We start from the raw sequence: 138,467 nt of genomic DNA, 5'->3' as shown, positions 1-138,467 counted from the left end.
CAAAGAATCCTAACTGTTGCATGATAAATGACAGCAGTGTACTGTAAGGTAAAATGATTGCAGAAAAAAATCTGTCACTGGTGATTATCAAAGAAGAAGATAGAGAAAATACTTGTAGAGAGAGATATGTTCCCCTTCAACCTCCCATCACTTCTGACCAGCCCTAATGCAGGAGATTGCATCATAAAGATTCAGCATGCTGTGTTATATCTTCCTACCAATTACTGCATTTTCATTTCGGTCTCACATTTCTCTCCATACTCCATTATTTTATTATGAATCTCTGTACATTTCATTTTCCCGAACGACATCGTGCTTCTCTGTGATGCAATCTGTATGAAGCAGTCATAATGTTAGTGATATGTGCTGCCATCTTTTGAATGAAGTGAATAACAACTTCACTTCTTGACATGCCAGATTAGTTTCACCATGCTGTGTTTGTCTGTCTTGGCTTTAAGAAGAAATTTGCCCTTTATTTATTAGTTAGTTTCGTGTATGGCCATTGTCATTCTTACCTTTATACGGTACTTATATTTTTTTTACTTGCATTTTTATTGCTTAAAATGTTCAATTATTATTTTATATATATTTTTTTATACATTTTTTTTTCTCTAGAAGAATTAAAAAGAAAATCAGTTAGTATCTTATATCATATTTTCTAATTTGTACAGTTTAAAAAAAAAATTCAAGAGTCAGATTTTAAATTTAACTTCTTTTGTTTGTTTTTATGTTTTTTATCTCCTATCAGTTGTGAAGTTGGAGTTAAATACTACCTCATAAAACAAACCTGAACTCTTAAGTGTACATATTGAATGTCAACTGATTTCTCAGCTGGATGATGTCTTGTAGTAGCTTCAATTTCATTTTCTTTTAATTTCAAATGATATTGTGACATCAAAGCTGATGAAATATTTGTTGTCACAAAATGATAAAATTGTAGGAAGTATTGCAGCTTTTCATGCCATCCACAAAAAAAAAGTCTTTGTACAAAATGCATATATGTTTGTGTCTTTTCCTTCAGCGTAAGATACAGATTTTAGATTTTGAACATTCGTTTTGTTTCAAGCAGGGTTGTAAATAGGACATCGAAAGTTATTGTAAACATTTTAAACTTAACATTCCACCAGAATGCTTTATTAAGTCACTGAAGTCCAAAATTACAAACACACCTAAAACTCTAATAATGATATTAGCCTGAGTACTACATTATTTTCTTCTCTAACCTGTGGAAAGTTTGCCTCTGTAAGAAATTTCTTATTGCATGTTTTTAATGTAAACTTTTCTGGTATAACAAGTTCACACAAATTATAAAGAAAGTTTCCATTTTAATATGGATTACCTCCAACTCCTTTCTTCATACTTAACGAAATAATAAATAAAAATAATAATAGTCATCATCATCGTCATTCCTCATAAACTAAGCTTATTTTGTCTGTTGCAATATTAGTCATTCTTGAATTCGGGTATTTTTCTGCAGTGGGATGTGTGAGGGACATAAATTCACAAGGAGAGAATTGATTATGGATTATCAAGTAAAGTGAGCGCCTTGAAAAACAAATAATAAATTCAAAAGAAAAAACTTCACTATGTTTAAACTTACGTGCATACAAGATACTGTTTTCAAACAAAAAACTTTTCGAATTACACTGTGAAGATTAGTTTACAGTTCATATTTATTAGTATCTGTTTGTAACTTTAGCCAGTTTTTCTACTAAAGATGTGGCTGTAATGCATACAATTAACATTTGAACACTATGTTAGATTATAAAGTAAATATGTATATATAATTATTAATATTATGGGAATATAGAATCTTGTATACTGAAGCACATTTTTTAGTATTTCACATCAGGAAAAACCTAATAGCTAGAAAATCATTGGATCAAGTGATCAAGTAATGAGAGAAAAATGTTAAAGTTGTAGCCTAGTAGGTCCTCACATTACATTGTACAATGTCACAGTCACATGATTGTTTACATGAAGACCCAAACTAAGAGCGGACAGACTTTAGTTATTCTGGTATCTGGCATACACTGAGCATGCATTCTCCAGTTCATTTTATGTCTTTAAATTGGAGCTGCAATTGATTCGATAATCAATTTTTGTCTCATATCGATACTTTTTTTATGATCTAATAATGTATATTCTGCTAAAAATGGAGAAATCTCATTTTTTATTATTCAATTCGCCTGAATTGACCTGATGTTAATGTCCAGCCTTCACATCTATAAGTAATGGCATTGCAATGACTTTAGCTTGGCGCAGTGCATTGTGTGCACGACCTTGCTTTGCATGTCACGTGACTGTATGTGCATTCATATTGGATGGCAAATCAACTATTTTCTCCAAATATGTTTCATTGTTTCTTAATGCAACATTCCAAGTAAATTTTCACACCCTTACAGTTAGTATAGGCAGCTAATTTTTATATTTGTCTATCTGCTGAGGAAATCTGTGCTTAGTTTGAGGGGAGGTTTCGATATGAGGTCATTAATAATTTCCTTACAGATCCTACTTGATGATGATGATGATGATGATGATGATGATGATGATGATGATGATGATGATGACTTTTAATGGCGTTTGTAAACTTACAGAGGCAAGCACCAAAACAAATTCCGACCATGACAGATGAAACATTGGCCATATACTGGGTGTTCATTTCAAAGTGTGTCATGACGTCACTGTTGATGAGTCAGCGATTTGAAGTGAGTTTCAGCTTTTATGTCAGAGAAGTTTCCTATTAATCAAGGCGTTCAATCTGAACTTGAGAACGTGTACAGTATAACTTGAATATCGTAGCAACAGATGGTGGTCTGTATGGTCTGTGTGCTACCATAACCTCTTTCGAACTGTGTTTTGCGCGGCCAAGTCGTACGCAGGGTATTTGTTATCATCGGTTGCGTACAGCAACATTCCACAACACAAATCAAATGCTCTGTGTCCATGTTGACCGTCGAAGTTAATGTCAACAAATACGTAAGTAATCGTCTTAACCCTCTCCACATATCCCGACAGTAAGAAAAAAAACTCACCTCAGTACATGTTTCGAAACAGTTCACATTCCTGCCACTACTGGCATTACCGTACGTATCGGTAAGTACTCTTCTGAATGAACGCCGTACTTGCTAGGCAACTTCTCTGGCACATAAGTAATACACCTCTGCGAAAGTGTAGGAAGATTGAATTCTCTATGCTCATCGACTAGCCGCATGACAGCATACACTTTGAATTGAACACCCCAGTATAGTTAAAAGTCTTCTTACGCAAACAATGCAATGATGCCGTCAGAAAAGATGAGAGGTACTGAATGATAGTAAATATTAACAAATCTATACATAATCTGTGACAGATGAGCACATATTTTTATGATAATGTTAATCGTACATAGGTATTTCGGTCTTCCATTTTATATTAAAATGGATGTTGAATTAAAAACAGGTGATGTCGAGCCTTCCTAGCTCTTGAGGTGACATACACGTGTGTGCAATTGCAAAGAGATTAAAGCAGGCTGTCATGTGTGCCAAATTTGACTGATGGTAGGGGCACAGTTCCTCACTTTTACTCCAAGTTGTTATGGAATATGTTGGACAGATTTAACAGATTCCACTGCTACTACATTCTTAACTTGCAATCTTATATTGATGTGTCATTGTTGTCTGTAGTTTTATGTTCATAGAGATTTGATTGTTTGCAAGTTTTATGACTTGACTCTTGCAAGTATGAATCAGTATTATAGTTACAACTCTTCTCTGCTATGCATGGATGCATTTTGGTTATGAGATGTTTCGTATATTACAGTTTTTCAATTGATGCTGTCAAAAATACATTTTATCAAATAATATGTCCATAATTTCATACTCAATTTTCAAAATAATGAAGAGAAATAATTTATGTTCCTTTTAAAATGAAATTCTCCAAGTTTTGTTTCCGTCTTGGTAAGTCTCAATGTTTGCATTATTCATAACTTGACATACATTAGCTACAAATGAAGGGTTCATAGCCATAGTGGGCCAAGCGCCATTTATTAAAAATGGAGAAAACAAGAGTTAAAAGTAAGGGATTACCATAATTTAACGAAACATATAGCAAGTAAGATAAAGTATGCACATTAAAATTAAATTATATGTCAATTTTCATCAAATTATGATATTTACTTAACTTTAACCCTTGCTTTCTCCGTTTTTAATAAATGGTGCTTGGCCCACTATGGCTCTGAACCTTTCAAATGATATTATCAGTTTACAAGCAAAACACATGAAGTCAAAAATAATACTTCTGAGAAAAATCTGTATATAATGCACAAAATATAAGGAGCTCATTTTCAAAACGTCTCTTGTCCATCTGATAAAGAAAATGAGCTTTCTGTGTCCATGAATTCTTCAAATATAACTCTACATACAACTGTCATGATATGGCTTCAAAACACCCTCTAAACCACTAAAATCTTGCGTTAAAAGTGACTATTGGAATCATACTGACTCTTGTCCACAGCAAAATTGTGACAAAATATTGGTTCCAGCTTTGGAATTAAAGAGTCTTATGCTCTCATGGGATTCTAAATGCACCCAACCTATTTGGTTTCATGATGTCTCTTGTCTAGCTGGTAAAATTAATTTTAGACCTGAAAACGTTTTTCGTAATTTTCCACAAAGTTATGGACATGGACAAGAGTTGTTTTGAAAATAAGCTCCTCATTTTATATATGTATAAACTTATAATTGGAAAATGAAATACACTTAAACAGAAACAACTTACTGAAAATAATAATATTTTGAGAATTCAGTTTTGTCAGAAGAAAAAGCCTTTTCTCAAAAGTAATAATTTTGACTTAATTTGTTTTGCTTGTAAACCGACGATATTCAGAATTCAGACTTAGAAACAAAACTTGTACAATTGCTACACATTTTAATGGAAAAATAAATTATTTTGCTCCATTCTGCAAGTTGTGTATGAAATCCCAGACATTTTATCCAGTGATGCCATATTTTAGGAAATGATCATGCACAGTACCCGGCAAGACCAGGAATGTCCTTGTGGTAAAGAGGTACCAGATTTTTGACGTGGCCCACCTTTGTCTGGAACCTGTCGCACAGCTGATCTTCGCTGTAATGATGGTCCATCTGCCAGTAAATTAACTCACTTTCATGATTAATTGTACAAATATACCTTTTACACACAGTAGAAGCTCTTGAACATTTTACTGATACACACCTTGCATCTTCAGAATATGTTCTCAGGAAATGAGTGCAATTCTTCGCTTGAAATTATGAGAATTTCATTCATGTTAAACACTTGATGTAAGCAAAATTTACACACACTTCTGCCTGCTGTGCTGTGAAAACTGTCCTATAAATTGAGAATTAATTTCGTGCAAATTACCATCAGATAAGACATGACATTCTCTTTATCTAACACAAAGTCATTTGAACGAAATTTTTTCACTAATTACTGTATTTTTTTTTATCATGAAATAGAGAGAGTTCAGTTTTCTCCATGAATATTACTCGAAAGTGTGACAAATAGAAATGCGTTATTATTTATTAAATACTGTAGAGTGAAACTCTGTCTATAATTCCAGTTTGTATCCTTTTCTGGGTGGAATACATCATTCAATTTATAGTCTCAGAAATAATCCATTTAAACAGTGTTAAATTATTTGTTCCTTGTTTTAGTTTTCTGCATCAATCACACTTATTTCTTTCTAACAATAACATAGTTGTCACTTGTCACTTGGGTGGTCATTAGGTCATACATTATGAAGAAAAGAATGTAATTTTATAATGATGATTGGTAGCAGCATAACAGATGCTTCTAGCATAATTCAGATATATAGGTTACTACAGAATCTTGGCAGAAGCTGACAGCTATTCACTGCGTATTTTATACCATCATCCTCAGCAATTTTGTGTAACCAGTCTGTGTGACAAGACTACTATTATGATCTTATTATTTGTCTGACATGTCCATGTTTTCTGAATTTCGCTTTTGTTATGCTCATAGTTGACCGAGAAATAGGTGGCTGATTTTGATGAGTTTCGTTAAAAAGTGTGTACACCTCTTGTGTACATCTTCTGTCACCAAATTCTAACCTCAATTCTCTTATTTTCTGTTAAGAATAGTTTGTTTTATGTTGATTTCATCAATAAAACTGCATTTACAACACAGAGACTAAAAGAATATATTAACAATAAAGTTGTCATAGTAACCACAACCATAGTGCTTCTCTACGAAACAAATGAATTATTACATAAAAAATATTTTCACATGATATTAAAAAAAAACTATAGGATGCCATTTATACAAGATTTCACGTGTCTGAACTTTTTTTTTAATCCCCTCATTCAATTTTAATTCTTTGTTTCTTCTGAAACATCTTGTATGAGCAGACTGTACTGTAAATTATGTTCTAATTGGCTGTGCGCGATTTGTGACATTGATAATAGGAGAATTTATTGTAACACCCAAATTTTCAGTTTGTCATGATTTTGTCTAATTTTGTTCTTTTTCATGACTAAAGAACGCACTTTAGTTGGACGAGTCATAAGGTATATTGCACACATACTTTACGGCAACTCTTGGCTGTGCGACCTCAAGGTCGTCGCTAGGTAATTCATAAATACAGATCTACGTTGTATAGGCAAGTGAAAAGAATGGAAAGAAAACTTGCACACATCTATAATCTTGATGGATAAAGACTGAAATATCAGTATATGATAAGCTTATTATAGTGTAGCAAACAACTCTTTTGTAGCACAAAGGTAAATAATTTTGGTGCAGAGTTGTTTCCGATGGAATATTCTTCCCTGTATATTTTTCAATAAATCCACTAAAGTGAGGATTTTTCACCTTATGCAATGGAATATTTGCATTTATTAACATCTCACACAAGTCTTTGAAGAACTCTGACTGTTTATTCGACAGCGAATATGATGTGGATGACATTTCAATTCTCTGTTCCTTTGTCGATAGCAAATCAATATGTGCCATATGTTTTTTGGTATTACAATGTTTATGTAAAAATCTTGTTTCGTGAACCTGCATTTTATAATATACAAGTAATATTTTCTTCGTTTTCTCTAAAGTACTTAGGCTGTGTCTCAAAGCTACATTTTCAGCTGAAGTGAACTAGATTGTTGACTAAATAGCTGGATGTAACATCAGAAGTCACGATCCAAAGCTACATAGTGCATAGCAATCAAGTCCGTAGTAGCTAGTAAACGAAAATGCTTGCTTGATTGAGGACTTGTTAACTAAACAAACATGGATACCTTATCAGCAATTGGGGTTATGAAATCTGAAAATGCTTTGGAAGTGAAATAATGTAAATATAGTGTAGAATAACACGTTAACTTTGAACACTGACATTGTTCGTAGCTTCTATACAATGTTTTAAACATTATTGTAATATATTAAGCCCTTATCTTTTCCATATAACTCGTAATGAAACTGCATTAGGACACTGCCTTCTTAATTTAGTGCTGCACCGTGATGTCATGGTTTTTAGAAAAATAATCTATGAAGAAAGCCATGTTTCAAGCATACATTTCCAAAGCTCCCTAGTGTGTAGTATGGACTTGTGCTTTGAGACACAGCCTTACTACCATATTCTATTAACTGCTTGATTTTTGCTGTTTTTGTTTTCGGCATCATTTCCCGTCGTATTACTTCAATAATTCACAATTCAAACTTAGAATGAACGTGATTCAATGACCTTCAGTTACTTTTCACTGTTCGTCTGATTGTGTACTGCAACGTACTGCACGGTTACTACTCCGCTGTGATTTTAATGTCAACACTCCAGTTGTTGTTAACCTGAGTCCTCTACATAGCCATCCAAGGTGCGTTCTCTGTTCATGACTAATATTTCCACTCTGCTGGAAATCAGTGAAATGTTAGATGATTAAATTTTGATACTGGACTACTCACTCGTCTGCTGTGATTAAAGTAATGGCTGCTATCTCAAAGCAACCTGGAGAGAATCTACTTGTGCAAGTCTTTTACACTCAATAGACCTTAGGAAGATATTTTTGCAGATGTCTTGCCAGACATGTACAACAAAGATTTTTACAACATTAAACCGTAACATGGAGATGTTTATAAGGGTTTTTCATTCAAGAGACCTAATGGTATTTGAAGGAAGAAGCAATCCACGATTAAAGTATTGTATCCGGAGTAATTTTAATATTATTGTTTCCTTGAAATACGATTGATTTAGTTTTAGAGGATAAAATTTTCATATTGAGGGCATGTGCTATATTCTCATATTTATTAACTATTCCTTGAAGATCATTTACAGCTTCATTACAAGTAGCCTGATTGTCACGTATTAACATAATTTATTTCTCATAAAAGCAAAGAAGTGTGCATAAAACTTGTGACAACATTGACTCATCTTCAGTAAACCTCCATATATTAAAATTCACAGAGTCCATATTGTTTGAATTCAAAGAGTTCTTTGTATAAAAATTGTATCATATAAAAATTATATTGTAATTTAATCTCCTGAAAACCCTGAAATGTCTAGGGGTTTTACTGTACTTTTTAGCATAAGAGCTTTGTTGGGTTTGATTCTGCACTTGTTGTAACTAGATGTGGAGTGAGGGTATATTTTTATGAAGTCTCTTTGAAGTTTACATGCATGAACTCGGTATTTTTAAAAATCAAACTTACAAACTTAAAATTCAATATTTTTTAATTCCTATGCATCTTCTGGTATTTCACTATCAATAATAATAATAATAACAATAATAATAATAATAATAATGCATTGTTAATAATATAAATAACATTTCACCAATGAAAGCCAAAGATTGGGAATAATTGAACTTAACATCGTTGGCCTAACATTTGTTTTTAACAGTCTTTAAAACTCAGAGTTAATAAAAATTCCAACTTCCTACTTATATTTTTTTAGAAAAAAATGTATGTAATGCATTAGATTGAGACAACTATAGATAGCATGCTGTAAACAGAAAAGTGAAATATGTGATCTTGGATACAGAATTGTAATGAAATTCTTTTAGTTTAGTTGCAAAGTATTTATACATAGTTCTTGTACTTAAGTTATTGTGATGGCCCAAGTATTTCACAAAGTAAATTGTAAGATAAACTGTTTCAGCACTGAAACTTAATTTAAAGCATATTTCTAATGGAATCCCACATTTTATCTGTGTTTTGGTAAATTATTTGAGACTTGGACAGCTTTTGAGTTGTGATGTTGTTTTTGGGTGTTGATATAAAAGGAGTTCATGCCATCATGCTTTGGATTAGCATTTCTGAGTAAGGTACTTCTTCAAGTCTTCATGATGGAAGAAATTTTCGTATGAAGCCTCGATAAATGTAAGGGGAACATGTCCACCCTTCATCGTGATGAATTTGTAGAGCTACAGTGAGACTGAAATCTGGTTTTGAAAGCTAGCTGGAACAGCTGAGGTGATCATTATGCTGAACACACATTACCCCTGTTACAGTGATGTTGAAATGTTGCTTATTAACACAAAATAATAATTACTTCTAAAATTTCAGATATCTGGTCAGTATAACACAGTGACATAATTATCTATACCACTGCATCTTCACAGTATGAATTACAATTTGCATGTCACTATAAAGATTTTGTGAATAGACTAAAATGTTACATGAAACATTCGTTTTACAGAAGTTCCTCCATTTATGACGTATGTCTGAAAATGGAACATATAAACAAATCTAAAATGTTAGAGAGATTAGAATACGGGTCATTTGCAAATAACTTGTCAAAATGAGGTCTCAAGACAATAATTCGCTAAAAAATTGAAAAATTATGCTGTGTACTTGTATTAAAAATGTGAGTTAAAGTTTGTTTATGAGTAGGAATACAGTTGCAATTAATAAATTTATTCCAATTTACTAAAGATTAATCTGGAACACTTAGGAAGTCGTTCTTCTGGCTATCCCTATCCACAGGTTGCTTTATATTTTATGGTTCCAGGACTTGAGTTAGGTAATTGTATTAGCTTTATCATAGCATAATTGATGAACAGTTTCTGGAATATGTAGGATCATTCAATTTATAAATTCCTTCATGTGTACACAATTTTTCATGTAAAGTGTGTCCCCAGCTGAATCAGCCATTCTCCTGGCGCGAGTTTGTTTTAGCAATAAGAGATTTTTATTAAACTATTACACTTTTACTACGTCATAATACTTTTGACCAATAAAACGATATGAAAGGATATGTTTCAACCATTCATGGCTGTTTATCACTACAATTTTATCACTTCCCTAGCATTTGTTTCTTTGCAAACATTTCAAACTGAAAATTCTTTATGGTACCATAAAACATGCTTTGCGATTGTCATTTGTTTCTTGCATAGGTAGCCAACAAAAATTTTTTTGCATAGACAGTCAACTGAAAATGGTGGCTCCATTCAAACATTTTGGTGAAGTTAACAGTAGTGAAATATAATTTTAGTAAGTCAATTAATACCTATTTTATTATATTAGAATACTTTATTTCTTCTAATCTTTACATACTTTCCTCTGTTTTTATCACCTCCCTACCATTTGTTTCTTTGTTTATCAACACTTCAAACTGTAAATTCTTCACAGTACTATAAAACATGCTTTGCAATCGTCATTTGTTTACTGCATAGATAGTCAACTGAAAATGGCGATTCCATTCAAACGTACGTATTGATGAAGCTAACATTAGTGAAATAGAATTTTAGTAAGTCAATTAATATTTTATTGTATTAGAGTACTTTATTTCTTCTAATCTTTATATACTTTCTTCTAATCATGTAATAGTCAATTAAATCCCAATCGAGTTTTGATTTTGTCTAGATAAATCAAAACCTCTAGTGAGATTACTGTTGAATAATTAATAGAGTCAAACTCAAACACCAACTATTTTCTTCAGCTAGAAGATTTAACAGTATTAACTATGAATATACATTAGTGTTTTCATTCGAAATAAGGAAGCACCATTTTAAGGACTGATTTTTACAAGTTATTTGCAAATGCTCTTACAATCGAACCTCCATACAACAATTTTCTGGGAACTAGGAAAATTTTATTGTTTTATTGAGAGGTTATGAAACTTTTGCCCATATTTATGTTCTGAAAAGGAATATAGTAAAATAAGCATGAAGCAATATTACATACTATGAAATAACATTTACCCATCAGTTCAATACTCAATTTGATGTATTAATTAATTTAACATTCAGAATAATTCCACTCTGTCTTTTGATTTTAGGGTTTTCAGCAACAAATGTGTTTCTTATTGCTTCGAGCACAATCAGATGGTCCGGTCATATACTAGAGACATTAAACCACTTCATGTAGCAATGTCAACATCTTCTGCTGCCGCAGTTTTTAAATGCTTATGTTCAGGATTAATTTTACCACTTATGACACTGCCCTCTATTTCCTTGCGTTCATTTATGTTGCTGGTGTTGACTGAACAAACCCATACCTTTCAGCCACTTCAGTCCCATATCTAAATCATTAAATGCAGCAAAAATTTAGTCTCCAAGCTGATCTATTTTCATGTTATACCTGCCGTCATTAACAACTAACACTCAAATGTTAAAAGACATCAGGTGGTTGTGGCAGGAACTGTAACAGCAAATCCTGTTAATAGTCGTGTGCCCTTGAAGCAGGTACTGTCGGTGACTCAGGAGAAGATGAGCGCGGACTGAGGAGGAAGGGATGTCAACAGATAACGTACGACAACACGTGCAATATTTGTACTGCAGTAAGCGGAAACATTAGGTCTCCTTCTATTCAACTTAGCTTTAATTTCCATACGCATTGTTACTCATGTTTCCTGCACGAGTAATAACCTGGCTACTGGGATGCTTATCTGAACGATGTTTATAATAATCAACAGCGATAGTCAAGAAGGTCACATTCTTTCCACTCGTCTTCTCCTGAGTAACGGACAGTAGAGTACTATTGTAATATACTCCTTGCACAGAATGTCAAGATCGATCAACAGAAGTATGAAAGATGGTAGACAAAATAACGGGAAAACATCTTTAAGAGGTAACACCAAATGAAAATTGAAATATTGAACAAGAAAGCCAAGTAAATTTAAAAAATTGTTACAGTGTTTTTATCGGTCCATGAGGGTTTCTATAAAATTTGACTTCATTGTAATGATGGATAAAACATTGAAAATATAAAAATACGCCAGGACCAATCAAATTTATTATTGCAACAGGGTATATCGTTATATCAGTTTTCATTGTATGGAGATTCGACTGCATATGAATACCGTTTAAAACACCAAAACCTTCATCACAGTCTCGGTATTTTAAAGATCATTAAATAGATAAATGCATGTTGTATATGTTATATTATTAGACAGTCATTTGTCTCTCTAGTTATTGAATTGTCCACATACTGTATTTCTCATCAAATATTTCAACATTTACACTTTTTTTGTTGGATTCCAGTTAGTTGAAACTGTTTCAATATATAATAATTACAATAATGGAATATTTTCTGTGATTTATAGAAATTTGTTTTCTATACCAGAAACGTCCATTCGTTGATTGAAGGTCTTTAAAAATATTTTTTCATGCTATTCCAATAACTAAATTACTCTGTTGAAATATATAATGTGTTGACTGTTCTTGAATATCAGTTTGTTCAAGTCCCAATTTCATATGAAAATTCTAAATCTAAGACAATTAAAATATTGCTGGAACAAATCTACTTCTTGTAATCCAGTTTGAGAATTTCTGAATCAGTATTTTGACTACAATTTTGATTCGAGTTTGCATAATCAGTATGCCACATGTAAGATTTTTAGATTATGGAAGAAGTTTTGTGTATTTCAGAACATTGTGGTTGATCATGATTAGTTTTCATTAAATTACTTAGAAATCACTTGGTCTTCGGTTTAAAATGTCATATAATCTCAGGAATAGAGTAGGTAGTGGCACACGAATGTACCACATCAACACACAATTATTTATTTCATATATCAGTGATAGTAATTTTATTCATTGTATTTTACTGTATTACATAGAAAACTTAATTGAATATAATTCTATAGTATTAACAGTGATTAAATATTCATTAAAATAGCAGGTTTTCCCCACATATGTTTTAGTGAATAAGTAAAAAAGTATTATAAAGGAAAGTACTTAAAATTCTTGGGACCACAAATTTTCTGAAGAAGACAGGGTTCCACTTGATGTAGCTTCTGTATAAGAAATGTATTAATACATACACATTTTTCTCGTTGCTTTATATTTTTTATATGTTGTAGCTTTATGTAAGTTTTATTTATATGTAATATTATTACATTTACTTAAAGGGGTACATACAACTTCTGGGATCAAAGATAAAAAAAATTATTCGTTTTTATTACTTTATTATAATTCAGTCTTTTCATTACAGTTAAACCATGTTTTAGCTATATACATTACTTAAAGAATGATGCCCTAAAACATACTATTTTTTGCCATCTGACTTAGCATTTTAAATATTTAAGTTTACTTTCAACTTCGGCAAATGTATCATCCATTTTTTAAAAAAAATTGTATTTTTAAACCATTCATATCACAAGCCAAAAATAATTTTAAATATATTGAGTAAAATCTATATGCTTGCATATTTTATGAAGATAGATAGGTAACAGTTATATTTAATAATATATCTTGAAAAAGTAGAAATTTTATCATGATCTAAAATTTTTACTGTAATGCTTCTTCAGAAGAAATTTTGAAATATTTCGATGCTGAATATATCTGGAACAAAATGAAATATTATTGTTAGTGAACATTTTGGCCAGTATTGTACAACTGCTTCTGAAAAGTGTATTACTTCACCCACCATTTTTATTTCAACTGGGATACAGTAAGTGATGACGGATTTTTTTTTAATTCCAAACATTGCATTAGTGTACTCTAATTTTATAACATTATATCATTTCAGATTTTTTTAGGAAGCATTTAAAATCAGTATTTTACTCAAGCTGTATGTACCTCTTTAACCCTGAATACATTCCATCCCATTGTCAATAGAGTTGTAATACTTATTTTGTTCGTAAGTTAAATAATGAATTTCAAACAATTTCCTTAAATCTTTGAAGAGGTCAGGAATTAAAATATATTTTATAGGTAATGAAAATAGATTGTCATTTCTTTGACATAATATAAATGTTCAATTATTATTATATAAACCTTATAAAGGATTGTTTGTTGGCATGTAAATATTCCTATAGCAAGGGTAATTTGTCTTTTGAATGCTGGTACACAGTATAAATATTTTGTTAATTCTGTATTAAGTGAAATGTCTCTCTGTACCAGTCATGATATATACATTGCATGTTCCTATCTTCATTATTTCATAGTATGTTCAATTACAGTGACTTATGGTATAAATTATTTTTATAAGCAAGTTATTGGAATATGAAATTTAATGTGGCGTTTATGATAAACGTTGTTTTAATTGTATGGTAATTAATTTAATAGATCTGTTACTTAAAATGTACCTTATAATGGGTGTTAACATTTTGGTTCAAAATATTAATTCTGCTGCTAATGTAATAAATATCTTAAGTACTTAAGGTTTAGTCCAACAATGTGTGCATGTAAATAGACCTGTGTTATGTCATAACACCAAATTCTGTGTTTGTGTTTGTTCTGGGAGGATCTTTACAAATGCCCTGGCTTCTGCATCTAATGCAGATGCTCTTTCTCCTTGAGCAGTGAGCTTTTTTTGTTGGTAAATTGGAACCATCTTTTATAATAAAGTAACATATTCAAAATTTAGTAGAGTTCATATGAAATAATAATTTTTTTTAAGGACACTTGGTAGATATTGCCAGCTGTTCCGTGTGCTTTATCTTACCTTAAACGAAATTTAATTTTTCTCCGGGACAGATGCATTATAGGGGCCAATCTCCTTATTGGTTGAATGGTATGAATGCTACTATCGATATATATTGTTGTTATAATCGACATAAAATATGTTGCTAACTTCTAACTTAACAGTCAGTTTTATATTGTTGACTTGTATCCTACTTCAAAATGGAAATAACGGCAGTAAAAGTAAAATATATTTTCCCTGGACCAAAAATATAATACAAAGTGACTAAAATTGCATCAGTAGTAACAAACTGTTTAAATGTTTTTATTTAATTTTTTAATTTGGTAGTATTTAATGCTTATCGAATGCTAAAAATGCTAATCGAACCATTACTTCTGCTGGCTTTTTTTTTTTTTTTTTTTTTTTTTTTTTTTTTTTTTTTTTTTTTTGCGTATAATGTGCATCTGTTCCTTTTCTCCACAACTATAACAAATAGACAAACAAAATTTTTACCAATTATAAAACAGACTCTGCTCAGTTGATTGATATCCACAATAAATAACTGAAGTTATTTCCATTAAGTTGGCAATATTTAAATACAGTACTAGGCTAGCATGAATATATATTTTTTTTAATCTGGTACTATTTTCTGAGAAACTGTTTGTTAGAACTTAATGAAAATGTTAATATACATTGTTTATTAGTATTTTTACATTGTAGGTAAAAGCTTTTTTGACTTGAAATCAGAAGGGGTAATTTGTATTGCATTGAATTTTCTTGTCTTCATGAAGTTCATAATTATCCTCATGAACCACCACGGTGGTCTACTGGATGTTCATTTCAAAGTGTGTCATGACGTCACTGTTGTGAGTCAGCGATTTGAAGCGAGTTTCAGCTTTTATGTCAGAGAAGTTTCCTATTAATCAAGGCGTTCAGTCTGAACTTGAGAATGTGTACAGTATAGCTTGAACGTCATAGCAACAGAAGGCGGTCTAAAGTCTGTGTACTACCATAACCTCTTTTGAACTGTGTTTTGTGCAAGCAAGTCGTACGCAGGGTATTTGTTATCATCAGTTGCATACGGCAACATTCCACAACACAAATCAAATGCTCCGTGTCCATGTTGACCGTCCAAGTTAATGTCAACAAATACGTAAGTAATCGTCTTAACCCTCTCCCATATCCTGACAGTAAGAAAAAAACTCACCTCAGTAAGTGTTCCCAAACAGTTCACATTCTTGCCACTACAGGCGTTACCGTATGTATTGGTAAGTACTCTTCAGAATGAACGCCGTACGTGCTAGGCAACTTCCCTGGCACAATAGTAATACGCCTCTGCAGAAGTGTAGGAAGATTGAATTGTCTAGGCTCGACTAACCACATGACAGCATACAGCGAGCCATGACACATTTTGAACTGAACACACAGTAGTAGCTAGAATGCTGTACTCATAATCCTATGGACCTGGGTTCGATCTCCAGCGTACCCCTGATTTATAACTTGTGTTGGGTAAGTCTGTGGTCCAGGTAACACAGGCGTTTTCTCCGGGAGCTCCAGTTCCACTGTAGCATCCCAAAAAATCTCCATCATCATCTCATCTTATCATAGGTGTAGTGTAGACCAGCCTCCTTTGGCACACCCTGGGAAACAACTGTGTCGGTAAATTGGTCTACGCAACTGGCTTCATATGGATGAATGACAAACAGTCAAGTACTGTGGTCTCCCTCATTAGAGAACAGATAATTTTTTAATAAATTAAAACAATAATTAATACTTGATGTCAAGAAGCTTTCATCTATAATGCCAGACTAATAAACAATATGTATAAAAATAATTTGCAATAAGTTCTATCCAATAGTTCCTGAGAAAATGCTGCCAGAAAAAAAAATCAGAAATATTTACACCAGTATTTAAATATTGTCAAGCGAAGGAAAATAATCCTAGTTACTTATTGTTTGTATCGTTTGTATCAATCAACTCAATAGGGTCTGTTGTCCACACCTGTGGAGTAACAGTCAGTGCGTATGGCCACGAAACCAGGTGGCCCGGGTTCGAATCCCAGTCAGGGCAAGTTCCCAATACGAGCAAATGCTGGGTAACTTTCGGTGCTGGACCCCGGACTCATTTCACCGGCATTATCACCTTCATTTCATTGAGACGCTAAATAACCTAGATGTTGATACAGCGTCGTAAAATAACCCAATAAAATAAAAATAAATAGGGTCTGTTTTATGATTGGTGAAAATTTTGTCTATCTCCTATAGTTCTGGAGAAGATTAAATACTTTTGAGGTAATGTAAAGTATGTAAAGGGTCCAGGGGAAAAACACGTTTAGTCCAAATTTAGTAATTTTTATATTTTAATTGAATCTGACAGTTAAAGTTGAGATCTTTAAGATCCCCTAATCATACAGGGGGAAAAAAACTTGCCTGTTTCCACATTACGAGCATATTAAGGAAAGGCTTACATGGGAAGAAACTGTTATGTCCATTGTTTTTTTTTAATTTTAGTTGGTTATTTAACGACGCTGTATCAACTACTAGGTTATTTAGCGTCAATGAGATTTGTGATAGCGAGATGATATTTGGCGAGATGAGGCCGAGGATTCGCCATAGATTATCTTGCATTCACATTACGGTTGGGGAAAACCTCGGAAAAAACCCAACCAGATAATCAGCCCAAGCGGGGATCGAACCCGCGCCCAAACGCAACTTCAGACCGGCAGGCAATTATATCCATTGTAAACAGGGGAAGAACATGTGAAGTTCAGGGTAATTTTTCTTCAGTTGGTGGTATGACTGAAATACACTGACGTGAAGTTTCGCAAAAATACAACATGCATTAAAACATAATATTAATTGAATTAGCTTACAGGAGAAAATCATGCTAAGTCCAACTTTATGACAACAACTTCAATTAATTTATGATTTATTCTGGCATCATGTAAGAATTTTCCTTTTTTTCGCTTTGAATTCTGTTACGAAATCAATAAATGTTAGCATAGCTAGTTTAAGATCTCAAACTGAGGACAAGAGACAATTCTGCAAGTCTGTAAACTTCAAGAAATCTCTCCTGAAAAATTTGTAAAATAATACTGAACGTGTTTTTCCCCTGGACCCTTCATGTGAAACAGTCGACAGTCTCTACTAAGTGTCCTTAAATTATTTTGTGACGCAGTGATTCCCAAAGACTAATATAATGGTGCCTATTTCATTGCTAATCAACACATTTTTGTTGTGTCAGGAACTAGATAATTTGGAAACTTCCTTTGAAATTTCCTAAAACACTTTCTTCAGAAATATTATTTAATGAATGCCTGAAAAGAAATCCATTGTCCAAGCTTATACCTTATTTTAACAATATAACTATGTGAATGTGAACTTGCCTAATATCTACGACCAAGTAAGCACAGAATGCTTGATCTGGGACAAGCTTTCTGAAGTCTTTCAGCATTTGTAAAGAACTTCCCTTATAGTTATTTGCAAGTTGTTACTGAAGTGTTGACAAGGAAATAGGTATTTTATACTAATTTCCTGAAATGTTAAAGTGTTGTTAGAAAGCCAGGCTTACTCTAAGAAAAAGACTGGTGTCTCTTGCAATATCCGCCATAGAAGGAGAAATTGTTTGTCTTTTTTTCGTATATCATTCATTATGCATAATTTATGTAAAATGTTTTACTTGCCGAAAATGTTTGCTGTTGTTGTACTTAATTAGATACCTTTTATATTCTCTAATTCACTACTTTATAAGGAAATGTAATGCTTTAAGTTTCGCAGAGCAGAATTCTTACATCAGATTTGCCTCACTCCCCCTGGGTGAAATAATATTCGTATATAATATAAAGTATTTCCATTTTGAACAGAATTTGACAGTAAGTTAATACATTGATTCACATACATTTTCGTTGAGATATTCATTGAATTCAATTTTAATTTTATAAATGTTATATGAAATTAACAAATTCAACAGAAAATATTACCGAGTCAGTGTTATTTTTTAAAATTCATATTTAATAAAATACAAAATGTTCAAATCAGTAGATGAATATTGGAAAACAAACTTTTATTATCAAAATGATCAGTATGACTACACTAATATGTAAAACAAGTTTTTTAACAACCATAAAATTAGTATAGGTATTAATTCACGAGATCCAACAGAGGTTAGAAAAATTAATTTTAAATATCCTATCTTATTTATACTGTCAGCCTTCCCTCTCCCCATTTTTTTAATTTAATTCGTGTAATTTTTGAGTAAGCACTTAAAAATTTAAGTGTCACAAATCACCATACATTCTACATATTTGTTTTTAATATTATCTCATCAATTATAGACTAGGAATAATCCATATGTATGTATATAATAATGAATAATTACGTGGATTATACAGAGGTGTGAAAATTATTAGAATAATCTTAATTTTGAAGGTTTTTTAATAGTTCCTTCACAAATATTCATTAAATTGATGAATATTGGTATATAATATTACTATACTGATGTAGGATATATTTACTACTAACAATGCCGGAAAGCATTGTTGTACATTGGTATTTTTCTTATTTTACAATTGTTATGGGAATTCAGAAATTATTATATTATGTTGGCGGGATTGGAAACATAAAAAATTAATTAAGAAATGCTTTAAACAAATTGTTCTTTGCGTTTACATTGTTGTGAAGGTTCAAATGAACGTATACATCTGTTTTGTGCATATAATTTTTTATGTTTCCAATTCCGCCAACATAATATAATAATTTCTGAATTCCCATAACAATTGTAAAATATGAAAAATACCAATGTACAACAATGCTTTCCGGCATTGTTAGTAGTAAATATATCCTACATCAGTATAGTAATATATACCAATATTCATCAATTCAATTAATATTTGTGAAGGAACTATTAAAAAAACCTTTAAAATTAAAATTATTTTAATAATTTTCACACCTCTGTAAGCTATATGCAGCTCTTCTGGCACATTGAATCCTAGAATACATTGTAATAGTAGTAGTAGTCACTTTCTTAAAATCTGCATTCAAGTATTCTTTCTTGTCATGCTATTGGCACACAGGCGCTTGACATGGCTCCCCCTGATACTTCACAATTCCTCACCAGCTAAGCCTAAAATCAAAATATAAATAATTTGTCTTCAACATTTTTTATCGTAATGAATTTATATTGGTAGACAGTGGGGACAATTTCCCGCAGTTCTTTGAGTGTTAATTCCATGAACTTCTGTTAGTCAATGAAATAAGCTTAAAGATAAACAATAGACTGATTTTATTTCGGTTACCATAATACAGGGTGTCCGAGACAAAATTTACCAATAAGAAAGTTTAATAACTCACCAAATAATTGATGGATGAAAATGCTGTTTTACGGGAATTGACAAAGGGACTTCCAAAGTTTCGAATGACCACTAATAAACTTCTATGTGTGTACCTCTTGTAGCACGACAGATGTCCAGGCGATATTCAAGTTCTTGCCATGTGTTTCGTAACATCTCTGGAGTGACAGTTACACAAGCAGCGTCAATTCTTCGACGCAGTCTTGTACACAATGTCTTTTATGTATCCCCATAAAAAGAAGTCCAGTTGGGTTAGGTCTGGGGATCTGGGAGGCCATGCTGTAGGTCAACCTCGACCAATCCAAGTTGTTATTGTGTGCCTATCTGGTGGTTGCTTCTCAGGCCACTGTTGTCTAAATCTTCTCTCCACTATCTTCGGATACTTTAATTCGGCAAGCCAATAGCAGCATTGAACTTTTTGTTGCACTGTGAACGCCATTTTAATTACAGCTATGTCAACAACAATGACCAAATGTTGCCAACATCACACATAAAACTTAAAATGTCCCTCTTTCATTTGCCTCAAATTTCATTTTCCTATCTCCATTATTACGCGAGTTATTAAACTTTCTTATTGGTAACTTTTGTCCTGGACACAATGTATAGCAGTAGTTTTTACAGATACTTTCATTTGTTTTATTCCAAGCTATATTCATACAGGTATTTATTTATACACTGCTCAAAAAAAGTTTTACACCACTACAATTTTTTATAACTGCTATAGATAAGCTATAATTTTAAAATAAATATAAATACAAGATGTTATCTCCAGATATGAGATTTTGCCACATAATTGAATAAGTACCGGTGTATACAAAAAAAAAAAAGTTCGTATTTCATGGTGCCAAATGTTGAAATTGCAGCCATGTGAAACTTATTTCTCTATCACTTGCTCATAACTGAATAAACATAAAAACTGTGTGGATTTTCCTTATTAAAACACATCACACAACACAAATAATACACCAGTTTTAGGTTAGAATATTCACTGGAAATGAAAGTTCGTGCAAACTTCCTAATGTAGCAAAACTAATGGCCCAGACTGTGGCAATCTGGCAGATTTAAACTTTTTTTTTTGTCCAGCCAAAAGTACTGTTGTTTTGGTATTGCCGATTATTTGGGTGCTGGTTGCGAGGGATTTTTACTGTACTACTGTTGCTGGTATTACTACTGCTACTGCTGCTGCTACTACTACTACTACTCAGGGGCGTATACTGCTTAAAGGGTTTGGGCTACCGCTGACCCTATTATTACACAAAATATATCTAACAATTACTTTAATTTTAATTACTATGGTAAAACTAATAATACAAAATTATTACATTATGTTATATTATACACTTTTTCTTTTGTAATTTCCTTGGGCTACCGCCGGTAGCACCGGTAGCCCGCAAAATATGCCCCTGCTACTACTACTACTGCTACTGCTACTACTACTACCACCACCACCACCACTGACACTATTACTGCTACCACTGTTACTGCTACTGTTGCTGCTATCACTACTGTTATTACTATTACACCAGTACTACTATTACTAACTTACTTACTTACTTACTTACTTACTGGCTTTTAAGGAACCCGGAGATTCATTGCCGCCCTCAAATAAGCCCACCATTGGTCTCTATCCTGAGCAAGATTAATCCATTCTCTACACCATCATAACCCACCTCCCTCAAATTCATTTTAATATTATCTTCCCATCTACGTCTCGGCCTCCCCAAAGGTCTTTTTCCCTCTGGCCTCCCAACTAACAACTACTACTATTACTAACTACTGCTACTAATGCTGCTGCTGTTACTACTGCTCTTACTGTTGCTACTGATTCTGCTATTACTTCTGTTACTGCTGATGTTACTACTACTACAACTACTACTACTACTACAACTACTACTACTACAACTACTACTACTACTACAACTACTACTACTACTACTACAACTACTACTACAACAACTACTACTACTACTACTACTACTACTACAACAACTACTACAACAACTACTACTACTACTACTACTACTACTACTACTACTACAACAACTACTACTACTACTACAACAACTACTACTACTACTACAACTACTACTACTACAACAACTACTACTACTACTACTACTACTACTACTACAACTACTACTGCTACTACTGCTACTACTACTACTACTACTACTACTACTACTACTACTACTACAACTACTACTACTACTACTACTACAACAACTACTACTACTACTATTACTACTACTACTACTACTATTACTACGTTGTAGCTTATTCCATGAAATTATTGACTGCCACGTATATTATGTGTGTCATATCTCTTAACAGAGGGTCTGTGTATGAAATGCATACAATGTGAACCATAAATTTGTTTTTCCCTATCACATTTAAATTACACTGATCTGGAAACCATTCTGAGCTTACAATAGGTCGTTCACTCAGGAAAATAATGGTATAACTATTCTCTACTCTTTTACCACGTTTTTGTTTATTATTATTTTCTCCTGTCGCATCTGCAAGTTTCTTTGGTTGAGCTTCATAGATTTTTGTCCAAGATTGGAAGATTTTGTTACTTGTACTTTGGTGATTTTGGTATATTCCTGTCGCAGATGGATTATTGAAATCATTGTAGCTTTTTTTCTGCTTCTAAATCTTAGGAATTTTACTGGTAAGTGCTTTCTGTTTCCAAATTTGTAGTATCTTTTCTTTTATCCACATCAAGCTTTATTTCCATGAACCTTGAACATACCTAGCACTTGGTAAACATCAATTTAAAAAAGCATGCAGATATTTCTAAATAAGTAATAAAAGTTGAAATTAAATTTTAATTTAGCCACATATTTGTATATGTGCTCAGTTCCTTTAATTTTTATTATTATTATTATTAGTATTATTATTATTATTATTATTATTATTATTATTATTATTATTATTATTATTTAATTACCAGTGTCATCTTTGTAAGTGTCATAAAATTATTCTATGACACTTTTCAGTTTCTTCCTGTGAATATAATAAAGATTTGTCCCATATGCCTGATGTCAAGAAAGAATAATGGTATTATTAGAAGTAGTGAGAAATTAAATTTTTGTTTGATCTATATAGAGCCAAGGATTGCAAGCAGTGTCTCTACACAGAAAACTGTTCCAAGATCACATGATGGTTTCTCTGAGTTTGGTTCTGGAGAACTTCACTCCACGCATTTTAAAGAATGGCCTACAAACCATATCGTAACTTTTTCCAAGTGCCTGTAGGATCGGCAACGTCTTTATAATATTGTAAGGTTGTGGCTTTTTGCTTTGCTGGTGTGGTTTAAAAAAAAACAGCTTCTACAGACATACCGTCTCATATATTATATAAATGTGGTACGGCGAGACCTTGATCAGGTTGGCAAGCTTGTTTTTAGTCCCCTCTCACACTCTTAACTTTGTTGCAATAAAAACTTTGTTGTGTGTTTAACTCTTAGCCATTGAAAATATGTGCATATTCAAGCTAAAAGATTCTGTTTTATATTATTCAGACTGATGTTTAATCTTTGTCTTTAAATAATTATAATTTCTTAAGTATATAAATATCAGTTTGATTTTTGAAAATGTTATGTTGTGCCACAACAAAGAGTGCAACATTGTCCTTCAAAAGAGGTTATTTTGATGTTTTCCACTGAGTAAACATGTCTGAAGAACATGATACATTTTGATAACAATTTAGTTCATTCAGCTTTCGAAATATCAGATGACCAGTCAGTTGAAATAGCTAAATGCAGTATTTAGCTTAAGTATATAGGTATTAATTGTATTTTTCTGGGTATAGAACAGGGATTTAACATTTCCATAAGAAACCTATGTGTAAAAACAATGAAGAAGTAATTTAATCAGTGGGCTATGTTTAGAAATTAACTGACTTTGACTTAGTAACCATAAAATATGATGTTCTGTTGTTTTACAAATTGTCAAAGCCTGCTATTTCTCAACATGGCCAACTGATATAGTAATATGCCTTACAAGAGCGGTATGTTGAAGTTTTCATGTTCGAGGAAAAGTTTGAAAAAGCGAAACGTAGTTGAGCTTTTTTTAATTTCCGAGAATTGAAAGAAAACATACCACTCATGTATCGTACATTATTTTGTGCGAAGATCGTTTATTACATACCTGAAAGAGGAATTTCTAATTAGTTGCAATGAAATCTCCATCTTGGTTTCTGTTCAACGACAGCAAATTTGCAAAACAAAAATATCTACCTTCAACATTGTTGCTTTAAAATGTTTTCTGTGTTTACTATACTCCAGCAGGCCGTGATATACGTCTGTCTTTTTTTCCCCCCAGTCTATAAATGCGAACTTAAAACAAACGGCTTCCTTAATATTACATGCATCACGAATGCAGTAACTTTAGTGGAGTTGTAGAGTTTACTTAATTTTTGCAAATATTTAAAAATAATAATTAACAGTGCAATTTAGGTGAAATTGCAGTGGTAAGTTTCCAATTTATAATTATTACTATATTGAACGTCTCTAAAAATAATATGTTAAAAGCCTAAAGCAGTAAAATGAATGTCGCGCTTAAGCTGTAAGAAGAGGGAAATTGTTATGTGTGTTAGGTTGGGAATACTGAATGTGGAATTTTAGACTTTCCGCGGATTGGTTTTGTGCGGAAACCAAGCAAATACGCATGATCTCGCACAAAAGTTATTTCTTCATTGCAACTTCAATAAAGAAAAATAAAATAAAATGTGACAATTTAGTCACGGCCTTGGAAAAAATAGTACGAGTATATTATACATCACGGGATCGAAACACATTTTCACCTCAGTACATTTGTAGCTCTCGCGATAAATCCCTCTGGCTCCAATTATGTACCTCGGGTTTCTCTCCCTTAATGTACTTTATAATATACCGGTACTATTATTTTATCTGGTAGAGTTATGGCCTTGAGGCCTTCTCTTTTTTCACTCAACCAGGTCTACAATTATTAATACAAATACATAAGTCTCATTTCCAATGGGAAATATGTTGAAAAATAGATCAATAATTGCCATATCTGTGCCAATAAATCTTTCCATGAAATTGTGTTTTCTTTCTGTACACGGCCCTCGTATTATACACTAATACAATGACTCTAAAAATGAAGAGATTTAAGAGACCTCTAATAAACAAAACAAAAAAAAAAAGATAAAGAAATTTCGGATGAAAGAAATATTGTTATAGAATTGTAAAAAAAGAAAAATACTATCATAAATAATTAATATGAACAAACTGCTTAATTTTGATAAAGGAAATGGAAGTAGCTCCAGAATTTTTTTTTTTTTTTTTTTTTTTTTTTCAGTGTGAAATTCTATTTGGACTTGCTGGTTTACTGACAAAAAGCTGAAAGTTGTTAGCACTGTACCTCCAGACATATTTACACCACTGGAAACATTCAAAAGAAAACCTGTTCTGGAAGACAAGCCACCATTGCGTGATTCCTGTAATATTTTATGTGTAACATCAGGTGTAAGACCAGTGAAATATCATTTGATGTTAAGAGTTTCGTGGTGGCCAGCCTCAGGGCAAGAGGGACCAATCTGCTGATGAGTTAAAGGATTCGCTGTACCATGCTCAGTATTACCAGTGTATTACATGGTTGTGATGGTTGGCAGCTTGTGATATAACATTCCACTCATTTGTATATTACAAGTTTGGACATCCCTTGTCCGATTTTAATGGTTTATTAGTGATAATTCGGTATTATATTTTGTATTGTATTTGTTTATTTTTGTAGCCGTTCATGGTCACATTGCATTATGGTTGCTTGTAAATAATTGTTTGGAGGATGTGCTGTTACTGTTGTTCATATTATGTCTTCCAACAGGTTTCTGTTCTTTTTTTCTCTGTAACTTTCATGATCACATTTGCTGTTATGTATAAAACTTTGTGTTCTCCCCAAATGTGCTTGTATTACCTCTGATGTTGCTGTGTAAATAATAAGATATGTCTGCTTCACTTTAGAAGACTGACTACAAATTCTGGTTTTCGTATGTCAAATTTTTATTACCGTCAATATATACAACATACAGGCTGTTAATAAAAAAATGGCTGTTTCTTTTATTTTGTGTTGTGCAATGGAGGAGTTTTTTCTGCTGAATGATGTCGTGTGTCTGTCAAATTCTTCTCATGTTACATAGGATTTACCAAGCAAAGTGTTTCACGAAGTCATCTTGAATGAAGGATTTTATGTGAACACAAATCCAACAGGAAAAATGCGCATGATTTTTTTTTTTTATTGTAGGTTTTATTCATGGATCATTTAACGACTGTCAACTGTCTGTCTGGAGTAGTGCATTGTTGTTGATGCCAGAATCCTGTATACAGAGTTTAAACATTTACACCAAAAATCATGGCCTGCAGTATTTTACTTGACAATCAAGTAAATAATGCTTTAGAGCTAATCAATTCTCATTGGTTGCAGCAAAAAATCATTGCTTACTTTAATCATACCGTAATAATCTTGAAATCAATTCACAATGGCTTTTCCTTGTTTTTTAATTGCAAAACATAAAAATATTGACTGGGGATTTAAGGAAATCCAGTGACTGCGTGAATTGTCTGTACTTAAAGTAATAAATCACAATATTATATATTTTAACACTGTACTGTAGTGAATTTTATTTGATACTAGCTGAAAGAACCCGGCGTTGCCCGAGTTGTTCTTTTTGCTTTTGTTTTTAATTAAACTGGTTGTTAGACTTTTCGAAAATCTCAGAAACTCAATATAGACGACCAAAACGAATTATCTTTAATAAGCTTTCCTCCTTGTCCATATGACAAAAGTACAGTATCATTGAATTGATTTTTGATGTTTGTAAAATATTTTTTTTTCCTACTTATTTGTATAAAATATAGTTGAGAATGTGAAAAGCACGGAGTTTTTAAGTTAATGTCTGCAACTTTGAGCGACTCTCCTTGAGCTTAATTTTAATATTATGATCATTACAAATGCTGGTCGCACTGAAATTGCTGTTACTTAAAATCGAAACGCATGTTAGTGGGTATCATAAGAATGCGTGGATAAAAACATCTTCTCCTTTCGTTTCGCCAGTTAATATTGTCACTTCTATTACTACGTCCTGAATGAGTTTTTTTCACACCAATTCTTGTTTCATTGCATAATTTTGGTGGGTCAGTATTTCGCAATAGTACTATTGGTGATTCAATGTTAAGTATTAAATTATATGGTAGCAATCCTTGTAGTTTCATAGAATTCAGGAATTAAGTTGGACAAAACACAGTCTGCTCACTATCTACAATTGCATCTAGAAATTCATGATACGATCCTGGACTGCGTAAAGATACTTATTGCATTAATTATATAGTTTTAGCCTTCATGTTGTGTATCAACAGTGTTATTTAATTTCGTGTTATAATTTCCATGGCCTCATGAAAGTCGATGTTGAATACAACAGACAATAATAAATAAAACAACTGACTATAGAAGATTGCATTTTAATGTTATACATGAATGTTTGATCACATTTATTTTTATTTTTTATTTCTTAATTAATGTAACGTCCATTTGCACAATTTTAATGTAGCCTATATTCTTCTCCGGGTTATGAAGGTTAAATGTGCAAACTTTGGCAAATATCGGTCAAACCTGTAGATTTGTATAGAGTACATACATATATACATAGCCACATTGACTTTTATATATAAGATTTATGTACGTATATACATAACCCCTATATCCATTATTTCCATGATTATTGTGTGGAAAACCTCGAAGCACATCAAACAGAATGAAGCGAAATGGACTGTGGAAATGCAAGAGGCACGAAGTTTATTTTACACTTCTGTTTCCGTGGTACCGTGAGTGACGTCAAGAGTAAACCTTTTATGTCAATACCTTACACTACTTCTCTCTTGCATCTCGAATATAGGCGTTTCACGTCAAAAATCCTTCATTATGTTGTTTCTTTTGTTCTGTAATAAAAGCAGAATAATTTAAATATGGATGGTTAAAGGAAGCCATGATCTTTGATCCAACCAATTAGAATTGATTAGTCATTATGTCCCAAATTTCAGTATACAAGATGAATAAAAAATATGAAACACTGCTTGAAGCTTTCCTGTTTTCCATTTTATGAAGTCTGTGTATAAAGTGTATGGAGTTGAAAAGAGGAACATTTTGAACGTATTTTCAAAAACTATCTCCTCTCAATGAAGCTACGTACATTCTAACCCATACAATTTTTTTGTGCACGTGATTGGAGAAATACTAATAAATATGATGGTGGAATACAGAACTGTTGATATTGCAGTGATGTTGGCACCTATATTGGGGTTCGCACCTGTGGAGTAACAGCTCATCTGACGCGAAACCAGGTGGCCCAGGTTCAAATCCTGGTCAGGGCAAGTTACCTGGTTGAGGTTTTTTTCGGGGTTTTCCCTCAACCCAATATGAGCAAATGCTGGGTAACTATTGGTGCTGGATCCCTGACTCCATTTCACTGGCATTATCACCTTCATTTCATTCAGATGCTAAGTAACCTGAGATGTTGATACAGCGTCGTAAAACAATCCACCTTATATTGGGGAAATGGAAGGATCCCGTGAAAACACCCCAGAACTCGAACCCAGACCCCTGCATGACAGGCTAATGGTCTAGACAGCCTAGACCAGGGCTGTCCAACTTGAAGTTAGCTAAGGGCCTCATATTCCTAGACTGTGTGCAGGCTGCATATATGGCTGCACACATGGAAATTAGACCTATACAATATCAACAGCTTTAATTGATACTCTGAAACAGGAAATCAGTTGCCTTTTTACTAAGTTATGTTGTTTAATCTATGATTAATTGCTTTGAATTTTCTAATCTAATTCATATTTTGATTATTGACTGGCTAGAAATGGACGTTTTCATGAACTGGAATGCTCTGTTATTTTCGTGGACACAGCGGTGTTAATGCGGTAATGACAGAATTAATGACCAGTGAGATGACAAGTATTACTATCATATTACCATATTTCATTGAAATGCACACTTCTTTAATAATTTACTTCGACACAATAATAATAATAATAATAGTAATAATAATAATAATAATAATATAAATTTAGCTTCCCTTATGAAAAGGTTGCCAGATTTGACAAAGCGTATTACATATAATTTGGAAACACACCTAAAAGGTAAAATGATATACATTTGAAACTGTTAGGGAATCGAATATACAAAATGTCAGAAATATTTACACCTAAGTAGTGTTTGTGCTCATTTATAGTTAAGAAAGGGGGGATAAAAATATCATCAGATAGGTTAGAATGATTTGAATGCCATATACCGCGAGAAAAATAATAGTACGGATTTATTGGCATTGATATCTAAACCAATCAACAGCCATCGGTTAAGATAACTTGAAATTTCCATTATCACTCCCATACAAATGATTTCTCAATATCTGAACCGATCCTTTGAGGCCACTAATGGCTATTTCCTTCACAGTGCTGTGTGTTAGCCCCAGGTTTTTACATTTGTTGGCAAAGAAGGAGGGTATGGTACCTCATGCTCCCACCATCAGACCTATTACATCAATGTGGGACAGGCTATATTTATCTTTATAGAACGGGATTGTTGGTGAAAGAGAATGATTCCAGGCCCTACACTTATGGCTGAAATCTTTATTTCGCAATATTTGAAATGGATACTCAGAAATTCGACTCTGCCTAGCTGTGGCTTATGACATCTGATCATTAGCTGGATATGGAGTGAAAAAGTTTTGCTGGTTCCTGGTCCTTTTAAATTCATTAAATTCACCCTGTTATTCAGAACCTCAATGATACTCGATACACAATCAAACATATCAAAGGCATGAAGCAGAATATTATAAATCAGAGAGAGCTTATACCAATGCTGTAATATAATAAAGCAGTAGCGACAGTTCTGATAGTGTCATTAGTATTTTTATGCTCGACCATGCCGAAATGTAGTAATTATACACCTGGTAGCAGCCCTTTAATGGACCTCATTAAAGTACACCTATTCATTAAAGTTCAGGTATTCCACCAATCAGAAAATACCATTGTATCAATATGAAAGCACAAGTATCGATTATTCTCGGATACGCAATTGAAAGACAACTAGCGCGAGATTAGACAATATTAAACTCAGGCAAAAAAAAACAACACAAATTAACATCAATTCACCGCCATCTTCCAGCCTTTCATAAAACACATTCCCGCAAATTCATTTCACCAATTGCCGGAAAAAATCAATATGGTCGAGCATAAAAAGTCGTATGAAACTTGACTATAATGGTAATTAAGACGCTCGTATGATAATTATGAAACTCGCGCTCGTTTCATAAACATATTCGCGTCTTAATTACTACCATTATAGGCTCGTTGCATAATGTACTATTAACAATTTAACTCGTACTTTATTGAAAAATGTATAAAATATCATATCTAATTAATAACCAAATTAAAACGAACCTGGAACAGACTATAGCCATTTCTCACAAGATGGAATGAAAAGATTTGTGAAACTCACGAACTGGAACACTGTTCTGGTCTGCTCGGTCCTGCCTAAGACCCAAATAAAAATACAGAGTGCTCCAATAAAATATAAACGATTTCATTTTGTTAATATTGAGAAGCTATTAGCACAGTCTAGTATATAGTCACGAAGCTCAATACATAGGGAATATGCATCCATAGATAGTTGCTAACCACTAGGATCGCTACTATCACCTCATAACAGATAATGCGAAATAGTACCGGCACAGTCTATTGTTCCTAGTACCCTCAACAACTCAAGCTTCGTGACTGTATATACTAGATTGTGCTACTAGTCATTTGTTCATGGTATTGTTGGAGAACACAAAGCAAGCTTAGGAGTTTATGTTAAAATGATTTTAACAGTTCTAGAAACATCTGTAAGCTGAAGAGAAACGTGGAGAACTTAATTGAGTCTGTACCTGACGACATGTGTCAAAGGGTAATTGACAATTTTAAAGAGCGTTTAAATCATTGTATTGTTATTCACAGTGGTCATTTTGAAAACATTTTTCATTGTGCACATCTCCCATATCTTGTCTTTCGACATGTGCAGTAATAATTGAAACATATAAAATTAGAAAAGGTAATTAATTATTAAAATAGTTTGTATTTTATTGGCGCTCTTGATATATGGATATTTAAGGCCAATGTTCAGTACACAAACAATTAGATACCAAGCAGAAACACATCTTAAAAACATTTGAAAACTAAATTTACACATATAGGCTTAACTTTTTTTCTTTAATGGGAATGTGGGCGATCTGTTTCTACTACAGTGCTGGTATTTCCACGTTAACATTAATTGTACTGGAAAGCCTCAGCAATGCTCCAAAGATCGTCTCAGATAGAGCTTCTGTAACATAAAACTATGTATTTCATATCTCAGAAGACACTTTCACAGAGGTGAGTATAAGTACTTGCAGTGATGGAAAACATTTTAAGTTCAAAATCACGAAGGTAGGAAAACTGATTTTCTGATAATCTTTAATAAAATATATGCTATATATACACGTACATACATACAGGTCGAAGTGAAATAACCCTGCAGATTTTCAGAGCAAATAACTCGTGTATGTAACAAAAAATTGTAATGCCATATTGGTGGAAAGTCCATAGTTTTTTTTTTTCTCCAAATGTTTAACATCCTCTTATTCGGTAATTATTGTGAGTAGGATCGTTATTTCCGCCCATATTGGTAGAAAATCTAATGAAGAATCATTTGTCCCTCTGGTGTATTTCAGTAGTGTTGATAGTTTTCTGTAAATTTAATTTAAAAGCCACTAATTTCAAGCCACTGAACGATGCAACTACAGTGCAACATTGTAGTTAGAGAGGGAGGTTCAAGAAAGAGGACTGTGATATCATCGATGTTGCCAGACTGCTGGAACTTCCAACTCAATTTTCTAATCTTGCATTTAATCACAAAACGTAATGTAGGTTTTCTATTCATTTAAGTGTACCCTATCATCCCTTTCAATCTGCAGGATTATTACTTCCACCATATATATATATATATATATATATATATAACATTTTCTCCTTTTGGTTTTTTTAATACAATTTTTGGGTTAGTCATTTTGTTTACTTGTCAGAATTACCAATAATTTACTGTTATTTCACAAGTTTGTTCAAAACATTTAAGAAACAAAAATGTCTCAACATGTCACTTTTGTAACTTTTAAGAAACATGTCCAAGTCCTCTGTTAGACAAGTCATTCATTTTGGGACTCCCTAGTGAATATACAGCTTGCTTTCAACTCTAGATTGGTTTTCTTGCCTTCGTATCTAGGGTACCTACTTGAACTCTCTCCCAGGCCATCTCTATTCGTCTGTTCTCTCCAAGTGACCAGAATATCATACCCAATATTTTAATTTGTTTTCATAATACATTTGTTTTATTTTTTATGTTATTGATTTGAATATGAAACTACTCCAATAAAAAAATCTCAGCTATTTCTAATTATACATTTGTTCGCTTAATATGTACAGTATATTAGAAGAAAAATGTGGATTTTCGTCTATTTTATTTCCACGAATTCCACTGGAGCTGATGTAAATGTACAAAGTTTATTTATAAAATATGAACCATACAAAATAAATTAGGCTCCTATATGAAATATTACAGATGGTTTTTCAGATTAAAAGTCTCACGAAAATTTTTTTTTATTATTCTTAAAAATGTATTATATACCGGTAACCTTATTTAAATAAAGTGAAGATTGTTTTTACAAACTTTTATAATAATTGTGTATTGAGGACGGTACCTGTACAATAAGAAATCAGATCTTCCACGTCAGAAGTTAGGAATGGTATTATATAGGTAATGTTTTCTTTCTCGCATGAGTAATACAGTTTAGTTCTCGAGGCATCCAGCATTATGGGGAGAACACTATCATGATCATGTCCAGATGATGAAGTATTGAAGAGGCATGTTCACTTATGTCGCAGTCATCTGCACATGTTGCTTACCATTGAGTGATTCTTACATTTCTTAAAAGAGTTTCATTTAATGTTTGTATTGTAAGATACAACTGTAAAAGTATTACAAGATGTAATGATGTTAAAATACACAAGAATACCATAAACTGATATTTTTGTTTATAGTTCATTTTATCCTAGATCATATATCTAACAGATAGGTCATCGCTATGTTAAAATCATTTGCACTTTGAAGAGAACAACCACCAGGATCACCACCTGTCCGCCATAAACGAACACGAGATGGCAGTACAGTCGCTAATGCAATTCAAATGGGAATTATGACGTGACTCCTTATGTAATAACTAGATGGCAGTGTAGTAAACCTGACAAAAGTTGTTAACATCAAAGACCTGACAAAAGTTGTTAACATCAAAGTCTATAAGGTCGACCTATCTGGGATATATATGATCTAGGATTTTATCTATCTACCTACCTACCTACCTACTTGCATAAGGTCATACAAGTTGAGTAAAAATTATTTTGCACCTGGGACTGAGAGTATAAGCAAAAAAAATTCAATTTTCATGCTCCCTCACAATACAAGTCAACTAGAGTGGATAGGAATAAAATACGAGAAGCTTAAAGCCTGGTTCAGACGGTGCATGTTTCTGTGATGGATTCCAAGGTGGCTAGTAGGCTGGGTGCCGTGGTGGCTACGGTGCTGAGTGCCGTGGTGGCTACGGTGCTGGGTCCCGTGGTGGCTGCGGTGATGGTTTTCGTTCACACGGAGCGAGCTGCCTTGCATGCTGGATCCAAAGAGTTTGAAGTATTACAAACTCTTTGGCTGGATCCCAGTTTGGAAGTTGGAGATGCTGGCGCGGTACGATTTGTAAACATCAAATATGGAAGCTGTATGTGAAGCTGTACGAAGAAGACGTTTAGCAGCCTTTGCTGTTTTGCTAGCTTTGAACGCTGAGGAGACAGATCAAATTAAAAAGAGTAGAATGTGGAGCCGAAAATGGTTACTGCGTAGAAATACGGGCCAAGATGTCTTAACAATGCTGTTTGTATAGCATATAAACATGTTTCTTCTCTGTACGCCTCAATTAAAGTTCTGATTTGATCTTCGGTCCAACCGTAGGAATTCATAATCAAAATTTTCGACTTGCTCTCTTAAGAGGAGAGGATGGTATTTTTCAAAACTTTTTTCCTATTTGGTGTAAATTATTAATTTTTTGTATGTAGAGAGCTCATAGCTGTGGCAACTCAACCAAATAAAAATATTTTGAAAAAAAAAAAATTTGGGGGCCCAAATTTGAAAAAAATATACCCAATGCAGGATTGTACTAAAACCGATATATCTAAACCGTTTTTAAAGATAGATTCAAACAGTTTTTGCAATCTATTTGCAAAAGTATGTTCTACAAACTGCCTGTAACAGAATTTTGATATTAGTCCCTACATTTGTAAAATAAACAATTAAAATTTAATAACAATTTTCTGATTTCCTTTCTTGCAAACAAACGCACGTATTTTTAAAATGAAATCAATTAACAAAATTCTGTTACAGAGAAAAGTTTCCTAATAGTCTAAAGAATGTGTGTTCTAAATATCATGCATGTATCTTTAATATTTCAGAAATTATATTTATTTTGTCTGGCAATGTAGCAAAAAAAATGAAGTTACTGGAAACCAATAAAAGCGGGCGTGTGATTTAAAAATCCATAGTGCAGGAAGTTTAAAAATGACGTCTCAACATCCGATAAGGGCACAAATACCCACAAAATGTTATGTAATGTATTCCACACATATCAAAGGATATTTTAAAGAAAAAAAAAACAATTTTTTGAAAATTTGATTTACCGGAAACAACAATAAAAGTGGGTGAGTGATTTAAAAATCCATAATGCAGGAAGTTTAAAAATGGCGATCCACACATATCACGGAGTATTTTAAAGATTTTTTTTTTAATTTAGTAATTTTTCATCAAAAATACCATCCTCTCCCCTTAAAATAGTAGCTTCTGCAACCTTCCCGAGGTTGACCCACACTGTTGTTTTCTCGCTCCCAAGATCCCAGAACAGTCTAGATAACACTCATGATAAATAAGAAACTAACCATAAGTGGAAAACAACTAAAATTCTACATTAACAATAGTAAATGTTGCAACAAAGCAATTAAACAAGAAGTTTAAAACAACTAAAGTTCTATATTTGATTATTCTATCCTTAGAAACTAAGAAATACATAAAAAAAAAGATTTAGTTGGAGAACAACTATTTTGGTAACACTGAACCAGCACAGAAGCACGCAGGAAAAATAGCAAGGAACCTACCCTCGAAATCCAGCAAGCTAGCCATCCACGGAGCCACCAGAGCGCATTATTAACGGTGAGTGACCATGCAGGCGACCCATCCGCGCAGCCACCTTGGAATCCATCACAGAAACACGCACTGTCTGAACCGGGCTTAAGAGAAACTCAAAATTAATAGAAATATGATTGCAAGAATTAAAAATATGTATTCACATTGTATAAATTGTATAGTAGAAAATAAAAAAAAAAATCAAGGTTTTTGAAATGTCAAAAGGAGTTAGACAAGGAAGTGTACTCCATTTTTGTTTAGATTATTTAGGAAGCAGGATTTCATACACAGAAAAAATTCAACAAGGAATCACTAATATGATTGGACTGTGTGCTAAATTTTATAACACAATAAAACATATTTTGTGGAACTGGGAGTTGTCAAAAGATATCAAAATTATGATGTATAAATGCTGTTACATGCCTATAGTTACATTTGTCACACTGTGGGATCGACAGGTGGAGACAGTAGTCACGCACTGGTTCCTATTCCAGGCAGCAGACTTCTACAACATAGGAATACAAAAGTTGATCCCATGGTATGGCAAATGTCTCAATTCCGTGGGGAATATGTTGAAAAATAGCTCAACAATTGCTGGGTCTGTTCCAATAAATCTTTCCATGAAATTGTGTTTTCTTCCTGTAAACAGTCCCAGGGAAACTTATTTTTACGGCCCTCGTAATTGCGCTCGAGTGGTCAAAATTTGTATAAGCACTTGTTTTGACATTATTATAACATGGTGGAAGAAAAAAATGACTTTTTTATCTGCCCCCTTGAGAATGTTTGCTTGTGAGTGGAAATGTCTACTGATGATAATGATGATGAACTAGAATTAAAAAAAAATACTATGCAATGCAAATAAATCAGAAACACAAAATATTTTGATGTTCCATTGATTTCAAATCCTTACAAGTTTATCTTGCCACTAGGGTTGCCAGGTCTCTCGTACTTTACAGGTTCTTCCATATTTTACCCACATTTTCGCCAGTCTACTGTCTCACATATTTTCTCCCGTAATTTATTTATTTTTTGTTTATTTACCTATCTACCTGTTTATTTATTTAAAATGGTAAACATGACAAGTGCTATGATGCTGTGAAAGTTATTCTTAATTACAGTATAACTTTGTTATAGCGGCCTCGTTTTGTGCGACACCTTGCCTATAACGTCAAATATTCTGTGGTCCCAACTAATTCCCCATAAGACATATGCTTTCCTACCTTGCTTAATACGACAAACGTATATGCTTCTACCTCGCATATAACGTCATTTTCAACCTCAGTTTGGAATACAATTTTCTAAGAACCGAAGTATTTTAAGAAATATTTTGCTCAAATCTGGCAAATCCTTTACTGTTCCCTTCTATCATAGACCAGGCAGATTCCCCATCCCATTGTAACCTGCCCGAATTCATGTGGTATTAATGGTACCTGCATGCGGTCAGTTTCGACAGGAAGTTTTCATTAAGTGCACGCATTTTAACGCAGTATGGCCACTAAAAGAAGTGAGTGACACTTTAAAAGCCATTAGAATTGTGAACATTTCTATGAAGCTAGAAGAGGGAGTATGAAGCTAGGAGAAGGAGCAGTGAAATTGCAACTGAAATAATGAACATAGAATTTAATTTAGAAAGTGTATATTGGGCAAGTAGGAGACAACAGAGTAAAATGACTGATTACTTCACTCCTCAGTAAATAAGTTTGGTGAGTAATGAACAAACTGTTTTAATACAGAATACTGTATTTATAATTGTACATGTATTTTATTGTGTTCATGGTATGCTTAAAAGTGAATACATAAATCTAAAATAAGCCTAATTATGTTTATTATTTTTCATTTTCCACCTCACTAGACTGATAATATGAATCTCGGTTACTACGACACTCATTTATAACAACATAATTTTCAAGATCCCTTGGATGTCGTTATAACCAAGTTCTACTGTATATATTTTTAAGTGCAGTTTACCATGACAAATTATCATTAATTTTCAACCTGTTTTGTTGAGGGAAATTTAAATTTATTGTAAAAGTTTCTGAATGAATATGAAGAAAGTAGGAAGTATTAATAATGTTATTCATTTTAAATTACTTTTATGTACAGTTATACTGTATATAACATGCTCTTAAAGGTAAAACATCGATAATGTCTTCATAGAATGATTTTTGCAATTATTTCCAAAATCTCTCCTGTTTTCAGTTTGAAAATCTAGCGACCCTACTGCCACTGATTTGGAATCTTCAAACCTCTGTTCTGAAAACTATCTTGACTTATACTCTTATTCCCTGGCATGAAACAATAAATAGAACACTGAATAATTTTTTTTTTTATATAGAAGGAAAAATTGGATCGGTGTCTGGTAGAGTTCTGGGTACCTCAGTTGGCTGAGCGTTGGTACATTTAACCGAAGGTCCCAGGTTCGATTCCCAGCCCGGAACAATTTTTCCCTTAAGGGGAGGCAGAGGTGAATATTTCAGAATCCACAAAATTTATCCTATTTGTTTGAAATTGATCATGGATATTAAGTATGTTATTAGTAATGGACATACCAAGTTTCAACTTTCTAAGTACAATAGTTCTGTAAATATTAATAATTTTATAAAACTTTATATCGTTTGATATAAAATGCTCCATGCACCATATTGTAAGAAATTTTCAATGTTTCTTTTTATTTATATGTTCAGAGAAGGTTTATAAATAATGATAAGTATTAGTTTATTATGGGAATAATATAGTAATACAGTTATCTTGGTTTTAATTTCATACTTTTAAGGGCACAAAATCAAAAACTAACATCGGAATATCAAAATAAAGATAATAAAAATGGAAAAAACCAAATTTTCATTTTTTCTTCAGTTTTGTTCGAAAATTTCACCTCTGCCTCCCCTTAAAATTATTCAAATCAACTTTACAGGGAGTTATGCCTGAAAGCTCGATTTGCTTAATACAGTTCAGTTGACTCCTACCAATGGTACTCTATGACGGCCCCTTGCCAGGTTTACAGTGAAGACCTCAATGGTGGCATTGGCAGAGGAAGAATTCTTCAATACGACGATGGCAGGTGAGACACTGCACCCAATCTTGAAATAGTATAATGTGAACCGTAGCCTTGCAGTGTGAAGGGGTTCACAAAGGCTAAAGGAAATAACTTGACATAAAATAAACTGGTCTGGCAGTTAGGTGACAATCCCACCATCAGATTCAGGTATTGTATGGCTAATTCCCAACACATCTTAAGAGAACCTAGATGTTGAAAAATAGTGAAAATTTTAATTTTTGATGTTTTATTGCATTATACTCTCCGAAATTTCCTGTTATTGTTTATTTTATGAAATTTAAAATATAATTATCTTCTTTTTAACTTTATTATGCTTTCTGTTTCTAAAAGACTTATAGCTTATATTTAAATCAAGAATTTTGAATTTCTGATAATAAAGCCTGACCATTATATATATAAAATTGTATTATAAAAATTTTATACCTCTATCCCATATCCTACATAAATGATAATGTATAGGTCATTCGTTACCTTGTGAAACCAAATGCTTGTGTGCACCGTAGTTCATAGTAGGAACCTTATGATGGGGGTAAGATAGCTAGCTACCTGGAAGTGGAAGTGTAGCGAGAGAGAGAAGCTTCCCAGTCTCCCCTTATGCACAGGTAGGTTTCACGAGATACCGAATGACCTTATTCAAAGGTTTTGAATAATGAATAAATATGAAGAATTTATTAAAATATTTAATAAAAAGAAAAGAGAGCGTAAAAGAATGATCTGTTCAAGATTAACTTTTACATTAAAAATTTTGAAAAATTGATTATAAATGTGTGTGCTGGTATTCTGTTGCAGATGCGAAAGGCAGAAGTTAAGTCCTGGCCAAGATTGAAGATTTCAGTAGGAGGAGCAAGGGGAATGTTTTTTAATGTGTTACTTTATTGGTTGAACCTAAAGAACACTGATTGTTTCTTACGTACCAATGTGCATTAACAGCAAGAGGGCTGATTAACAGCCAATCGTAAAAAATTGTTTTGACAGATTTGCAATTTATTTAGATGACAATGTGCTGCATCAACTCAAATTTGGACATTCACATGTGATCATAGATCTGATTAATGCCTTGAACAGGAGAATCTTTATGTCTGTTCCGTTATCTCTACAGTGAATGCATTTTATTTGTTTTATTTTGTTTATTTACAGTCATTAAACAAACATGCAAATGTAATAGACAGTTGTCAAGTAATACAAAACAAATAGGACATGTAGGATTTCAGTAATAACTAAATTATTATGTAAAATCTGACACAAGACGTGTATTTGCCGAAAGACACAGAACAATTACTTTTCTTTTTCAGCTCACCAAAGAAGATGAACAATTGAGGTAAAATATTCTTCTCTATTATATAATGACAAGTTTATTAATTTATTTTTAATTTCTATAGTACCTAGTTATGCGCTGAAGTATTTGTATTGAACTCTTTAATAGTTTGTTTGTACATACAATAAGCATCTTAAAAATATACAAAGATGGTACAGTTAATTATATTGGCAAAATTCGTAGCGAAAGAGGAAAATTTACAATAATTTTATTCATGATATTCATATTCATCACTGCAGGCAGCGATATTCATAATGTGCGCTTTCTGACGTCACATGGTGGTCCGTCGATGGTTGGTTGTCTGCCATTACGTTCGTACATTGTTTTTAAAGGTGTTGGATTTGTCGTGTGAAGTGAAGTCGCATTTGGGCTTTTATAATTTTAATACTAACATTTGGAGCACATTATGAAATGTTAAATATTTTTATGTTGTATAAGCGAATTTGAATTAACAGAAGGTATTCTATGTGGAAAATGTTTACATTTGTAAAATAGCCTTTAAATGCTAATCACATAACCTATTAGTTTGTTCATTTGACATTCATAATTAAGAAGGAATTGCGTGTATGTGAGTAACTTAAATAATTTATTGAAGTAATTTTTATTGTGTACATTCAGAAAAAAAAGGGTACTAAGATTTCGATATTCAATTTACTTAATATTAACATAAATTGCAATAACTTATAAGCTATAATTAAATGTAGGGCCTACGTATTCATGTTGTAACTAAATATGTAATTAGAATCATATTAGCACAAATGTGAGGAACTTGCGTCTTAATTCCTACTTGTTATTTCTGTATATTTCAATACACGTTGGCTTGAGTATTGTTTTGTAATATTGTAGACTTAATCAGCATTGTGGATTTTTAACTACAACACATTATAGGCTAGTGTGAATTTAGGCTTTATGTGGTCTGTGATTTAGGCACTAGGCCTATATTTTTATACCTATAATTCCTGTAACTAGTTAAACGAGAGACCAGAACCCTTTACCATCGCCGGTTTTTTTAAATACGTTATTACAATGTTTTATTGCAGGTGGGAACAAAAGGAATTACAATTCTGTGATTCCGGTATTATGTTGATATGTTTACATCATGCCATATGTCGTTGTGAGAGGAAATCTTGGGATGGCAAATACGAAGGTGTATGGTCTATCACTGCACGAAGCGGAGCAAATCAGTGGAAGACTTCGGCCAGGTCCCAAGAATACCAACAAAGATGAACTTACTTACTACAATTCTGCAATTTATGTAATGAATCAGTTGGAGTATTTTTTCGGTTATCGTGTAATAACATGTGCTAGCCAAGGAGATTCTGGTCAACCAATATGGACCATGACAAGACCATATTAACATCTAATTTAGAAGGATGGAATATATTTCACAGTAATGGTTTGTCATTAATTTGTGCTCGACGTTTATAGTGTAATGTCTTATTTCTAATGAGGTGGAAATACGTATAACATAAGATATTGTATTTTTAAGGTATTATATTTTAAGTCTTTAATACAGGGACGTCCTTTACAAACGCCATTGGCTGTCATGTATTACTGTACATTGCTCATCTGTTACAGTAGTTAATGAACCAACCGTTTCCTGGTAAATTGCAAACTATTTTTTCCCTCACGATTTAAGGGGAGAGGATGGTATTTTTTTTTCCTATTTGGTGTAAAATATTAATTTTTTGTATGTAGAGAGCTCATAACTGTGGCAACTCAACGAAATAAAACTATTCTGAAAAAAAAAAAAATTATTTGGGGACCCAAATTTGAAAAAAATATACCCAATGCAGGATTGTACTAAAACCGATATATCTAAACCATTTTTAAAGATAGATTCAAACAGTTTTTTGCAATATATTTGCAAAAACATGTTCTACAAACTGTCTGTAACAGAATTTTAATATTAGTCCCTACGTTTGTAAAATAAACAATTAAAATTTAATAACAATTTTCTGATTTCCTTTCTTGCAAACAAACGAACGTATTTTTAAAATGAAATCAATTCTGTGGTGTTCGGGTAAAGAGGTATAAGTAATTTTTTTGTCCAGGTGGAATTTTGTTCCCCAGATGAACACACAAGTTAAATTATACAAGTGAGTGTGCAAAAATCAAAGAATACTAGCAGTTGATGTGTTTTATTTGTGTAGAAAATTATTTGTAATAAGGGTTCAAAGTTTAATTTTCATTTATCTCCGAACTCATTTTATGACTTATCTCCCTTTTTCCCAAACACCACAGAATTAACAAAATTCTGTTATAGAGAAATGTTTCCTAATAGTCTATAGAATGTGTGTTCTAAATTTCATGCATGTATCTTTAATAGTTCAGAAATTATATCTATTTCTGTCTGGCAATGTAGTAAAAAAAATGAAGTTACTGGAAACTGATAAAAGCGGGCATGTGATTAAAAAATCCATAGTGCAAGAAGTTTAAAAATGACGTCTCAACAACCGATAAGGGCACAAATACCCACAAAATGTTATGCAGTGCATTCCACATATATCAAGGGGTATTTTAAAGAATTTTTTTTTTTTTTTTTTTTTTTTTTTTTTTTGAAAATTTAATTTACCGGAAACAACAATAAAAGTGGGCGAGTGATTTAAAAATCCATAATGCAGAAAGTTTAAAAATAGCGACTCAACATCCGATAAGGGCATAAATACCCACAAAATGTTATGCTATGCATTCCGCACATATCACAGAGTATTTTAAAGATTTTTTTTTTTTTTTTTTTTTAATTTACTCATTTACCATCCTCTCTCCTTAAAGTAAAAGATACATACCAACAAATAAATTCGCCATAGTATTCTGTTCTTCCAGATCTGTTGATGTTGCAGTCGAAGTTACATGTTTTGCTCGGGAACAGATTTTCTCAAGCTTATGTTGTTTGTAAAGAACTTTCCTGCATAAAATTGAGTAACTGTATTCCATTATAAGTAGTTTGTATTGTGATTTTTTTCATAATAATAACAAAAAGATCCCCTATGTTCCTTCAAATGCAATAATTTTCACTAGAATGAGGCCAGCCAGAATTGATCCCTGATAGTAGAAAAGAGTGTTGCCAAATATTTATAGTACATGGTGGTATGTTTATGATACAAATTTAAGTATCCTTGTTCAACAGCTGTAGGTAATCTTACATAAAAAGTAAACTTTCATACCAAATTTAGAAACATCACTAATAAAGATGATGATAATCGTCCATCCATGTAGTCTATTACTGTCTCATTCCATCTCAGCCAGACGTCCTGTAAATCTCTGCTTCTCCTCTCCTATCGCAGGATTATCTTAAGGAATTTCCTTCCATCCATTTTGTTGACATCCTCTCTCCGTTCTTGTCTTGATTTACCAGAGTACCTACTCTAATATCAGCTGTATCCACAGTTCTTCCATGATATCTGGGTTTCGTGGATGATTGCATTTTATGCAAGCAGCCTAATGTCATGTCTTCTGCAGTAATTCTAGAGGCATTTCTTTTTTTCTGATGGTCCATGCTTCACTTCCGTAACCTAAGATGGAGCTAAAGTTTTATAAATGTTTACCCAAATGTATTTGTGTTCAAGATGATCTGTACTTGAATTTATAGTATCCTTAATTTTTTTATAAATCATATCATTTTGTTAGACTTTTTTTATAATTTATGTGCGAAAGGGAATAATAATAATAATAATAATAATAATAATAATAATAATAATAATAATACTATTCATATAAAATAAACATCACTTTGTCATAATGTTTAAAAAGTCAAGTCAAGTTTACTGCAGTTTTTGATCAGAACATTTTCTGAAGTTTGAAGTAGTTTCTTGAACTGAGTGCAGGGCAGGCTTCAGTTTTACAGGAGGATCTGTCTTTCTCTGTGAATTAAGGGCTACCTGCTAAGCTATTCGATGGATTTATTCTAATCAAAAACCATTTTGTCTAATTTTCTCTCTGTTAACACTAGTAGGACGGCATAAGTCAAGTAGGACTCAAAGCATGGCAATGAGTCAAAATGACTCAAGTGTTTAAGTTGAATGTTGAAAGCTTCTTGATCCAAAAATGAATTTGCCTTTTATGTTACAATTATAAATTACTGATTTCGATGGTGATATTTATGATGATAGTAATAATAATAATAATAATAATAATAGTAATAAAAATACATCATTCACACATTAATGTTTTAATGTTTATTAATTTTTAATATAATGTTGAAATTTAATGTTCTTAAAAACATCTGAATTTTAGAAGTATTGTAAATTAGATTATACATTATTGCCAAAAATTTTATATTTTTTATTCTGATGTCAGGAAATAGTCAAAACTTAATCCCAAATTGTTCTGATTTTTCAGCTATATATTGAAGAAACCTGCACCTGCACTTCGTAGAGTACAATTTTTTTATCACAAGTAACACAAATGAATAGGAATTATATAGAATGGACATTGAGCGAATTTTCCTGTTTTGTTTTTCTGTGCGCCGGCATTTAGTTCCACTCTCAACCGATAGAGGTTTGTGTAATAGCACACGCTAAGAGTCACTCAATAATAATTCAATATAAGAGTTGAGACACAGGATCCAAACATCGCCTTCCTTGCTACATAATTCAATAATTGCTTTGCTTCAAATAAATTCAAGTTAACAGCTTTTCCTTATTTCTCAGTGATAAACTAGTTGTAATAATAATTATGCAAATCTGGCTTTTAGGTAGTAGCTGCCTGTAAAGCAGGTTTGAATACTTTCAAGGAAAAATTGTTCCGGGGCCAGGTATCGATCCTGAGACCCTTCACTTAGCACATGAATGCTCTACCGACTGAGCTACCCCAAGAACTACACGATACCGTCACAATTCTTCCTTTATATCCACACAACTCAAATGGGCTGACAAGACGCCAGAACCCAACTTTGAGTGCACACAAATGTAATAATAATTGTTTATGTTTTATATATAATAAATTATATTATAACATTGTGTATCAAATTCATTTAATATTTGTATACAATATATAAGCATATGGTTTTACTTCTCATAGGAGTTTTGTTTTTCCATTGTCAGCACTATCAAATCATTACATATGAAGAGTCCACTGCAAGAATGATGGATGTCACTTTCTTGTCGAAAATGAACCAAGACTGTCAATGGATAGCTTAAGACATATAGAATGTACATAGAGAGTTATATGGCATTAACACTGATAGTCATTGTCCAGTAATGATCGGAAAATCTCAGTTAAGCTTTGAGCGCTAAGCATTTCAAACTTTCAATTTGCTTCTCCTGCAAAATGTATTCCAAATGACATCCATCATTCTTGCAGTGGACTCTTCATATTTTAATTGTTGATGGGGTCAACGTCTCAACTCTCATTATAAAGGAACTCTAGAGTCTACACATTACAGATAATAACGGAGTTATTTTATTTGAGTACATAATGTACCTAGATGTATTTATTGTATGTGTTATATTTCTGCTGTGTCGACTGCTAGCTGGTGTGATGTCAGCGCCAACTCTAGGGAGAAAGCAGAATCTCATGCTCAAGCTGGTTTGAAGGTCATTGAAATCAGTCCTGCTACATCAAAGGCTCTGACACAGAGTGTTCATACTTGTAATTCCCTATGCGCTAGTAACACTTTCTGGAAGATTACAACATTGTAGGCATATAGAATTCTTTATTAATGTCCCATATGGAAAACGCCAGAGCAAACTTATCAGTTCCCAATTTCTGATTTCTCTGTGATCGTATGTCAAACCTTCAATACTTCATTATTTATAACATTCTGTCTCTCGACCTTGGAAGCACACCATACCTTAGATGAATGGTGACCAACTTGTGCTTTTCATGCAAGAACATTCTTCGCTGCACATGATCAGTATGCAAGAACAGATCGTCTCAGCCAACGTCGCTCTCTTTTGTTCGTGAGTACACATAGTACTTCATAAGAGCAGCTCAGTTGGTCACCACTGCCTTAGACCAACCAATTTTTAGAGTCATTTTGCCAAGACAGAGCATCCCTTTCATGTAAAGCAGAGCAAAAAATTTGGAAATTTCATCTTTTGAAACTGTGAAGTCTGTGTAGAAACTATCAATATGAGCGCAATAAGGTAATAGGATGCAGTGCATCCAGAGTGTCCTAAATATAAATGAGTAAAAAACTGTAGTTTTGTTGATTCTTATCTAAGTTTCCATAGTTCTATAACTAAGGCTAGGATTTTGATGAAATTGCATCTTTTTTCTAGTAAGCCAGAAACATAGCTGCTTTGGTATTTATATGTTATGTGATAAACTAGGAGTGCTATTCATAGACATTTCGCAGCACACGCTACGAGCGTACTAAGCTAACCCCAGCTATCCACTGGTTACTAGTACAGAATTCAAATCATATCCTATCGCTAACACTGGTTTATGAATTCGAAAAACGCTGATCCTCCACCGGAAGCCCACGCTAAAAATGTCTATGAATACAGTCCTTCGTGTTTTAAGACATACTTGTTAGGGCATTTTTTTTTTGCATTTTTTGCGTATTTCAACTCATAAGACCGTTTTTTTATTTTATTTGGTCATTATTTAGAAATTTTCATTTAATTTTGGCCATAAATCCCCATTATTAATGTAAAATAATGTTTACTTCCTTTGATATTTTCTTTACATATTTTGTCCATTAATACCCATTATTTTGTATAATATTTTAATCGTTGTTCCACACAAATATAGTCATTTTAACGTAGTACACCCCATGTAATGGATCAGTCCAACCACCCCTTCACTATAGACTCCTCTATACTTGCTAATTCCAGATAAGAGTGGCCTTATGGTGGACTACATGGAAACTACATCAGGTAAAATAATTAATTAAAGTGTACTACTTAGAAAAAAATATGTAAAATTTAAATAAACTGAAATGTTGGTACTAGAATTTAATTTAATTACTAATCTAAATTTTAAGTAGTACAAAACCTCTTTTCCTACTAAGCCAATTATGTGAGATCAATTTTTAGGGCATTTTAAGAGCATTTTTGAAAGATTTTTAGGTCATAAATGCATTGTTTTTAGGACATTTTTTCACGATTTATAGGTCATCAAAATCCTAGCCCTATCTATAACCATATTCGGCAGATAAAGGTAAAGATGTCCTCGTCATATACTGAGGCTTGCAGGAGTCAAGGAGGTATAGCTGTCATGTTTTCTTTACTACAGCAATAAAAATGAGCAATATGTGGTCTGCCGATGGCTTAATAAATGATTTGTATAACATTTTGTAGTAGTAGTGGTTTCACATATGTCCATGGTATTTATAATTTTTGTATTGAGAATTAATTGAACGGTTTTAAAGTAATGGCCGAATTGTGAAATTTGAGTTTGAAGAATATTTCTGTAGAATGATTATTGTATGAAAATTTCAAGTTTGTGGGAATTATAGTGCGTCTAGTTTATTTTGATATTTAAATGTATTATTAAAGTTAGTAATCCTGGATGTGATGCAATGTATTGTTTTGTATATTGGTATGTAATGGAAAGAAAATAGAGCTGGTGAATAATGACCATTTTTGTATATGAATTTATTAATTTTTCGTGTAGATATATCATTAGTAGAATGGCCACTGGATATCCTTCGAGATATTCTCATCAGGGTCGCCCATAGTGGGGACAGCACCACTCGAAAGTGGGTGGGGGGTGATATTTAGATCATTTTTAGGGAGAGAAAGACACAAAATATACACAAAACTTATTTTTTTTCTTTTTATATGAAAGAAGAATTCTGTTAAATCTCATATTATTGAAATAGTAATCATGTTTTCAACAAGTTTGAGGCTTTTCAACACTCTGGCGAAAACTGGTTCAGTATCAGTAAACTGAAGTTGATGAAGAATCACGTGCAAACACGTTTAGGTCAAGAAAAACTCTACAGTTTAACAATGCTATCCACTGAGTGTGAACTAGCTTCAAAGGTAAACTTTAATGAAGTCATAGAACAATTTGTATCTGCTAAAGTGAGATGATTCAAGATGCCGTCTGCTTCGAAATCTCAAACATTAGCAGGGTGTAAATTAAGATTTCTGATGAGGAGGGATAAAATCCTAGATAGAGAATACCATACATAAAATTATTATTATCCTCATTCGATATGGCTCAACACTCGGTTGCACTGAGTTGCTTGCTTGTCTTGCATCTTGATTATAATAATAATTATATTCCTGAGCAGGTCGGCCTGGTTGGCGGAGTTAGTATAGCGTTGGCCTTCTATGCCCGAGGTTGCAGGTTCGATCCCAGGCCACGTCGATGGCATTTAAGTGTGCTTAAATGCGACAGGCTCATGTCAGTAGATTTACTGGCATGTAAAAGAACTCCTGCGGGATAAAATTCTGGCACATCCGGCGACGCTGATATAACCTCAGCAGTTGCGAGCGTCGTTAAATAAAAGATAACATTTATTTTCCATTAGCAGACTTAAGATAAGATGTGTAGTTCCTAAGTTATTGATTGTTGTCATCTTGCTGGTGATGATAATACATCAATATTATTATCTTTGCTTTATACTTTATAAAATACATATACTTGTATTAAAACAATTATATTTTGTGAGGGTAGATAGAAGTTATCCCTGGCAGGAATGTTAATGTGATTTTATGAGAATTATATTCTGACTAAAGTAGGGTACTTCTCAAGAGCTTCTATAAATATGATGTTTCAGTTAGATTGTACAACAATGAATTAGGCTATATTAAACTAATTTAGTTATTTGCATCAAAATCCACAGTTAATTCCCGATTTACCACGAAAATCGTGTGTAGCTGCATTTAGATTGGCAACAGACCAGGACTGTTTGGCCAAGCATCTGCATAGAATTGGAATATATCAGTCCCCTAACTGCCCATTGTGCAACTCAAACCAAGAAATGGATTCGGAACACCTCAAAATCTGTGCTTCAGTGGCTGGCCATGATAATATCTTTGAAAAATATTGGAGTGCAAGAGGTCACATGACTTTGTCAAACGCCTGGCATTAGAAAATAACAACAACAACTAATTTAGTTATATCTCCATATTAATTTTTCTTAAATTTGCAAGCATTTTTAATATTTTCACTAAATTATGCTTCTTTGTTTTTAAAATTCCATATTAAATTTTTTTCTGATTGTAAGACTGATTATTATTAGACATGTTTATGAAGTTTTTTTTTATTTCTATTTCCCAAGTAATATTTCAGTTTCAGTAATAAAGAAGGTTGTGAGACATTGTAATAAAATTTCCTTAGCTTGTTGTTTCAGTATTGTATTCAAATTATAGAATTTCAACATTCATTAAAATATTGGTGAGGAGTGGGGAATACCCTCACATATGTTTGTGGGTGGGGCCCACAATTGAGGAGCGTTTTGCAAAAGTCGATAGATGCAGAAATTTTCGAAAGTGGTTTACATATGGATATTGTATGTTTTCTACCTCCGGAATCGTTCTATGAAATCAGATTTACCAAAAACTTCATTCATACCATATGTAGAGACTACCAAACCTTCCAGCATTTTTTCAAAACTCGATAGATCCTGTCACTTAGTGTAATTTCTGTAAAATCTTGATTTCTGCATCTATCGACTTTTGCAAAAACGCTCCTCAATTCCTATGAACAGGCCTGTTCTCATTTACCCTGCCATAATTCCATCGTTCCTCTCAAGTCATCATCATAATCATCGTCCATTTTGATGCGAAGCTTAGTGTGCTTAAAAATCATGACTTGAAATTGTTGAGGCTTTCTTACAAATGATGTCCTTATTAGAATAAAAGAACTTTTGCCTTCTTAGAGGAAGACATACATACAGCTTTGGACGCTATAAAATAAGTAAAATTCATTATGCGAATCTGGCTTCCTGGTTTAGCTTCCTATAAAGCTGATTTGAATAATATTAAAGGGAAAAATTGTTCTGGGACCGGATAGCGAACCCGGGACCTCTTTGGCTAAGCGCGCCAATGCTCTACCACTGAGTTATCCAGGAACAATGCACTGCTATTGTCCAGTTCTTTCCTTTATGTCCACATACCTCAAGTGAGTTGACAACCATCAAAGACCCAACATAGAGTGCATACCCTATACTACTGACTGTATGACTTTTTTAAATTGTGGTTTCATGTTATAACGCACATGGGCGGCATTAGTTCCCCCCTCCCCCCTCAGCAACCAAAGGTCCTTCTGTGAGAATGTACTTCCGGTTAGTTTTAATCATATGGCGCAGTTTAGTAAACTAGGAAACTTTATTTTCAAAGTTGATAATTTGGCAAATACCTATAGAACGAAACTTCAAGTTATTCTTTTAGTAAGAATCGAATGTATTTACATACAATTATTACATTTAATACAATATGTTCCTCATTTCTAATTATTAAGTATACCGTATGTTATAAAATAATATGATAGGGGAATCATAAGGTTCCTGATTTTTGGTGAAACGTTTGTGCTCTGGGTTGGCTATTATTGTGATATTTAGATTTTTAAGGACTGTGAATATGATTCACAGAAAAATAAATTTAATACAATTTATGTATTGTATTATTAATGATTATTTTCCCTTTACTTTGAAAATATACAAGGTTGTTTCCGAGCTCTGACAACGAATTTAAATGACTATGTGCATCAGGAGTCTGAACTGTGGCGCGAGGTGACAGACCAGTAATGAGTGATCTCATAGTCAGAGTGCGCGGCGACTCACAGCAGAAATTCCCAAGAAAATCGAGCCTTTTAGGAGGGGTACATAACAACCCTTTCCAATGCCAAGTACAGTTAAGTGAAAATAAAAGAAGCCTGAAATAAACGAGGTTTCCTTATTTCCAAGGAAGGCATCTTCTGTATACTTAATAAGATTGTCAAAGCTCGAATGTAATTAATTTGTATCATCTCGTGGGGTGCGGCGACTTGTGACGGGAGTGGATTTGCTTGCTTTCTCCACTCTGGAATTAATCCCATCAGAGCTTTGTCAGTCTTATTAGGTACACACGAGATGTCTTTCTTGGAAATAACAAAATCACATTTTTTGCAGGCTCCTATGATTTTCACGTAACTGTACTTGACACCGGAAAGGGTTGTTATGTACCTTCCCTAAAAGGCTCGGTTTTCTTGGGCATTGCTACTGTGATATACCGTGCACTCTGATTATGAAATCACTCACTACTGGTCTGTCACCTCTCGCCGCAATTCATCTGTAGATGTGATTCCTGACGCACATGACGTCATTCAAATTCGTTATCAGAGATCGGAAACAACGCTATATAATATATTATTTACAATGGATTATTGTTTCATATTAATCAGTTCGTTGGAGAGCCGTTAGTATGGATCTGTGGTAAGAGAAATAAATATAGGCTAAATCACGTCTTCTACGTTTGGCGAGAAGACTTTCCCTCTAGCTCTCTTTCAGTGTAAGAGTCTGATCCGTTGCTAAGCAAGTGACGTCAGAATAGTGTCACTTAACTCATTGCAGTTGCTAAGCAACTGATGTCAGATGTTGAAACTTCCGTAACATTTTATTTATTTTGCCCTCTAGCATAAACGTTTCACGTTAAAGGTAACAATAAATACACGACATTATAGAACGTAGTTTCCGCCGGCATTTGTGATGACTTGACAGCAGCCTAGAAGAGGGCGCATGGGCCCGCGCAGTGCCACCGGTTGGAGCACTCCTTCTTGGACTTGCACTTGATGTAGCCTCGATCCTGCGTCTTGCCCTTGGTGGTGTAGCACCACTCGTTGCGGTATTTAGTGGCAGAGCACCCCGACCAGCAGTAGCCCTTGTGGCACCCATATTCGTACTCCTGTTTGCGTTTAGCGAGCACTACGCTACATGCAGCTAGGATGAGCAATGTGAGCATCACGCAGCGAGGACTCATTGCATAGACCCCTGCAACAATGTAAGCAAAGAATGTACCGGCAATGGAATTGTGACGAATAAATACAATTTGCTGTAAGTATTTAATGAATGGAATGAAATAACCTATGAATAACAGTCAGTCCTCTAATAGTATCTAATAATAATAATAATAATAATAATAATAATAATAATAATAATAATAATAATAATAATTTATTTATTGATATTAATAATACAGTAGAGCATCGATTATCCGAATACCGATCAACCGAAACATCGGTTAACAGAAAGCGTTCCAGTCGGCAAATTCAAATTTGCGCGCACACCTTGTAGAAGTTCCGCTAGGTCTGTTTGCGAGACTTAGCGCAAAAAAATGAGTCTCAGCTCTGAAGCAAAAAAAAAAAGACTTCTTTTCCTAAACTGTAGGCCTACTTTAATGGCCATTTTGAACTTTTCAAACTAGGCTAGTCAGTTCTCTGTGTTATTTGTAAGACGTGTGATACGAATCAGTTTCTTTGTTTCATACTGCTCCTATGACACCAGTACAATTTATTTTCGTAAATGATCGGTTATCCGAACATACCCGTCCACAATTGTTTCGGATAATCGATACTCTACTGTAATAATAATAATAATAATAATAATAATAATAATAATAATAATAATAATAATAGTAATAATAATAATAATCTATATATATAATTTGAACTGGTAATGGAAATTACGGGAAAACGGCTGAACGGATTTTAATGAGTGACCCCTCATTTTCATGCCTGGCATCCAAAGTTTTTCGGAAAAGTAGTAGTTTTCAGTGAAATGTCAATTTTCCTACATAACTTTCCTATTTTCCAAAATCCATCTGTTGTCAGTTTTGAGAACTAATATTATTGAATCACGGCCGACTTGATTGAATTTCAGAACAAAACACACACTACAATAAACAATAGGCTATTACACGAAGGCCATGACCTGCAGGATTGCCGACATATTTAGAGCTCAATTCAATTTGTTATTAAAAACTGATTCTGCAGTGTATAATTTTCTGAGTACAGCTGTGTATTGGATATTCAAATCTACGAAACCTGAGGTGGTTTGATGACATTATTACCATTAGAAATTAAATATTATTATAGTTAATATCATAATGCGTCTATTTTTCATTAATTGTACATAATATTGATGCTATATTGATATGACATGAAAGTGAAACGTTTTGTGGTTATGTAAGTAAATGTAGAGAATATCTTAATTTAGATCTTCATTTCTATAATTTACTGAGTGACTGCTATATATAACTACAAAACTTACGTAAGATAATAATATTGTTATTAAAAATCAAATATTTTTATACTCATTAACCCAGTGGGGTTGGGTCTTTTTCATATACTTAATGGCGGTGTAGTGTATATAATGATATGTGTCATTGTCTTCAGTATTGGCTCGAGAGAGCGCAAAATTTACAGTTCCTAAGGAAAGATAAAATGGTATTACTTACTGATAAAATAAGAGGCCTAGAAAGTTTTGTAGCCTCCAGATCATTTCAGCAAGATCTCTTAGTAGGATAAAATGATTTTACGCTCTACATTTCAAGTTCTACATGCAGCAGCTATACGAAAATGCTATTGTTCGAAAGCTTAGCAAACCTGACATTTTTTTTAACTTTTGCCTACAATCCACAATGACCTGAAATAGCTACTGCTATCATCCTGACATTGATACTTGCGTTTTCGCATTGAAACTCAAAAGCTGAAGTTGGATAGGTTCAAGAAAAAGTATTGGCCTAAAAACATCCATTCAGAGGGAGTATGTTTCATTATTATGGAAGCAAATTACTATCAAAAAGACAAATATTCTTCATTGAAAATAAATCTGAAAAATTTTTATTTGAACGTCTAACGAACTTACGTAGTTTGCAGCAGCATTTGCTGCACAAGCCACTAGTAATAATAATAATAATAATAATAATAATAATAATAATAATAATAATAATAATAATAATAATAATAATAATTAGACCACAGAACTTCACGCAATTGCATGTTTTCATTGATTTGGCATATTGAAAAAGCAAAAGTAGATCTTTGCCGATCATGGTGTTTACATTCAAATCAAACCAACTTAATTTTGCAAAATGCATATTTCGAGGGTTTTGCCTTTTAAATGCATTTATATTTTTATTTTGCATATTTAAATGCATATATTAACACATTTACTTGTTTTGTCCGATTTATTATCTAGTTTCAAAATTTCTCTGCCATAAAAATAAGAATAATTTCCAAGGAATATAAAAATTATGTCAGAAATAAACCAACAGTTATTTATTACTGTTGAGGGCATGAAATTGCTGCGATGACAATGGACACTTGTCCCTAGTGTATAGTTGTGTCGTTTTCCACTTCAACATGAGGCTAGCTACTGCTCTGTGTACATACTAGCTGTGTAAGTGTAATTTTCCAGGATCCAGGAGGAAAACGCGTCGCCTAGATATTGTGAGTTTTATTAGTAACAACAATGTAATTTATTCGTCACAACAATAATTCCCTTCTACAATTCGCCTTAAACGCTCTCGTCAACAATTGGATTTTCACTCAACACAGTATTCGTTATAGCACTCCACCGACGACAATGACAATTTACTTGGACTATTACGCACAACAATGAACTGTTAATCTTAACTAATATTTACAAAGCACTATTTACAAATCAGAACTACCAGTTCTCAGTTCACAGTTCTTCTATCTCAGTCACTCGAGTTCACAGTATCTCGAACCACAGACCTTCAGAGACAGTTCACTGTACTCGAACTCGGGTCCCTCCAACTGCGGTCCACTGCACTCGAACTCAGGTCCCTCCAACTGCGGTCCACTGCACTCGAACTCAGGCCTTCGGATGCTGACGCAGATGCGGACGCACACTCGAGTCGAACTCCGGCACACAAGTCTGGCTTGCTTGCTCTGGCTTACTCACTGACTGAATAACTGAAAACTCTGCTCTAGTTCGCTGGCGCTTCCTCTTTTATAGCAAAATCATAGTTGCGAGAAATTTCTACAGGTGTGTAGAGAATTATCTCGATATCTCCACTTCGACGGACTTCTGGAATCGTTGGGAAGGTCGTTCCACATTCACTGCGTTAAGTAGCAGCTGCGCGCGCAGCGTCCCCTCGCGTGTAGGCCCCTTTCCCCTTTCCCCGTGAAGCCCGCGCGATATGCTCTCTCGCGGGACGCTGGTCGTGAGTTCGAATCTCACGTCGCTGTCACAATATCATTCAGACTTTTACTCTGGTTTCGTATAACCAAAATTGAATTATTTAAACATACTCGTATGCGACAATAAAGTCAGGTATTGAGGTCGTGGAACTGTTGCGAAGACAATGCTGCTAGTTCGCTCTGATTTCATAGAAACAAAACTGAATGTATTTAAACATCTGCGAGAATGAAGTGTCGTGGGGTGTAAATTTTCATTTCAAGCTCTACTTCTCTAGAGTATAGGGTACTTAGTACTGCAAATACATATGACTGAATAATGGCTACTGCTGATTCTAGAATTAATAATGCAATTTGGGTCATAATTAATAATCTTAATATTATATAATTTAGGAATGGGCGAAGAACCAATACGCGATTTAGCTGCTTACAAGTTTAACCATCGATATGCCGAAAGAAGAAAGTATCAGAATAAAATTTATTGAAGAAATGGGTTGCTGAAGACAAATGTTTTCTACTGATGGGAAAATCGTTTTCTGTGCAATATGGCTTCGTAAATTATTTTCTTTTATATCGTATTGTTAAACCTCTAAAACATATGTTTTCAATTTTTAGCGCATATTTCAACAGTTTTTACTGCATAGTTGCATGCATATTTTCAAGTTTTTTAGTGCATAAAGTTCCGTGGTATAATAATAATAATAATAATAATAATAATAATAATAATAATAATAATAATACAATCATAAAAATTATATATTGAAACAGAATACACTATTAAGAACTCTAGAAAAGAACTGTTTTTGAGCCATGGAAAATAAATTACCAATTAGTTGATTTACTGTATGTAAATATATGAGAATATCCCGTAAATGTTTCAGTAAAACCTCTATTAACCGAAATAAAGGGGGCTCAATTCATTACTGATATCCATGCTTTTCTCTGACAAAATAATAAACAATATTTAAGAAACGAAGAACACGGGAAAAATGTGATAAATCTAAAATTATTGATTTTCTATTTTAGATGCCATGTAATAGTTCAGGTAGTGCATATTCGTGTAGTTTAACTGTACAGAATAACAACCTCATTCATTAGTCCAAATAAATTTGAAGAATGATAACCCGAAGACAATAGACTATAATGGATCTTGAAACGTTCAACTTGCTCTCTTATAAAAACAATAAAACATGACTTATCAGATACCTAAAGATTAATTGTTTTGGTCCTACAGAATTATCTGTTACGGTTACCATTGGTTATTACTTAATGGAGAAAAATTCGCTCCTGCTCCGGGGATCGAACCCGGATCCCCAGTTCTACGCACTGGGCGCTCTAACTGCTGAGCTACGCCGAGGATCAGTCCACCAATGCCGGATCGAATCTTTCTCCTTTGGTATTTTCCCTTGGTGGCCTAATTCCATGTTCAACATAAATATGTTGACACATATATTAACCCAGATAAGACTGACGTCCTATATATAGGACACCGGACGTTTCACACAAATATGTTAATAACAATGACTATGACAGACTAAATATAATAAAAAAAATTGGAGGCAATTTATAACACATAAGGATTATGGTATCATGATTGCCGACTATGAAAATCTTACACAGCAATGTTAAAAAAAATAAAACGTTCCGTCCTATATATAGGACGTCAGTCTTATCTGGGTTAAGTCAACTGTCATCACACAAGGAGCATACTTATTTGAGTGTCTTGGTGGCCGGGACTCCACAGTAGGCCTATATATGCACTGTTGACGAATTATCTACGTAAAGATTAATTTTTTGGTCCCGGGCGCCGGAGCGAATTTTTCTCCATTATTAGACAATGGTAACCATAACAGATAATTCTATAAGAGATTGATAACGCTCTTATTACAGAACACCATTGATATTCCTTTCGATATTATGGGAGAATCGATAACTTACTAAATATCGGTTTCAGTATCGATACTAAGCATCGCTTAAAATGCAGTATCGCAACGTCCCTAACGATACCTATGTACTGTCTTTAACATTGCAGTGTATTTTATTTGATATTCCTGTACGTAAATAAGTTATATGCCCAACGTTCCCATAATTATTGTGCGGAAAACCCCAATCAATCATAGCCAGAATGAATAACTGTAATGGCAGACAGAGTAATTATCTCATGCCTCCATGTTAATATTAGAATCAAGTACCTAGATGCAGAAGCCGTTAGCGCTGTGAAATTGCAGTTCATTATTTTTCCTTGTGTTTAAATTTACCGGTATGTTTTATTATTAAGACAGATAGGTGTATAGGTATGTTATATTAAGCATATGCAGAATAGTCCGCATTCTGAATGTTTAGCAGTAGTTATTGTTATTAGATAAATCGTTGTAGTGTTCATAACTTTCAATATATTTTAGACTAGCCGTACCCGTGCGCTCCGCTGCACCTGTTAGAAATAAATATAAAGTAATTACATAATTAAAATAGGACGTTTGATCCAGAGAACATTCGTGTTTGATATAAGGATAAATCGTTTAATATGTTACTTAATTTAAATTGTATTTAAATAATTAAAATGCGATCATTTTGGTCCAGAAAGCACTCATTTGGTGCAATGACAATTCCTTTAACATGTTTCTTAATTGTTATTATATGCCACCATAGTTCAATGAACATTGACATCATTTAGATTTAATGTGTATACTTTATTTTACTTGCTATATGTTTCCATTGAATTATGGTAATAACTTAATTTTAACCCTTGTTTTCTACGTATTCAGTAAATGGCGCTTGGCCCACTATGGTTCTGAACCCTTCAAATAACTTAAATTATATTATATTATATTATATTATATTATATTATATTATATTATATTATATTATATTATATTATATTATATTATATTATATTATTATATCAGAAGTTACTGTAATAACATTATAGTATTATGTCCATCTAGAGAAACTACACTTTCTAATGGTGAAATAATAATTAATTATACAAATCGGTTAATTTAGCTTCCGATATTACTTCATACAAACACAGAAACATTCTCTGTAGGCCATCTTTCATAACTTTCGATTGTTGTTGTCCAAGGCCCCTTATAGACGAAGTCATTTGTTTTTTTATTTCGTTACACGGCCTTAGATGGCAGTTATTTTAATTTTAAAACTCATTTATCTCATTAAATATCAGTCATATCAAAATTTTTCAAAGAATAAAACTTGTCGCAAATGATTTTTAAAGAAACTTTTGTCATGTAACATTTTTCACAAAATCAATAATAAGCGAGATATTTCGATTTATTTAATTCAGGTCCCCTTATAACCCCCCTTTTAAATAATGTATTTTGAATTCCATATAGCCTAAAATCTAAGTTACAACGAACTTAATTTATATTCAAATTTTCATCGAAATCCGTTCAGCCATTATCGCGTGAAAAGGTAACAAACATACAGACAGACAGACAGACAGACAGACAGACATACAAACAAAAATTTCAAAAAAGCGATTTACGGTTTCAGGGTGGTTAATTATATATGTTAGGACCAATTATTTTTGGAAAATCGAAAATTACCAGAAAATTTTCGGCTACAGATATATTATTAGTATAGATTTTGAGGTACCTCTACATTAAACATAGAATGGAGCGAAACGAACCACGTTTAAAACGACAAAGGCAATCTTACATTTCTGTTTCCATGGTACCACGACTGATGTCGAAGCAAACCTTTCATATCAAAACGTCAAAAATTCTTTCCTTTCTACCTCGAACATAGGCATTACGCAACAAAATCTTTAAGCTAAATTAGGAACCCTCGATTTCTTTTATCTTTAATAGAGATGTAATGATTTGGACTCACCGAAATTTTGATAGAAATTTGCTTCCAAATATGGCTGCGTTCCGTTCGTTGAGTCTGTCTGGCAGCACTGTAGGTCCCTAGGTCTGATTTCCTTTTAAAGCCAGACATATCCTCTCGTAGGAACACCCGTCTCCTTCCGGTTAGGATGTGTCTTATTTCGGATGTGGTGTGGGATTTTCAATACCATCTTTTGCGGCCAACTTGTACGTGTACAGGAATAGAAACAAATTTGAATGCCATTCGGCAAGACATCCAGAGCTGTTTCTATCTCTTCACATTTTATTAACATTAAACAATGTGGTGGTTGATGGCATCTTCATTTTCCCTATGCAGTGTCTTAGGAATGAAGCGTACCTACTATACTTGTTTTTTTTTTTTTTTTTTTTTAAGATGGGACATGACAGGAGCGTTGCGATCGGAAAAACAACTGAACGTCACATACAGCGTATTCCGAATCTCACCGGTCCGGTGGCATCGATGACGTCACGTTGCAACGAAAATAAGGAACAAAACTGCTGGAAGAATCGATGCTGTCATGGCGACTGTGTAAGTGGTTATCTGTGCTACGCTAGCAAAATTTTGCGAAATTTCCGTACTGCCATCTCGTTCAAAGAAAAGAGAGCATAAACAACTTATTTCTTGAACCGGTAGTAATAACTGGTCCGTTGACATGTTCGCTCATAAGCCATTAACATATTGTTTTCACGTTGTGCTCATTACAAACAATACAGCAGAACACACCGCCATGACACAACAGTGCACGATGTCATTCGTCTGCTAATTCCCGCCCTATACAAGAACCAATCAGATTCACTGATGGAGACTGCCACCACCTCCACAAGTTGATGGCACCTGTGCGACACCGGTGGAGCATCAATGACGTCATCGGTGGAATTCGGAACACCGTGATGCCATCGGATTGCTCACCGGTGAGATTCGGAATACGCTCATAGCATGGTAGGCCTGTTGCCATGGTAACAACTGTTGAGTTGCCAAATTTCCGTTCGCACGTGGCGAGTGCTTAATATCTCTCTTGGCGACATTTATTTTGCACACAATGTTAGCATTGGTACGTTTCGTCTTTGATTCTCTGTCGATTTTTGTATTGTTTTCTTACCTTCGCGTCAATTGTCAATGAATTTTTTAACGTCAGCCATCTTAACGTCACTTGCTAGCTGTCATCAGCTGGCAGCATGGTAGTCCATATTGGCAACATGTCACTGTAGTTCCAAGCTCGGCCGCTTAACTGTCATGTCCCATCTTAAAAAAAAAAAACAAGTATAGCGACTATACTATATAACGTCTTTGATTAGAGATGAATAACGATCAATAGAGCAAAGCGCCCGCAAAGTCGAAAACCCGCACGACAATGTTGTATACGTCGCTTCGTTGACATACAGACTGCTTGTGAGTGTTTCGAGACGCCGAGATTGATCACTCCCGAAGTCCCGAGCGTCAAGTAGCCTTGAATCGCCACAGTTGTTTATACTTGACTGAACTTTTGTCTACTTTGGCAACTGTTATATACGAGGTCTGTCTAAAAAGTATCCGACCTTTAGCCAGAAAAAATATTTCAAATACCTGACGGGGTTGGGACCCTAATCCCCTTCAAAGTAGGCCCCTTGTGCTTGCACACACTTAGCCCACCGATCCTTCCACTGCCGGAAACACCTCTGGAAGTCTTCTTTTGGAATGGTGTTCAGCTCCGTCGTCGCATTCCGCATTATCTCTTCTCTACTCTCAAAATGGGATCCTTTCAGTGGTGTCTTCAATTTTGGAAACAACCAGAAGTCGCAAGGAGCCAGGTCTGGAGAGTAGGGAGGTTGGTGAACGGTTGTAATTCCATGTTTGGCCAAGAAAGTGTGTATCAATTGGGATGAATGTGCGGGGGCGTTGTCGTGATGCAAGTGCCAGTTGTTCGCCGTCCACATGTCTGGTCTTTTGCGCCGAACTGCATCACGGAGTCGCCAGAGAACATCGTGATAGTACTCCTTTGTCACCATTTGTCCTTCCGGTGCGTATTCGTGATGCACAATTCCACGGACATCAAAGAAAACAGTCAGCATCACCTTGATTTTGCTTCGCACCTGCCGCGCTTTCTTCGGCCTTGGAGACTCGGGATGCTTCCATTGCGACGACTGTCTTTTTGTTCCTGGGTCGTACCCGTACACCCATGACTCATCTCCAGTTATCACGGTGTTCAGAAACCCAGGATCAGTGTTGGCGGTGTCCAGAAGGTCCTGTGCAACGTCACGACGGAGGTCCTTTTGTTCCGGGGACAACAACTTGGGCAAGAATTTCGCAGCCACTCGGTTCATGTTCAAATCATCACGCAAAATTGCATGTGCAGAATCTTTACTCACTCCAACCTCTTCGGCAATCTCCCGCACGGTCCAACGACGATCTGCCATCACCAAATTTCGCACCCTCTCAACAACAGCTGCACTCCGAGCAGTTTGGGGCCTGCCACAACGCTGCTCACTCTCCGCTGATGTGCGGCCATCTTTGAATCGGTTGAACCACTCCTTAATTTGTGTTACACCCATCGCATCTTCCCCAAACACCTGCTGAATCTTACGAATTGTTTGACTTTGAGAATCACCAAGCTTTTGACAAAATTTGATGCAGTATCTTTGCTCAATTCGTTCAGTCATCTTGCGAGAAAACTAAATCCGACAAACACCTAGAACAGCACCTTACTTGGCGACCACCAGCCAGTGACTGGCACAAGCGAATGCGGTGAAAAAATTCAAGCATGCGCATTACAGTTCCTCCTTCCACCATGCACAGTGGCGCCGCCTTAGAATCACAACTTTACGCGGGAAAAATTAAGGTCGGATACTTTTTAGACAGGCCTCGTATGCATAAACAATCAAGTAGCCTATTTGAAACATCATCTCTACCTTTCAATGTATAATAATCCGTTCCCCAGTCTTTATTTAATTATTAGACCCTTATTAAAAGACTAGGAATTTTCTTTTCATATGTTTGAAATAAAGCGTACAATCTCAAGTAAAAAGATATTAACGTTATATTTTATGTTTCTTAGAAATGCAAATTTATTTGAGATTTTTTTTTTCTGTTTATATAACCATAGGTAATATCATACATTAGAATCAGAACATTTTGATAACTAAGATACTGTTTTAGCAAAAGAAGCTACATGACTTCCATTGCATTTTTTAACGTCTATTCCTCATACAGACGCCATTAAATACATATCCAGAAAACTGCACAACCATTGGCAAACATCATGGACAGAGTCATCATCCAGCAAACTTCACGAAATAGTACAACATTCCAGAATGAAATATCCACTACAGAATTTTAAACGTCAAGATCAAGTAATAATCACCAGATTTCGAGTTGGCCACACCAAAATTACACATTCTTATCTTCTAGACAGAACTCTTCCTCCAACATGCACCAATTTCCATAGTAGGATCTCTGTACGCCATTTAATTTCTGAATTTCTTCTGTATCACCTTCATCGAGATCAATTCCATATACCAACAGACTTATCAACAGTTCTAAACAACCCATCATTCAGTTCAAACTTAATTAAATTTCTGAAAGCTATCAACATTTACAAATGTATCTAAAATGATTATTGTAATACAGTAAACTCTATGTAAATTGTAAGATTTGTTTATGTATTTTCGCGATATGACTTCCTAAGTTAAAGCGACATAAAATAAATAAATTAAAAAAAATGCTGTTTTGTTTTGTCTTTTTATCTCATTTAAACATTTATAATGTTATTTATTTTAACGATGTATGTTATTCAAAGTTACGAAATCTTTCCACGCCGACCAAATGCTATTTCGAGAATGACGAGCCGAGACTCGAAAGACAAATGCAACGAATACAGCGAGCGAGAGCGGCAGTTAGTTTTGTTCATCTCTAGTACCTACCTATTATGCTGCATACTTTATACTGTGACGAAGTTTTAGTACCCTGCGACGGTTATGACATTAATGACGCCATCTTTAAAAAGGCTGTTCTCATTAAGTTTACAGTGAAATGCATGCAAAATTTTAAACTCATTTTGCAGTTTTTTTGCCCACTTCCCTGCATTCACATTACTAAGGATTCCACAAATTGTATGCTATAAAGAATTGAATTTTTTACTGCATGTTCTTTAAAGCATAGGGGAAGAAGGGGTAAGTTTATCATGCTAAGAAAATGTTGCATATATTAAAAATACAACACATATTACGAACCTTACGTTTTAATTATATTTATGCTCGACCATGCCGAAATGTAGTACTTATACACCAGGTAGCAGTCCTTTAATGCATGTCATTAAAGTACACCTACTCATTAAAGGTCAGATCTTTCAGCCAATGACGACTCAGGTTACAACTGTTCAGCCAATGACAGGTCAGCTTTCTACTGTTATAAAACCGCAAGTATCGATTATTCTCGGATATGCAATCGAAAGAGAATTAGCGAAAAGTCACGGAGGTTGGAAATCCAATACTATCGCAGAAGGTTATGTTCTGTTACTATAATAATTAGCGTTAATTGTAAATAATATTCAAATAAATTCAATTTGTCATCTCGTTTTTCAATGTCTAATTTTATTTCAATGTTATCTCTGTAGGTTCTTATGGCCTAGCAAGGTCAATGTGCACATCTGTTCCTTTGGAAAAAATCAATACTTTCGCGTCTGCGCACATCTCACAACATACGGGACATTGCTCCAGGTCAGATAGCCTACAATAAAATTAATAAAATTAATAGGCCTATCAAGTTAGAAATATGGTCGAGCATAAAAAGTCGTATGAAACTCGCCTATAATGGTAATTAAGAAGCTCGTATGAAAATTATGAAACTCGCTTGCGCTCGTTTCATAAATATCCATACTCACTTCTTAATTACCTTCATTATAGGCTCGTTGCATAATGTACTATTCTAACATAATTAAGGAAAACAATACAAGTGTTATCATTGAACCAAAATGTTCAAATATGACAGAAAAAATATTTCATCACTTAATACAGTGGTGTCTAACCCACTTTGTTCAGATCACTAGACGATAGCAACGCATTTATTTGTAAGAGTAACGTCTCCATTTTACTCCACAGTTTAGTGAACCTTACTGGAAATGCGTTGCTTGTAGTATTTGCCACAATTGCAGGCGGTTGAAAACCAATGACCTAGAATTATCATATGTCATAATTAAGCTCCAATTCCTTCAAATATCGCAGATAAAGTTATCTTGATGTCACAACACTTTTCATGAGCACACTGTTAACACTCATGGCACATGATCATAATAATTCCCTTTCTTGACAAGGAGAAAATACTCGTTTAAATCGCTCTTTATTTTGGACACCTGGAGTTGGAAGAACTTTCTTCATTCGGTACTGAAGAGCAGGCCTCGGAACGTTACCTACCCTCGGACATGGGTACCATAAATATTCATTCTGTGAATTTAGAGCTGATGATGAACTTGTCCCCTATGATGAACTGGCCCCTTTCTCCCCTACTTAACAAAGTTACGTTGACATTTTAAAAATAAAATAGTTTTTGAATAAAAAAAAATATGTGCATACACTCTGTAAATGTTATACATTTGAATATGAAAAGGTTTAATTTTTTCTTCTGTTTTTATAAGGTAGAACTAAAAAATTTGAGAACATAAGAACTTTCGAAAGACATGAACGGTATTGTAAAAGAATTTCAGACATGATACTTAAAATTTGGGAGAGTTGAAAAATTACGAAAATATGCAAATTATTTTAAAAAATTAAATAATTTCTAAACTACTGAACCTATAAATAAGAAACTTACGTCATTACTTACATCAAAAAGAGTATGTATGTACAAAAAATTAAGTCTCTAGTTTTAAAATATAAAATAGGAATTCCACTCGCCGCCTCTCTTAACATTTACAAATGTTGAACTAAATTGATAGACTAGCTTTGAAATAATACTTATAATGTTGCCATATCTTGATAACAATGCTGTATAGTTGTACGTTTATCATCATCATCATCATCATCATCATCATCATCATCATCATCATCATCATCATCATCATCATCATCATCATCATCATCATCATCATCCTGTCAAGTACTAGTCCCAAAAGAACTGTTACGGACTGAAAAGCGATTTTCTTGCCATCTTTTTATGGGTCGACCAAGTGACTGTTTCCCATTTGGACGATATTTCATTATTGCTTTAGGAATCCTGGATGAAACCATTCTTGAGACGTGTTCCTTCCAATTTAACTGATATCGGGAGATATAGCCCAGTATTGATGACATATTAAGTTCTTGAAGGATATCTTCATTTTTCTTCCGATCCCATTTAATGTAGCCAGCTGTTCGGCACATAAATCTCATCTCGCAAGCTGTTAGTCTGCTTTCATCTTTTGTCTTGTACGTTTATATGATAAAATATGTTTGTTTTGGTGTATAGAATACTCTGCAATACTTTATAGTACATAATTATGACTCATCCTTTATATACAGGGTGAACCGTAAGTAATGTCATTAATTTCAGGGGGTTATTCTTTGAGATATTTCAAACAAAAAAAATTTAATACGTTCTTGCTCGTTTTTGCTTCCTTTTCGAGATAAAAATTATTCGTATTTTATATGAAACATTTCATAGCGAATTTTGGGAAAGACAGTGATTGAATTCCCAATATGCTCAGGCAATTTAAGAGAGCAGTGTATTATGATAATAAATTATTGAAAGAATTTTAGTTTTATCCTTTAAATATGCAGAAATTTGATTCCAAAAAATGTAACTTTTCCTCTGGAAAGGAATTTTAAAATGTTACATTTATTCAGATCATATTTCTGCACATTTAAAGAACAAAACTGTTTTTTTTAGTAATTTATTATCCTAATACACTGCTGTATTAAATTGACTGAGCATATTGGGAATGAAATAAATGATTCAATGGCTTTCCCAAAACGCGGTATGAAATGTTTCATATAAAACAATTTTTATCTAGGAAAGGAAGCAAAAACAAGCAAAATTGTGTCATACTTTTTTATTTGAAATATCTCAAAGAGTAACTCCCTGAAATTAAATACATTACTTAGGTTAGTTTTTAATTTTTATGCTCGACCATGCCGAAATGTAGTAATTATATACATGGTAGTAGCCCTTTGATGCACCTCATTAAAGTACACCTATTCATTATAATTCAGTTGTTCAGCCAATGAGAAATCTCCACTGTACTGATTGTACCATTATAAAACCGCAAGTATCGATTATTCTCGGATATGCAATCGAAAGACAATTAGCAAAAAGTCACGGAGGCTGGAAATCCAATACTGTCGCAGAAGGTTATGTTCTGTTACTATAATAATTAGCGTTAATTGTAAATAGTATTCAAATAAATTCAATTTGTCATCTAGTTTTTCAATATCTAATTTAATTTCAATGTTATATCAATATTAATATTTAGTTTACTCTCTAGATTATATTAAGGTCAATGTGGACATCTGTTCTTCGGAAAAAATCAATACTTTCGCGTCTGCGCACATCTCACAATTTACGAGCTATGCACGAGGTCACTTCCTCTCTTCAGTCATATAAGAATAAAATTAATACTTCTGAATAATTTCAAGTTAGAAATATGGTCGAGCATAAGAAGTCGTATGAAACTTGACTGTAATGGTAATTAAGACGCTCGTATGAAAATTATGAGACTCACTTGCGCTCGTTTCATAAACATACTCACGACTTAATTACTACCATTATAGGCTCGTTGCATGATGTACTATTTTCTTCCTTTTCATGTTTTACCATGTAACTTGTAACATAATATTCTGTGTTCTAGCAAGCTCAATATGAGACCGATGAAGTAAAATAAAAAAGTACATTGATTATTATCTTTATCGTTTTTAAATGCAGTAGTATATTTAGAAAGAAACATTAAAGAAAAGGATTACAGTTACAATATTCATCTAATTACCTCTATATAGCCTTTGTGGTTTAAAATTAACGTTACATAACAGTTACAATTCCAATCGTCGTATCTCGTTTGAATAGCTTTTGTAATTGAACATGTGTGTTATAAATAAGGAAATGTCATTGGTATTGTACTGTGAAGACACACCATTTGTATATCAGATGATCATTGCAATGGAGTTTGGCCTTGCAATAATCGTCAACAGGAAAATAAATTATTCTCTTAGACTTTTTCCAACGACCTCCTCCTTTCCTGTTGATGTGGTGCGAAGCGAATACAGAACACACCGGCTTCACTTGCGGGACTTCACCGCTCAACCCAGACTCCATTGACCCTGGTCGAACTCTCATGTTGTACTCAGTCTGCCTAATCTCACAACAACACGTTGTTTATGTACAAAGAGGCAGGCAGGGATGAAAACTATTCATGAAAATTATAGAAATTATTAAACGCGTTTCAACTTTATGTTATTTGTGTGGCCAAGTTTCGTAATTCTACGTTGACGACAGTTGAATCACATTTCATCACCCCGCGCGGCGGACAGGTAAACTATGTACTGTAAAATGCAGTTGCAGTGGACTTTGAGCTAACCGATAAAATACATTGTGTACTCTGTAACAATGTGTGAGGATGGTCATATCTTACAATCTGGAATATGTGTGAATAAAACAGTTTTATCCTCTTTCATTTGTTTTCTATGATGTTATTTTTCGTTGTCATAGTTCCCTAAAGATCGAAGTGCCAGTGATAACCTACTTTTTCTACCATGACTTGCCATATTTATAATAATAATAATAATAATAATAATAATAATAATAATAATAATTATTATTATTATTATTATTATTATTATTATTATTATTATTAGTATTATTATTAGTATTATTATTACCGGTATTATTATTGTGGTGACAGGATTTTTTCTCGTTGCCAAACTTTCAGAACGGCCCCGAGGTTCACTCAGCCTCCTATAAAATTGAGTACCGGGTCTTTCCCGGGGGTTAAAGGCGGTCAGAGCGTGGTGCCGACCACACCACCTCATTCTAGTGCCGAGGTCATGGAAAGCATGGGGCTCTACCTCCATGCCCCCCAAGTGCCTTCATGGCATGTTACGGGGATACCTTTTTACTTTACCTTTACCGGTATTATTATTATTATTATTATTATTATTATTATTATTATTATTATTATTTATTAGTCTATTAATTTTACTTTAAAACTACATAGACAATAACATGATAATTTTAATAACTAAAGACCTCCCCGGAATAAGAATGTAACCAACAAAACTGTAATTCTTGTTTCAGGGGAAAGGAAAATAATTTCAGGAACATATTTCATTAGGACTATATTTACTATCACAACCATTATTGAATAAACAAGAATACAAGTTTATTCAGCCATTGAATGCCATAATTTATCTACAGTAAACTCACTAGCATGAGTTATTCATAGATTTCAAAAAGGCATATGACTCGGTTAAGAGAGGTTTTATATAATATTCTTATTGAATTTGGTATTCCCAAGAAACTAGTTCGATTAATTAAAATGTGTCTTAGTGAAACTTACAGCAAAGTCCGTATAGGCCAGTTTCTGTCAGATGCTTTTGCAATTCACTGCGGGCTAAAGCAGGGAGATGCACTATCACCTTTACTTTTTAACTTCGTTCTAGAATATGCCATTAGGAAAGTTCACGATAACAGGCAGGGTTTAGAATTGAATGGATTACATCAGCTTCTTGTCTATGCGGATGACGTGTATATGCTAGGAGAAAAACCACAAACGATTAGGGAAAACGCGGAAATTCTACTTGAAGCAAGTAAAGCGATAGGGTTGGAAGTAAATCCCGAAAAGACTAAGTATATGATTATGTTTCGTGACCAGAATATTGTACGAAATGAAACTATAAAAATTGGAGATTTATCTTTCGAAGAGGTGGAAAAATTCAAATATCTTGGAGCAACAGTAACAAATATAAATGACACTCGGGAGGAAATTAAATGCAGAATAAATATGGGAAATGCGTGTTATTATTCGGTTGAGAAGCTTTTGTCATCTAGTCTTCTGTCAAAGAATCTGAAAGTTAGAATTTATAAAACAGTTATATTACCGGTTGTTCTGTATGGTTGTGAAACTTGGACTCTCACTTTGAGAGAGGAACAGAGATTAAGAGTGTTTGAGAATAAGGTTCTTAGGGAAATATTTAGGGCTAAGAGGGATGAAGTTACAGGAGAATGGAGAAAGTTACACAACGCAGAGCTGTACGCATTGTATTTTTCACCTGACATAATTAGGAACATAAAATCCAGACGTTTGAGATGGGCAGGACATGTAGCACGTATGGGCGAATCCAGAAATGCATATAGAGTGTTGGTTGGGAGGCCGGAGGGAAAATGACCTTTGGGGAGGCCGAGACGTAGGTGGGAAGATAATATTAAAATGGATTTGAGGGAGGTGGAATATGATGGTAGAGACTGGATTAATCTTGCTCAGGATAGGGACCAATGGCGGGCTTATGTGAGGGCGGCAATGAACCTCCTGGTTCCTTAAAAGCCAGTAAGTAAGTAAGTAAGTAAACTCACTAGACGTTCTGAGTTATCTAGAGAAAATGGAAACTCGAGTGGGATTTAATTGACTATTACACGATTAGAAGAAAGTATATAAAGATTAGAAGAAATAAAGTACTCTAATACAATAAAATATTAATTGACTTACCAAACTGTCTTGAAAATGTATTATTGTACTATCTCATCATTACAAATATTCCGCTAGATGGCAGTAGTGTTTTATGATGAGCTGTTCTCTTGTTACCAGTTGTACCAACTGTACAATCTTCAATGAATTCTATGGACGATTACTAGACAAGATTCAGTTTCATATTTATTAAAACAGTTGCACTCCACTTCAATTATCGAAATATATTAAACAATCTCTGATACGTCATTATCCATAATCTCATAAGGCAGAATCTATACTTTAACCTAAATAATATAAACAAGATAAATTATAGAAAAGTTTTAATTAGGGATGATGAAATAAACATGAATCATTTTAAAAGGTACAATTATTGAAAGTACAATGTTGGCAAACAAAGAAACAAATGTTAGGGAGGTGATAAAAATAAATAAATGCTAGGGAAGCGATAAAAAACAAATGCTAGGGAGGCGATAAAAATTGTAGGATAAGCAGTCATGATTGGTTGAAATACGTCGCTCCGTATCGTTTTATCGGTCAAAAGTAGTATGACTTAGTAAAGTGTAATAGTCGTTACAAATAAATGCCTTAAAATTACTTTTTCCTCAGAGTCTTCAATTGAGGCGGTTAGAAGCAAAGGGGTGTAAGTGGCATTTCTAAAAATTTGATTTAAGTGCATCCAGGGTAAACTAAAGCATTTAAAGTTTCAGTGGCGAAAGGATATACATTTTAACTACATCACACATTAACATTTAAGATTAAAACTTAACGGAATTTACGAAAGCTTAGTAACTTTTAATCACATTTTGTAACTAAAGTGCACTTACACTACTTTGTTTCTGACTGCCTCAACTGTAATTCTTCATTTAACGTCCCTTTTAAACCACAGAGCCTATTCAGAGACGATAAGTTGATAATTATAATTGCAATTCTTCATTTAACGTCCCTTTTAAACCACAGAGTCTATTCAGAGACGATAAGTTGATGATTATAATTGCAATTCTTCATTTAACGTCTCTTTTAAACCACAGAGTCTATTCAGAGACGATAAGTTGATAATTATAATTGCAATTCTTCATTTAACGTCCCTTTTAAACCACAGAGTCTATTCAGAGGCGATAAGTTGATAATTATAATTGCAATTCTTCATTTAACGTCCCTTTTAAACCACAGAGTCTATTCAGAGACGATAAGTTGATAATTATAATTGCAATTCTTCATTTAACGTCCCTTTTAAACCACAGAGTCTATTCAGAGACGATAAGTTGATAATTATAATTGCAATTCTTCATTTAACGTCCCTTTTAAACCACAGAGTCTATTCAGAGACGATAAGTTGATAATTATAATTGTAATTATTCATTTAACATCCCTTTTAAACCACAGAGTCTATTCAGAGACGATAAGTTGATAATTATAATTGTAATTCTTCATTTAACGTCCCTTTTAAACCACAGAGTCTATTCAGAGACGATAAGTTGATAATTATAATTACAATGCTTCATTTAATGTCCCTTTTAAACCACAGAGTCTATTCAGATACGATAAGTTGATAATTATAATTGCAATTCTTCATTTAACGTCCCTTTTAAACCACAGAGTCTGTTCATAGACGATAAGTTGATAATTATAATTGCAATTCTTCATTTAACGTCCCTTTTAAACCACAGAGTCTATTCAGAGACGATAAGTTGATAATTATAATTGCAATTCTTCATTTAACGTCTCTTTCAACAATCATTCATCAACTTCTGTCCCCGTTGTTAAGGAGTTATCTGAATTAAACTATCTCTGTGTTTAGGATGATAGCAAGGTTATTCATTCATCACACTCCAGCAGAATATTCTGCAAAACCGCAATGTCAACACTTCCTTTGATTAGCTCTTCCGTAGGGTTTCTTATAGTAAACAAGACACCTTCAAAGTTTCCCAGAATATGACCCAAGTTTGCTGATTACAACATGTCCGTAAACAAAGGATGTTGATTTAGAAACATCTCTGCCGGAAATCGTCATTGTTTATGGGGTAATGTAAGAATTGTTGTGAAAAGAAGACAGGAAAACAAAACTTGGAGCTGAGATTAATAACATTTAAATCTACTGATGTTGATAAAGAAGGTGATTTTTTAGAATGGACGAGTTGTTGATTGGTTGGATGGATAGATGAAAGAAAGGAGTAATGCGGATTGGTTATATGCAGGTTTCGAGACTTTGGACCCGATACAATAAGTTTACTGTGCATGTACTATAGGTTGTTGACAAGCTGCAGGTAGTGAAAGGTAGAGATGTGTTGAGATAACAACGTTGCTATTTAGAATAGAGTACGGTAGTATGGGGAAACACACATATTTATTTATTTTATTTATTTATTTAACCTGGTAGAGATAAGGCCGTCAGGCCTTCTCTTCCCCTCTACCAGGGGATTACAACTACAATATTAAGAATACAATTACAATTATAATTACAATTAATATTGAATTTACAAATACAATAAAATTCAAAGTACTAAAAGATTAACTGACTAATAAAAGCTAGACAGTTCATTGTAAAAATTAAGAAGAGAGAAAGTAAATATACATTACACAATGACAATGTCAAAAGAATGTGAAAAGCATTTATTCTCCTGTCTTTTATAAGTATTTGTGTTTAATTATACACAGTGTTAATGGTGGAAATAAGCATGTAGCAATTTTAATTTCTTCATTTATCCTATTGGTCGTCTTTAGGAAGTGCAGTTACAGTACCGAATTGCAATGTACTACAAGATACATTTTCAGTGTCTCAAACGTAAATCTTTTTCGGTTATCTGCCAAACACAGTTTGTACTGTGAAAAGCTGCGCTCTACGTCGCATGACGTGATAGGAGCAAAACGAAGAAACTTAGCATCATTGCAGTCTCTAAGAGACAGTCTTTTATTCTCGGGTGACTCTATGTCCACTAATTTGCTGTTTATGTTACACAATGTTCCATATCTGTTATTTTTACATAAAATCGATTTCCACTTCTGTTTTACACGTTCAGTAACCGGTGTCCTTGGTGTCTCATTAATTCTCTGTGTCATTTTCTCAATTAATTTGAGGGCTTCCGGCATCTCTTGCTCTGTCTTTTCTAACCGTGTAATAGTTTCAGACACAGTTTGAAAATAGGTTTGTATGAAAACCAAATTATTCGTCAGAACCTTAAAATCCAGAGCGTTTTCCTTTGCGTATTTGTTGGCATTCATTCTACAGTACCCCCACCCACTGTACGCTTTACCACTATACTCAGTACGCCGTTATGCGGATTTCCCACTGAACTGCTCTATTGGGTCCGAAGTCTCGAAGCCTGGTAATAAATAAGTAAATAAACGTTTCATGATTGAAGAAGTAAACTAAAATAAATAACATTGCAGGGTTACGAAATTCATAGAATCTACGAATCTTTGCTGTATAACCTACCTTGAAATGCATTACGATTAAAGAGACGAACATAACCTAATTCGATCAATGAAATAAGAAGAAGAAAACCAGATGCTTCATGTTACGACGTAGTATTTTTATTGATATGAGTCACTAGTAGCTATTCATTGGTAATGTACAGGGACATCATTTCATTTTTACTAACACTTTTAATATTAACCTGGCTATACCTTTACAGAACCGGAAACACCGTTCGCTACCCCCTTCCACGACTGGAGTTCGATGATAATGGCGTAAAACACAAACAAATCACTTTACTAGGTATAGGAGGGAAGAAAAGTAGTTCATTCATTTATGTAAACTAGGAAGTATAGCGATTTTGAGTTCGATAATTTTCATTAGGTTTTTGTTTAATCAAAATCCAGTACAATATTAACAATAAGTGTTTTTACTCACGAACTGGGTTATCCATGCGAACGTATTCATTATGCAGTGTATATTATACTGTCTACAGCACATTAGCGTACAATTTAGAGAATGAAGTTAAATTGAAAAATAATCATAATATGGATATTTAAACACATATTTGAAAATGGTGGCCGTTCATTTCGATACAGGCTTCAGTTCTTGTATGCATATTATCGCACTGTAGACTATTGCATCTAATTCCAATCGGCAGTTTCGTCCTTCGTACTAGTAACTCATGTTGAAATAATTCTGTACCTACTCTATAAAAGAGTGCCTTACGTACTGTAAATTCAATCTTCACTTCTGCCCGACCCGCACAGATAAAATTACTCAGACATGCTATGTACTGTCCGTCCAAGTGGTTATGCCGCAGGATCGTAGAAAGGGGGGAAATCACGTGACAGTTAATTACTTAACGAGGCCATTTTATTTAAGTTATTTTAAACAATTGTATAATATTACGTAAACTTCCAATTCCTAACAGAAATGAATGTTTTCAGAAAAGAGCTAAGATAGCTCAGCTTTTACAGAGGGGCGTGCAGAAGCAGGTGGGGGAAATCGGGATGCGACGTAGGCAAACGGACAGTACATGTGCGAAATTATGATTCAATATTGAAAGCTCTTTCGTCACTGGAAAACGCGAACATATTTCTGGAACTTACTATACTCACTAACTCAGTGCTGTTTACTATATGCGGCCTTGATTCTCTCTGGAGGACAGTTGGAACTTTTTTAGTAGAAGGGGTGGGAGTGAAGTACATTAAAAAACTCAGGTACAATAAAAACTGAAGTAAAAATAAAATTATGTCCCTGTACAACACACTTTAATTATTTCGTGGAACAGAAAGATACACCTCCATAATTTACAACAACTTACATTAGTAATTTGTAATTTACAACATCATACCCTTGTGGAATAGGCTCCTGGCCAGAAACCGCCACTGGTGAACTGTTTATCATGAATGATAACCTCATGTATCCATTTAGAAATCGTGTAATATTGGCTGAAATTACTATTTAACAATAAGGAAAGTATTGCCAGTTGCATCAGACAGTGTATCATGCATGATCCTATGCAATTATTAATTAGGGAATCCCGGAGCGTTGCGGAAAGGACTTGTGATTGGACAGTGTGGTGACGCCGACGCTGCCAGGTTTCCTTCAAGGCGGCCCGGACCGCGTATAAAACAGAGCAGCTGATCAAAGCAGACGTGTGTACTTCACAAACGAGCTCATCATGAAGACTGCTTTATTCAGGTACGTGGAAATTGAAAGGAATGAAGCATCGGCACGATATAGATTGTCAATGACGATTTTGTTGACAGTGTTCGTGATCTTTATAAAAATAACGACAGGCAGGACTAGTGCAGTCTAGGGGCGGCTTTCAGCTAAAAGTACCTGGCTTCAATACACAGAAAATTGTCCCAGAATTATTGAATTCAAACCAGCTGATAGGAGACTTTAATTGTGCGCTTCTTTGTGTGATAAAATCAGTCAAATTAGACCTGTCAGTCAATGTATTCAGTCCAATCCTTTTATTACAAAGTACTCTGTCATCCTGTTACTATAAACAATTCATTTTAGTGTAGCCAAACAATTTTAGTTCGATTACATTAATAGAGTAATTCTAGTTCTGTCAGTTTAATATCATCAGTTAACTCAGTTGAATTAAATCAGTTCAGTCAGCACAATTAAATAAGTTTATTCACTTCAACTAAATCACGTAATTCAGTTCAGTTGTCACTTCATTCAGATCAATTGAATCATTTAATTCATTTTCATTGAACCACTTCATACAGTCCATTTAAATAACTTCATTCATTGAAATTAAATCACTTAATCAAGTTCGATTAAATCACTTCACAAAGTTAAATTAAATCACTTCATTCAGTTTCAAATCACTATTCAGTTCAATTGCAACATTTCATTCATTTTCATTAAACCATTTCATGCAGTTCATTTAAATAACTTCATCCAGTGAAATTAAATAACTTCATAAAATTAAAATAAATCACTTCATCCTGTTTTAAATCACTTCATTCAGTGCAATTGAATTACTTCAACTAGTTAAATCACTTCATTCATTTAAATTAAATAATTTCATTCGGTTAAATTAAATCAGTTCATTCATTCCACTAAAGCATTCTCTTTAGTTCCATTAAGTCATTTCATTCAACTTTTTAAATCGCTTCTTTCAGTTCAATTAAATCAATTCATCCGTTCAATATTAAATCATTTCATTCAGTTCAGTTAAATCACTTCACTCAATTTATAGCCTAATGTTTGAAGCAGTTCACTCAATTTATAGTATTTAAATCAGTTCATTCGGTCCAGCTGAATCATTTCACTGGATCCAACTAAATCAGTTCGCTGAGTCTAATTAAGATAGTTTACTAAGTTCAATTAAATCAGTTCACTCAGTACTATTAAATTGGTTCATATAGTTCATGGAAGTCATTCCAGTGAATTAATTCATTCTAGTGGAATCATTTCGGTCAGTCCAATCGAGTTAACCTACTCTAATAAATCAGTAAAACAGTTTAGCACAACTAGTCCAGTGTAATCAATATATTCAGTTCGGTACTATCAGTCCAATTAGTCTAGTGCAATCGGTGCAGTCAGTCCAACCAGTTCATTACATTCATTTAGTCAGATTTGGTTCATTACAATGAGTTCAGTCAGTCCAATCTAATCAGAATCAAGCTAATATGATCGGTGTAATCAATTTTATAAATTCAGTCCATTACAAAGAGTTTAGTTAGCCCAATGTAATCAGAATCAGCCCAATATGATCGACGTAGTCAGTCAATACTTGAAAAGGTTTGGTTTGAACAAGACCAAAATCAAAGATGTTGTTATCGCTGCTCTGCGTGGGTCATTAAGCTTGCTCCATCATCACCTTTATTGTCAACATCATTAAGGAAGATACTGTCCCTTAGTATTCACCGCACAGCTTATTTCTTATTAATTTTTCATATATTTGTTTATAATGTGTTATAAATTGTATTATTACTTACTTACTGACTTTAAGGAACCCAGAGGTTCATTGCCGCCCTCACATAAGCCCGCCATCGGTCCCTATCCTGAGCAAGATTAATCCAGTCTCTACCATCATATCCCACCTCCCTCAAATCAATTTTAATATTATCTTCCCATCTACGTCTCGGCCTCCCTAAAGGTCTTTTTCCCTCCGGCCTTCCAACTAACACTCTATATGCATTTCTGGATTCGCCCATACGTGCTACGTGTCCTGCCCATCTCAAACGTCTGGATTTAATGTTCCTAATTATGTCAGGTGAAGAATACAATGCGTACAGCTCTGCGTTGTGTAACTTTCTCCATTCTCATGTAACTTCATCCCTCTTAGCCCCAAATATTTTTCTAAGAACCTTATTCTCAAACACCCTTAATCTCTGTTCCTCTCTCAAAGTGAGAGTCCAAGTTTCACAACCATACAGAACAACCGGTAATATAACTGTTTTATAAATTCTAACTTTCAGATTTTTTGACAGAATAAATTGTATTATTAATAAGTTAAAATAACTAATATTGTTAGCTATGCTTTGTCTCTAATAGCGGCCTTCTTGAAAATTTGTCATATTAATATTTGTTTGCAAAATTGTATTATTAATAGTTAAAACAACCAATTGTTTGCTATGCTCTGCCCTGTAGTGGCAATCCGTAAATTCGAGAGGCAGTTATTGTTCAACAATAAATTTATATAAATGCAGTACATTGCAATGAATTTAGTCTGCCCAGTTGAATTAGAATCAGTTGAACAAAATCAGTACTATACTATCAGTCCAGTCCACAAGTGTAATCGGTGTAGACCAGTGGTCGTCAGCACTCGCTGAAATGTGCAAAGGCTAAGCGGTGCCGTCCCGTGTGCCCCGTTGTGCAGCAGGAAGAGATAGAGAGCATACCCGCTAGCAGCTACGAATACACCATGGTGCACTGTGTTTTCCGCGGGTAAGAGACGCTAGCCCCAGGGTGCTCTGCGCTGACCGCTGGTGTAGACTGTTAGATACAATCAGTCCAACTAGATCAGTGCAATCGTTGTAGTCAGCCTAATAAATTCAGTCCATTGCAATGAGTTTATTTGATCCAATCTAATCAGAATAACATCAATGAAATAAGTCCATTGCGATCCAATAAATTCAGTCCATTGAAGTGAGTTTAGTCAGTGCAGTACAATCAGAATCAGTCCAATAAAATCTTCCAATACGATCAGTGTAGACAGTCTAGTAAATTCAGTCCATTAAAATGAATTGTCAGCCAAATCTAGCCAGAATTAGTTCAACAATATCAGTATAGTACAATCAAATAACTTACTATAATAATACCGGACAGCTAGCAGTTTTACGTGCGAACGACGATGGTGCTGCTACCTACCTGCCGGGATGGAGATACTCGCGAAACAAGCTGTAATCAACTGCAATGTATATTGTTGCTGGGCTAATTAATTTGTTAATAGTTTTATGAATTAGTACTAGTGTTAAAATGTCAGGGTGTATATGTGCTGTTTATATTTGTGACAAATGCAGCATTACAAATTGCTCCAAATCGTACTTTAGATTTCCGACAGTTCATAAAACGTAAGTCAACAACATTCTTTAGCAGGCCTAATTCCTTCGTCTTTGTGTTGATAGAAAAATACAAATTAGTTTTTTTATTTAGACCTAATAAATAAATAGAAGTTAAAATGTATTGGATTTTAAGGTTTTATCAAATTAAGTTTTATTGTTGTCCACATGCCTTTACTAATTATTACAAGCATCAGATTACTATCAATTTTATCTTTGCAGTTGTCAGCAATGCGTATATAAAACATTACTGTAAATTCATTCCTAATATCAGATTGATTTTGTCTCGGTAAACCAAAGAAAAAATATGTAACAATTAATTACGGAAAGTAATATGAAGTATGCAATATTTCTCATAATATGCAGCTTTGATATAAGATAATAATTTTACATTAAATATTATTCAACATTTCTTAAGTGTTTCATATATTATTCCACATTAGTAACTCACGTTTTAAACAATAGTCCGAATCTCGCTATGTTAATATTATATATGTGGACGTAATTCCATCCCTCTGCGCTAGATGTCAGGTCCGCGATTTTTCGCACTCACGCCAATACTACTAGTATACAGCTGTCCGGTATTATTATAGTAAGGTATTTGGTACAATCAGTCAAGCCAGTTCAGTACAATCGGTCCAGTTTATCAGTCCAATGCAATCTATGTAGTCAGTATGTACTATCGTTATATTGGGCTGAGTGCAATGTACAGAGTTGCAGCTGGCAGATTGTTGACCCCAGAGGTACAGTTGTGCTCCAGGTAGTGGCAAAACACTGGTCGTCGTGTCTGCTCTGTGAATACGATACGTGCGTCTCAACATCGGTGAGTGGCATGCGGGTCTGTTGTTCTGCAGCCACAGGCGCTCCATAGCAACCAAACAAACATATATTTGTTTTAAGTTTATTTATACACGCTTTAACATCTTTGATATATTGCGTGTTTAGAATCTATGGATATACCAGTAGGCCGTTTTTACTATTGTTGAGTTCCTGTTTCTTTTGTGTGCTGTAGATGGTTTGTGTCAGAGCCTTCTTCAGTTACAAGGCGGAGCATGGGTAGGTTTGGCAACGCAGAATGGAGGCGGGCGGAGGCGAAATAAAGGCATGACGTTTGACGTTTTAGTGCTTTGATTTCGTTGTCATATGCACATTTTCGACATTAATTGATATAAAACTAAGAGCATATGATCAAGATTCAGCGTATTGATGTTGGCGTAATTTATTACGGAATCCGAAATGGTATTTTATTTGAATTTCAGAATACCGCCTAAATACTTGCATACAGCCACTTATAACTTCAAAAAATTAAAATCATACGTGTTTTCAATTGATCGTACTAGGGAATAGTAATATACGTTACAAGAGCGGTATGTTGACGTTTTCATGGTCGAGGAAAAGATTGAAAAAGCGAAACGTAGTTGAGCTTTTTTAATTTCCGAGAACATGAAAACAAACATACCGCTCGTGTATCGTACATTATTTTGTGCGAAGATCGTTTATTACATACCTGAAAGACGAATTTCTAATTAGTTACAATGAAATCTCCATCTTGGTTTCTGTTTAATGACGGCAACTTCGGAACACCAAAATATCTTTCTTCAACATTGTTGCTATAAAATGTTTTCTGTGTTTACTATACTCCAGCTGGCCGTGATATACGTCTGTCTTTTTTTTCCCCCAGTCTATAAATGCGAACTTAAAACAAACGGTAAGGTTATGTAATGATTTATTTTTCATTTTAATATTTTAACAATATTATTTATATAACATATTGCAATAATAACATCGGCATCTGGAATCTTGTTGATTTTTTCACGGCTTCCTTAATGTTACTTGTATCAGGAATGCAATAAGTTTCGTGGAGTAGTAGACTTTACTTAATTTTTGCAAATATTTAAAAACAATAATTAACATTGCAATTTAGGTGAAATTGCAGTGGTAAGTTTCCAATTTATAATTATTACTATGTTAAACGTCTCTAAAAATAATATGTTAAAAGCCTAAAGCAGTAAAATGAATGTCGCGCTTAAGCGGTAAGAAGAGGGAAATTGTTATGTGTGTTACGTTGGGAATACTGAATGTGGTATTTCACACTTACCGCGTATTGGTTCTGTGCGGAAAAGAAGCAAATACGCACGATCTCGCACAAAATAAATAAATACTTAAAGAAATGTTACTTCTACCAAACATAAATAAAATAACGACGTACTTTCGCAGTACCCTATTCAAATCAATTAACCATTATGTGGCTATTAAATTGACAATGTTTTGTCGCTTTATGTTGTTTCACCTCTGACGTGAAAGGTCTAGAATATCATATAGGCCTACATTTTAATTCCATGTGATTATCTGTCGTGCTTTTCAATAAATATTTCCGATACCCAGGAAGCGAGTTTTAGTTTGAACCTCGCTAGTCATCATAACAATACTGTTATCCTAAATTATTTGTAATACATTTTTAAAAATATAATTTTAAATAGACCAAGGCCAAGTATAAAGACCTATGAAAAAATTAAGAAAAATACCTTCAACATACGTAACAATACACATCATTATCTATTAAGCATGTGCCAATTAGCGTAAATTTAGTGAACTTTAAATCCTGTAAATACGAAGTGAAAAGAAACGTGTTTATAACTAATTTATTACAAAAGAAATAATATTAATAAATAAGCCTTGAAAACCAACAAAGTGAGTGTATGCATCTACAAATTGTAGATAGTTCTGACGTATAGCAGGCATTCCGAATCTTCAAAACTGCAACTTATTTTATGGGATCACAAAACAGCTGTTTACAATGAACTTGAAAATCAACGGCGTAACTTTATTGATATAGCAGGCGAGACCCAACAATTTGGCTAGAATTCTGATACATCACAAACCACAAGTAAGACTATAAAAATGTAGTTAATACAATATTTAATATTTACTTTGTCATCACTAACCGTAAAAATTTCCAAAGACTGCAACTATTTTTTTTTTTTCATTTATTGTCTTGATTTTATTGCCAACACGCACATCGTTTATAATACATCAACAATTAACGTTTGGTACGACCGCGAACATAATTTCATCGACACACACTTATATTGTAACATTAATTTACATTGAAAATCGGCATTAGCACAAACACATGTACTGTATGGTCGGCCTCCGGCTGACAGTTAATTACAGTGTTGCCGACGTATGGCTCCGGCTTGTAACTGAAGAAGGCTCTGTTTGTGTTAATGTATCTGATTAGCCTATAGATTTTAATTCATGTTTATGATATTGGTGATTGAGGCGGTGATGAATCATGACATGTACTGTAAATTTTCAATCCAGCATTTGCCTTTATGACTGAAGGAAACCATGTAAGGATAACTCTTTATTCTGATTTGTTATCCCAGTAGCCTTTTATTTTATACATCACGATTTTATCAAGGCAGCATAAACATCTCTAGGTATCAAAAAGATCTTCTTTGAAGGATTGAAACCAAATCAATTTTAATTCATTAGTTGAAACGTATAAGAGTTCAGGTAAATGAGTTATTTATAAAACTGGCATCAAATTTTCGTCCTCATATTAAGATATTCTACTGACCATTTTGTTCCTGGCATAGGCGCTTACTGATTGGAAATATTGGGATGTGAAGCATGACTTCGCACAGAAGTCCGAGAAAACTTTAATTGCTCTTTCTAAAAAAATCCTTATCCTATTTTAAAGAAAATAAAATTGTCTGGTATTTCATATAATACTCATGAACTCAAGATGGTTCAAAACCACGGCCCTTATACACTACCTTTTCCCTTTCACTGCTTTGTTCACATCATCATTTATCATTGTAGCCATGATGGACATGGGCTATTGGTTTCACAGCCACGATTACAACTCAGTTTATCATTCTGTTCCCGTTCATTGCAGTTTTATTGTGGACAGTTTTCTTTACGAAAATTATCCATTACCAATAGTTACATCGCAGTCACTGATCACAAGCACACATCCGCGATGACTATCATCACAAGAAAAGATCACTAAAGCTGAATGTTGATAACGGTTACATTTAAATTCCATAACAATTTTAATTGTTTTTGAAAAAAGTTGAACATGAATAATAATTTGTTTATTGATATTGGGCAAAAGTACAGTCGAATACATTGCTATTTGAACTGTTAATTTCATATTATCATTTCCGCTTGGTAATACTTATAACCGTTACTGTTCGATCGCAATAAAGCTGGTTCACAACAAACCGGGAACGGAAACGACAACGAGAACGAGAATAGAAATAATGTTAAAATAATTGTATTTAAATGTGAGCATTCACAATTAACTAAGTTATTGCATCATATGTGGAGATTCACCGATCGCAAATGCAGGAGGAGAGACGGGGGGAGGGGGCGTATATGGAGAGTTGTGTTACTATAGTCCCATCGCTTTAATTTCCGGCAGCCAATCGCGTTGCAGGTCGGCTACATTTAAACGTGTGCGTCTTGTGATTCGCTGATTCATTTCTTAAGGCTCGATAAATACTTAATAATCGCCCACCATTTTAGTTCTTTCGTTGGCGTTATTTGCCGCTCAATTATTTGCTGAATTACATTGCGTTTGATTTATTATCATAGGAGCTACGACATGATAATGTTTAACGGTGTGGCAAGTAGATTCCTCGTATGTTAGCTCGGCAACGTAAGAACAAAAATAGCGAACGATACTACCTACCTAGACTTTATAGAGCCTTCACTTTCTAAGACGTAAGCAAAGAGGCGGAGTCACGCCGGAAATAACAGCGTCGGGACTATAACATATTCATTACGGCAGCTGACCCTCTCTTTGACCATTTTTGGCTTATGTCTTACTAGTTCATCTTTCAAATAAATAAATAAATAAATAAATAAATAAATAAATAAATAAATAAATAAATAAATAAATAAATAAATAAATAAATAAATAAATAAATAAATAAATAAATAAATAAGTAAGTAAATAAGTAAATACATAAATTAATAAATTAGTAAGTAAATAAATAAATAAATATTTTTTAACACGACGAATCTCTTGGAATTATTTGGTGTGGCGAGGACGCTCTATTTTATTGGGGGGAGCGATGTCCCTGGACTTAAAAGTTGAGGGAGCAGAAATTCCCTTGCCCCCCCCCCAAAATTCGGCGCCATGGTCTTGACAAGTGGCTCTCTTTCTGACAGTAAAAGTCTAATTACGATATGCTGTTATTACCACAGACAAATACATTACTGTGAGCATTCTGCAAATATGGAGGTGCCTTGTCTTAAAAACGCATTTTATACCAGCACACCACGGAATAAATAATATATTGCTCATTATGTAATAACTGTTGTTACTACCCGTCCGTTGTAAATTGACTGGTGTTGATTTCACGAACTAGCAGAATGTTTGTTCCCCTCAATGCCCCGCGCTCCGCAATCGCCTACAATGTCTTGTATACAACGACAGTGGCGACATAAACGCTCAGCGGTCATGTGACATGGGAAGCGTATAACAACTTCCAAGTTTTGGCATTTGGTAATTATAACGCCCCTAAAAAAATCACTTCGAGTTCAAAAAAATAATTTGATTCAAGGTAGAGCATCCATCCGCCACCTAATGAATATTACACACTTTTTATCAGTGCCAATGTGGCGCTGTAAATCAATTTTCAACACTTTTATCACAGCCATAACACATTTGAATACTTATTGCACTACATTATGGAATTATCACAGCGTAAACACATTGATTAATGCACAAAACGCACGCTTAACGAACTTAATGTAATTATGAAGAATGGAGAAGAGAGTCGCCCGCCATCACATTCCATCTCTTCCGCTAGATCGCTCCCGACACGATGTACACAAGGAGGGCAACATTTGCAAACGAAATGATACTAAACGCGAGGAAAGTTACTACAGGTGTGTAGTATTATGTTACAGGTTAGGTTAGATTAGGTACCGGTATGTATTATGTGACAGGTTTGGTTAGGTGTGTAGTATTATTTGAGAGGTTAGGTTAGGTTAGGTTAGATTAAGTGTGTAGTATTATAGTATTATGTGAGAGGTGTTGGCGACACTGAAAGCACCGTTAATTCCTCCGACAAATTACCTACGTCATATTCAGGAAATATGGCGATTTTTCATTCAAGCACGACGAATTTTGTATATAAGTAAAGTACTTATTTGGGGCAAGCTAGATGGTGTACCGTACATTTCTTCCAGTGATTAGGCTATATACAATTTCCACTACTCCATACTGTAAATCCGAGGTATTTTCAAGATATATTTACAATTTCCTCTAGTGGCTGGTTTACAAGTAGGCTAACCTTCACCCATTTATGTCTGAAGTCGACGTCAGTGTTCTCAAATATATGTGTCCTGATTTTCAGTGTTTTAGTGGCCATCTTGTCCCTGACAAGTGCCTCTCCCGTTCCCGAGGATGAAAACCAGCATATCTCGTTCGCTGTTACCACCGAGAGACCGTCCACCACCACGGTGTCGCTAGCGGACTCACACAAGGATCTCAGCTCAGTGTGTGTCACCATGACACCGGCCCATAACAGATCCGAGGCACAGACAACTCCAGCACCGTACGTGGTTTCCGTCAGCACCACCAAAGTGGCACCAAATGGCGTGGTATATGGTAAATATGAGTTTTCTACCTACTCTCTGTAATGTTGATTGATCTTTGAAAGCGGACATCAGAAGGAGAAAATGTTACCGTGTATCCTATCCTCCACTCCTGATACATTTGTTGTTTTATTTTTAAAGCTTAAGGGGACACTCAACTTAAAAATTGCAGAAAGAGTGTCATAGAAATGAAAAATTAAATTTCTACACTAATTTACGTGACAGAACGAAACCAATACGCAGAATTCTTCCCCTATTCATTGAGAAGTCACAGTCAAATGCACAAAGCCAAAAAATAAAAAATGATAATTAAAAGTGATATTTCAATTAATGATTGACTGAGGAGGTTATTAATAGACCGAGGGTTTGGATGAACATACATGGTTTTATTAATACGTCATATTTAAGAAGACCTTACTCAAATATCTTTGCGTTCAGCATAGACAAATCACATAGAAAGTTCTCCAATTCAATGTATACTTTCGAGGTGCTGTTGAAGCGATGTCAAACCCAAGACAATGGTGGCAAAAGTTTGAATTACGTCTCATGTTACATAGACCGATTGGTATTTGTACAAACAATATTATTACTGAATAATTTCGAGGGAAAAATTGTTCCGGAGCCGGGTGTCGGTTAGAGTTCCCGGGTAGCTCAGTGGTAGAGCGTTGGTACGTCAAACCAAAGGTCCCGGGTTCGATACCCGGCTCCGGAACAATTTTTCCCTCGAAATTATTCAAATCAACTTTACAGGGAGTTATACCTGAAATATTGATTTGCAATATTATTACTACCTAGTATTTTTTAGTGATGGGCAGAATAAAATAATCTGTTCTGGAATAATATTAAGAATCGAATAATTTATTCAAATAAAAGTTCTCGAATACTTTTATCATTTGAATAATAATTTAATTTCCAAAGTCCAGTAGCTATCATGTCATAGATGAATACCTACGTCTTGTACTGTTACAGTGCAAGTTACCGGTAAGGAGAACCAGCAATTCAGAGGCTTTTACGTCCAGGCCCGCAATGAAAACGAAGAACCTGTGGGAGAGTTCATGCCAACAGATGCTCAATACGTCTCCTTCCACAGCTGCGGAGCAGGACAAAATGTGAGTAGGAAAATAGGCCTACTAGGACTGTAAATGCTTGCGATAATGCAATATTCGCGCACATTATACATTTGTACACTTGCAATTTTCTGGTCTTGAAATATTATATAAAAACACAACGGATCAATTTACTTTTCGTGACCTTTAGACTCTACTTGTGTTTTATCAGTAGATGATGTTTTCGTTTGTGGCCTATATTACAGAAATTTAAGTGTTTAATATAGGCGTTTTTTTATTTCTTCCTAGCACATCAACTATCTTGTTAACAGCGGTCCAAATGTTTCTGCATTTGTCTCATATCTTACGAACAATCTAAAGGTGTTCATAGTTTGTCTTATTAATTTATAACTTACTTTTGGTAGTCCATAAATTTCAGTATTTATTTTTTTTAACTATCTGCAATTCCAAACTTTTAATATTTGTTTAATTTGCAACTTTATTGGCCCAAAACTTTTAAAAGATACCTAACTTCCATTGTTGAGCAACCAATAAATTTTACTGTTGCTGGATAATGTGAAATTGGGATTTAATTATTGTTCTATATCTCTTAAGGGTAAGTTAATAAAACGCAGTTACAGTAACACGAAGATAATCTACAAGAAATGAGTGTAGTTTCTTTACGTAGTCTCGTAAGATTGTTTCAAATTGTTTTCTTGTTTTCATAATTTGAAGTACAGTATCTTGATGAAATGTGTAGGCCTATACTTCGCTTAACAAATTCATGATTGATCAATGATGTCTGCAAAATACCTATTATTGAGACTGTTAGAAAATATAAATTGTAAATTATATTTGATTCTTTGGGTTTAAAAATAAACGTTTCATTCACAGAACGCTGCTAGTTATGTAAGCCGTATACCCATATCAGACTTCAGCCTAGGATGGTTCGCTCCAGAACAGCCAACTAAAATTCGTTTCGTGTGAGTATAAAGAGTACATTAGTATCACATAATCATTTTTGGTTATTTGTAAGAAGTCGTCGCTGAACGATTCACATCGTTTATAGTTCACTTCTATTGTTACACAACAAGATGGATGCACTGAACGATTCACATCATTTATAGTTCACTTCTGTGAACGATTCCATTGTCTATTGTTACACAACACACTAAACCTGGAGTAATTTAAGCTTATTAATCAAATAAATAATTCTACTTACTGTTTTTTATATGCTCACCTGTATGTAATTTCTATTTTATACTTATTTCATTGTTATTTTCCATCCAAAGATCATTAAGAACGATGAATATTATTTAATATCTCCTATCTTTCTTCAAATAGTGTTCATATGCCATGTTAATTTTCATTTGTTTTCATAAGTTAACAATGATGCACATTGGAAGCAACATATAAGAAATTATTTTCCTACACAATCCACGCTATATTCACGTTGTTTTGAAATGATTAATCGAAGATGGTTTGCTTATTGTTTATTACACGCACATTTGTATGTAATTTCTATTCCATACGTTTTCCTTCTATCCCCCGATCATTAAGAATGGTGAATATTGTTTATGCTTGTTTCCTGTATTTCTTAAAATAATGTTATGTGGCATGTTAGTTTTTATTCGTCGTTATTTACGTAAAAATGATGCGCCAAAAAATAAAAAAATAATAATAATTTCGTCCTCACTCCACATCCCATTTATTCACATTTGTTTTTCAGTGATTTATTAAAGAATGTACCGGTATTTAAAATACTAATAATTTAGAAACATGTTACATAAATCATCCTTGTGCCAAAACAGAATGCTCCCTGGACCAAACTGTCGTATTTTGCAGTGGTCATCAGTACTCGCTGAAATGGGTAATAATAGTATAATAAAATAATGTTGTACGTAGCATTTAGAAACATGTTACATAAATCATCATTGTGCCAAAAGAGAATGCTCCCTGGACCAAATTATCGTATTGTGCAGTGGTCGTCAGTACTCGCTGAAATGGGTAATAATATAATATAATTGTTTTGCACGTAGCAAGCGGGGTATTGGGGCTGCAAACCCCGATGATGATCCGACGTGTAGCACATGATGTAAAAAGCGGGGTATCGGGGCTGCAAGTCCCGATGATGATCCGACGTGTAGCACATGATGTAAAAAGCGGGGTATCGGGGCTGCAAGCCCCGATGATGATCCGACGTGTAGCACATGATGTAAAAAGCGGGTTGTCGGGCACTTAAAAGTGCCTTTTGGAAAGCATGGTGATGCGCATTTGACAAACCCAGTGTACGTACTTGCTAATAATCCCTTTTTATTTGTCGTTATTTACGTAAAAATGATGCGCCAAATAATAATAATAATTTCGTACTCACTCCACTTCCTATATTCACATTTGTTTTTCAGTGATTTATTAAAGAATGTATCGGTATTTAAAAGACTAATAATTTAGAAACATGTTACATAAATCATCCTTGTGCTAAAAGAGAATGCTCCCTGGACCAAATTATCGTATTTTGCAGTGGTCGTCGGTACTCGCTGAAATGGGTAATAATATAATATAATATAATTATGTTGTACGTAGCAAGATCGATTATTCAATTGATAGGATATTTTATGAGGTTGTCATGACTGAGGTATCTATTGTCAATTGCTTTTATTTGTCAGAAGGCCTTGACTGACGGGTATATAAGGACTGGCGCTCTTAGGAGGTCGGGGTTTGGGACGGCTCACAAGTAACAAGAGGAGAAGGGATAGAGACATCTAGTATTTTAAAGATTTATGTCGTTCACTAGATGAGTTGATTCAACTAACCTGGAAATAATGTGAATCGTTCAGCGACGACTTCTTGTAAATAACCTCATTTTTATATATAACCATATCGTAATGTAACTAATACTTACCTAATTGTAGCAGTCTAGCTGCTCTGGAATAAATCAATTGGAGGTTAGTGCTGCAAAATAACTTTGCACCACTACTTTGCGACACTTCTTTGGGCACTATCTTATAAATTGCAACTGAAAATAGCAGTCTTGCTATATCATACAATTTAATACAATACATTTTACGAAATTATTCAAACATTTCGAATTATTTGCTGTTAATATTAATAGTTATTATACTAAACAAGATACACTGCGTTAAATTAATTCCTGGAATAAATAGACCATAATGTTGGAGATTTCATTACTTTCGATTTCTCCAGAAAATACTCCAATATCACATTCTCACTAATTTTTCTGAATTTTTCTTTTTGCACCAAGCTATGAATAAATCACGTTCTCGCTCACGCCGTTTTTTTAGAGTTCTCAAGCAACAAATCATTCCTCATAGGTTAATAATCGCCGCTCCAACCACCTCGAGTGGAGTCCCTCCAAAATCTTAACCAGTTTCGTCAAATTCCATTATAATTTTCAATTAATCTTCATATCGTGGACCTTCTAAATGTTAAAAAAAAAAAAAAAAAAAACAGCAATAAGTAACAACACACTAACGCGTAACTATACAAACATATGAATAACTACTAATCGATTAGTTATTTCTAGTTCTCGTTATTCTTAACTTTCCACATTAAAATAAATTATGGTAAATAAAAATTTACGTACATTACGATATTGTAAACCTCGGATGTGCAATGGGTGCCTTTCAAAACTTATATTACAATATACTATTGTCCTATTGATGTATCGCTTCATTCTTCGCCAATTAAGAATTAACAGCTAATATGAAACAAAATATATGGTAGAATATGGAGATAAAAATAGATGAATATACGTATACATAATAATCTATACAAATCCGAATATTTAATTTTGAAAGAACAGTTTTAAATATCTATAAACAGTCATTTCAGAAGACAATGGGACAGCTGAAGAAATTAAAGATAGGCTAAACCTAGGAAACAGATTTTATTGCTCTCTGCATCCTTCAATGAGGTCTAAAGATACATCCAAAGAACGGGGGAAAGAAAATACATAGAACTATAATTTTAGACCGATAATAATACAGTATTATATATCTGAAACTTGGCGTATATTAAGAAGAACGAAAGAATAATTAATGCCTAGAGAGGAAAATATTGGGCCAAGAATTCGAAAACGATGAATGGAAAACCAGAAATAATAAATGAAGGGCTTGGGCCTAAAACATGGTAACTGACATTTTGGTCAAAAATGAGATCTGTAGCATATAATGCAACATCTCAACAGGTGGCAGAAGTATACAGGACTTTCCTGGTAATTATACTGACTGTTGCATGTATAAATTAATATTTACCTATCTAATAACTTGAAAACACTAAAACATCATTTACCATGTTTCACTCCCGAACCCTTCATAATAACTTTGTAAATTATATAATAATCCAAATATTTTAGGAGAGATCAAAAGTTATATATTTAAGTGGATTGATCATACAGAAAATTAGTAAAAAATATTTGTAATTGAAGTAAGTGGCAAGGAAAACTAGGTAGAAAAGATGTAAAGGTAGACCGAGGGAGAAATGGTTGGGAGATGTCGAAGACATTAAAGAGATACAAATTAGAATTGGAGAACATTGTGTACATTATAGAAAGGGTTGGTCTCAAATTCCACGATCATTTTTTGTTAACAAATGTAACCGGAGTTAATCTAATACGAGGGTATTGTATGAAACAAATATCCCTTACAGTTGAAGTGGTTCATCGAATGCCTATAATGGTGTAAATCGTTTATGCTATTCATTATTGTTACTATGAGCGTAGTTGGAATTGTAAGGATGTTTGGGTTTTGAAATAAAATTTTGATATCTCTTTTCATTTCTGCCTTTATACTCCCCGCATTTATTAATCACGCCCATTTCTGTACAGATAATAATTTTTTATTAAATTAAAATTAAGTTAAATATTTCCTTATGCCTTTACATTTACTGCACATATTCTCAGTATGAGCGGAATAGCGCGACTCATCGCTTGCGTGACGTACTGCTCTTGGATGACGTCACCCTATTAACAGAAAGTGTGACCAGGTTTCTGAAATGTCAAGCCATAAATATTTCACGTTAAAAGTAACTTAACTGAATATAAAGTAAATAAAGACATTCAGATTTATACAATTTCTTAATTGTGATGTAATTCTGTGTATAATTTTAAGGCTTTATTTACATTGGCTGATAGCTATGTTTAAATTATTCTATATTAGCAATAACAAACTCTTACTTCTTTGTGCAGTGTAACTTTTGTGGAAACCTTCTCCACGTTCTGGATCGGAGTTACATCTCCACAAGTCACTGTCGAGGTAAGAAACACGGAGCTGAAGGGCCAAGTATCGTCATATTATTATTATTATTATTATTATTATTATTATTATTATTATTATTATTATTATTATTATTATTATTATCACCATCATCATACTCATAATATTTACTATTGCCATTAGGGTCATTTGGAGTAACTTTGTACCGCTTCTATTATATTTTTATACTTACTTGAAATACCTTGCCTTTATTACATACCTCTGATTGAGATTCTGGCTGATACGTAAATCCGTTATCAGGCAGTACATCTCACTTGACGATATGTGTTAGAGGAAGAACAATTGTTTGTATGCATCTGAAGTCTGACTAGTGTAATATGTAGCTAGTCGGCGATATATGCAAAGGAGGGAGGAAAGGAATTGGCCACCCTACCACGTTATCTCCTGGCCTAGTTGCCTCATAAGTGGGCTTTGTTGGTATCACTTGTGAGGTTCAGACCTGTTGGACAGTTGACTAAACAAAACATTGCATACTGTCTTCTTTCTGGAGAATCCTTTTCACCTGTTGCCATCTAAAAATTTGAACGCATTATGGAAATTCAAGAGGAGTGTCAAAATTAGAATAGTAGTTGAATAAACGAGGTCAAAGAAATGTAATTAATAAGCCAAATATGCGGGTCTTAGTAAAAAAAAAAATAATTCTTCAGTACAAACTTGAAGTGGTCAGTAACTTACAATTTATATTAATTTTATGTAATAATTGTCTCATGTCATTTAATAAATTATTTATGCTTATTTATAATCAAATTTAATTACTTGTAATAAAATCAATATTATTATGCAAACTTTGTAGCGGTACAAAGTAACCCTGAAATCGAACTAAAACAGCACTGTCGAATTAATTTTATAATTTACAAGACATAGGATTAGGAGTATGTATCTCACGAGGTTATTAGGCCTACTGTATTTTAAAGAAGAGAGGTTAAGCGTTAACATTTACAATAATTGTAATGTTAAGATAAAATTATATACTTACAATATAAACACTGATTAACTTTATAGTACCTGTGGAGTAAAGTTTAGCGCGTCTGACCGCGAAACCAGGTGGCCCGGGTTCGAATCCCGGTCGGAGCAAGTTACCTAGTTGAGGTTTTTTCCGGGGTTTTCACTCAACCCAATAGACTATGAGTAAATGCTGGGTAACTATTGGTGCTGGACCCCGGACTCATTTCACCGGCATTATTACCTTCATTTCATTCAGACGGTAAATAACCTGAGATGTTGATACAGCGTCGTAAAATAACCACAAAAACTTTATAACTTCTTTACTGTGTTAAAGTTAGTCAGTTATTATACAATATAAAGATGAAAATCGTTCATAAACCAGCTACTATAAACAGAATGCAACATTTAACCACCTAGAGCCTTAAATATTCTTCACGGACAGGATAATATAGATAGAAAGCAAAGCATAGAGATCGTAGGTTATGGAGTTAGTCTCAGTCCAAAGACATCACACTTAGGGAATGTGAAATTAAATCTTCTAGTAAAGTTGGGAACTGGTACAAAGTTACCCTGACCGGTACAAAGTTACCCCAAATAACTGTAATGTCATATCACGGAGTGAGGTGACTCAGACGGTAATGTTTGAGACTCGAATTTGAGGTTCCGGGTTCAAACCTCGTGGCAAATTTTTATGGTTTCCCTCAGTCACAATGGCAAATGCTGGATTGGGAGTTTATATAACATGATTCATCACCGCCTTATCTTCATCTGTCCTTCGGTATCTATGATAGCTTAGAAATGTATTCATGTCATTCAATATGTGTTTATATACAGTAGGTCCGTGGCCTGAGGTATCTTATTCTACACCATCTGCGCTTTCTGGTTATCATTCGAGTTTCTTCTGTTTTCTTGTCACTAGATGCCTTCATTTGATTGAATTTATCATTCCGTCCAGTCAGCAGCATGGCTGAGAAAAGCAAATATAATTGCCGATTTGTTATATGTTAAATGAAATAATATTAACTGTTGATATTATTCTTACACATTAGCTATTCACGTAATAATAATAATGAAACATTGTTTGGGTTCTCATCCAGGAGTATAATTGGCAATAGCTTTGGTCACTAGCATGACTTTTCATAAATCACATTACTATAGTTTTCTATAATAAGTAGAATAAATAATATTGTATAAACGTGATAGCTGTTGTTTCATGCTCGCATGATTTTCATATAATCAAAATATTCTTTACAATATAATACGCTTCACTAAAAAGTGACACTGATATGAAGAAAGAAGGTAGGGGTAGTTTCGAGCTAGTGGTGAGAAATGGCGACAAACTGTCTCTACTAAAGTAGTTTGACAATACGTCCATTTTATGGCATCCACTGATTTCGGCGTGGAACTAGTAGAAGACTGTAAGTGCTGGTTAAAAAAAGGATACTGTACACTCCAATAGATAGACAGTTTAGTAAAAAAATTGTGGGCAGAAACACTTCGTATAAGTCAATGCCTGTAATAGCGAATGTGTGAAACTGCCAATCAGATTTGATCACTATGCCCATGTATTGTATAATACTCCAATAGATGGACAGTTCAGTAAAAAACTTGTGGGCAGAAACAATTCGTATGAATCAATAGCTGGACTAGAGAATGTGTGAAACTGCCATTCAGATTTGATCACTATGTCCATGTAGTGTATAATACTCCAATAGATGGACAGTTCAGTAAAAAAATTGTGGGCGGAAACAATTCGTATGAATCAATAGCTGGACTAGAGAATGTGTGAAACTGCCATTCAGATTTGATCACTATGTCAATGTAGTGTATAATACTCCAATAGATGGACAGTTCAGTAAAAAAATTGTGGGCGGAAACAATTCGTATGAATCAATAGCTGGACTAGAGAATGTGTGAAACTGCCAATCAGATTTGATCACTATGTCCATGTATTGTATAATACTCCAATAGAGGACAGTTCAGTAAAAAACTTGTGGGCAGAAACAATTCGTATGAATCAATAGCTGGACTAGAGAATGTGTGAAACTGCCAATCAGATTTGATCACTATGTCCATGTATTGTATAATACTCCAATAGAGGACAGTTCAGTAAAAAACTTGTGGGCAGAAACAATTCCTATGAATCAATAGCTGGACTAGAGAATGTGTGAAACTGCCAATCAGATTTGATCACTATGCCCATGTAGTGTATAATACTCCAATAGATGGACAGTTCAGTAAAAAACTTGTGGGCAGAAACAATTCGTATGAATCAATAGCTGGACTAGAGAATGTGTGAAACTGCCAATCAGATTTGATCACTATGTCCATGTATTGTATAATACTCCAATAGATGGACAGTTCAGTAAAAAACTTGTGGGCAGAAACAATTCGTATGAATCAATAGCTGGACTAGAGAATGTGTGAAACTGCCAATCAGATTTGATCACTATGTCCATGTATTGTATAATACTCCAATAGAGGACAGTTCAGTAAAAAACTTGTGGGCAGAAACAATTCGTATGAATCAATAGCTGGACTAGAGAATGTGTGAAACTGCCAATCAGATTTGATCACTATGTCCATGTAGTGTATAATACTCCAATAGATGGACAGTTAGTAAAAAAATTGTGGGCAGAAACAATTCGTATGAATCAATAGCTGGACTAGAGAATGTGTGAAACTGCCAATCAGATTTGATCACTATGCCCATGTATTGTATAATACTCCAATAGATGGACAGTTCAGTAAAAAACTTGTGGGCAGAAACAATTCGTATGAATCAATAGCTGGACTAGAGAATGTGTGAAACTGCCAATCAGATTTGATCACTATGTCCATGTAGTGTATAATACTCCAATAGAGGACAGCTCAGTAAAAAATTGTGGGCAGAAACAATTCGTATGAATCAATAGCTGGACTAGAGAATGTGTGAAACTGCCAATCAGATTTGATCACTATGTCCATGTAGTGTATAATACTCCAATAGAGGACAGCTCAGTAAAAAATTGTGGGCAGAAACAATTCGTATGAATCAATAGCTGGACTAGAGAATGTGTGAAACTGCCAATCAGATTTGATCACTATGTCCATGTATTGTATAATACTCCAATAGATGGACAGTTCAGTAAAAAACTTGTGGGCAGAAACAATTCGTATGAATCAATAGCTGGACTAGAGAATGTGTGAAACTGCCAATCAGATTTGATCGCTATGCCCATGTATTGTATAATACTCCAATAGAGGACAGTTCAGTAAAAAATTGTGGGCAGAAACAATTCGTATGAATCAATAGCTGGATTAGAGAATGTGTGAAACTGTCAATCAGATTTGATTACTTTACCCATGTACTGTATAATACTCCAATAGAAGACAGTTTAGTAAAAAATTGTGGGCAGAACCAATTAATATAAGTCAATGGCTGGAATACGAAGTGTATCAAACTACCAACATTTTTATTGATTAGTGTTCGTAATTATCCAATAAATAATAGTTTAACATTTTTTTAACTTTAAAATTGTCTCGGAACTGAAGATAAACATAAACATTAAAACAAACTCTAAAACAGTTACATGAACACAAGCCTCAACAATAAAAAAATTAAAACTACCAACAATTTAATTTCACCTCATTAAAGGGGATTTACATCGAGCTGAAATCGTCTTTTTTTTTTTAACACAGTTCTCTTTCTTACGGATATCGGAGCGTAACATTAATTTTAGATTTGAGGAAAGGGGACGAAATCTAAGCTCAGTTCACAAGTGTAAAATAATCTCGAGAACAAAAGAAATCTCCACGGTTAATCCGCACCCGGATAATCGAGATTTCGCTGTAGTTGTAAAATATATAGATAGGTATTATTAATATTATTGTATTATTATTGCAGCCCTTCTGCTAACCTATTATTAGCTGTTAATGTCTGTTTTTTAGCACATCGATAATTATGATACTTTTATTTTATATTTTATGAAGTGTTAATTAATTTCGATTTTTCTCTTTTCAGAACCGGCACTAAAAAGACTGTTTCTACAGCGTAGCATTGGAGTACGGCATACAAGTATGTTTCCACAACTACTGACAGTTGTGTAGTCTGCTCAAGGCAACGCGAAGTTAACATAAGTTTGCGGACGTGAAATCAATGTAGCGTAATATTCTCCGGAACGTAACGTTCAACGAAATCGTGGTTTGAAAAAAGTGAGATGTTTTTGTTTGAATGTTGAAACCAAGATGTTGTGAGGATACTGTTGACATTCCGAATAAACAAACATATGTTGAACAAATCTGAGAGTATGTTAATTTTTTCCTGAGCTAATTCAAACTGTGGTTGAATCTATGTTGTAACCAATAATTTTATATTGTCCACATTTCTCGTTTTATTAATAGTGAAAATACATAATATCTGCAAAAATATTCGAAGGTGTATTTTAAGAAATTAAAAATTGATCGTTGTTTGTGAAACCACAGTCTAGTATGTACAGTCACGAAGCTCAATATGTAGTAAATATGCATCCATAGATAGTTGCTAACCACTAGGATCGCTACTATCGCCTCATTACAGACAATGCGAAATAGTAACGGCACAGTCTATTGTTCCTAGCACCCTCACAACTCAAGCTTCGTGACTGTGTATACTAGACTGTGGTGAAACTACATTTTAGAGTCTAAATGTGGCTTGTAATTAAGATCTTCAAGACAACCGGCCGTTTTCGGGGTGTAATCACAATCTGTGTTGATTGGGTAAAGAGAGATACGTCATAAAAATGAGTTTTGAGATAAATGAAAATTAAACTTCGGACTCCTACTGCAAATAATTTTCTATACAAATAAAACACATCAACTGCTATTTGATTTTTGCACACTCACATAATTTAACTTATATTTTCATCTAGGGAACAAAATTCCATCTGCACAAAAAATGACTTAACCCCCTTTACCCGAACACTACGGAAATAATATCAATAATAATTTTCAAATAGAATTCCCGTTATAGAACAACATAATAAATACATACTAGTGGCTTGTGCTGCAAATGCTACTGCAAACTAAGTTCGTTAGACGTTCAAATAAAAATGTTTCAGATTTATTTTCAATGAAGAATATTTGTCTTTTTGATAGCTACTTGCTTCCATAATAATGAAACATACTCCCTCTGAATGGATTTTTTTAGGCCAAATACTTTTTCTTGAACCTATCCAACTTCAGTTTTTGAGTTTCAACGCGAAAACGCAAGTATCAATGTCAGGACGATAGCAGTAGCTATTTCAGGTCTTTGTGGATTGTAGGCAAAAGTTAAAAAAATGTCAGGTTTGCTAAGCTTTCGAACAATAGCATTTTCGTATAGCTGCTGCATGTAGAACTTGAAATGTAGAGCGTAAAATCATTTTATCCTACTAAGAGATCTTGCTGAAATGATCTGGAGACTACAAAACTTTCTAGGCCTCTTATTTTATCAGTAAGTAATACCTTTTATCTTTCCTTAGGAACTGTAATTTTTGCGTTCTCTCGAGCCAATACTGAAGACAATGACACATATCAATATCTGCACTACACCGCCATTAAGTATATGAAAAAGACCCAACCCCACTGGTTTAATAAGTATAAAAATATTTGATTTTTAATAACAATATTATTATCTTACTTAAGTTTTGTAGTTATATATAGCAGTCACTCAGTAAATTATAGAAATGAAGATCTAAATTAAGATATTCTCTACATTTACTTACATAACCTCAAAACGTTTCACTTTCATGTCATCAATATAGCATCAATATTATGTATAATTAATGAAGAATAGACGCATCATGATACTAACTATAATAATATTTAATTTCTAATGGTAATAATGTCATCAAAACACCTCAAGTTTCGTAGATTTGAATATCCAATACACAGCTGTACTCAGAAAATTATACACTGCAGAATCAGTTTTTAATAAGAAATTGAATTGAGCTCTAAATATGTCGGCAATCCTGCAGGTCATGGCCTTCGTGTAATAGCCTATTGTTTATTGTAGTGTGTGTTTTGTTCTGAAATTCAATCAAGTCGGCCGTGATTCAATAATATTAGTTCTCAAAACTGACAACAGATGGATTTTGGAAAATAGGAAAGTTATGTAGGAAAATTGACATTTCACTGAAAACTACTACTTTTCCGAAAAACTTTGGGTTCCAAGCTTCAAAATGAGGGGCCATTTATTAAAACCCGTTCAACCGTTTTCCCGTAATTTCCATTACCAGTTCAAATTATATATATATAGATTTTTGCCTTATGATAATGTCCTTAAGAAGAACGATGTACTGTTTTTACATATAAGATAATGAAGATCAATAATAACTCACCTGTAAGGTGCAAACATACTATAAATCGCACTAAATATCAGGATTGCCAAAGACAAAAGCACAAGTGAACTACAGTTCAAGAATCGTAACTTCAGACTATGTAAAAATGGCCTATCTATTAGAAACTACTACGAAATACATAGAACATACAGGGTGGAAATGAAATAACCTGCACATTTTCAGAGCGAGTAGCTCATGTTATACATAACAAAAAATAGTAACATCATATTGGTGGAAAGTTCATAGTTTATCATAATAATTTTTTTTTCCAAATGTTTAACACCCTCTTATTCGGTAACTATTGCGAGTAGGATCGTGATTTTTGTTCATATCGATAGAAAATCCAATAAATAATCTTTTATGCTCGACCATGCCGAAATGTAGTAATTATACACCTGGTAGCAGACCTTTAATGCATGTCATTAAAGTACACCTACTCATTAAAGGTCAGGTCTTTCAGCCAATGACGACTCAGGTTACAACTGTTCAGCTTTCTACCGTTATAAAACCGCAAGTATCGATTATTCTCGGATATGCAATCGAAAGAGAATTAGCGAAAAGTCACGGAGGCTGGAAATCCAATACTGTCGCAGAAGGTTATGTTGTTACTATAATAATTAGCGTTAATTGTAAATAATATTCAAATAAATTCAATTTGTCATCTCGTTTTTCAATGTCTAATTTAATTTCAATCTTATCTCTGTAGGTTCTTATGGCCTAGCAAGGTCAATGTGAACATCTGTTCCTCGGAAAAAATCAATACTTTCGCGTCTGCGCACATCTCACAACATACGGGACATTGCTCCAGGTCAGATAGCCTACAATAAAATTAATAATAGGCCTATCAAGTTAGAAATATGGTCGAGCATAAAAAGTCGTATGAAACTCGCCTATAATGGTAATTAAGAAGCTCGTATGAAAATTATGAAACTCGCTTGCGCTCGTTTCATAAATATCCATACTCACTTCTTAATTACCTCGTTGCATAATGTACTATTATCCTTCTGGCGTATTTCAATAAAGCGGATGATTTTCGTGTAAATTTAATTTTAAAACCACTAATTTCAAGCAACTGAATGACAGGGAGGTTCGCGTACAGAGACAGACCTAAGTTTCTTGACCTCTTACATCTGCATTGTGAGAAGAAAGAAGACTGTGTTAGCGGCGATGTTGCCAGATTGCTGAAACTTTCAACTAAATTTTCTAATAAACCGTGAATTTAATCAAGAAACGTAATTATTGGTTTTCTATTTCTTTATGTGTACCTTATCGTCTATTTCAATATGCAGGATTATTTCACTTCCACTCTGTATAAATTAAATTTTTAGAATATGATTACATTCGTCACTTGCATGTTATATAGTAACACAAAAGCATGAACATTACATCGAATGCAACACGTGTCAATACTCTGATAGAAATTCGGTAAATATCTAGTTTACGTACACCATATTCTTTCCCGTAATATTGTTTCGGGGCAATGAATATTACTCTTAAATTGAACGCTAGGATTATATCCAAAATGAGACAAATAGAAATGGTAAAGAATACTGTGAGAGGAGATCGTAATTGGAAATTCGTTACGGTATGATATGGATCTGAATGATAGCCATTATTGGCGGTAAGAAACAAATTGGGAACAAGAACGTCCATCCACATGAAACTACAAATTTCAGTGCTCTGCAGCACACTGGAAGGGGTCCTCCATAAAATGTAGTGAGAAGCTATTTGCAATACGATTGGTGTATTTAAACTAGAGAATTACGAAAATTCTATGATTTTGAACGTCGAACGCCACCCTCAAAATAAGAACGTCTGATCACTGTACGAAGTCTCACAGGTATATATTTATACGTACAGAAATGTCTAAAATTAAGGTTACATAAACCTCAAATTTCTTAATTTATTTTGTAAATACAGAATTAATCACGCTTTCTCAACTCTGGTTATATGACACCCATAATCAAAAGTTCTTTGATGATATCCGCCACTTTAGCAGTTGCTTTCTCACCACCCATTTCAGCGTACATATCGGCTATCTCGTCAAACTTTTTGCGACAACATTCTTGGAAATTGAACTCTTTCTCCGGCTCAACTCCCATAAATGGTAAGTAGTAACTGCTGTGTAGAAATCCATAGATGGCGTGATCTGAAAAATCTTTCTGGAAATTTTCCAGAGAATAATCTTCCATCAGATTATCCACAGGACATCCCAGTATCTCAGCCAGGTTATTTATCACAGATGTGTGGTACTCCTTGAACAGATCGTCCCAATGTTGTTCCCTCAGTTCAGACGACATGTTCAGGTAGGCGAATAAAGACAGATCAATACCCGGTGACGCGTATTTCACAACTTGTAGGTCAAAAAACTTGACTTCACACGGTTTTCCACATTCGTCATATCTAAACATCATGTTATTTTTACAAAAATCACCGTGACACATCACAGTTAATGGCTCTTTTGGTGTTAGGATTTGGACAAACAATTCACTGCATTTTGAAAACTTAGCTTTCAATTTATTTACAACAGTCTGATCAACTCCCTTATCTCTAGCGAAGTACTCCACAGCTCTTAACGTTGTTTTCTTAAAGAACAAATCTACATCGGCCTCCGAAGAGTTCGCAAATTTCTGTATTCGTAACTTACTTATTATGGTGTGGAAAGCAGAGCCTTCTAAATTCTTCATCCCGTATGACACAGCGTGGAGACGACCCAAGGCCCTCAGTGCTAAGACACAATGATCGTAGTCCAGGAATGCCTTCACTTCAGTGGTTTTGAATCCTTCAGGTTTCAAGTCTCGTAGAACCACAACATCTTCATCAGGCGCAGAGTCAGATCTTGCGTAATAACACTCAGGAAAGAGAGACTGTGTAGAAAAACTTCCACGATTCTTGAGAAATTCTTCCATTAACGGAATCATCTGTGTATACATCAAAGTCTCATTATGAAATAAAACTTCTGTGTCCAGGTATTTTCGAATATATGGATCGTCTTCTGGTAGTTTTATCACCATGTAAAGCCTTTCTAGTGGATATTCTTTAAATTTAAGCCACACGTTTACGAAATAAGTATTAGACGAGAAATGATCATCTTTTTCCTTTGCCGTCACTTCACAACTGATAATTTCCGTTCGTCCTTTGTTTCTATTGTTGAAACTCCCATGTTGCACTATGATTGGGACAAGCTTGTCTGTTATCCGTGCAGCTTGGTCCATTGCAGTAACAATACTGAGAGATGATACAATATTAATTTTATCGCTGACGGTATGACTTTCAAGAATCGAGACCTTCGAACCTTTCCCGAGTTCTATCTGCTGGACGAAGCGCCTTATCTTTCAATACTGTGGTATCAGAGTAATTATTATTATGTAATGTCTGGCATACAATTATGTTAATCGATATCGCTCTTCAGTGTCTGGCATGGAAAACATTTCTCTTTACAATGAATGAATGAAAAATCACACTATATCTATAATTTTTACCACTCCTCTGATGCAAACTTGTGTTGGTATTTGTTGTTATCTTGTGCGACAGACTTTATGTTGAATAGTCGTACTTTGTCAAACAATTTATTTGTCTTAGTATTCCCTTTCTGTCACAAACATTATCAATGCTTTTAACTTTTGTAATATCTATATTTTGTAATGTCTTGCCAACTTAACATATATACTGAGCTGCTTTCCATATAAATATTCCATTTTTAGTTCACTACACCATTATACAAACATGAAAATAAAGTATTATGACGCATCAAAAAGTCGATGTTCACTGAAATACAAATTTTTTAGAACCCCTCATAACGAAAAGGTATTTTTTTCGGCAAGCCGCTTATCTATGTTTATCCTGAAAAAAATAGACGCATTTTGTTGGTATTCAATACGTAAAAGAAATTTAAACCGGAAGTGACGCATATAAAAATTACGATCTTGCTTTAAAATATAAGTTTATTGGAAAAAAATAAAACAAATGAGATTGTAATGAATATTAACTCAGTCCATTGTAATTTCAATTTTGTTTCCAAATATAAAAATTAAATTCAATAAGCCCCATTATGTGCTTTCTGGATGCACAGGACAATACTACATTAGAGATGCCAATCAGGAAGGAACGTATTATTATTATTATTATTATTATTATTATTATTATTATTATTATTATTATTACTACTATTACTACTACTACTACTATTATAGTACATGGCATTGTGTGATTTTATCCTCTTTTGGTGATATCTAGTATTAGTTGGCAACACTGAAGAGACGGCCAAATTATTCTTTTAGGAATTACTATTACATGATCCTTGGTATAGTAGCATACTGTATTGGAGGAGATACGCAATAATAGACCAACCGACAATTAAAAAAAAAAAAATTGGGATATGTGCACAAATCTGTTGTTGGCTGGATTATTTAAGTCGAAAAAAATCAAGAATGTGATATCTGCAATCTGGTGATATTTATAAGCAAAATTAGTTTATTGCATAAAATGTATTTATTTATTTTGTTTTGCAATATTTACTCAACTGCTGGTCTGTTATTAAAAATCGGTTGGCCCTTTTTAGTGTTATTTGTGCTATATTTGTAATAGTATGAATGTTACAATACTTCTTTCATGAATATTTAATAAATAACCAGATTTTCTTCAAAGGTGAATATCTCGAAAGCATGTTTTTGTCGGTTGGTCTCTAATTGCGTAACTCCGTCCAATAATGCCAATAAAACAGCTGTCATTGTGTCATTACTTACAGATGACTCATTAGACTTCCGCCATGCATTTGATAGCGTTCAGCATAAGTATTTGTGCGAGATCGTGCATATTTGCTTGGTTTCCGCACAAAACCAATCCGCGGAAAGTCTAAAATTCCACATTCAGTATTCCCAACCTAACACACATAACAATTTCCCTCTTCTTACCGCTTAAGTGACATATTGATTTTACTGCTTTAGGCTTTTAACATATTATTTTTAGAGACGTTCAATATAGTAATAATTATAAATTGGAAACTTACCACTGCAATTTCACCTAAATTGCACTGTTAATTATTGTTTTTAAATATTTGCAAAAATTAAGTAAACTCTACAACTCCACTAAAGTTACTGCATTCGTGATGCAAGTAACATTAAGGAAGCCGTGAACAAATCAACAAGATTCCAGACTCATCATAGACTGGGGGTGTCCACACCTGTGGAGTAACGGTCAGCGCGTCTGGCTGCGAAACCAGGTGGCCCGGGTTCGATTCCCGGTCGGGGCAAGTTACTTGGTTGAGGTTTTTTCCGGGGGTTTCCCTCAACCCAATATGAGCAAATGCTGGGTAACTTTCGGTGCTGGACCCCGGACTCATTTCACCGGCATTATCACCTTCATCTCATTCAGACGCTAAATAACCTAAGCTGTTGATAAAGCGTCGTAAAATAACCTACTAAAAAAATAGACTGGGGAAAAAAAAAAGACAGACGTATGTGACGGCCTGCTGGAGTATAGTAAACACAGAAAATATTTTAAAGCAACAATGTTGAAGATAGATATTTTTGTTTTGCAAATTTGCCGTCATTGAACAGAAACCAAGATGGAGATTTCATTGCAACTAATTAGAAATTCCTCTTTCAGGTATGTAATAAATGATCTTCGCACAAAATAATGTACGATACACGAGCGGTATGTTTTCTTTCAATTCTCGGAAATTAAAAAAGCTCAACTACGTTTCGCTTTTTCAAACTTCTCCTCGAACATGAGAACTTCAACATACCGCTCTTGTAACGCATATTACTATTATATGAAGTTATGCGATGGCATGGTGTAAGTGAAAAAATGATAGACTATATGCGGTGTTTGTACACCGATACGTGTTCTGCCTTACAAATCAATGGCTGCCTAACTTCCAACATTTCTGTAACACGATCTATTCTTCATGTGTGCCTTGCCTCCATGGTATTATCTCTCTTGTGTTGAACCAGGGGTGCTCAACCTTATGAATATTGCGGGCCAATATTAAAAAAAAAGTTCTTTTGAGGGCTGCAGACATCCTCCAATAATAAATGCAATTTACATAAACGTCTTGCTAATTGAACCAATTATTTTTGAAAGGTCACATGTCCACTTTTGTCAATTTTACAGGAGAAGCAAAAAACTGTTTATTTTGCTAATATTACTTTGTAATGTAATCAGATATTTTTTATTCGACGACAAAGATGTTAAGTTACATTTACATGCATAAATTAATGGTATCATCACTAAAACTTAACTGTAAAAAATAATATTTATGATGGACTTGTGCCCTTTCAATAAAAAATAAGTAAAACGTAATAAAATGAATTTTTATGCTCTTAAATGTGTTTTAACTATATTAACTAACAAATATTTAAGAATATAACTGTTATGAACGTTAGTTCGCTAAGGCAAGATCTCTTATTTTTTAAATCAAGCAATTTAAGAGCATGAAAGCTTTTAAATTTCTTCATTAAACACTTCCTGTGAAGTTTTCAGTCATCATCATTGTTTTTTTTCTTCTATCGGCTATTGGGGAATTTCTTCATAAAATTGAAGATATTCAGGAAGTACATACTGCATAACTTGGCTGACATCTTCAACTTTCTTCTTATTTATTGCAACTTTTCCATAATATGATTTACTTTAAAGTAGTTTCGAGTCATTAGGATACATCGCATTAGTTCTAAGCAATAACTTGAATGTGTGTCATTACTCCATCAATATATTCATATGCAGCCACTGAAGGCCTTCCCGGGGACTTAGCATCAGAAACCATAACTGAATACTGTGAAATTTAAAAATATATTTTGTGATCTTTAGGCACTCCTTTTCCTAATGATTCAACTACGCGCCATTTTGTAACTGTTGTCAACAAAGAATGGAATCATGACATTTTATATTGTACATCATGCAAAGAATGATGGGAAAAGAAGAGAGTTTGTTACTGATAGGTCACATGTCCTGGACACGTGTCCTTTCAATAATAAACGAAAACTTCTTTACACTGTAACACTGGGTAGAGTGCACATACTTGTGCCTATTCTTCAGAAAACGGTGCGCTGCACTAAGAATCATAACTCCATTTAACAAAAAAGTGGACATGTGACTTTTCAATAATAATCGATTCAATTAGTGATTGCTGTAATTTATAGTAATTAGGATGTCTGTTCAAATATATATATATATATATTTTTTTTTTTAATTTTAAATTTGAAACTTTACTATCGGGCCGCAGCAAACGTAGTGGCGGGCTACATGAGGCCCGCGGGCCGTGGGTTGTGCATCGTTCTGTTAAACTCTCTCTTCTGTCTTCTGAACGGAGGTTATCTGGGATGAGTATAGGTTCATGTACTCTTAACAGTTCAAGCGTATTATGCTCAAGATATGAGTGTTGTTTTATCGCGTGTATCCTTGACGACCGTGGATAACATGAAAATCCTTGGACTCTTTTATCATAGTCAAGCCAAGATGATACAGAGTTTAAACTGGGATCCCATTGTTCGTAAAATTAAAATTTTACCAAAGACATGTAAGAACTTAGCATTAATATTTATAACGTATATGGGTTGTGCACGCATATACAGAATGGGAGTAAAATAACCTTGCAGATTGAAAACGACGATAGTGTACACTTAAATAAATAGAAAACCTACATTAGAATACTTTTTGTGATTAAATGCGCGATTTTAGAAAATTAAGTTTAAAGTTTCAGCAGTCGGCAACATCGCCGCTAACATACTCTACTAGTGATACAGATGTAAGAGTTCAACGAACTCGGTGTGTCTCGGTATTTGAGCTGCTCTCTGCCTCGACGTTGCCAGTTGGTCGCATCGTGCAGTGACTTGAAATTAGAAGATTTTAAAATTAAATTTACACGAAAACCGTCCACACTTTTGATATACACTAGAGGGATGATTTATTCTTTATTAGATTTGGTATCGATATGGACAAAAATCACGATCTTACTCGCAATAGTTACCGAATTAGAGGTTATTAAACATTTGAAAAAAAACATTTTTGTTTTCTAAAAAACCTATGAACTTTCCACCAATATGATATTATACTTTTTTGTTACATACAACATGAATTAATTGGAGATTTATCCTTCGAAGAGGTGGAAAAATTCAAATATCTTCAAATATCTTGGAGCAACAGTAACAAATATAAATGACACTCGGGAGGAAATTAAACGCAGAATGAATATGGGAAATGCCTGTTATTATTCTGTTGAGAAGCTTTTGCCATATAGTCTGCTGTCAAAAAATCTGAAAGTTAGAATTTATAAAACAGTTATATTACCGGTTGTTCTGTATGGTTGTGAAACTTGGACTCTCACTTCGAGAGAGGAACATAGGTTAAGGGTGTTTGAGAATAAGGTTCTTAGGAAAATATTTGGGGCTAAGAGGGATGAAGTTACAGGAGAATAGAGAAAGTTACACAACACAGAACTGCATGTATTGTGTTCTTCACCTGACATAATTAGCAACATTACTTAAATCCAGACGTTTGAGATGGTCAGGGCATGTAGCACGTATGGGCGAATCCAGAAATGCATATAGAGTGTTAGTTGGGAGACCGGAGGGAAAAAGACCTTTAGGGAGGCCGAGACGTAGATAGGAAGATAATATTAAAATGGATTTGAGGGAGGTGGGATATGATGATAGAGACTAGATTAATCTTGCTCAGGATAGGGACCAATGGTGGGTTTATGTGAGGGCGGCAATGAATCTTCGGGTTCTTTAAAAGCCAGTAAGTAAGTAAGTACAACATGAACTATTCGTTCTGAAAATCTGCAAGGTTATTTCACTTCCACCAGTATATTCTCTCAGTTATGGTACATTGCACAAGTTATTATTTGTCCGCAGAAGCATGTTCGATAAATTACTGCGGCCATCTTGTGGTATATTTGGCGAAGGTATATATTTAAGTTCCCGATATCGACTTTGTATCTTGACCCGGAATATGGAGGGCTTAGATTATGGAATATACATTTTAAATGTTTCAATTTATTCTTGTATAGAGATCTGCAAATGGGAAAAAAAAAACAAAAAACAAAAAACAAAAAAACAAAAAAACAAAAAACAAAATGCAAGCTTTATATCTGCCTGGTTTTCTGATTGGAGAAATTCTATGGATTTGCAAATTCCTTCTAATTTAAGTCTCATACCTAAACATATACGTACAATACCTTCAGATTCATTTTCTGGAATGCAGTTACCCACAAGATCGATAATCAGTAACCAAACATAGACCTACTTTATACCTACAGCTTGAAGAGATGTATAATAAATCGATAACGCAAGTGCACATAACGAGGAATAACCCATCTAATGCTAACTTTAGCCGTGTTTGGAAGAACATTAGTGTGTCTATCTTATCTACGAGAATAAAATGTAATTGAAGACTTCCCTCGAATGAGGGTGTAACCAACAAATCTATAATGTGTGTTTCAGGAGAAAAGAAAATTATTTCAGGGGCATATTTCATTAGACCTATATTTACTAGCAGAACCGTTTTATTAATCGAGGATAAAAGTTTATTCAGCTATTGGATGCATTAATTAATTTTTATAAATGAATGCTTTAAAATTACTTTTTCCGCCGAAGTTCACATATTTCATTAATTTTATGTTACATCCTTTTTCAAGGGAGGTCTTCAATTGGTTTTCGGTGGTAGGCTACATGACATCATACCTACTCGGGTACAGCTGTTTAGAATTCATCTTTCCCAAGATGAAAAGTGTCTTCACTGTGGACAAACTGAAACTCTGCTACATAAACGTAGTGAATGCACCGAGTCCAAACAATTTGGTTTCAAGTCACACATACCTGCAACCTACAGAGATCACAAGATACATATGGTTTAAATCAGAAATTCTTATCCTGCCGGATTCCATTTTAGTTCATCCCTTAAGGGATCTGTCTTGCCTGTGGATGCTTGCACATACTGTAAGTTTTGTATTGTGTTCTCCAGAGGATGTGTCCATAGACACATATAAAAATTACATACAAATAGAAAAAGAAAAACTTTTGAACAGAGAACTATTAATTGAAGCCCCCAGTCCCCTTTGCTTGTATGATTAGAAAACCATTTTTGGAATTGCAGACCTCTCGCTAACTATGTGCAAGAAGAAGCTATAAAATAAAAAGTATAAATTGAGGGCTTTTGACTTCCTCCAACCACTTAAATGTGTGTTTCCGAAAACCTTTAACTTCAGAACCATGTTTAGCAATAAAATAAATATTTAAAATAATACATTATTATTTATTTTAACAGTTCATAGATAAACATTATAAATACAAAATAAACAAGTTATATTTCAGGTCTGGAGAGAATTCATTTTTATTTAAAATGTTTAATAATGAGGTATTATTTAAAATGCAAAGTTTTTTAATTTACATCATGAAAGCTAACTAAACAAGTTAGAGTAGGCCAAGGCAATACTTATCATTGAAATATAAAAAATGAATAATTAAAATTCAATTCCAAACGTCTAAGGAAAAATAATTGTGTAAAAAACTATAATGAATAATAAATTAGTTTGGAGAAGGCAGTGACATTACGTATTATTGAGATATATAAAAAAGTAAATTAATTTTAATAAGTTGGCACACAAATTCCACAATTTGGGACATCTGGCCGAAATCTACGGCTGACCACTAGGATCCAGAATGCAAAGCAGAGGTTAAATTAAAAATACAATATGATTGCGGAGAGAATACGGAACAATGATAAATTTAAAAATAAAGTACAATTTGATTTCGGAGAAACATGAGCTGAAAATACATTGAAGAGTAATGAAATGAAGTAAAAGAAATTACATAGTATTATACAAATGATTGTGTAAAATGGATAATGAATCTCTCAATACCATTAGACAAATTTTGTTAATGTCCTCATTAGAAAATTTAAGAGAAAGAAGAAAGGTTTTGGTTAACTTAAATGAAGTTCCCCTAGCGCCAAAAAGAAGTCCTTTCACTTCCCATGTATTAATATTCATTTTGTATCTCTCACTGAAGTGAGGAATACATGGGTTGTAAATAGACTTCTTTTCATCGTTAACGTTATTGGCTTATTGATCATCCTTCTCAAAACGGACAGTGGGGTCAAGAATGAGGCTTCTTTGATTCCGGCGATCGATGGCTATAATGTCTGCTCTTCTCGTTCACCCATTCTCAGCCAAGCAGTGCACTTCTTCGTAAACCTCCCACTTTGCCTTCCGAAGAGTGGTTGCGATGGAGCTTCTCACTTTATGGCGGCGATTGTTCCTCAGTAGTTCTCCTTTAGTGCAATAACCCAAAACATGCACAATAAGCAGAATAACAATCGATAATATACTATTTCCTAGTAAGAATATGAAACACAGTCTGACGGTACCTATAATCCCTGCTCACATATATAATAGCTTTATAGGCTTTGACGGCAACAACTTTTATCAATTGAGGGCCGTTTTTGCAAAACTTGCTAACTGCAAAATTTGAAAAATTGAGATTTTGGTGGATCCGTTAACATAAAGCAGGCCTCTACACGATGTTCAAGTTATCTTAGTAAAATTGAATTATTTCTCTTCATTATAGTGTGTCAAAGTGTGATGGTTGCACCTATAACCTATTTGTCTTCATTCAGTTTTTTGTCTCTCCTGTAAAATTTATTTTTCAGTTATCAAGTTTTGAAAAACGGTCCTCAATTTCACTATGCTGCCATCTAGCTACTGCATAACAAGTCACATTGTAATTCTCATTTGAATTGCATGGAGCAACTATATTTCCATCTAGCGGTCGTTCTCAATCGACGGTGGCCATCCTGGTGGTTGTTCTCTTCCACATGTTACCGTTTTTAACCCTCCTGCTACCAAGAGGGGTAATGCGATTACCCCAGTAACGATTTTTCAATATTATTTTTATTTTTCTCCATATTTATTTTTGAAATTCCATGTATTTGTACGTTATATGTCTACTAACAATTTGAATCAACGATAACATAAATAATGCCCTAATTTAAGATGTAATTCACATTATTTATGTGGGGTGTTCTGTTACCCCCTTGGTAGTCTGTGTCATCACAATTCCAGGATATAAAATTCAATCTGTAGCTTAATTTCTTCATGACTATGTTTGTCTGCCTCCAAATTATTTTATTTTGTGTTATTTATAACAATTTTTATGTTGTTATTTATATTATCATGATCTTTTATTCGTAATTTTTTATTTTTTATTTCTGTCTATTAAGGTTTTTCTTTAAAGTGATTTTTTTTTAGAAATAATTAAAAGTTTAGCCTTTTTTCGATATGCTCGTTGTAGCTAGGCGGTGTTGGAATACAGTACTTGAATTTCAATAAATAACTAAAATTATATTTATTAGTTTATTTACTTAGTTATTTAAAAACACTGTATCAACTATTAGGTTGTTTAGCGTCGGTGGGATTGGTGATGGCGAGATGGTATTTGGCAAGATGAGGTCGACGATTCGCCATAGATTACCTGCCATTTGTTTTACGCTCGGGGTTAACCTCGAAAAAACTTAACCAAGCGGGAATCGAACCCACGAAATAGTGCAACTCAGGATCGGCAAGCAAGCGCCTTAGCCGAATGACCTACGTCGGTGGCGGTTTAATATTTTCATATTTTTATTTATTTATTTTTAGAAATTAATTTTTGAATGGTTGAGCTATTTGGACTTTTTCCATTGCTAATTTTCAAAATTGTAGCACAGCGTTTCGAAGAGTGGATCTCTCTTCGTCGTCAGGTGAAAACCTACTGTGGGGATCGTTACAAAAAGTAGGCTTGCACCTGACGACAAAGAGAGATCCACTCTTCGAAACGTTGTGCTACAATTTTGAAAATTAGCAATGGAAAAAACCCAAACAGCTCAACCATTGAACAATCTACCACTGCTCTCCCTTCTTCATTCAGTTCAAATTAATTTCTATTTTTTGTATTATAAAAATGTTATTGAGTTGCTCATGATTATATGTATGGTATTATAATATTTTATTTCAATTACTAACTGAAATGATTTCCAATTTATATTATAGTGACATTCATTTTATAAATATGTTTTCCACAATGTCATAATTATGTAGCGTTAAGAAGTTTGTCTTGAAATGGAAGAGATCCAAATTTAAATTTACTGTATATGTTACCTTATAGTGTCACCAGTAACATATATAAAATTCATTAATTTTGGAGTAAGTTTTCAACAAAATGGAACAAGACTTTTGAAACAACCTGTGTTTTTAAAAATAGAATGATTATTTTATATTTTTACATTTTTGTGAGTCTATATTCAATAATATATAAATCGTTCATATTCCAAATGCTTAACGAAGATTGGTGTATGTTTTGATAGGGGTAATTATATTACCCTCATTAGTAGTAGTAAGTTATGAAAAACCTTGGTAGCAGAAGGGTTAACCTTTTTTCGATAACAATTATAACAGGCCCGGTATGTCACCACACAATACCACAAGTCACACGGTTAATAAATTTATACACTCTGGTATTACCACCGTCTACTATATATTAGGAAACCGGCCGAAAGGTATAACATGAAATTTACGGAATTTAATTTTGTATGCAAAACAAACCACACTTTTTCAACACTGTTAGATGGCACCCCTGTTCACAAGGTCCTTGAGGATAACGGCTACTTTAATAGTTGCTTCTTCTCCACCTAATTCAACGCCCCTATCAGCTATTTCGCCCAAACTTCCGATAAAAATTTCTTCCAAGTTGACGTGTTTCTTCGCGTCGGCCATAATAAACGGTAAGAAAAAACTGCTGTGTAGAAATCCATAGACGGCGTGATCTGAAAAATCTTTCTGAAACTTTTCTAGAGAATAATTTTCCGTCACATTATCCACAGGACATCCCAATATCTCAGCCAGGTTATTTATCACAGATGTGTGGTATTCCTTGAACAGATCGTCCCAATGTTGCTCCCTCAGTTCAGACGACATGTTCAGGTAGGCGAATAAAGACAGATCAATACACGGTGACGCGTATTTCACAACTTGTAGATCAAAAAACTTCACTTCACACGGTTTTCCACAATCGTCATATCTAAACATCATGTTATTTCTACAAAAATCACCGTGACACATCACAGTTAATGGCTCTTTTGGTGTTAGCAATTGCACAAGCAATTCACTGCATTTTGAAAACTTATCCTTCAGTTTCTTCACAACAGTCTGATCAACTCCTTTACCTCTAGCGAAGTACTCCACAGCTCTTAACGTTGTTATCTTAAAGAACAAATCGATATCGGCCTCTGAAGAGTTCGCAAATTTCTGCACTCGTAACTTACTTATTATGGTGTGGAAAGCAGAGCCTTCTAAATTCTTCATTCCGTATGACACAGCGTGGAGACGACCCAAGGCCCTCAGTGCTAAGACACAATGATCGTAGTCCAGGAATACCTTCATTTCAGTGGTTCTGAATCCTTCAGGTTTCATGTCTCCTAGAACCACAACATCTTCATCAGGCGCAGAGTCTGATCTTGCGTAATAACACTCAGGAAATATGGACTGTATAGAAAAACTTACTCGTTTCTTAAGAAATTCTTCCATTAACGGAATCATCTGTGTATATATCAAAGTCTCATTATGAAATAAAACCTCTGTGTCCAAGAATTGTCGAATGTATGGATCTTCTTGTGGAAGTTTTATCACCATGTAATATCTTTCGGGTGAATCTGCTTCAAATTTAAGCAACACGTTTATGAAGAAAACGTTAGACATGTAATGATCTTCTTTTTCCTTAGGCGTCACTTCGCAACTGGTAATTTCCGTCCGTCCTTTGTTTCTATTTTTGAAACTCCCATGTTGCAGTATGATCGGGACAATCTTGTCTGTTATCCGTGCAGCTTGGTCCATTGCAGTAGCGATACTGAGAGATGACGGTATATTTAGTGCTAACAAGACCTTGAGCTGTGCCTCGTAGCCTGTACGATGGACGATGGCAATCATATTATCGTTAGCACAAGTATTGCGTAATATGCAACATAATTAAGCTATATCACACTCGAAATGTTGCCATTTCTATTTATAACGAACAAATCAAAGATACATTGTATCCATAAACTTTTTAAAATATCCCTGACCCAATGGACCGCTATTTTTTGTCATGTATGATAAACTGTCTTTTTTCAATTTCCGTGCTTTATCCAATAATTTGTCATTGTATTCTACTACTGTTACAAGATCTGGTTTTGCATTTAATTATTGTAGCATATTTTGTATGGTCTTGCCATGCTAACATATGTACGACCATACCGAACTCTTTTCTCATACAGTCAATTTTTACTGCGCCATTAAGTAATGTGACGTAGCAAGAAAACGATTTTCACGGAAATACACGTTTTCAGAATCAATGATATCGAAAAATTGTTTTTCGGAATTTCAATTGTATGTCTTTGTATGGCGATTTAGTCTCTACTGTTGAACTTATTTAAATGTTACGTTATTTAATATCTACGAGTCTTCAGAACCGGAAGTAACGCGTATGCCCATTCACAATGGAAACCTAACCGTTAACTTCAGAATGTTATTCCAATTCCTAGAACTATATTCTTCAAGAACTCTCCATTGTTTCTTGTGTGTAATACTCACAACTTTCTGTCTTTAAACTGTGATTCCCAATCAGATTTCAGTTTATCAATTAAACAATTTCATACAATATTAAAAAGAACTTATTTCCTTAGGTGTATAAATTTTGAATAAGAGTATTATAATGTTTTACTCGAATTTTGAAATAATTCTGCATAATTATATTGACATTCGGCACTAATATTAACTTCAATATTATATTCTATTATCTATTATGTATCCTTTCTTTCGTTTGTGTTGCTTGTTTTGTTTCTTTTTCACTATTATGACGTATTTTGTAATTATAAATTGCATCAATCTCAGCGATCTATAATTGAGGACCGTTTTTGCAAAATTTGCTAACTGAAAAAACTAAATTTTACAGGAGAGACAAAACACTATAGTAAGCAAGTGTTGCTGTATGTCTCACTTATAGCAGAAAGCAAGTTTTGAAAAAACGATCATACTTTGACACACTACAATGAAGAGAAATAACCCAATTTTACTAAGACGCTTTGGACATCATGTAGAGGCCTGCCTTATGATAACGAATCGATAAAAATATCAATTTTGCAAATTTTGCAGTTAGCAAGTTTTGCAAAAACGGTCCTCAATTGGAAGCTTGCTTCTGTTGGAGGTGAAGTTGAAATAAATAAATAAAAGTTACCGTAAATTAAAGAAGTCATACCACATAACCGTAGAAATACTTGCTAACTATGGAAATATAGCAACAGCGTTATTTCAATATATATTCTCTTCTTTACTTCAGGGCTCTATGTGTATTGTTTCAAAATAACGTGAAGTCTGCAAACTTTTATGTTAACGGTTTATGTTCAAGTTCAAAGCTACGCATGCGCAATTTATTACCCGATATCGAAATATTTTAGAATGGTGGGTCAACACGAAACAAAAATTAGGGAAATGGATGAAGTACTATAACATTCTTCGAGAACAGTAAATGAAAGGACATGAAGAATATTTGTATGGATTACTGCGGGACATATGAGCCTTTCAGAGCAGAAGTGGTGTAAGTCAAAATTGGGTAATGAGGCTTAAAGTAAAAATTCTGCAAAATACAGCGCAAAGTAGCAATTAATATGTCCTTCGTGCTATCCACTGACAACTAATAGTTTAAATAAATTGAATATTTATTGCTACTTTGCGCTGTATTTTCCAGAATTTTTACTTTAAACCACGTTACCCAATTTTGACTTACACCACTTCTGCTCTGAACATCTCATATACAGTGTTCCAGAAACGCCGTTCATTTCTTCTTATTATACTGTAGTATACTCGCATGCCTCACATGTTATGTGAATGCATTTTGAAGGAGTATCATTGATAATGAAATATATATTCAATAATTAAAGTTTATTACCATTCAAATATTTACTGTAAAGTAGCTAAAGCAACATTTTCATCCATTCCTAATGGAGAAATTTGGGTTGCCTATTTGAATATTGTGGGGTACGTTTCTATGGCAGCCTCTACTGGATGTTCATTTCAAAGTGTGTCATGACGTCACTGTTGTTGGGTCACCGATTTGAAGCGAGTTTCAGCTTATATATTAGAGAAGTTGCCTATTATTTAAGGCGTTCTTCAATCTGAACTTGAGAACGTGTACGGTATAACTTGAACGTCGTAGCAACAGATGGCGGTCTGTACGGTCTGTGTGCTACCATAACCTCTTTCGATCTGTGTTTTGCGCCGGCAAGTCGTACGCAGGGTATTTGTTATCATCGGTTGCGTACGGTAACATTCCACAACACAAATCAAATGCTCCGTGTCCATGTTGACCGTCGAAGTTAATGTCAACAAATACGTAAATAATCGTCTTAACCCTCTCCCCATATCCCGACAGTACGTATTTCCAAGCAGTTCACATTCCTGCCACTACCGGCGTTACCGTACGTATCGGTACGTACTCTTTAGAATGAACGCCGTACTTGCTAGGCAACTTCTCTGCCTCTTAGGTTATACACCTCTGCGGAAGTGTAGGAAGATTGAATTCTCTAGGCTCATCGGCTAGCCACATGACGGCATACAGCGAGCCATGACACATTTTGAACTGAACACCCAGTATATACTGTAAGATATAATGAAAATCTGTATAACCTCACTAACAAATGCGTTAAGAAGAGATTATAAACCGTAATGATATGGACACTAGCACAAGCTAAATACACATTAAGAAGTGTAATATCTGTAAAAGAACCGGGTAGTGTTGGATTATAAGATGCTACGATATAAATGCAATACTAGTACAGAAATAACGTTTTGAAAATGTCGTTGTAACTGCAGTAATACCAGGATAAAATTTAAATACTTTGAGGAACAAAATATACATTCTTCCACAAATAGACCTGGAATGTCACCAGTCACTCAATACCACAAGTCACACTGGTAATAAATTTATACACTCAGGGATGACACTGTCTATTATTCCGTATTTTAGGCAACCGGCCGAAAAGTATAAATTGTAATTTACTGTGAGTTCTGAAGTTACTTATTGCATACGAAACAAACCACACTTTCTCAACACTGTTAGATGGCACTCCTGTTCACAAGATCCTTGAGGATATCCGCTAGTTTAACAGTTGCTTCTTCTCCACCTAATTCAACGCTCGTATCAGCTATTTCGACCAAACCTCCGCTAAAAATTTCTTCCCATTTGACTTGTTTCTTCGCGTTGGTCATAATAAACGGCAAGAAAAAACTGCTGTGTAGAAATCCATAGACAGCGTGGTCTGAAAAATCTTTCTGAAACTTTTTTAGAGAAAAATTTTGCATCAGATCATCCACAGGACACCTCAGTATATCAGCCAGGTTATTTACCACGGATGTGTGATACTCCTTGAACAGATCGTCCCAATGTTGCTCCCTCAGTTCAGACGACATGTTCAGGTAGGCGAAAAAAGAAACATCAATTGCTGGAGATGCATATGTCACAACTTGGAGATCAAAAAACTTCACTTCACACGGTTTTCCACATTCGTCATATCTAAACATCATGTTATTTCTACAAAAATCACCGTGACACATCACAGTTAATGGTTCTTTTGGTGTTAGCAATTGTACGAGCAATTCACTGCATTTTGAAAACTTATCTTTCAGTTTTTTCACAACAGTCTGATCAACTCCTTTACCTCTAGCGAAGTACTTCACAGCTCTTAGCGTTGTTTTCTTAAAGAACAAATCGATATCGGACTCTGATGAGTTCGCAAATGTCTGTACTCGTAACTTACTTATTATGGTGCGGAAAGCAGAGCCTTCTAAATTCTTCATCCCGTATGACACAGCATGGAGACGGCCCAAGGCCCTCAGTGCTAAGACACAATGATCGTAGTCCAGGAATACCTTCATTTCAGTGGTTCTGAATCCTTCAGGTTTCAAGTCTCCTAGAACCACAACATCTTCATCAGGCGCAGAGTCAGATCTTGCGTAATAACACGTAGGAAATATGGACTGTATAGAAAAACTTACTCGTTTCTTAAGAAATTCTTCCATTAACGGAATCATCTGTGTATATATCAAAGTCTCATTATGAAATAAAACTTCTGTGTTCAAGAATTGTCGAATGTATGGATCTTCTTGTGGACGTTTTATCATCATGTAATATCTTTCAGGTGAATCTGCTTCAAATTTAAGCAACACGTTTATGAAAAAAGCGTTAGACATGTAATGATCTTCGTTTTTCTTAGGCGTCACTTCACAACTGATAATGTCCGTCCGTCCTTTGTTTCTATTGTTGAAACTCCCATGTTGCACTATGATCGGGACTAGCTTGTCTGTTATCCATGCAGCTTGGTCCATTGCAGTAGCGATACTGAGAGATGACGGTATATTTAGTGCTAACATGACCTTGGAGCTGTGCCTCGCAGACTATGCGATGGACTATGACAATCATATTATCGTTAGCACTTATTGCAGTTTAATATACAACATAATTAAGCTATATCGCACTTTAAATATTGCCATGAAAAACAGTTCTATTTATAACAAATAAATCAAAGATACATTGTAGCCATAAACGTTTTAAAATGTCCATGACCCAATGGGTCAGTACTTTCTTGTCGTGTATGATAAACTGTCTTTTTTAAATTTCCGTGCTTTATCTAATAATTTGCCATTGTATTCTCCTACTGTTACAAGATCTGATTTTGCATTTAATTATTGTAGCATATTTTGTATTGTCTTGTTATGCTAGCATGTATGACCAAACTGAACTATTTTCTCATACAGTCAATTTTTACTGCGTCATGAAGTAATGTGACGTAGTAAGAAATCGATTTTCACGTAAATACACGTTTTCAGAATCAATGACATCGAAAAAATATTTTTCAGAATTTCGATTGTATGTGTTTGTATGGCGATTTAGTCTCTACTGTTGAACTTATTTTATTGATAGGCCTACGGTATTCAATATCTACGAGTCATCTGAACCGGAAGTAACGCGTATGCCCATAACCGTTAACTTAAGAATGTTATTCCAATTCCTAGAACTATATTCTTCAAGAACTTTCCAGTGTTTCTTGTGTGTAATACTCACAACTCTCTGTCTTTAAACTGTGATTCCCAAGCAGATTTCAGTTTATCAATTAAATAATTTCATACAATATTAAAAGAACTATATTTCCTTAGGTATTTATATTATGAATAAGTGTATTGTAATGTTTTACTCAAATTTTGAAATAATTCTGCATAATTATATTGATATTTGGCACTAATATTAACTTCAATATTATATTATATTACCTATTATGTATCCTTTCCTTCGTTTATGTTGCTTCTTTTGTTTCTTTTTCACTATTATGACGTATTTTATAATTATAAATTGCATCAATCTAAGCCACCTATAATTGAACCAGTGAGTGGAAAAAGGGAATAACTACATTTTTTTTGCTAAATTGAACTGAGATAGCCATTTTGTTCCTCAATGATAGACCTATTGGATGAGCTGAAAAAGGGAATATTACTACCATTCTTACCCAGGTAAAATCTCATGTCTGTTCTGTGTTGAGTGGAAGAAGGAAATAACTTCTGTAGTAGTTCCCTTTTTCCACTCAAGATTATGCCAATGGCTGACTCAGCTGTTCTATTACAGCTAATATTGAAAAAGTTTTATAATAAACTAATAATATATGATATATGAAGAGAAAATTGAGAATGTGGATAGAACATTTTGTAGCATTTCCGGGGTGACTTTAGCACAGGCTTCAATGATACAGTTCTTTAAATGTTCCATATTCTCAATTTCCCTTCATCCTACCAAGCTCTTTATGTAACCCCAAAAGAAAAAATCAAGAGATGTTAAATCTAGAGACCTGGCCGGGCATTCTATTGGTCCAGGGAACTGTTCGTTCGGTCTGCTGCAACATATCTGTTGCTTAACCTACGAGAATGAAGAATGATAATTCTTTCCTCTTTCGATAATGCCATCACGAAAATCAAGAAATTTGTTACAGGAAAGCTTCAAATAATCACAACAATGCATTGAAACTGTCACAGATTAAGCAAGCAGTAAAGCTGGAAATGTTAATTACGAGAATTGCATAAAACTACCTTTTCCAAAGCCTCCTTAGGACTGTACCATGTTACAAAATACGAGTATCTGTAGATGCAGTAACTAATGTTTGTGTCATTATTACAGTTATCTTTAAATAACTTGAAAACGATTAGAGATATCTCAAAACGGATTGCATCATTGTTTTTCTCAGCAAATTTCACATGATTTTGAGTACCTACATGACTCCCTTTCCTTTTAAAATTTCAAAGCTGCATTCAAAATGGCGGCTTTTGAGATAGCTGAGAGCTAGAATCGAATGTGTCACTGGTAGAGCATTTGGTATTACAAATACTGATAACATTTATAGTAATGGAAAATCAAGCATATGGAAGATATTTATATCGTTGTAGACTTTTGATTCACCCTGTATATTTTTTTCCATAAAATTGTAATTTGGAAGTCGTTATTAACCTATTTAATCATTTATATACATTCTTAAAGAAGAAGAAATCTGGAGGAGAGATTAGGAATCTTCTAAAGTAAATGTATGATTATTGAGTGGAAAAAGGAAATAACTTTTAAAATTTTAAAAACTTGTATACAAATATTAACAAGACATAGAGCAAAGTTTAGTAATAATATATATACTACAAACAATAGTGAACATTTTTACTGTTGACAACATTTAAATCAAACTTAACAAAAAAGCTGTAGAAAGTTTTTTTTTTTTTGTTTCCTGAAAAGTTGGGCTCAAAGTAGTTATTCCCTTTTTCCACTCACTGATTCAATTGGAAGCTTGCTTCTGTTGGAGGTGAAGTTTAAATAAATAAATAAACGTTACCGTAAATTAAATAAGTCATATCACATAACGACATAACCGTAAAAATTCCTAGTAGCTATGATAACATAACAACGACGTCATTTCAATATATTCTGTTGTTTACTTCAGCTCTCTATATGTATTGTTTTATGGGTATGCTTTCTCCCTCTCCCTTCTGCACGATGGTACATTCCTTAACCTTTACCCTTTTCAGCGAGTGCTGACAACCACTGGCATAAGGTTTTATGCTTGTGTTATAGCTGTGTTTAATTTTATTGTTGTTGGGGTCTTTAAAATAAAATGTTTATTCGAAAAAAATAAAGCAATATGCCGTGCTTTTAATGATAAACCTTTTAAATCGTCATTGCTGTAAATGCGTTTGTAATTATGACAATAATTATTATGTTGGTATTATAATTAGAGGTTGTTATTGTAGTAATAATATTTACTATTTGGAGCTAGGGGTTGTTTACCAAAATTCACATGTAATATCCTTAAATCCTTTCAAATTCCCTTTTATGAGGTTCAGAAGATTGTAATGGAAATTCTGAAGGCCTCTCTTCAAATTCTACACTATCATCTATATGTTAACACGTAAATTTTTGTTTTAATGTACAAATCGAATCAGTATTTTGCTCGTTTCATTTCCCTTTATCTTTTATATTTTGTTAATTCCGGATTCCAGTGGTCAACCTCACTTGAGGATGGATGATTTGAAATCTTAGTAGTATTGTCATTATTATCACCACAATAATTATGGTTGTTATTTAATTATCATTGTTAATATGTTAGCTACGATTGTTGTTTTAATGATAATAATTATTATAATTATTAATTATAATTAATCCATAATTGTTAGTGTAATTATTGTAATGTACAATGACAAGTTATTATTATTATTATTATTATTATTATTATTATTATTATTATTATTATTAGTATTATTATTATTATTATTATTATTATTATTATTATTATTATTATTTTAGATGTGATTTTGTCATTACGGGTTATTATTTTGGTTACGATTATTGGTTTAATTATTATAACCCTTAGCGTAGTTGTGACATATATTTTAAATTATTAAATTTGATATTATTATTACTATTATTATTATCATTATTACTATTACTATTACTATTATTATTATTATTATTATTATTATTATTATTATTATTATTATTATTATTACTTTAGTTGTGATTTTGTCATTACGGGTTATTATTTTGGTTACGATTATTGTTTTAATTTTATGATAATTGTTTTATTTATTATAACCATTAGCGTAGTTGAGATGTACAGCTATATTATAAATCACTTTTACTTTTAAACCTGATATTATTATGATTGTTATTTTGTTTTCGCTTAATTCGCCCCCCCCCCGTTGTATGACTTACACGTCAATGCCTGTAAGCGAATGGTTTTCTATTTACTACAAACTGGACATTGGCACATACTTGTATGCAGTCCTACCCCAGCCTGGGGTCAGCGGAGCGTAGGGACCTCCACAGAGACACATAAAGAACAGAACACTAACAGAGAACTATCATCTATGTCCGAGGCGGGATTTGAATTCACGAACCATCGTACCGCGCCATTCAAGGGGATTCACCATTATTATACCTTTAAATCAAATAGAAGTGCTCATTAAATATTAAAAAAAAAAACAAGTTATAGACAATAAATTTGCTTCGTCTACTTCATTTTTCATATCTTATTAAAGCTATCATTCAATTGTTTCATTTTTATATTCTGAAGAGTAGGCCTAGGTATTGAATATGTGTTAAATTTAACTCTACTGTAAACATCTCATTGCGGGAACATTTAACAAGGTTACTATATATTAACAGTTTAAGGAGCTTTAAACTTACTTTCGCCCCTCGTAAAGGCTACATTCATTTATTATATATCGTGTTCCAGAAATGCCGTTTATTTCTTCATGCTCACATGTCATGTTGGATGCATTTTTAAGGAGTGTCATTGATAACACTGGTCAACAAATTTTAACAAGTTGTATGTATCGGAAGTAAAATTAATCAATTACAGTGTAATTTGACTTCCTAAATTCGAATATGATAACGAAAATGCTTAGTTGGTTCTTGTTTTCAAGATATTTTGAACTTTATAGTATATTATAAATTATTTTCTCATTCACCACCAAATAACAAGTTTATTTTTTCATACTTTCAAGGTCAAGGTAGTTGATTTATATGGGAATTGATGTGCTGATTCCGAAAATGTCATTGGATTTTTTCTATCGGGTCTAGTTCAAAAGATATTCCATAAAAACCAAAATTCTAGAAATTATAAATGAATGGGTTATTTATGAAAGGGCCTAAGTCTTGAATACTAAATTGTTAGCAGTTTAAGAAAAACTGCTTACTGGTCGAAATTTTGAAATTAAGGCTGAAATAAAAATTGTATCATAAATTCTACTAAGCATTATAGAGTGTGAAACTTAGTCCTCTTCATATCTAAATCGATATATATACACCCAAAGAGCAGTTATTACATTAAAACTCATTTTCACAAAATTAGCGACTTAGGCCCTTTAATAAATAACCCATTCAAATATTATGTGATATTAAGTACATACCTTACAGACATGGTCTTTTTAGCTTTTCTTCTGTATTTTATTCTGGGGGATCCCTTATTACTGACCAGTAATAATCAGCAATCATCGTAGTGCTCCATTTACCCTGATACCTTCTTTCTAGTATAGCGATATCTTGGTGAAAATGTTCCCCTTGTTCATCACTTAATTTTCCGAGATTGTCAGGGAAGAAGTCCAGGTGGGAATGGAGGAAATGCATTTTAAGGGACATGTTGTACCCCATTTTATTGTATGCCATCAGCATATTGTCTACTAATTCTCTGTAATTTGTCGCTTTGTTGTTTGCAAGAAAATTAAATTATGTACACCTAACTGCAATGATTCCCAAACGATTTACTCCTTGCCTGTTACAAGTTTATAAAAATGTTCATCAAGCGTTAACTTTATAATTTGTGGACCTATGAAGATTCCCTCTTTCGTTTCTCTAGTACTCGGGAAAAGTGGCACAAGTCAAAAATGTTAATTTTACAAAAGAAGGAAAAAAAACTGTCTTCACAGTGGTTTATGTCGATTTGATTTTCTTCTGTATGAATTATTGTAATGGCAGAAATACTTATGTCTCTTTTCCCAAGCGAGCAGATGTTCCGTAAGTTGTCAATAAATTAATAAAAATGTTTGTGGAAACTGACTTATGCCACTTTTCCCAAGCACTGCAGATTTTAGAATCACTGAGTCGTGGAAATTTATGAAAGAGGTACCTAAAAGCTTCTCCATCTCTATTCATCCCCTTTACATAGTTTTTCATAAGTCCCAGTTTAATAAGCAACGCTGGTAATATTATTCTGGTCTCATATATCAATAGCATACGAAGAACATTTTCATTGCCCGGTCCTAACTTCTACCTAAGGGACCACAACTTAGTTACATGGTGTTTATTTCTTGCATGACTATCCCACTCACACAAAAAGCAACAGTACTTTGTAACCCTGCTGAAGACCTAATATTAATACAACTACTTTCAAATCTGAACATCCACACCACGTGTACTTAACATAATTCAAACAGTTAATTAATACCTTAATGTTATCATATGTCTCCTTCATGGATACTGAATGTCCGACTGGAATACGTGGTAATTTATTGCCATTATGCAGCAATACTGCTTTAAGACTGGCTTTGGATGAGTCTATGAAAAGGCGTCACTCGTCTGCGATGTGTTGAATCCCCATGGTAACCATTAGTCCATCAACATCATTACAGAATACAAGATTGTCCTGCATCGAAAAAAATCTTTCCAGGGAATGCTGACGAACTCGAAATTCGGTAATTTTAACATTTTTTCAAGATAATTATTTAGTCCATTTTGAATTTTGCGTACATTATTTTTAACACTTGAATATAATTAATTGATTAACTAGTGGACTTACTAGTGTTAATTATGTAAGATTTGTCCGGCTTACAGCTGTTTCAGTGCTTCACGCACTATCTTCAGAGCCGACTCCACTCTTCAACACCTTTCAACAATAAAACACACCCACTTAACAGGCAGAGAAGTTCGAGATGATGTCGTGATCTAGTAGGCTCTGAAGATGGTGCTTGAAGCACTGAAACAGCTGTAAGCCGGACAAATCTTACATAATTAACACGAGTAAGTCCACTAGTTAATCAATTAATTATAATTAATTAGACTGCTTAAGTCGTGATCCTAGTAACTCAGCCTTGTACTTAGGTAGTTTTAAGTCCCTAAAGAGATTATTTAGTTCATTTTGAGTCGCTATTTAGGAAGGTTTACTTTCATAAGAAATATCTCTAAATAAGGCATATTAGTAAATTATGTAATTGTATGATAACTGATTTATAAATGTGTACACTGTATATTTATATAGGCTATTTCTTACTGTGCCATTACACTATGTGTTTATCGACATACATATAAATATAAATAATATATAAAATGTAAATAAGTATCATCTCGAGAAAAATAGTGAAATTCGAACAAAAACTCTTCGAAATAAAAACTAATGCAACAAAATGAAGGCCATTTTAGTTTTTAGCACCGCAAAATTAGTAAGAAATGACTAATTTCATCTCGGATACATTTTGGCTGTTGAATAATGAAAGATATATTCAATTATATATAATTAAAGTTTATTATCTTTTAAATATTTAAGGGGAGGCAGAGGTGAAATTTTGAACAAAAACTGAAGAAAAAATGAATATTTGTTATTTTTTTTTCCATTTTTATTATCTTTATTTTCGTATTCCGATGTTAGTTTTTGATTTTGTGCCCTTTAAAAGTATGAAATTAAAACCAAGATAACTGTATTACTATATTATTCCCATAATAAACTAATACTTATCATTATTTATATACCTCCTCTGAACATATAAATAAAAAGAAATATTGAAAATTTCTTACAATATGGTGCATGGAGCATTTTATATCAAACGATATAAAGTTTTATAAAATTATTAATATTTACAGAACTATTGTACTTAGAAAATTTAAACTTGGTATGTCCATTACTAATAACATACTTAGTATCCATGATCAGTTTCAAACAAATCGGATAAATTTTGTGGATTTTGAAATATTCACCTCTGCCTCCCCTTAAGGTAGCTAAACCAACATTTTTATCCAGCCCTAATGGAGTAATCTGGGTTGCCTATTTGAATAATGTGGAGAACGTTTCTATGATAGCCTCTATATACTGTAAGAAGTGACGAAAATCTGCATAACAAATGCGCTAAGAGATTATAAACTGCAATTATATGCACACTAGCACAAGCTAAATACACATTATGAAGTGTAATGTCTGTAAAAGAACCGGGTAGTGTCAGATTATAAGATGCTACGATATAAATTACAATGCTATTACAAAAATAACTTTTCGAAAATGTCACTTGCAACTGCAGTAATACCAGGATAAAATTTCAATATTTTGAGAAATAAAATATTGACTTCATTCTCCCAGAAATAGACCCGGAATGTCACCAGTCACACAATACCACAAGTCACACGGGTAATAAATTTACAGTATATAATCAGGGATGGCCACTGTCTATTCTTCCATATATATGTATAAAATTAAATTTACTGTGAGTTCTGAAGTTACTTATTGCATACAAAACAAACCACACTTTCTCAACACTGTTAGATGGCACCCCTGTTCACAAGGTCCTTGAGGATATCCGCTACTTTAATAGTTGCTTCTTCTCCACCTAATTCAATGTACGTATCAGCAATTTCGCCCAAACTTTCGCTATAAGTTTCTTCCAAGTTGATGTGGTTCTTCGCGTCAGACATACTAAACGGCAAGAAGAAAGTGCTGTGTAGAAATCCGTAGATGGCGTGATCTGAAAAATCTTTCTGGAAAATTTCCAGAGAATAATCTTCCTCCAGAATATCCACAGGACATCCCAGTATCTCAGCCAGGTTATTTACCACAGATGCGTGGTATTCCTTGAACAGATCATCCCAATGTTGTTCCCTCAGTTCAGACGACATGTTCAGGTAGGCAAATAAAGACAGATCAATACCCGGTGACGCGTATTTCACAACTTGTAGATCAAAAAACTTCACTTCACACGGTTTTCCACATTCGTCATATCTAAACATCATGTTATTTCTACAAAAATCACCGTGACACATCACAGTTAATGGTTCTTTTGGTGTTAACAATTGCACAAACAATTCACTGCATTTTGAAAACTTATCTTTCAGTTTTTTCACAACAGTCTGATCAACTCCTTTATCTCTACCAAAGTACTCCACAGCTATTGACGTTGTTTTCTTAAAGAACAAATCGATATCGGACTCTGAAGAGTTCGCAAATTTCTGCACTCGTAACTCACTTATTATGGTGTGGAAAGCAGAGCCTTCTAAATTCTTCATCCCGTATGACACAGCATGGAGACGACCCAAGGCCCTCAGTGCTAAGACACAATGATCGTAGTCCAGGAATATCTTCATTTCAGTGGTTCTGAATCCTTCAGGTTTCAAATCTCCTAGAACCACAACATCTTCATCAGGCGCAGAGTCTGATCTTGCGTAATAACATTTAGGAAATATGGACTGCATAGAAAAACTTACTCGTTTCTTAAGAAATTCTTCCATTAACGGAATCATTTGTGTATATATCAAAGTCTCATTATGAAATAAAACTTCTGTGTTCAAGTATTTTCGAATGTATGGAGCTTCTTCTGGCAGTTTTATCAGCATGTAGTATCTTTCAGGTGAATCTGCTTCAAATTTAAGCAACACGTTTACGAAAAAAGCGTTAGACATATAATGATCTTCTTTTTTCTTAGGCGTCACTTCGCAACTAATAATTTTTATCCGTCCTTTGTTTCTATTGTTGAAACTCCCATGTTGCACTATGATCGAGACTAGCTTGTCAGTTATCCGTGCAGCTTGGTCCATTGCAGTAGCGATACTGAGCGATGACGGTACATCTAATGCTAATAAGACTCGGAGCTGTGCCTCGTAGTCTGAATGATGGACGATGACGTCATATTATCGTTAGCATGATAAGTATTATGGAATAATATGGTGCATGACTCAGCTATATCGCACTTGAAATTTTGCTATGAAAAGTATTTATTATTATGACGAACGAATCAAAGATACATTATATCTATAATTTTTTTTAATATCCTGACCCATTCGGCCAGTATTTTTTTTATCATGTATGATAAACTGTCTCTTTTAAATTTTCGTATTTTATTCAATAATTTGTCACTGTAATCTCATAGTGTTACAAGATCTGGTTTTTTATTTAATTATTGTAACATATTTTGTATTGCCTTGTCATATTACGTACTGCACTGTTCCCTCATACAGTCAGTTTTATGCAAGCATGACGATGAAGTAATGTGACGTAGCAAGAAATCTATTTTGACGGAAAAACATATTATTATTGTTGTTGTTGCGATCTTATTGTTGCGGTTTATTATTTTGGTTATGATTATTGCTTTAATTATTATAGCCTTTAGTGTAGTTGTGATGTATATTACAAATTATTAAACGTGATTATAATAATAATAGTAATAATAATTTATTTATTTATTTATTTATTTATTTATTTATTTATTGATATTTATGTGCTGGACAACAGCCATAGGCCAATAAAAGTCCAGCACAGAGATACAAATAATGCAATAAAATGAACAACTATGGTACACATTACATAATAGAGATAACAACAAAAAAGAACAAGGTTTACAATGATTAGTTTACAAGGATTAATACTATTATATTTTAAGGAAAAGAGTTGATTCATACAAAAGTATTACCAAACTGTGTAGAAAGATAATGCAATTAATATTAACAAAGACATTGCCATGTCCTAATACTTCTATACATTGAATGGATCGAAATCGCCTACATGCAAGTTAGCATGTTTAATACATCTGGAGACCGGCGAGGAAGATTTAGAATTTCTAATATAGAAGAGTTTGTGATGTCTCATGTCCTTCATAGGAATACGAAGGTTGACACTATTTAAGAAAGATTGACAATTAATGTCACCTTTAAGGACCTTGCATAAGAATAAGTAATCGAGATCATGACGTCTGGCATACAGGCTTCGACATTTAAAGTGCTCACATTTTTGATCATAGTTATACTCAGAGCTATTAGGCAGGAATCGGTAAGAACATAATGAAATAAATTTCCTTTGAATATTTTCCAGTTTTGCCGAATCAGAATTAGTAATAGAGTTCCAAACTACAGATGCATATTCGAGTTTCGATCTCACTAATGTATAGTATAGTATTAAAAGATAGTCAGGTGTTGAAAAAGAATAAGTAATTGACCGAATTATTCCTAACATTCTTATTGGATGGTTATAAATATAATCAATGTCATTGTGAAAATATAATTTATTGTCAATTAATACATCAAGGTCTCTAATACAATCTTTTCTGTTAATTAATAAATTTTTTAGGTGATAGTTATATTTTAGTGTAGAGGTTTTCCTTGAAAATGATATTACGTAAGTTTTGGATTCATTAATCATCATCCCGTTATCAACTGACCATTTGGTAATTGAATTAATGTCACCCTGAAATAATAATAATAATAATAATAATAATAATAATAATAATAATAATAATAATAGTGTGATTTTATCATTGCAGATTACTATTTTGGTTATGATTTTTGCTTTAATTTATAACCATTAGTGTAGTTGTGATGTATATAATAAATTATTTATTAAACTTGATATTATTATTATTATTATTATTATTATTATTATTATTATTATTATTATTATTATTATTATCATCATCATTGCTATCTCTGTTTTTTTCTTGTATTAGCTCGATGGGAGTTCTGTAGTGTTCTTTTAACCTGTTGACCCTCTATAGGGCTTTATTTTAATTTGTATTATTTTAATCAATGTTTGTATTTCTATTTTGTATTTGTATATGGTATTTGGTAGGATGGAAGAGAAGGCCTTATGGCCTTAATCCTGTCAGATGAAATAAATAAATAAATATAGTTGTGATTATTGTTATTGCTATTATTATTATTATTATTATTATTATTATTATTATTATTATTATTATTATTGTCGCTTAACCTCCCTGTTTTATGACTTACACGCCAATGCCTGTAAGGGGATAGTTTTATTTTCACTACACACTAACATCGTCACATACTCGTATGTAGGCCTACCCCAACCTGGGGTCAGCGGAGTGTAGGGACCTCCACAGAGACACATAAAGAACAGAACACTAACAGAAAACTATCATCCATGTCCGAGGCGGGATTTGAATTCAGGAACCTTCGTACCGCGCCATCCAAGGGGATTCACCATTATCATACCTTTAAATCAAAGAAGTGCCCATTAAATATATTAAAAAACAAATTATACGCAATAAATTTGCTTCGTCTACTTCATTTTTATATCTTATTTAAGCTATTATAAATCAATTGTTTCTTTTTTATATTTTGAAGATTTGGTATTGAATATAGCCTACGTTAAATTTAATCCTACTGTAAATCTCTCATTACACGAACACTTAACCAGTTTACTACACGTTTACAATTTAAGGAGCTTTAAACTTACTGCCGCCCCTCGTAAAGGCTTCACTCATTTATTATATACCGTGTTCCAGAAACGCCGTCCATTTCATCACGTTGAATTGTGCTTTACTCTCATGCCTCACAGGTCATGTGGGATGTATTTTGAAGGAGTATCATTGATAATGAAAGTTGTATTCAATAATATATTACAGTATAATGAAGGTTTTATTTTATTTTAAATATTTAAAACTGTTAAACCAACATTTTTATCCATGCTAATGGAGTGATTTGGATTGGCTATTTGAATATTTTGGGCGGTGTTTCTGTGACAGGCTCTATAGCCACTGCCCTTAAAGATACCGATTACAACACCTTTGAAGAAGTACATGGTCTCTCCGTCACTGGCAGTACACGGCGCATAGATATAATAGCTTTCAAGGAATCTACAAAATCTGGATTCATAATTGATCCCACTGTGCGTTTCGAAGCGAATGAGGAACAGCCAGCAGAAGTGGATAAGGAAAAAAAGAATATCTACAATCCTATTACCTCCAAAAGTACCAGCTAGAAGAGCTTGAAGTAATCGGACTTCTGGTTGGAGCAAGAGGTACCGCTACTCCCTTCATGAAAGATGTGTTTAAGAGGCTTGGAATACCTACATCTATTATTCCGATTGTAACTTTAGTTGCATTGAAAGGATCAATTGCTCTCCTGAAGCATCACCTATATTCGAAATGAAACCAAGTTCATTAGCATTCTTTACTTTTTTGTAACATTTGCCTCTCTAAAACTAGATATATTTCCACCAATCACAAAATGTATTTGCAGCTACGTTCTTGTAGAAGTTTCATTGTCAAAACAAAATGAATGGTTCACTGAATTTGTAAACATTTACATCACATATTCATTTTGTATGAGGTCTCGCCCACCTCATTGAATATTACATGGCTACTATGAAGTAGTCAATATGTATTATTACTATTTAATAGGAGAAAAATTCGTATCGGCATCGGGAATCGACCCAGGACCTCTCAGCTCTGCGCGCTGAGTTGAGAGGTCCTGGGTTCGATTCCCGGTGCCGGTACGAATTTTTCTCGTATTAAATAGTAATTGTAAACATTTATATGGTTAAGTACTCTTTGTCCCTTGTGGCAGCTCACGAATAGTGAGAAGATTTCTAAATTTCTGTAACATATAATGAAAATCAACAGTTCCTCACCAATAAATGCGCTGAAAGGTTATAAACTCCAATGATATATCATAGTTCCCAAGGACACTAGCATAAGCGAAATACACATTAAGAATTGTAGCCCAATGTCTGTAAAGCAACTGCGTAGTATTAGATTATAAGAAGCTACGACATAAATACAATACTAATTAGTACAGAAATAACTTTTTGAAAATGTCATTGTAACTGCAGTAATACCAGGATAAAATTTAAATATTTTGAGAAACAAAATATACATTCTCCCAGAAATAGACCCGAAATGTCACCAGTCACACAATACCACAAGTCACACGGGTAATAAATGTATACACTCAGGGATGACACTGTCTATTATTCCATATATTTTAGGAAACCGGGCGAAAAGTATAAAGTGGAATTTACTGTGAGTTCTGAAGTTACTTAATGTATGCAAAGCAAACCACACTTTCATAACACTGTTAGATGGCACCCCTGTTCACAAGGTCCTTGAGGATATCCGCTAGTTTAATAGTTGCTTCTTCTCCACCTAATTCAACGTACGTATCAACTATCTCGACCAAATTTCCGGAACAAGTTTCTTGAAAGTTGATTTGTATCTCTGGCTCAGCCATCATAAACGGCAAGAAGAAAGTGCTGTGTAAAAATCCATGGATGGCGTGATCTGTAAACTCTTTCTGGAACTTTTCAAGAGAATAATCTTCCATCAGATCATCCACAGGACATCCCAGTATCTCAGCCAGGTTATTTATCATTGATGAGTGGTATTCCTTGAATAAATCGTCCCAATGCTGTAACCTCATTTCAGACGACATGTTAATGTAGGTGAATAAAGAAAGATCTATAGCTGGGGAAGAATATGTCACAACTTGAAGGTCAAAAAGCTTCACTTCACACGGTTTCCCAAATTCGTCATATTTGAAGAGCATGTTATTTCTACAAAAATCACCGTGACACATCACAGACAACGGTTCTTTGGGCTTCAATAACTGTACAAACAATTCACTGCATTTAGAAAATTTGTCTTTCAACTTCTTCACAAACGTCTGATCAACTCCCTCATTTCTAGCAAAGTACTCTACAGCTCTTAGTGTCGTTTGCTTGAAGAACAGATCTTTATCGGACTCTGAAGAATTTGCATAGTTTCGTACTCGTAACTTGCTTATTATGGTGTGGAAAGCAGAGCCTTCTAAATTCTTTACCCCGTATGACACAGCATGGAGACGACCCAAGGCCCTCAATGCCAGGAGACAATGATCGTAGTCCAGAAATAATTTTTCTTCAGCGGTTCTGAATCCTTCCGGATTCAAGTCTTGTAGAACTACAATATCTTCATCAGATCTTGTATAATAACACTTAGGAAAGAGCGACTGTATAGAGAAACTTCCGCGACTCTTGAGAAATTCTTCCATTAATGGAATCATCTCTGTATATATCAAAGTCTCATTATGAAATAAAACGTCGGTGTCTAAGTATTTGCGAATATTCAGATCTTCTGGTGGCAGTTTTATTAACATATGAAGTTTTTCTGGAGGATTTTCTTCAAATTTCAGCCACACGCTTATGAAAAAATTATTGGACGTGAAATGATCTTCTTTTTTCTTCGGCGTCACTTCACAACTGATAATTTCCGTCCGTCCTTTGTTTCTATTGTTGAAATTCCCATGTTGCACTATGATCGGGACAAGCTTGTCTGTTATCCGTGCAGCTTGGTCCATTGCATTAGCAATACTAATATGGAGCCATGCATTTGGCTGTGACGGCACAGCGTATATGCTAACAAGGCCTTGGAACCGTGATCAGCTGTTGCGTAATGTGCAATACTGTCGTTAGTGCTATTATATTTCATAGTTCCTCACATGGAATTATGTCCCGCTTTATTGTTTGCGACAGAAAACATTTCTCTTCATAATGAATGAATCAGAACCCACTCTGAATAAATATTTTACCATGTAAAGTATAATATAATCGATTGTTCTTTTTTATTTTTGTTATAATAATAAACTCTATCTGTTAAATAATCTCACGTTGTCCATCATTTTACATGTACTGACTTTGTTTTTAATTATTATAATTTGTTTTGTCGTCTTATCACCCATATTGAACGTTTTCGATATAATTTTCACTTTTACTTTCTCATTGTGCAAACATGAAGAAAAAGTAATCTGTAGCTGAAAATATCGATTTCAATGGAAACACATGTTCTCAGGATACCTTATCCCGAAAAAATATGTTTCTTCTGCATGTTATCTGTCTTGTGTACAGCTGTTTGTTCTAAATTATACTTACCATACTGGAAGGATTTTCTTCATATTCAGTATCTACGAGTAAATTAAATGTATCAGGAATGACGTACATTAAATATAATAATTTTAGTACTAGTCTGTCTGTGTACAGCGATTTTTACTAAACTATTGGACGGATTTTGTTCATATTCAGTATCTACGAGTCAATTACTTATCAGGGAATGATGTACTTAAAATATAATAATTTTAGTACTAGTCTGTCTGTATACAGCGATTTCTACTGAACTATTGGACGGATTATGTTCACATTCAGTATCTATGAGTCAATTTGTCGGGGAATGATGTACTTAAAATATAATAATTTTAGTACTAGTCTGTCTGTGTACAGCGATTTCTACTGAACTATTGGACGGATTTTGTTCATATTCAGTATCTACGAGTCAATTACTTATCAGGGAATGACGTACATAAAATATAATAATTTTAGTACTAGTCTGTCTGCGTACAGCGATTTCTACTGAACTATTGGACGGATTTTGTTCATATTCAGTATCTACGAGTCAATTACTGATCAGGGAATGACGTACATAAAATATAATAATTTTAGTACTATACTTGTTTTTTTGAAAGATGGAACATGACAGTCTAGCGGCGAGCTTGGAACTACAGTGCCATGTTGCCAATATGGACTACCACGCTGCCAGCTGATGAAAGCTAACAATTGACGTTAAGATGGCTGACGTTAAAACATTCATTGACAATTGACGCGAAGGTAAGAAAACAATACAAAAATCGACAGAGAATCAAACACGAAACGTACCAATGCTAACATTGTGTGGACAATAAATGTCGCCAAGAGAGCTATTAAGCACTCGCCATGTGGGAATTGTAAGTTTGGCAACTCAACCGTTGTTACCATAGCAACAGGCCTACCACGCTATGTGACATTCAGTTGTTTTTCCGATCGCAACGCTCCTGTCATGTCTCATCTTTCAAAAAAACAAGTACAGTATAGTCTGTCTGTGTACAGCGATTTCTACTAAACTATTGGACGGATTTTGTTCATATTCAGTATATAGAATCAATTTATCAGGGGATTATGTACATGAATATAATAATTTTAGTACTAGTCTGTCTGTGTACAGCAATTTCTATTAAACTATTGGACTGATTTTGTTCATATTCAGTATATAGAATCAATTTATCAGGGAATGATCTACATGAAATATAATAATTTTAATATTCGTCTATATTTAGGGATTTATACTAATAGCACATTCTGTTTTAATCTATTATTATTATTATTATTATTATTATTATTATTATTATTATTGGATGATCCTACTTATCCATAGCTTATTTCATTCCGTTCATTGGACTCACTTACAGCAATTATATTTATTTACCCTAATTCCATTAGCATAATTACTAATATAAATGTTGTGTACAGATACGAAATTAAAACATGGGCAAAGTCTTAATAGCAGTCCTCCTCTTTGTAGGCAACAAGCTTCGAAAGACTGTCCACAAGTAGCATACATTTAGGCGCCCTTGTTTGCTGCACTTTCGCATTGCGTTGTATCTGGAATTCAGTAAAATTATGTGGCCCAAATTTTTTTCCGTGTCTGTAGGCCTACATGCAATCGTAGAGATTTCGTCAACTCCACTGCCATTTTTTTCTGTAATTTTTTATTCCGCGCTCTTTTGTTTCTACATATATATATATATATATATATATATAATTTCCATTTATTCTTGCATTTATTAATTTTCATGTATAGCTTGGTTTTTTCAATCATTCGAAGATCCTAATGCTGCTTCATTTATTTGATTGATTGTTTGTTGATATCATAGTTATAATAAAATATATATCTTTCCATTTTAATTACTCGTTGATTTTATATTTATATAAATTTGCTTTGTTAGTATTTAATTATGTACTCGTTTACATGTCTCAATTGATAACTGCATAGACTTCCTTTGTTTTACATTAATATATTTATTGGTGTGTTTTTCTGCTATCGTTTAGGCCTACTCTTACGCTATGTATATTCGTCGTACATTTTCTGTCTGTTGAAGCTCATGCTTGTATGTTGCTCGCTAGTCTTTCCTCGTCCCCCTTTCCTTTCGTGCGCGTGACTGGCCTGTTAAAATCACTGCAGAAGGCCATTGCTTTTTGTTCACAGCGCAGATGTGAGTTTAAACATTAAATTATTTTCACTTTGATTATTTACATTGGCCAAGGCCAAGGTCTTCGAGTTGCTCAATGTAAATGATGATGTCATCTCCTTCCTATTACAAGGAATGTAAAGAAACAACAGAACATTCCAACTGAGGGGTGCAGAGCAGAAGTGGTGTAAGTCCAAAAAAAAATGATATTGAGAAAATAGGATGTTTGTGAAAATGAAAGATGTAAAGTCTAGGAAAGATGCACAAACAATTTATTGGCATAGTCACATATATGACATTAGCACACATATCAATAATAAAACAATTACATCGCATGTAATATATTCTGCATTAATTAAGAAAGAACAAATTAAAAAAGACATACAATGGTTTTGCACTGAAATAGTATATGGCGATACAAGCTTGGGAAGTGTTTTTACAAAGTTTGAAAAACGAACAGAGTGAGCTCTTCAGTTTCCGATATTTTGTAATGCTCTTCACAAACGTGTATTGTACAGCTGTCAAATGTAACCGCTCTCTAGAAGCTAAGTTCCCTTGGGGTATCTCCGCTACAATTCGGAGACAGGCGATGTTACATGTTGTTGGACCACGTGGTCTGATATCTACAGTTATAATATTTGAAGTGCTCTGTATGTTACTATTCTAGCGTAGGCCTAATGGTAGCGTTTCGGGCTGGTATTCGTAAGGTCGTGCGTTATGTTTTTTTTTTTTTTTTTTGTTTTGTTTTTAAGAGAGAGAGAAAATATAATTGCTTATATCTCTGTTATGACTGTTTTAGTAATTCAGGTTCATGAATGTCTTATGTCCGTGATTTTAGCATTATTTATTATGACATTATGGCTGCAAATGGAAAGAAATATTTTATTCTCAACAAAAATATATTTCGTGGCATAAACAAAACAAACTTACTGGCGTCTACCTTAGAAAATTCAAACAGTTGAAAGTTAAAAAAAAAACAACAAACAACAAGCCACGATTCAATATTTAGCCCATCTTCCTCCCATCTTGATCACATCTTGCAGTGAAGTGGGTATGGAATTGACTAGTCTTTTCAAACAGCAACTGTTCTCAGTCAAGGCATCCCAGGCATCCTGGACGAGCTTCCACAAATCATCAGGAAGTCTTGGAGGGGGATTGGACCAACTTTTCCGCATATGCTTCTTTACTTGGGTTCCCATTGCTCAGTCCGAAGAACGTCGGAATTTATATGTAAACATCTCAGGTTCAAATCCTCGTCGCCCCTTTTCATTTTATTACGTTACAGGATAGTATAATGAAATAATATAAGAAGAAAGTATTATGCAGCTGTAGGCCTATTGTTCAAAACCTAACATTAAATGTCTATTATTTATATCGCTAAAGAACGATAACGGAATATAAATAACTGAAATATTATTTATATCTCTAGAGAACGATAACAAAAGATAAACGATAATTGGAATATTATTTATATTGCTAAAGAACGATAACAGAATAGAAATGTTAACTTGAATATTTTTTCCCCTCTCTGTTATTTATACTCGCTTTAACATCTTTGGTCATATCGAAAGTTAATGTTTTGGGTGAAATCCGAAGGCCTGTGTACTATTGTTGAGACTGGTTCTATTGTTGTGAACAAGATGGCGACTGTATATGTATGACTGATTTGTTATGAATATGATTTCGGTGATGAATGAGGCCGGTGATATTCAGGGATGTTGTGGCCCGAATTTCCTGGCATTTGCCTTACGGTTGAGGGAAAACCCTGAAAAACCTCAACCATGAAATTCAACCCTCACCGGGAATCAAACTCGGGCCCTCTGCGTAAGAGACCAGCATGCTGACCCCTACACAGAGGTTATCCAACTTGAATATTATTTATATCGCTAAAGAAGGATAACAGAATGCAAATGATAGCTTGAATATTATTTATATCGCTAACGAACGATAACAGAATAAAAATGATAACTTGAATATTATTTATATCGCTAACGAACGATAACAGAATAAAAATGATAACTTGAATATTATTTATATCGCTAACGAACGATAACAGAATAAAAATGATAACTTGAATATTATTTATATCGCTAACGAACGATAACAGAATAAAAATGATAACTTGAATATTATTTATATCGCTAACGAACGATAACAGAATAAAAATGATAGCTTGAATATTATTTATATCGCTAACGAACGATAACAGAATGCAAAAGATAGCTTGAATATTATTTATATCGCTAACGAACGATAACAGAATAAAAATGATAGCTTGAATATTATTTATATCGCTAACGAACGATAACAGAATAAAAATGATAGCTTGAATATTATTTATATCGCTAACGAACTATAACAGAATGCAAAAGATAGCTTGAATATTATTTATATCGCTAACGAACGATAACAGAATAAAAATGATAACTTGAATATTATTTATATCGCTAACGAACGATAACAGAATAAAAATGATAGCTTGAATATTATTTATATCGCTAACGAACGATAACAGAATACAAATGATAACTTGAATATTATTTATATCGCTAACGAACGATAACAGAATAAAAATGATAGCTTGAATATTATTTATTCGCTAACGAACGATAACAGAATACAAATGATAACTTGAATATTATTTATATCGCTAACGAACGATAACAGAATAAAAATGATAGCTTGAATATTATTTATATCGCTAACGAACGATAACAGAATAAAAATAATAACTTGAATATTATTTATATCGCTAACGAACGATAACAGAATAAAAATGATAGCTTGAATATTATTTATTCGCTAACGAACGATAACAGAATACAAATGATAACTTGAATATTATTTATATCGCTAACGAACGATAACAGAATAAAAATGATAACTTGAATATTATTTATATCGCTAACGAACGATAACAGAATAAAAATGATAACTTGAATATTATTTATATCGCTAACGAACGATAACAGAATAAAAATGATAGCTTGAATATTATTTATATCGCTAACGAACGATAACAGAATAAAAATGATAACTTGAATATTATTTATATCGCTAACGAACGATAACAGAATAAAAATGATAGCTTGAATATTATTTATTCGCTAACGAACTACAACAGAATACAAATGATAACTTGAATATTATTTATATCGCTAACGAACGATAACAGAATAAAAATGATCACTTGAATATTATTTATATCGCTAACGAACGATAACAGAATGCAAATGATAGCTTGAATATTATTTATATCGCTAACGAACGATAACAGAATAAAAATGATAACTTGAATATTAT

At 33.8% G+C, this 138,467-nt stretch overlaps 1 protein-coding gene, 3 long non-coding RNA genes and 1 other non-coding gene across 5 annotated transcripts; 4 read left to right on the top strand and 1 right to left on the bottom strand.

The window, feature by feature from the left end:
• Positions 1–40,142: 40,142 nt before the first annotated feature.
• LOC138691129 (uncharacterized) lies at positions 40,143–47,371 on the top strand. Its single transcript, XR_011329755.1, has 2 exons — positions 40,143–40,303; positions 40,886–47,371. It is a non-coding gene; the product is annotated as an uncharacterized lncRNA (long non-coding RNA).
• A 3,024-nt stretch (positions 47,372–50,395) lies between these two features.
• LOC138691134 (uncharacterized) lies at positions 50,396–59,171 on the bottom strand. Its single transcript, XR_011329756.1, has 2 exons — positions 58,737–59,171; positions 50,396–51,714 (listed from the first exon to the last, which is right to left on the bottom strand). It is a non-coding gene; the product is annotated as an uncharacterized lncRNA (long non-coding RNA).
• Positions 59,172–74,336: 15,165 nt separating this feature from the next.
• LOC138691118 (putative defense protein) lies at positions 74,337–96,003 on the top strand. Its single transcript, XM_069812846.1, has 6 exons — positions 74,337–74,494; positions 84,198–84,451; positions 85,408–85,547; positions 86,379–86,467; positions 90,691–90,757; positions 95,727–96,003. The coding sequence occupies exons 1-6, from the start codon at positions 74,475–74,477 to the stop codon at positions 95,736–95,738; spliced, it is 582 nt and encodes a 193-aa protein (XP_069668947.1). The 5' UTR covers positions 74,337–74,474; the 3' UTR covers positions 95,739–96,003.
• TRNAD-GUC (transfer RNA aspartic acid (anticodon GUC)) lies at positions 85,079–85,150 on the top strand. The gene has a single exon. It is a non-coding gene; the product is annotated as a tRNA-Asp (tRNA).
• Positions 90,768–95,395, top strand: LOC138691121 (uncharacterized). The gene is made up of 2 exons (XR_011329753.1): positions 90,768–93,578; positions 93,707–95,395. It is a non-coding gene; the product is annotated as an uncharacterized lncRNA (long non-coding RNA).
• Positions 96,004–138,467: the final 42,464 nt, after the last annotated feature.

The sequence above is a fragment of the Periplaneta americana genome, chromosome 2, assembly GCF_040183065.1.
Source record: "Periplaneta americana isolate PAMFEO1 chromosome 2, P.americana_PAMFEO1_priV1, whole genome shotgun sequence".
Taxonomy (NCBI): Eukaryota; Metazoa; Arthropoda; class Insecta; order Blattodea; family Blattidae; genus Periplaneta; species Periplaneta americana.
The sequence above is the reverse complement of the archived record's forward strand: the minus strand, read 5'-3'. Positions and strand labels throughout refer to the sequence as shown.

Bases quoted from the DNA above. Each gene is read 5' to 3' on its own strand.
- LOC138691118 (XM_069812846.1), top strand. From the start codon at position 74,475: ATGAAGACTGCTTTATTCAG. The intron at 74,495-84,197 runs GTACGTGGAAAT...CCTGATTTTCAG, and splicing joins ATGAAGACTGCTTTATTCAG to TGTTTTAGTGGCCATCTTGT. The intron at 85,548-86,378 runs GTGAGTAGGAAA...TTTCATTCACAG, and splicing joins GCTGCGGAGCAGGACAAAAT to AACGCTGCTAGTTATGTAAG.